The 143693-nt window shown below is 48.2% G+C and overlaps 2 protein-coding genes across 4 annotated transcripts in view; both read right to left on the bottom strand.

Moving 5' to 3' along the window:
• Window positions 1-3452: 3452 nt before the first annotated feature.
• On the bottom strand, window positions 3453-109555 carry TEKT3 (tektin 3). Of its 2 annotated transcripts, XM_013960872.2 has the most exons (8): window positions 109292-109555; window positions 12426-13033; window positions 11461-11544; window positions 8960-9030; window positions 8496-8639; window positions 6928-7150; window positions 5572-5726; window positions 3453-3806 (listed from the first exon to the last, which is right to left on the bottom strand). In XM_013960872.2, the coding sequence occupies exons 2-8, from the start codon at window positions 13002-13004 to the stop codon at window positions 3590-3592; spliced, it is 1473 nt and encodes a 490-aa protein (XP_013816326.2). In that variant the 5' UTR covers window positions 13005-13033; window positions 109292-109555; the 3' UTR covers window positions 3453-3589. The 2 variants fall into 2 exon arrangements, with proteins under 2 accessions (XP_013816326.2, XP_013816327.2); XM_013960873.2 differs by lacking the exon at window positions 11461-11544.
• Window positions 109556-140737: 31182 nt separating this feature from the next.
• Window positions 140738-143693, bottom strand: part of TVP23C (trans-golgi network vesicle protein 23 homolog C) — an 8293-nt gene continuing 5337 nt past the window's right edge. Inside the window, exons 5-7 of one of the 2 annotated variants that reach the window (XM_067308436.1) lie at window positions 143613-143693; window positions 143392-143520; window positions 140738-142416 (exon numbers count right to left, since the gene is read on the bottom strand). The exon at window positions 143613-143693 is cut by the window's right edge and continues 51 nt beyond it. In XM_067308436.1, the coding sequence (XP_067164537.1) occupies window positions 142384-142416; window positions 143392-143520; window positions 143613-143693 (243 nt within the window). In that variant the 3' untranslated portion in view covers window positions 140738-142383. The remainder of the gene's footprint in view (window positions 142417-143391; window positions 143521-143612) is intronic. The other variant, XM_067308437.1, reaches the window with a different exon arrangement.

Below are 143693 nucleotides of genomic sequence, written 5' to 3' on the forward strand. Positions count from 1 at the left end.
TACTCACCAGCGGTTCAGTCGTGGGGAAGCGAAATCCATCCCTGTGCATAGGGACTGCATGAGACCCTGCTACAATCCTGGTGTCTATTGGGATTCACCCCCAAAAACTGTCTCTAGGGACTCATCCCTCTTGTCATGGGATGTGCACAGGACATACTGTGAGGGGGGGGGGGGGAAAAAAGGACTCGAACTGAAGTGCACATAGGATTAGGTGATCAAAGTGCCTGGGGGATTTTAGAGTTTCAGCTATCAAAAAAACCCATAAATGTCATTGATTTATGGAAGGCTGGCGTGGAGGGAATGAAAACCCTGAGGGAGCTGGGGATCCTTTAATGTCTGGGAAATCTGCTGCAGGAAAGTGGAAAGTATTTGTGAAAGAAATTAGGGAGGCTGCAACTGAAATTCCTCTGGTTAAGGCTCCAGTGGAGAAAAGCACTGCATTGCCAACGCGTGTAAAGAAGCATCAACAGGGTAGGACAGACAGAGAAAATTTACAGCCAGATAGTTGTGGCACCATGTAAATGCTGTCAGTTATGAGAAAGCCTTAAAGGAGCTGGGCTAGTGGGAAGGATGAGTGTTTGGGGTGCTCTGAAAGCAGATGGGAGAAAATAGGAGACTTTGGGTGCTGACTGCTCCACGCGTGCACTCACAGTAGAGCAGGGTTCTGATTTTGTTTAATCCTACCCAGAGATGAAGGTGGAAGTGCAATGAATGTGAACTTATTGCTGACGCCAGGATTTTACTCCAGGGACTTAAAAGTATGAGCCTTTCAAAAGTGACTGTGGATGCCTCCACTTCTTAGCACTCAACTTGGGACAAGTTCACAAGGCCCATTTCTCAAAAAAAGAAAACACACAGTTCTTTCCGAACATCTGCCATCTGGAGCTGGGCTTTGAAATAGCACAGTAGCCAAAATCACTAGGGTTTGTGAAAGTCTTGAACAAAGAAACACAGGGTGAATAGCAGTACAAATAAGCATGTGGCACAAAAGTCAGTGAGGAAGCTGCTCAGAACTGGAAGGCACTATGAGTTCAACAGACCGAAGACTTATTTCAGGAGGGAGTCAGTTGTCTGGTGAAGCACCAAGAGGTGGGAGTGAGATAAATGGAGAAAGGGAAGGTACACGGAGCTAGACAGTCTTTTCCAGTTACTGGCCTATCTTCTCTTTTTAAAGGGAAGCTACTGCCTCCAATGTGCTTTGCCTGTAGCTCCAAAATGCGCGTATAGTGGAGGGAACCTATTTTTAGTCTACAAGAGCTAGCAAAAAAGGTTAAAAAGGCAACTGCTTCCTGTTTAGGGCTGCTGCCATGAAGAGAGATGCTGCCAAGATGCAGGGGTTGGGGGCAGGACCTTGCTGTAGATTAGAGCTCTCAAACGTGGCCCGTGGGAGAGTGGAGCAACCAGAGCTGGAGAACCCAGGACAAGTTAGCAGGTCTGTCTGGCCCTGTGCTGCAAGAGAGAGTCATCTGAGGATGCAAGACAAGAAAAGCTGCTTTCAGCTCCTGAGAGCCCACATGCTGAATCAGAAGGTTCATGGCTAGGAGTCTCATGAGAGGAGAATGGACTTGAACTTTTCCTTTGGGATTTTTGGTGCCTAAATGCTTTAGACTGAGCTCAAATCTCAGGCTCAGTGCCACCACTGAGCAAAAATACACAAGCTGCCTGCCAAAGGGCTACAGATAATCTGTGCTGGATGAGTAGAAGCCTCGCAGTTCCTTCTAACTCCAGCGATGTGCTTTGAAACTCAGCAAATATTGGGGTGTGATCACGGTTACATGCAAACCCAGGGTGAGCACGACCATCTGCCTCTGGTCCCTGTTCTTGTGACCACTGCTTAATTTCCACTGTGTATGATAAAGCTCCAAAGACTACTGCTCTGCAGGAGCACGGTGCCAGGGGACTTCCCCAGGGTGCTCTGCTCTCTGAAAAAGTTGCAAGAAAACTCTTCCCTGTCCAAGCTGCTGAAGTGCTGATGAAGAAACTCTTGGCTGGAGATCTCATTGCTCGTGGCCTTTTAATGATCATTCAGCATTTGTGAGAGATCTGCTTTATTTTCCATTTGGCTGATGCTAGCTGTGCACAAACCCAGCAAGAGCTCCACGGCACCTTGCTCGCTGTCTGCCTTCAACACTTGGCCCTTGGGGCACAGCCTCAGGACTGCAGATAAAAGATGAATCTTCATTTTCACCAAGTTAGGGGACACAGGTTTTTTTGGAAGGGGATGAGGAGTTGAAAACAGTCTTAGGAAAGAGGTTGAAGAGTTTCCTGCAATTTAAAATGCTTATTGCCTCTTTTATGCCTTATTTCAGCTGCTTCCTAGCCATAACCTTCTGCATTCCTCTAGCAAATAAGGGTGAGACAGACAATTACAGCACAACAACCCGCAAAGCTCTCCGCTACTGACAACAGCAGAAATGCTGCAATGGAGTTAAACAAAACAACATTGTGTCTAGTTATGTAAGAGGGTTTTCTTAATACATCAATATAAATGAGACTGGAATGAGTTAAAACACTGAAGCTGGAGTAAAGAGAATTACATCCAAATTTCTCTGAACATTTAAGAAAAAAATAAAAATTGAACGCAGATACAATACATGTTACCCAGCTCAGTCCTGCCTTCTGATCCTCTTTGGCGCTACCTTGCTGCAGCTGGCTATCCTCTTATGCTAATTATTGCAATAATTATTCCTGATAGGAACTTAGTTTAAAAGTTTCAGGAGTGTCTAAGTGATGTGTGAGTCTAAGGACCAATTTCCAAAGTGACTTTGACAATGAATCTCAGATTGATTAAAGATTTATCCATCTGAAAATTCAAATACTCAGTGAGATAGTTCTGACTGACAGCATCAAAGCAGTTATCTTTGCAGTCAGGGTGGCTGAAGGATTCATTCATATCCTTCTGTTCAGAGCACTTCAATGTTTCCACCAACAAACAAAATGCAAGAGTTTAAATTAGGAACCATTTCATACTTAGGAACGCAGCATTTTCTTCAGTTAGCTGGTTGAAAGTACTTCCTCGTTTTAAGACTCTAGCACTGACATTTTAGATGACGTTTAGATCTTTCAAAAGCAAGAAAATTATCATATATAGAAATCAGCTTTAAAGGCAGGTTTTTCTATTTACGAATAGAACAAACTGCAATGCTCTGTAGAATATTTTGTGCTTCTCCTGCAGCACCACTAAAAATACATAGTGGATGTCATCACCTAATTACTCTGATGACTAGTTTTAGTTCCCCTTGTGCTTTTTCCATATCAAACAGACTCAAAAGGAGGAAGACCCGATACTTTGTTTCTCCTAAAATCACAGACTGAAATGGTAGGAATGAATCCCCGAGGGTGGATTTGCTCTCAGTGTCATACAGGATATTTTCAGCTACTCTCTGACACACTGTGAAAGAGCAGTTAAAAAAGGAAAAAGCAGTGGAAAAAATAAATCCCAGTAGACCATATAACACACAAAGTGATCATTTAATTTCTACTCTGGCTTTCATTAGTAAGTGAAAGTATGATCACATATTTTCAAAGCATCTTAGCACAATTGAGAATACATCCCCCAAAAGATACTATGAGTTAGGTTAAGATGAGGCTAAACATAACCCACCAGGCGGAGAGCGTTGGGGAAGGTCTTGCGCATCCCCATACACTTCTCCTGGTCGATGAAGAGGGAGTTCGCCTTGACAGCCAGGTCATGCTCCAAGGTCGACTTGGTGTGAACCAACATTTGCAGCGTGTCCTCGGCGTCCCTCAACCTCTGCTGAAGGCTCTGGATCGTGTCATCGATTTCATGGACCTCGTTGACGAGGCTAGAAAACACCAAGAAACCCCCACTGTTAACGGGTGCTGGGGATGGAGGTAGCCTTTCACTGGCGTGTGTCTAGCACAGCATTACTGACAGGCCCCTTGGCACAGGATTTCCCTTTTCAGCATGTCCTGAATATAACTAAAAGGAAACATTTCTGGCAGATGGGTGTAAAAATGGACAGCAGGGCTCCTCCCAATTTCAGCTGGTCAGCATGATTAAGTCTGCGACCAGGAAACTGCTCTAACACTTTGGTGAAGCTCAGGAGCGTCTCCCAGAACAGCCTGTGCCCCCAAGAGGAGGGACGGGCAGCTGTGGTTTCCGGTTCCCATTTTAGTTTTTCTGCTTTGTTGCCTTGCCCTCCGGAATTCCTCTGTGCAGGGGTCCTCCTCACACCCACAGACACACGCTGCAAAACAAGGAGGACTGGGTGAGATTGAAAGTGAATTCAGAAACAAGGGGATGATGGAAAAACAAAAGTGCGTGAGATGCTGAGAAAAGAGACTTGGGAGAAATAACTGTGCTTGCAACTCATGAATAGAGCTCAAAAACTGCTTTTAAAAGACAGAACATTGAATCATGACTAGAAGTCTTCTCAGGAGGATGCCCTGCACCAGGGCAGGGAAGACACAGAGAAGGAACCAGGTGAGTTTTCCCCAATTTTTCTTCCTGTTGTTAAAAAAAGGGGGGCAAAAAACCCCCCCACCAGAGTTACAAACTTTACAGCTTCCAACTTCCCCACCCCATAACACTGGCCAACTCAGATTTACTTTTCTTTTTGTGCCTGGGCAAAAAGTAGCAGCAAGGTCATCTCTAAAGGCCAGAGAGACAGCTCCTCTATTTCTGAAAAGTTGTCACTTCTGCCTTTTCAGGGAAGGCGCTTTCTTTGGTTTGCCTTCCTTTCAAAGCACACAAAGCCCTGGAAAGGACAAAGAGTGGGTGCAGGTGGCCTGCAGGCCCTGCACAGTGCCCAGCACAAGACGTTCCTCCTGGAAAGCCTCTAAGTTTCTATCAGATGCTGCGTTGCTGTGCCAGCAAGCTCTTGCTCTGCAACTATCACACCCAGCTGGTTGCCAGCTGGACCAGAGGAGCCGGCAGGGGGAGGGGGTGGGAGAGGAGGAAGAGGAGTAAAAGGAGAAGGAGGAGGAGGAGGAGATGAGGAAGGAAGTCCTGGCCAAGCCTCCCTTGTAGAGAAGGCAGATAAGGTGTTGCAGGAATGCAAAGGAGAAGCGCTCGAGCCAGCTGCCCCAGCCCTGCGTCTATGGGCTTGTGTGCCCAAAAGCTTGGTTGTGTTTTCCCGCGTCCCCGGCAGAGGTTTAGACAGCTGGTACCGCTGCCTGCTTCTTCCATGCCTTACACCCTTTCTTGTAGTTATCCCTAAGGAGCCAACTAAGCACTCTCAGGGTGAGTTTGTAGGAGAGTAAAGGCCCTGTCCTTCAAGACTGGGCACATCCAGCCGCCGGGAAGCAGGCAGGAGGGAAGAAGATGTTCACCCAAGCAGAAGAAATTCAGCCCCTTGTGGGGTAGCATCAGACTGTACCTGCCCACAGTGTGACCATAATGACACAACAGCCTCCTTTGTGGATACAAAGCTGTCACAGCACCCAAAGCCTCGGGTACTCACTCCTTGCATTTGATTACGTTAGTGCATTTAAGGAAGGACTGTTTAGAAAAAGACCTGTTATTAACTTTGTTATCCAGTGATGCTCCTGTGTGCTCCTGGCTGGTGTCTCCTTGAGGACAGGGGCAGCCCTGCGCTCCAGCCTTACCGTATCTGGGCACTATCTCGGCACAACTCCACATTTGGTCTCCGTGTGCGCTCGTCCAGCCGGGTGTGGGCCACTTTTAATGGCGGTGCTTTGTCCCGAATGGCTTTTCGAATGGTTTCTATGCTCATCTCAGTCTGGAAGATTTCCTGCAGAGTCTAGCATTTAAAAAAGAACAAATGCATGAATTACAAAATATATTCTCAATACATTCTCAATATTTAATATAGTCACGATATGTTCTCAAATGTCAACATCATCTTCCCTTTTCTCCTGCCCATCTGTAGAAAAAACCAAGTTCATTAAGTAGACCCTGCTGTCTCTTCTAGCACATCTGCAGTACGCCTGCAGCTGAGTGGTGGGTTGCTTTTTGATCTGGATAAAGATCTATGGCTTGCCTCCTCCTCCTCCATTCGCTACCTGCTGTCAGAGCCTCTCCAGCCCCAGTGGAAGGAGGTGGATGCAGCGCTCCCATCTGGAGCAGGTACAAGGCTGGGCTCGAACCGCTGCCACTCCACCACTTATGGACACAGAGATCCGGCAGAGATTTCTCCTCAGGGGAAAAGCCTCTCATTGCTGGAGCTGTCACACCAGAGGTTTTGGAACAGAGTGATGAATCGATTGAATTACTGCTTCCCAAAATTACTGCTTTCAGGAACTATTCATCCACCAATAGCTACTAATGGAGAGCAGGTTTTTAATGGAGCTCCTTTTAAAGGCATGGCATCAACCTGCATTTCTGAAAACCCAGCCTAGCCCAGCTTCTGCTCATCAATAGTGGACTGAGCACCAAGCACTTTTTAGGAAACTTTCTGCCAGATCCACCTGTCTGAGCCATATACCCATAGCTCTGATTTCAATTCATCCTGCTCAGCAGAGAAATGCACAAAACACACAGATATCTGTGCAGCAAATGCAAAGCGCCAAGATTCAAAGTGAGTCTTTTGAAAAGAAGAAGTGATTCTATGAAATCCCAGACCGGCATCCTGGCAGAGAGACAACAAACACTTATACACGGTGACAATTTCTGAAATGACAACTAGGAGATGCAACGAGCATTTTCATCTTCTGCTAAAAATCCTCCTTGTGTTGCCGGGTTGTCAGCTAGGATATACTGTGAAATGTTTTGGCAAACAAAATACAGTATTGTTTGAGATGAAATAACAGTGTAAAGTCATTCTGCTGAAAAAAAATACCCCCAATACTTTGAGTTTCAAACAGAAAATGATACTATAATCCAGATTTCTGTGGAGACCATTCCTCTACTTGGGCCAGATCCTTGTGGAGGTTCAACCTCCTGCTTTGGAGGTGTCATTCATAAGTGACAATTTTGCGCCAAAAGTGAAGGGTTCAGGTTACCTTAGCCAGGTGGGTCTGAATCTTATTTTTGGCATCTGCTGTCTCCACAATGCGATTGGTGAAGGCGACATTCACTCTGTTAAACTGGTTCCACATCTCGTTGGCGGTCACCACCAGCAGGTTCTCGATGTCTCCCCGCAGCTTAGAGGAGGCAGCCCGTTCGCTCTGAGAGCGCAGAATATTATCATCCGTAAACTTGGCCCAGGATTCTGGCACAGAGATCCTAGGGAAAGGAAAGGAGAAGCCCACGATAACACCACGCCGCTGAGGATGACTATGGGCAGTCATGGATCCCGCCAGGGAGGAGCTTGTATTAAACACAGCTTTAAGGGGAATCTAGGCTCTTAATCTGGCTGCATGTTAGTTTCTGGATATGGTCTGCTCAATAATGCTTATCAAATGATGATATATTCATGAAAACAACTCTGATTTTTATGAAATCTCCAATAAAAAAAATCAAAAATGCCTAGATCATAAAGATTTTAATCAGACCTTATATCTACAAACATGTTAATGGCATTTGAGTGCCAAATGATTCACAGCTTCATGACAATGCACGCATTGCAATTGGTTTTTCTGCTAACTTACGAACGCTAGATAATATTCGATTCCCTGTCTGTGCATTCAGAACGAAGTTAACGCCTGTGCAGTAGTCCAGAACAAGGTCAACAAAAGACTTAAATACCACATAAGCTCCATTTAAAACATGCTGATCGTCTGCACATTTTACCCCCTCTGAATTTTAGCTTCAATCCTTTGCAATTCATTTGCCTGTCTAAATATGTCTGAGCTCCACTGTGAATAATTATTCAAACATTAGAAAAATTGAATCAATATATGTCACTCCATAAACTGCATGTGGCTGTGTGAGCAACAGATTTATTCCTTTAGCCCTTTGCCAGTTACAGCATATTTATGTGAGGGCTGGTTTAGGTCACCATTCATTTATTGCAGAGTCAAAGCTGAATTCCTGGCATCCAAAAGCAGCTGAACTGTATCCCAGCACCGCTTCTCTTTCTTTCCTGAACTCCTACGTCATTTAGGCTCCCTGCCAGGCCTTCTCTGCAGAGGGGTGAAACCCCCAGACTTTACGTTAATGAGGAGCACTCAAGCAAGCACTGACACGTCTTTGAAAATATACATAAACTTAATGAGCTGTGTAAAGGTGCTGAATTGAATTCCTTCATTTTTAGGCTGATCTCCGAACACTGATAATGTTTAATTAGGTGGGAGTCAGTTTGTCTCACTTTTGCCCTCTAAATGTTAGGCGTCCAACCAGAGGCAGAGGGACCTGCTGCCTTCAAAGTGAGCAGAGAGGAATGGCACCTCCGAGGCAATTCGGCCCCTCCATGGGTGGCTCGGGAGGTGCAATGGGTTTGCCAGGCAGAGTTGCATGTCTTTACAGAAGAGCTTGGATGACCAGCTCCCCACCAGGGAGAGGCACCGTGCCTTGGGCGTTCACGCTTTCCTGGCAATAGGACACTGGGCAGCGTCTCCCAGGGATCCCCACAGCTCCGTGCTCCCAGCCCCAGCCCGGCCAGCATGCGCAGTGCTCAGCATACACTCACGTAGCATCGACCCGCTCCACCCCTCGGTAGTAACTGATGCCGTCAGAAGTGTTCCTTAGGTGGTGGCACTTGTCATCGATGCGGTGGGCAGCCTGTTTGTCAGCCAGGTCCTTCTCCAGCTCATGCTGGGCTGCCCTGTTGGACCTTCAGCATGAGAACAACCACTGTTAGTGAGGACGTATGAGTGTAACATGTCACAGCATCCTCCCGCCTCATTTCCAGCAGCTCCCACCCCGGTGGCTACGTGCTCCCTGAGAGCATTGCTGCGTCTTTCCTGTAGAGCCTACACTGGTTTGGCACCTTTCATGGTGGGGGTAAAGGTAGAGGTCTGTTGGGGATAGAAGTGGGGGTATGTTGGAGTAAAGGTAGCGAGCGGTCTGTTAGGGTAAAGGCAGGGGTCTGTTGGGGGTTCACATGACAACGCAGGTCAGCCCTGCGAGGTGAGTTTTGGAGTGCCTCCTCACGCGAGCTGGGCGATCGCTTTATCCAGGTACCGCTGCATCCTCTCCTGACACGACCTGATGACGTCGACCTCCTGGGCAACGACAAACCAAGTTGGCATCAGTGTCCGCGCTCGTTCATCCTGCTTACGCTTGTCCCCTCAGGCCTCCCCCAGCCTTGCACAGCAAGAACTTGCCTATTTGTGGTTCTGCCCAAAGCAAACAGGCCGGGAGTGGAAAACGTCATCCCCCCCCCAACTCCACTCATGCGGCTGAGCCAATGTGCGGTGATTGCGAGCGGGGACAGGCGGGTGTCATTTGTCACTGGTCCAAGAAATGAGTTGAGGGGTCCTCAACCTGCCACTGGCTCACTGGGCAAGTCACTGGTAGTGACTGGTGTCAAATCTACCCCTGGGGAGCAAACTGGGAGCCGGGGGAGCATCCCATGCCTGGTTTGCTGTGGGGACAGCTCGGTCATCATGGCAGTGTCCAAAGGGTCCTGTCACCTCCTGGTCACCCCCAGCGGGAGGCAGCTTTGCCGGCTGTCCCAGGAAGGCCCAGTTATGCCCAGAATTAGCCCTGGGAAGGCACAGCCTCGATGGCCCCCTCAGGGCATGCTTTCTTTTGACTCAGTTCACCCATCACCTTCCACATCCTGTGGTTTAAAATTTCGGGTCAGCGCAGTGGAGAACTGCGTGTCTCCAGCTGCCCGTCCCTTTGTGGTTGCTCCCGCTTCCCCGCACCCCGGTGCTGGGATGCGGAGCCCCGGCCATGTGCCGTCTGTGTGGGTGACGGGGACAGCCAGCGCTGCTGTGACAGTCAACACGCTCTCCCTGCTTCCAGCTGCCAGGGCCACAATGCTGCGGATTTAATCATGGACTCAGATCAGTCACACGGCAGCGACTCCGGCTGCGGTGATGGCCTTTGCATTAGCTTTCAGGGCCCGAGGGTGGGTTGCCAAACATTTTTTCATCTTGACATCAATGCCAAGTCCCGATTAGTTCCACTGCATGTGGGCAGGGACTGCTCCTGACCTGGGATAAACTGGCAGAGTGGTTACCTGGATCAGCAGTCCTTCAACGCACCCGTCCCACATCAGAATCTGCCCTTTTGCCCTCAAAATGTTTCCTCTCCAGGAGAAATCACGGGGAATGAGAGCAGATGGATTTTGCTTTGATATAAATGCTCGGTCATTTCTAATGAACACTCAGCTCCACTGAAAAAAGGCATGTGTTGCTCTCTCAGGTCTCTCTCAACTTTAGCACAAATCTACTGCATTTCTGAAGCCCCAGCTACTGGAGGCAGGTAATTAGCACTTCAAAAAAAAAAAAAAAGTTTTAAGTTCTCTTGTTTGCAGAAACCAGCTGAAAACCATGACCTGAATGTGTCCTAGACACTTAAAATCAGAACACCATTAAGGAGATACCAACTCTGATCATTTTCCTAAAAATCTCATGACCTTTAAGCTAATCTTCTAATTTTTTAGGGCTTGACTCATAAGAAAAAATCTTCACTGAGCAGTGGCTTCACAGTCCCAAGGGCTGTGATTTCCTCCTCAGTTTCACGAGGCCTTTGCAGTGATTATATTTCGCTGTACCCTGCATTAGAAACCCAACTCTGGTGCCAACTCTTGTCTTGCTTGCTTCTTGCTGGTAATTTACAGCAGACTATATAAAGGCAGGCAGGAGGCACATGTTTTTATAATTTCTATAAAATACATGGCCTAACTGCACGTAGTGGCCATTCTGTTGCAGCCACACTGGGCTGAGTGCAGAAGCAAAGCAAAGCGGGGGGTAGATGTAATATCTTTTATTAGACCAACTAATATAGTTGGGAAAACTAGACAAGCTGTCGGGCACATGCTGCCTTCTTCACAGCTGTGTGTGTATGTGTGTGTGTGTTCAGATTCATATAGATCTGGTGCTGGCAGAGCTCTGAAGTACAGGGACCTTCTGTCAGAAGAGTATTTCACAAACTGCTTAAGGAAAGACTAATTCCTACCCACTACAAAAAGACCCAGCTGTTTTTCAGCTGGAGCTGCTCTGGAAGGAACACTTCATTTCCTTCCTTTCCAAGAGAAAGTCTTACCCATGAGATAGGGGCACACGGCTCTGTGGAGAGACACCATCCTCTAGGCCCAGCAGGTTTGGGGGGGTTAGACCAGTTTGTCTTGTCAAACATTTCTGCTTTGTGGTCATTATTTGTCTGAGCATACGAGGTAGCATAGATCAGGCCCTTAGTGTCTGCGCTTTGCTTAACCAATAGCTCTTCGGAAATGAGTGTTCATTAGTAACCGCCAACCCAGCACCATGTGCACCCCAGGAAATCATCGCGCCGGGCGGCCAATGTCCCTGCTCTCTCCCTCCACCGCCCAGCCAACAGCTCCTGGTGGCACTGCCAGCCCCCTCACTATCCAAGACACTGATGATGGCAACACGGATCATGGGTTAGAGCTACTTTCACCTCACCTGCCCTGAGCAGGTTTGGCAGCCCTGTTTCCTAGCTGGCTTGGTAGCAAAGCTTACTGTCAAGAGCTGTTTCTCCACGTCATCATGGACTAGATCGATGCCCATCCTCTTCTCCCGGTGAAGCAAGCACTCTTGGGCTACCTGTTGGGTAAATAACATCACTGCTGCCTGCAGGAACAGGATGCCCAATAGGGACAGTCCCTATCTGAATTAGTGTAAGAGAAAAGAAATAATAGGTGGGCACAGGAAAAGAGGGACAGAGCTGGTCACAGCAGGGATTGCTCACACTCCAGTGAGGACTTTGACGGGGCTGGGGAGTGAGGCTGGGTGTATCCAGGGAACTTCTACAGCTTCAGGGATGGTACAGAAGAAAAGGCAAAGATGTTTATTCCAGAACATAGCAGCAAAGAGAGGAGGCTGTCACCACGGACTGCCTGGAGGCTGCAGGACCTCTCCGGGGGAAAGTCTACAGCTGGGCTTTGTGCAGTGTGCCACATCTCAGGTTCTCCTTTTGGAAACACCTCTCCCCTTGCACTAGGAAGAAAGCGTCGCACACAGGGCAGGGGCCGGAGCTGCGCGCTAGGACTTTGCTAGAGCAAAATGGCCAGGGCAGGGTTTAGCTGACACTGAGCAGCCAAGCTGCAACATCAGCACTAAATAAGCATGAAGGAGCCCATGTGTCCATGGTGTAATAGCAGCTGTATTCAGGGATCTGCTCCAGACTTGAATCCAACCTGATCAGAGCCTCATAGTAAGGCTTTTGTATCTCAAAACAGGATTGTGGATATAACACTTAAAGAAATATTTGGTTAAGCAAATACTGTTCTGATGTACTCAACATGTGCTGATAGGGAATGTAGCAGATGGCAAGGGCTTTGTTTATTACTAACTTAACTAATGGTCTCTTAATAAAAACTTTCTAGACATTATGGAGCTCCAGTGAAACTCAATTAGCTGTTTGAATGGCTGCAGATGTTAAAGTGATTGGCTACAGCTTGTACCTCACTAGAAAGAATGCTTACCTGGAGAGGGCCCTCTGTCTCGGTCAAGGCTCTTTCCAGTCGCTTCTTCATGTCTGTAAGTGCATTGGTCTCTCCAATCATCACATCCAGCTCATGGCGGAGCTCTGATTTCCAAAATTCAATATCATTGACACGTTCACCTAGATTTTTGGTGCTTTCTGCTTGAGTTTTCTTCATCTGCTGATCTTTATCCTGAATCATCCGGGAAGTATCAACTCTCAGTCTCTCTGCGCTGTGCCGGGAAGTCTCCGACTCTTTATAGTTGGTCAGGTTGGACCTGTACCAGTCGTCAGGGGCGTAGCGAGTGAAGAGCGTCGTTCGATTGGAAACAAAAGGAAGCATCTTGCTGGGCGTTAACCCCTGGGAGCTTTTGGAATAGGGAGCCAAAGTTGGAGTCATGCTAGCTGTTTTGTAATAGGCATCAGATCTCCAGGGAAGGCTCAAACCCTGAGGCAAGGCATAGTGAGGAAACCGGTTCTTATAGCTTGAAGCCATGGCGCTGATGGCAGGTAGAAAGTTGGCAGATGTTGATCTTGGATGGGCACAAGTTGCCATCAAGGTAGAGCCAACAAGCTCCATTCTCAAAAATTGCTATTCAGTTATGTGTCCTGCATAGAAAAGGACATAGAAGACAACAATCTCATTTAGTAAGCTCCTGTACTTACATTACTTCTTATATGAACACATGCAACTTATAACACCAATAGTGGTGCACAAAACACCCACACATCACTCATACAGGCCTAAAACTCTGAAAAGCAAATCCTTTCTGACAGCATCCCAAGTATTTGTATATTTAAGGATTCAACTTCGTTTTTAGTATCTAGTGTCAGGTCTTGAAATGCAGAGAGAAACAAATCATGGCTGCTAATGAGAATGACAGATATTATGCTGTCCTTAGCCTTAGATCTGTCATTCCAGTGAAATTTTCCTTGGTGATTCTCTGCTGTTAATTTTCGCCTTTTGGCTAGTGTTTGTGCTGATCCTGGAGTATTCCAGATGTGACATTGTATTTAAATGTCCCATTACCAGGTCTGAGAGCTGCGTCCCTTTGGATATACAGCTGCTACCAGCCCAGCTCAATCTGCGGACAAGGGACTCCATCCTCATCATCTGTATCTTCACTTGCATTTCACCCTTAGAGAACAGCCATCTCCTGTGACTTCTAAAGGAAGAAAAATGTCTATGGCTCACCCAAGACAAAATAAACACACTTGGAAAGGAGATATCCCACAAAGTCTTTCCAGAATGGCTTGTAACCGCCAGCCTCACAGTAATCCTCGAAGGGATGACCACACAGGAAGATTTTGCTACTAGCAACCGCATCCTGTACTGCGGGTGCTATTGGCCTTTTCAGATTGGGGTCATTAGCCACTTGTTATCAGAAATATAAGGCAGACAGCCAGTAAATGTACATAACACATAATCCATGGACAATCCATCTCAGAAGGGTACATTGCACTGATGAAGCTCCTGGATGGGCATAAGTGTCAGCAGCTGGTGGACTAGGTCCTGGTGGCTGCTTGAGGGACCAGCCCTGGAGCCCACACCAGCAAGGGGAGAAGCCTTGTGGCCAGCTCCTGTTGTAGAAAGACACACAATCTCCAAACCTCCTGTGTTAAAGGAATTATCAATCAATCAGGACTATATTTTTCAAAAATCACTTATTTTAACTAAGGGAAATGGTCCCATATTTAACCATATTGATTAATTACCATGTCACTGAGTCCAGCATCCTTCACCTGCTCCAGCCCTCGGGACCCAGCTTGCTCCCAGCCAGCTCAACAGTTTACTCAGTATGCCAGGAAGGGGAGAGCCCGGGAGCATACTCCTCCAGCGCTCCACAGCTGGGCAGGGACATGTCCTTCCCCTATAACCGTGCTGTCCCCTTTGCATCCAACCTGGCTCAGGAGCCCCAGTGAAAGATTAGGACGCCAGTATGCTAGGACAAGAAACCCTGGACCGGAGTGGTGTTTGACATGAAGCATGTACTAAATCCCATTTGTTACAGCATAAAATAAACTTTATGCCTTTAAAAGGGGGGGGGGGGATGTGTCCCATATGACATAAACTCACTTTTATTGTAGGATAAAGCACTCACAAAAGCAATTACATGAACAGAGATTTAACTGCTCCTCTTGGACTATCCTGATCTATTCACATGTGTAGACAAGCTGAGAGGCTGGTTTATTTTTAAAATTTTGAACCTTTTGGGAAAGAGAATTTCTTTCATTTTAGTCACCTCAGCAACCAAGAATGCCCCTCTCAACAGAAAGGCAGGACCAACAATATTTCGTAATTTCTTACTGAAAAGCTTAAAAGGCAATAGACGGGAGACCGGCAGAGTACTCAGCAACCTCATCCCAAGCTACATGACACGTCATTAAATATTCAGCAAGTGATCATTCAGATGGGATGAAAATAGAGATGAGAAAGTGTATTTTCTCGGGGACAACCATGAGGCAGAAAGACAGGGCGCATCTGACTGTGATCTAGCTGATATTACCGTATAGCGAGGGCAATGCTCTTTAATTCGGTGAGACAGGCTCCTCGCAGCCCAGTGCCTTTTGCGGAGCCGTGCCAGCTCACACCAGGCGATGAGCAGATGACACAGCTCATCAGGTGCAGGGAGACCCACAAAATTTCTGGCTGCTGGTACAGATCTGAGCGGACCACAAATAACCCCGTGCAGGGGCCTCCAATGAGAGCTGTTTAGGCAAGGCAGATTTGGGTTTTTTGTTTTTTGTTTTGACCCTAAAGAGCAATATAAATGAGACAGAATAAAATAATGCAAGTGATCAGTCAAACCAGAGAAAACTAGAGATTCGAGAGGTGATGGCAGGGGCATAAGCCTGTCCGTGAGGACAATTCATGGCTGAATGCAAGAGGAGAAACCCCGGGATCTGCACACAGCCCTGCGGACGGCTGTACATGTGTTCAAACATCCAACTATGGGAGCAGGTGATCTAAGAGATTTTTAGGTTGCTGGTGCCTGCAATGGTTTGATGTATCCAGATGACCAACATCTCAAAGTGCCAGCTATTAAATAAACGAACAATGAATATCAGGTCCTTCAGCTAAGTAGAATCACAGTAACATAGGGGTGAGTCAGCAGGGAAAATGCCCAGCCTGTATCTGGGAAACCATTGAACTTCAAGGACTTTATTTTCAAGCCTTGACCAATTTTGACCATGCTGCAGCTGGGCTGCCCTTGTACCTGATTTCGGATCAACATAGCTGTGGGCACCAAGTCTCATCCCCGAATCAGGCCCGGCCTCAGAGGCTCTGGGGTAAGCAACAGGAAACTCACACCCTCAAATTTAGAAAAAAACTTTCGCAACCACGACCCTCTGAGCCAGTTTGGCAGAACACGGGACGAAATGTCTGCGCTGAGGTCCAACAAAAACCACTGTGTGTGCCGGTTCCCACACACCAGTTACTGCAGCCCTTTTGTCCCTGCTAGGGAGAAATTCCTGCACTCTCCCTATTTCTGCGACGCATAATTCCACCTGAGAAACAGCATTCAGAGAGTGGGAGACAACTTCCCTGGCTGCCACCCCTGCACATAAATCAGTCCCGTTCAGATAGGGACACACAGGCTTAGTCAAAGAAAGAGGAAAAAAAAAACCCTGGGAATGCACGGGGATTACGATTCCCTGCATTTGCAGCTGCAAGAGCGGTTGCTACATGCCGCAGGGGACGAGCCATCCCCAGGTGACACTTGCTGCGGCCGGACCCCCCCGACCCCTTGAGCACACACTTTGTGACACTGGGCGCATTTGGATGATACGCTAGGTATTTTGGGGGCTAGGAACTACCTGCTTTTTTAGCCTCCCCTCTTCCCCCCTCCCAGTTACAGCACATGCACATCCTTAGCACTAGGAAAACCACATCTGGAGTCAAGTTTCCCGCTCGCCCTGCTCGGTACCCAGGCAGGGCGCAGCCCCTCGCTGCAGCGGGTCTGTGCCTGGGTGCTGGGCGCACTCCCAGGCTGTGCAGGGTCCCCAGCGAGGCTGCGCCAGGGGCTGCTGGCGGGGCTGGGCAGAGCTGCCACTCACCACCGCGCTGGCGGCTCCGGCCTCCGCGGTGGCTGCGGTGTCCCAGGGCCCAGGCGTCCCCCGCTCTGCGACGCCCGCCCCGGCGGCTACGTGTGCCCGCGGCGGCGTTGCTACGGGTGCGCGGGATGCTTGGCAACTCAGCGCTGCCGCCAGGCAACTCCGTGCAGCCGCTGAGCAAGGAGGTGCCCCCGCTGGGAAGCCTGGTGCTCACGCTGGGCAACCCAGTCCCACCCTTGGACAACCCAGTGTCCTCACCGCGCAAACTAGTAATGTCACTGCGCAACCTTGTGACACCACTGGGCAGCCCAGTGTCCCTGCTCGTGCTCCAGGGCTGGGAATGTTTTCTAGGAGAGTGAGGTTTCCTAGTTATTTGAGGCTTTGAGTCGAGAAAAGGCACTGAAACAGATATCAGAGGGGCCTGTTTGTGCTGTGATGGTTAGCACAGGCCAATCCACTGCTCGGGGCAGTCCAGCTGCACTGGTGTTATAAATACAGGACCAGATATGCTGGTGATGGTCACCTCACCTTTTGAGGAGGGACAGTCTGCCTGCTCTATTTTATGCAACTTTGGTGTAAGCTTTCTGGCTTCTGGCAGATGCAACATTCGGACACTTCTATTCCAAGAGAAACTGTACACCACTGCATGAGACTCTGGCTATTATTTATTAGCATATGTAACATGCACTCAAATAGTCCTGGGAAAGGAAAAGGTCTTTCTCTAACTTTTGAAGCACACACCGGATCTGCCGTGAGGACCTCTATGTTCCACTTTCTCCAGGAGGAAACATCTTCGCTTAGTTTGTTTTATTGCTCAAGATTTACTGTCAGAAATGTGGATGTTTCATGAAATATGTGGATTGATATATTTGTCTTCTCAGATCCTTTTTCAGTTTCTTCTCATTTCACCCATCTACTGCAGCTGTGACAGTGTGCCAAATTGTTTTATATCTTGTCATTAGTGTAGTCACACCCTGCCCACCACTTCTCCTTTCTAGGCACAGGCACACGCACACACGCACGCACGCACGCACCCCTCGCTGGCATGAGAAAACCATGCTTTCATTGCCAAAGATGTGACATAAAAATAATTTAGCCGAACTGTTTTGTGTATACAAAGCTTAGCGCACACGGATTTCACTTTAAACACATATTTTGCTTTAACTGGGTGAAGAATCAGCTTAATCAAATTGAAATCCAAGGTCCAGCCCACAGCCTGCTTTTCTTTAATTAAACCAGGCAAAGCAATTTCAGTCAAGCCTGTTGAATCTCTGCATTTATGCGAGATCACAGATCCATGCTTACACACTCACCCTCCAGGATCTCTTGCTCTGGGATCCTTGCCTGTCTCCTGCCCTTCATTTACACCCTGCTCTTGCTCCGTGCCCAGAGCTAATTTTGCTCAGATGAATCACTACACTTCGAGGGACACCACTAAGGCTTGCAGGCAGCTCACAAGGCCTTGAAGCATTTGCTTAAATTAAGCAATAATAATTAGACAATCTTGTAAACCACCCACAGACCCACAGATGCTCTGGAGGGGGGACCCCCCTCCCCCCAAAAGCAGAGAAATTGTGCAACAGCATTTAAAAACAGGTGGCTTTTAAATGCACTGTTAAAGATGTATTCACCTGAAAACAGTGGTCCTGAAATCCCTCATGTTCCGGGTACCACATTGAATTAAGTGGACTATTCACATCATCTCCAGTTGTCCAAGTAACCACACCAGGTCCCGTAACTACAGTCACAAAGGTAAATTCACTAAAACTAAACACTATGACTCCCAGGGCTGGTGGTGCATATTCAGTTTTGATCGACATGTGAGAATATAGCTTGTTCCAAAACCCTGGCTGAGCTCAGACTTTTAAAAAAAAAGAGAAAAAAAATAGGGTGAGAATTTGAGGCTGATGTTAAACACGGATTGCCAATTTTTGGCACATCAGGCCAGGCTCGCCTCATTGACTAAACTGCAATTATAAGGCAGGCATGTAGATACTTAAGTATAAAACCTACTGCCAAAAAGTGTCAGTCTTTCTGTCACAACTCTGCGTTCTCACTGGCTATTAATATGTCATTACACAGGGATCATAAGCCACCCTTCTGAAAATACACAGATCTGGGTCTTTTATAGCATCAGAGTCTATGTGTTACCATAACATTGCCTAATCACGGAGTTTGACTTCACTGCTGAATATTGCTCTCTCTCCTACAAACACTACATCTGCCTGAGAGGGATCAACTGCCCATTCAATAGCAGAATAATTTTTAAAAGATATGTGAATTCATGGAAAATTAAAAAAAATCCCAAACCTTCTTTAAAGCATTGCTGATTGTTGCAATTACCAGACTAACTATGGGACAGACTACAAGATACCTTAGTAAATGGTCAGAAAAGTTCTCATTCTGGCTTTTCTTTGGAGAGATCCTTAGGAATGGAAGTAAGTAACATCTGAATGTGTGTTTTGGGCAGTTTTGCCCCCTCTCTTGCGTGAGCAGTTTCCGAGTGAGCTGCATCCTGTGCCAGTGCACCCAAGGAAACACTAGCAGATGCATGCTGCTGGCTAGGCTCCTTTAGGGTTAAAAAGATTTTCTTTATATATTTATAAAACCAAGACTGGCTTCTAGGAACAAGCTGTATGCACAACTGCAGCCCGGAGATGCTGCCCTGAAGTAGGCACTGTCTGGCTGGGAAATTCATGAGACTTTCCAGGGTTTTACAAGGATTCCTGCATTCAGAGAAAAATTATGAGTTGACCGTAAAACACAGAGGGCCAAGAATTCTCAAAGTGTGACCTGGGGCTGGGCTGCTTTAATCTCTGCACATGGCAGTGGAAAAAGATGGTTAGGGCCATCACCAAGCCCCCCCACACCTGGGGCCAGAGCCAGGATGGCAGGAGCAGGGCACATAGCTTGGACACCAAACACGGGCCACGCTGAGCAGGTAGGCCAGGAGAAAGAGCCAGCTTTGGCCACAGCCCCTGGAGCTGGCAATCATTGTCCATGGCCATGCTCAACTCAGGGCAGAGCCACCAGCCGGCCAGACCCCATTTCAACATGTCATGAGCAGCTCTGGAAGGGGAGCAAAAAAAAACAAGGCTCTTCTGGAAGGCTGTACCAAGGCAGAAGCAGGGCCAGCCCGTCGCCCGCCATGCCAGCGTTCGTTGGGGCTTTTTTTATTGTTGTTGCTAAAACACAGTCGACCATGCACAGCTACATGTCATGGCAACTGCCACCACCCTGGTGCTTGACCTAATACGAGCTCCCTTAGACGCAATTCAGATTTCTTCTTGTTGGGTCCATGGGCATTAGGTGCCTGCTTTCGGTGCAGAAACAAGAAAGGCTGGACTTTCTAAAAAGCAAAGCTCCCAATCTACTGGCAGTCACACCTCTGTGCTCTGTAGTTGGGCAGGTAAGCCCTGGCAGAAAAATATCTGCGGTAATAATAAGCAGTAATGCCAAATTCAAATTTGTGGTTAATTCCACTTAATTTGAGTCACTTCCTCGGTTTCCATAAATAGCTACAAAAATACAGTACATCGACAGATTGCCCCAACAGGACCTGACTCCTCTCCGTTGCTCTGGTTTAAGCTGGGATGAACTCTGCTATGTTGATGAAGTCAACCAAAGTTAACTGCTGCGATACAGCCAGGCTTGTCTGCACGTGGTTGTGTTGGCTAAGGCTTGAGAAACCATTACACGTTGTCAACACATCACTATGTGCAGTCCCAGTCTATCTTCATTTCTGACACAGAAAGCTGTTAAAAATGTGTGTTATGAAACCTTTTCTTTCTCTGAGGTGGAACTGGGTTTTATGTATCCCCTTGCCTTGAAAGAGGCATGAGCAACAGACCAAATATTTTGCACACGTCTTGGAGACAATTATCCAAATGAATCATTCCTTATCTATACATATCTACGTGTTTATATGTGCTTTTTTTTTTTTTTACATTTTATTGAGGTCAGTGATTGCTCTTCCAGAGCCTTGGTTTTCTGTCAAAGTTCACACCTACTTTTCCACCCTGACTTTACTATCAGTAAAGTCAAGGGACATCTTTATGGTGGAGTACTTCTGACTCCCACAGTACTCATATTCAATGCATGTCTCCTCTTCACCTTGGGACTGTGTCCTTGTTTCACTTTGGTAGAGCTGGAGAATGAGGAAGAACAAGCCCCTACTCGGTCTACCCAGATCTTGGGTCCATGGCCCTGATTTTCAGATGCTCCCTGCAAATTGCAAGTGGACAAGGGCAGGCTGCAGTGAGGGGAGGCAAAGCCAAATTTTTGCCCCATCCTGCCATTTACTCTCTTGTTGTCCTGCTGGAAAGGCAAGAGTAGATCCTTCCCCTCCCTTTCATATGCTCTGCATCGATCCTGAAGGAGCGAGCACCTTCCATCTCCAGCCCGGGCCTCGGAACTGAGGGACCAACCCTCCTCTACAGGAAGACATTTCTCCAAATTTGTTAAAGGCCCTGAAAAATTGATTCAGTTAAGCCAGCAAGACTTGTCATATGGACACACAAATGCCACTGTGTGCTGACCTACCCCTGTCTCCACACAAAGTAGCACTGGAGAGACAATCTCATTTCACCCAGTTTGGCCCACCAGGAACAGAAAGAGCAGTTCACCTCGCCTAAGTGTAGTCACTGAAAGCTAAAACATCTTCCTTTACACTCAGTGGGGAGAAATAGGCCTCTCCAGAAGCCTATCTTGGATTCTTTTTTTAGGATTAGACAAATGGTCCACTGGAAGGCCCATTCCTCTCCATGTCCCACAAAAGATGCACAGGTTGCTCCGACTTGGACATCCAACTGCCCTGGGACACATGAACACCAGACTGAGTACAGACTCTCTTGAAAACGTGATCTCTACCATTAGTCCTTTAGCAAGGCCAGACCTACTGAAATTCTAACTTTGTAAAGTTTTGGTTTCCGGAGATGTCAAGCATGGAAAACTGCCTCTAGACTTAGGTGAGCTTCACCTCTGAAAATGAGGCTCTTAATGAAGAGAGAAACCGATAAAGAGATCAGTAAGTAGACTGGTAGTTGAATTATTTAGTTTAACCATAGTAGCATATGATTGAACTTTCCAAACTATAAATGTGGCATGAATAAATCATTACAAATCCCTCCTTGAGCTCTCATGATGAGTCACAACCACCAAACCACAGATTCTCATTCTGCTTGCTCAGGGCAAGCTATGTTGCATATTCACAAAGTTAAGATGAAGATAACTTACGTAATCATAGTAATCGTAATCTCAGAAAATGTAATAATTTAATACGGGGACATTTTCAGTGGTGCCCAAGTGACTATAGAAAATTAAAGCCAGTGATTTCGGCAAGAGTCTGCTTGTAGCCACTTCAACGCACAGGCAGCTTGGGAAGGGGGGGGTCTGGATCTTGTGCTCTATATTGACCACATTGCAATATCCAAGGCTGTGAGAAAGATGTGCTTTAAACTGCATCCAACAAGCAAAGGGTTTGTTCACACCAGTATGAAATTGTCACAAGATTCAATCAACTACACAAACAAATAATAAACTTGCAAACAATTACCAGACAGAGTCATATACTCCTGCTGATTTACAGTTATATAAAAGGTCTAGACATCAGCATGAAAAGAGGTGAAAATATGAACACAGCAGACCGCGCAGAGCATAGCATCACGTATCTGGCTGTTTGTGGAATCTTCCAGGAGCCTGATGAGAGTTTTGTTCTTACATTTTTTAATAACTGGAATCACTTCAGTAGGGCTAGGAGGTGCTACTTGGCTCAGATGCCACCCCAACAATTTTATATATTCTGAACACGTGCCTTAGTGGCCTGTTCCAAACCCCAGACGTGCCTGTAGAAAGGCCCTGCTGATTTCCTTAGCAGCTGGATCAGCGCCGTGAGCAGAATGACAAAGGACAGGGGATCCACGGCTGTCTCTTTGCTGGGGTACAGCACGATCGCACACGGGCACGTTAGGAGTTACATCCTTGGGCATCCTTGTCACACAGAAAATGCCCTGTAAAACTGTCCCCAGCTAATTTTCCTTTGTACCTCCCATTTCTATGCCTAGCCTGTCACTTATCAGAGGTGCAACTTTCTGACAACCCCTGGGACTGACGTCTTTCACAGGAGGAAGCCAGGTGAAGACCGCGAAGAGCTGAGATCACTGAGGTCTGATGATCAGCGGTGGTGGGAAGAAGGGAAGTGAAATCAGTTTCTCGATGTTCGTCTTGAAGTATCCCACCTATGAAAGCATTTAACCATGTGCTGTTTATTAACATCGCAAGCAGCCCTGCTATTTCAATGCAATTTAAACACGAGCTTGAAATCAAGCCTGAGCATCTGAGATCTGCTGAGTAGAAAAGGATGGTTTATGTGATTAATGTTACGCACATGCTTTTGTGCTTAGCTGAAGTGAATTATTGATGGCCTCTCCATACTCACATACACTCCTCATTTCTGAGCCAGATGTGAAAGCAATTAGCACAACGGGAAGACTGTCTTTACGTCTGTGGGGCTTTTTATAGGTTAGTGTTTATTTTTGAATATACTTTCTTGAGGTGATTTTTGGCAGACTGTTCAAGGACTGGTTTATGTCATGACTGGCTATTGTTTAAAGTCTTTTTATTGCTTTGGCAAGGGTTTGGGTTGGAAAGGAGAGTGTTATTGTATTTCTTCTCTGTCACCACATTCAGGCTACTATTTAACAGACAGCACAAGGATCACAAAATCTCCAGAGCCGATAGGAATGACATCAACTTCTGCCTCCTCAGGAAATAGCAAGGGCTGAATGCAGTCCCGTTATGGAAGTGCCCAGAAAGCTCGTCTGGGAAAAAAAAAACGGCCTTCATGGAAATTGCTTTAAAAAACAAAACAAAACTCACTTTTCAACTCCCCTTGCAGCATGGCCAGGGTGATCTTTCCATCGTAACATAAACACTCTTCTCAATGGCATTAAATAGTAACAAAGGAGTGATGCACCTCTCCACATGCCCACTGAAAAAACCACTCACTTGCCTTTCCCTGCTGCTCTGAAAGACAAGGCCAGAGAGAGCAGCCTTTGCTCACTGCTCACCTTGTATGGAGCAGAAAAGCGCCCAGCAACAGAGTCTTAGGTCTTGTCTGCATGGAGAAATACACCAAATAATTGCAGCAGGACAGCTACCCCTGAGATTTCTGGAGGTCCAGAACAAAAAGGTCCAGGTATCACTGCTATCAGTGCAACGCCGTGCTAATGAGGTGCTGGGACACTTCCCCACCATCCATGCACTTTTCCAGGTCAGGGTAAAGAAAAACATCTCCCAGTGCACAGATACTTCAGTAAATACTCAGTAAATACAGTAAATTTTCTTTGCAGGAATGGTTGCAATAAGCTTGCTGGCCACCACATTGAGATTGGTTTGCTCTTGTGTTTAAGCTCGCCTCATGCATCTAGTCTATTTAGACAGCAGCAATGCCTAGAGGGTGAGCACTGAGCAAGGCTTCACTGTATTGGATGTGGTCCAGCAATGTATTGAGGCTCGGTGAAAAAATAGTCTCAATTAATAAAGTAAGAAAGGGATGTGAGGAATCCCATGCCACGCAGCAGAAGCAAGAGGAGAAGTTGGATGGCGTTGGCTCAGGGCTGCTGCCCCATCCTTTCTCCCATGCTCTCTCCCTATTAGGTTTAGGATGCAATTAGCTATTCACATGTGAGCACACAGAAGAGAAAAAGCACAGGGCACATCCTCTCTTCTCCATCCCAGTATAGTGGCTGGTCCACCCAGGACCAGGGTCGCAGAAGGCTGCAGCCAAAACTCGATAATTTAGATACGAGTTCTTTTTGTCTGAACTTTCCAAAATACAGAAGGACTTGGCTGAATAGTTCTGCTAGTAATACACTGATGAAACAAGTGTATGAAGCACTTATGAATATTATTTATTTTAAAACACCATCCAGTCTGTGCTAGGCAATGAAAGAGCTGATATTAGCACTTCTGCAAGGAGTTCACCTATAGCGTTACTTCTGCTAAAAATGAAGCAATAATTCCATGCAATCGTTATTATTTAGTATCACTCATTAGCTCAACTGACTGTCTAATTCCAAAATAAATTTCCTGTTATCAGATTTAGCTGCTGAGTGCACTGACAAATATAAAATATGTATATTTAAGAGCTATCCCAATATGTGAGATGAATAATTCTGACTGTGTTCAGTTTTTGGACAAAGAAAATAAAGCAGCCTACTCTGCTTGGCCAAGTATTAGGCTGGAATTGGAGCCTGAATTTGAACTGTCCTGTCCTTTAGGAAAATTTGGCTTTGTTACCACATTTGTGACTGGCCCTTATTGCTGTTACAGCTCAAGCCAGGATGCCAGAGATGAATACAGCAGCAAACTATGGAACGAAGCTGGATCCATTTCTAGCTGCAGCCTGTGACGCTCAGGCCTTCAGTGGCTGAAGTCAGCGTCGTTCGCTGGCTTCCAGACATGAGCGGCCACTGGGGTCGTGAGGGTTATAGAGGATGTTTACTACTTCAGAAGAAAGTAAAACTATTTCCATCGAAAGCTTACAAATAATTCAGACAGCCGTAATCAGATTAAATTCCACAAAATACTTGATAGAATTTGATTGAAGTTTTTCTTTGCCAGAAAGGGCAGATCAAATTTCCTAATAAAAGAAAAAAAACCTTTTCTTTTATCCCTGTGAGTGTCTTCTGTTGTGTATCTGTTCACCCTGTGACAGCCCAATGAGAGGAGCATTTCTTTTCAGCCTTGCCCTGCTGCAGACCTTTAGAACGATCATTAAGATTTCATTACGTAAATATTTTGCCTGATACTTTATCTCATATTACATGTCGTTTTTATCCTTGGAGCACTGAGGTCCACGTAGCCAGATGGAATACGTGGTGTCTGCTAAAGAAAAATGAAAAGCAGGGTTGAGCTGATGGGTTTCTTCCTTTGTAAAGACAAATATTTTCATGCAATTTAAGTTAAAGGTGTGTTCTGACTGCATCCTGAGCAGCCTGCTGAAAAAGGTTAATTTCAGCGCATTTGGGAGAAATGAAAGTTGCTCAGACTAAGTGGTAAGAGGATGATAGTCATTGTGGGTAGTATTTAGAGCATGCAGCCTGGTAAAGCAAAGGCCTTTAGCTCTGAATGCTGGATCCACGATAAAAGTTTGCTCCAAAAGGCACCTCTGGGCCATTTCTGTTTGGAGTTTGAGTCAATAGCTGTGATTTTCACCTGAATACAAGAAATGATGTGCCAGCCTCTCATTTATGCTCCGGATCCCACAGCTCCTTTCTGAATCTCACTTTGAAACGGACCTGAAAAAGCTCAATTGTAACGCAAGGCACAAATGCTTTGGGCCAGTCCTGGTACACGCATGGAGGAGAAGAGCAGTCAGAGAAAGAGCAACCTCCCCAGGGCTCCTGCCTGCATGCTTTACACGCAGTACCCCTACCCCAGGGAAAGGACTCCTTATTTCCATGAATTCCCTGAAGCTTCCTCTCTGCCAAGCTGTGGGTTTTCAGAGAGCTGGTGTGCAACAGGATTAGCTCTGCTCCAGCTGCAGCAAGCTTTGCGAAACCCATCCATCAAGCCGAGGCGGCTCAGATGCGCTGCCAAGAGGGCCAGTCTGAAAATTGCCACAGGGCAAATTCCTTTGGCCAACTGCTCGATGGGTGACAAGATCTACAGTGACCCCAAAGCAGGAGGGTCAGAACATGCATCAGGTTCCTCTAGAGACAGGAGAAGCTCTTACATGGGGTGTAATTATCAGGGTGAAACATCTACTCGAAAGCACTTGGTGCAATTTGGGTACTGGATCCTTAGCTGAGTACCTGTCCCATAGGTACTTCAATCACTTCTGTTCAACAAAACCAAGATCTGCAAGCTGGGATTTGTTCCCTGACCAAACGTGGACTGACTGTATGGTGGACATCACATTGGTGGAGTTGGGATCTGACTTAAAACTAGTTTTTTTCCCTAACCTACATTAACTTTCTGCATATAAATGCTTTCTGCCCAGGATACCACCAGCATCAGCAGCTCTATCACAGATACAGCAGCCCGGGTCTCCAAGGAGTGAGACACTATAATTGATTTTAACAGAGCATCATTCAGCCTCTTGCTTATCATTTTGTGCCTGCTCTAGGACAAACTGCACCACTCAAAGGAGCCACTACTCTCTAACCACCAGACCTCCGCTGTATCCTGCAGCCTGAGAGCTGAGTGGGTGTTTCACCATCACCGACTGTCTTTGGAAAGGAAGAGTCCGACAGACAAATCCTGAGCTCAGGAACTCATCACACAAGTGTGCCCGAGGGTAGACAAGAAGGACGCAGGTATTGGTAAGCATAGCTCAGCCAGAATATGATCAGCTTTTGTCTATATCAGCCATAAAAGGCAATCAGAATGCCCTGATTTAACTCAGACCAGATAAAAATAATGAAGCAAACAGCAACCGGAAGAGATATTAAATCTTTGCAATAAAGCTGAAAAATATACCAGGAAATTTGCATTTTTCCCACCATTTGTTGAGAAGTGGTTTCCTGATGTGCTCGCAGGGACTGTGGATAAGCACTAACAGCTATAGCTAAACGGAGTGCAGACGTGAAACGTTGCTCGAGAGACCAGTAAAACACACGTGGCTTTAATGGGGGCCGAGGCAGCGAAAGCCAGGGTGAAGGCTGCACAGGGCCCAAATATCTGCAATGCCTCCTACAGCAATCTCTCAGCAGTGCATCGGCCCCCTCCAGATATTGCTACTAAACTCAGGGGCTGAAGCACCGCTGAGCCACGGGGAGCAACTCCTTAAAAAGAGACTTCCAGGCTAGAGCGAAAAAAATGTTTATTCTGAGCCAAGTTGCTATATAAAAACCCACCACAGGATTTCGCGGTCACGTGCCCGGCTCTTTGATGTGGAGAAAGCCTTCGTGGCTGCTTTCAAGGACTGAATACAAGGAAGAGAGGCACAAATGGGAGCTGCAAAATAAATAATTGAGCTGCGGGCTTTGGCTCTGCCCGCAGCCGGTCTTGCTCCCGTCGGTGCGAGAGGCCAGGGCGGCTCTGGCTCGCCGGCACCGCAGATGCAAGATGCACCCCAGAGCATTTCCACCAGGAGCACAAGCACTGTGTTATCCCACCCATGGGGCAAGAAGGAGGAAGAGGAATATTTTTCAGGAGTTTAGGAGAGCAGAGAAATTCCTGCGTAAAATATAGGCATCAGTGAATAAAAACCTGGACTCGGACCATGAAGAAAATAAAGGGGGGCTTATGGGTTATTGAGTCAGGCTCGGCGCACGCTCCCGGGGAGCCGGCATACAAAGGCCCTCGCATGGCCTCCTCGTTGCGTTATGCCTTTTCTACTTCTGCTTCCTCTGAATGCAAGCTCTGTGCTGGCATTTTTTATTATACCTTCTGGGTGGTCCGCGAGGAAAACATATGGAAGCAAAAATGACCTATCTCCTGGAGTTTATTCAAAAAAAAAAAAAAGGCAAAGAAGGGGGAAAAAAGAAGATATGCTGATACTTGTCCTTGTTTTCCCAAATATGCTTTGGCACCGGGGTCTGAAAATAAGGACAGGAGCATCACATGCATCAAAACCCTTTGGCTGCTTCAAAAATAGCATTTATTCCTTAGGCATGGCATTTATTTCTGCTAGTGCTGGCCTTTCCATTGTCACCCTAAGTAAATAAACCCCAAAGGGCCATTTGTCCATGAAAATGGACCTTTATGTTCACACAAACCAGAGAGCTGAAACCACAGGATCTATCTACAAAGGTGGACCGTGTTTGCTGACAGGTGCGCAACATCAATTCATGTAGGTGCCTTTGTAGCTGTCTCAGCAGTGCTTTCCCCCTCTCTTATCACTGCAAATGGCTTATTTCTCGGCTGTGTGCAGACGGCTCAGGAAGGAGGCAGGTTGGGTCCAGCTGGACTAACCCTTCCCGGAGTGGAAGTTTTGGCAGGAGCTAGGCTCTTTGGCCTGATTTTTTTACAAACAAGCTCTGAAGGGTTTCAAGTTTGCAGCCTGACGGAGCTTGCATTTTTCCACTTTATTATTTTTGCCTCTTTCCGGAGTGCAGAACTCAGCTCCTGTGGGCTTTTCAGAGTTTCGTGCAAGCTATCTTTCAGATTTGGGGTTGTGTGGTTTTGTTACGCCCACCTTGAGTTTTGCTTGCGTACGGCCCAAAATACAAAGTGAGTAATGGCCAAACCCGGCAAGTTTTGCCTGGTTTTAGACCAACATTTTTCAAACCCACCTGAACACATAAATCATCTCAGTTGTAAAGTTGGGCTATAAAAGCAGAGGCGTTCATTCACTTTCTTATAACATGCATTTAAACCTGTTGCAGCAGGGACTGATTCTGCTGACCTATTTGAGACTTTTACCCTAGGATGAGCTGCGTTGTGCCCCAGAAGAGCCTATTTCTGGCCACCGACTGCAAAGCAAGTCTGGACAACAAGCTCAGATGGAGACACTTACACTGCAGACAGGAACTAGGACAAATGACTCCCACCACCAGCACAGAGGAGTCCCAAAATAATTCTTTTTAATTAAATCTGCAATTCTATAAAGCCAATATCATGACTGTTAAAATCTGAAATATTTGGGGTTACACAGTTCCAGCAGCATTTTAATCTCACAGGCATGTAAGCCTGCATGATACAGTCCCAACACATCCTGACCATAAGTCGGGCACAGCCTGAGGTGCGCTGATATTTGAACAAAAAATGTAACTTTGCTATGCTATTTAGTGTTGAACGTCATCTGGGTTCAGTTATTGACCTCTGGGGAAAAGCTCAATTCAAATACAACACCAACGTCGCACAAAGAAAAGCTTCAAATATTGCCCCTGGAGGGATATACGACAGGGTTCGAGAATGGGAGCCAGGAAGATGCAGCTTGCTCCTCCAAGGGAGGTTAAGCTCTCAGCTTTGGAGGGTGTTTATAACTTGTGAGAACTAAAGTCTCTGCCAGTACTGAAAGAAAAGAAATAAGGAAGGAAGGACCTGCCTGTTGTCAGGCTTTATTGTTTCATTAAGAGTTCCATGAAATTTATTATGTTTCTTAAAGCCACAATTCCTGGAGTCATAAGGCTATATGAGAAACTCATCTCTCACTCCGAAGTGCCTGTCTAAACCTCATAATCGCATAGAAAAAATGTGAAAATGTGACCTTAAAAGGGAACAGTAAAGCCAAAAGTGTTTAAAAATACACCTCACTATTTTCAAGCCGGTCTTGGGATGCACTCAGTCCGGAGTCATCATTTTTGCACACACGTAATTGGCAGGATCATAAGTCAGAGCCCAAATTCTTAGCATGCCGGCAGAGGCCAGCCATGAGGGAAGGTCTGTGTCACCATCACCTGTGCCTGGTCTCTGGGGACACACACAATACCAGGATTGTGCAGGGGCTGACGCCACGGGAAGCCGTGGTGCAGAGATGTGGTTTTACCCAGACATGAGTACTTCTTGCGCAACGACTCGAACAAGTGCCCCTGTGAATTTGGTCTTGTGACTCAGGCACCTGAGCAGGATTACACCAGTCTCATTAAATGTTAAAAATGGATGTGTAGCTTTGGCCACCTTCAGTTGTGTTGACAGGAGTTTCAAGCAAATGAGATCACTTGGCTTTGCTATGCGCTGGGGTCACAGAATGATTCTGGATATAAAATGATGCAAACCTTCAATATTTTCTAGGGAAAATGGAGTGGGACTGCAGAGTCCAACCACCCAATGTCTTGAACTTCACAGGACTTGGTGTGCTGCAGCAATGCTTTTAAACAGTCAGCAGTGGGAACAAGAAATGTGCACAGTATTTTGGAACAGATACACCACCAAAGCAAATGACTTCCTTAAAGATCACAACTTAGTTCATTTACCCTAACACATAATTCAAACATCACTGATATATTTTTGGCATATGGAAATAACATGTACTGGGGACACTGTATTGTATAGTATTTACATATCTCCACTGGTTTGGACAACTGTGTTTGTCTCCTTTGTCATGTCTCCAGTCAATAAGTATCAGGCAAAGTATTAAAGAAGTGCTGATTTGCTCTTGCAGAACATTAAGGGCTCATACGGGAAGGTCAGCACAAACCTATCATAAATGCGTGAGCTGTTCTCACAAGGCACCACTTGTGTGCTGAAGGTTAGGCACTTGTTTGCTTTAATTGCCTGACCTGGGATCTGGCCACACTCCCTCTCTGACAAATGACAGAGCTTCTCGGCTGCTTCCGTGAAAAGCAGGTATCCTAGTTATGGGTCTCATCCAAACCAAAGTTCACCACTGAGGATGATACTGGGGGAAGTAACACCGTCATGAGACCCTTGAGATTGACTGCAGCCCAATCTCAAAGGTGACAGCCATTCCTTGTGGTTTCACCCTTTCAAGGCAATGGTGGCCCAGATGGTGACCCATAGACCTGAGGCTGGGGAGACGGCAGGATCACCCCACCATCCACAGAGCATGTTCTCACTAACACCGGTGGAAGCAATGCCCACCACAGTCTTTATGTTCTCTGCTCCACCTCAATGTGACACAGAAAGGATATGGTGTAAATTAGGGGAACGTAAATCAGGGTGCTGGAAAATTATCCTTGGAGAAGTGCATTTCCATGGGGGAGACAAGATGAAGTGGGATCTATTGTCTTGCCTTTCTGTTTAGATGCATTGGCTGGCTCAATTCAAGCACAGCTTCTGCTGTGCTGAGTGGGGCCCAGAGCTCCTCTGATCCTTGCTCAGTGCTATGCTGGGGGCTGGCGCTGCCCAAGTGCCCTGCACTGCTTCGGCTTTCCAAAGCTCAAGAGGATCTCAGAGAGCCATGGGGCAGCAATCCCTCATCCCGGCTTCTTGTGCTGGGATGTTGTCGGTACCCCAGTTACGTAGAGCTGCTCACAAAAACCTTCCAGCTTGGTAGCATCTTGTCATAGGATCACAGAATACTTCAGGGTGGAAGCAGGTCGTCTCAGACAACCTCATTTTTTCAAGGGACATCTGTACTTCTTTCTGTCAGGACTCACAGAGCTCATCTCTAATATCTGTTCATCCCAGGCTGCAGCTCTGTGAGTGATGCACCCTCACGGCTCCACCAGCCCTGACCACCCAGAAGTAGTTGAATGGGAGAAGGCCAACATCACAGTTGCTCTGGTGAGTCTGGTAGACCTCTAAGGAGCGGCTCTTTAAATCTGATGATCTGGTGAGCAGCTCTGGCCCCATCCAAGGGGCACTTGGCAGCTCTGAGTTCAGCCGAGGGCCAGCCGCACCCCTTCTCACACGATAGCCAAAGTTCCTGCAAAGGACTTCGATGCTCTGGGTGAGCTCAGTCAAGGTTAAAGCTGAAACTTATTACTTAACAATTACCTTCTGGCTATTTAGGGAAAGTACTTCTAGTTTCCCCCAACCCCTTTTCCTTGTGACAACATCCTGCCCTGAGATGGTGAAGGGCTATATTTAGAGCCATCTATTTTGGGATTTTGGTTGGAATGCTGGAATTAATAACCTTCCTTTAAAGAAAACATGCCAAATGATATTTAGAAAGCTTCAACCCAGTCTGAAGGTCTTATATTCTGGCCGCTGAATGAAGCAAATTTATTTGTTGGCTTAACATTTACTAGGGGGTTCTGGTGTGCCTGGCCCAGCTGGACCCAAGCACCAGAAACTGAGCGCTCAGTTCAGCTACCCTCCTTAGGTTTTGTGAAGTTGGGTGATATTTATTTTAATTTGCTGAGTGGCTGCCACAGGGTTTATTCATTCCCTCTTTTTGGCAGCTATTTGTATCGGCTTCAAATAGATTTAGTACAAAATTTTCCATCAAAACCTTTTCTTGATGGAAAATGGCTTTTGGACACAATGGAAACTTTTGTGGGGAAAAAGTAAAAACAATTTAAATACAACCTGCTCAGCTAACTTGGGAGAGCTTTATTAGAAACCCAAAGTTGTTTTCCTTCTTGAAACATTTTGGGGGAAGGTACTGTTGCTCTGACATTTTTTCAAGGTGATTACAATTTTTTTGGTGCATTCACCAGAGAAGTCCTCATGCAATTATCACTCCTGGACCAGGAATCGCCTGCAACTGGGTTGAGAGGGCAGCAGCAGCTCCCATCAGCACTGCAGGGAGCTGCGAGAAGACCTTGGGGCCAGCTCTTGGCTTCACGGCAGCACTGGCTATCCCGACAGCGGTTCCCCGTCCCCCATGGAGAGCAGGTGGGAGGCTGGATGGAAAAGTCCCTCTGACTGGTTTTGCTTCCGAGTTGGGCCGTGCTGCCCCTGGCTTAGGCAATGCCAGGAGCCGCTCTCTGAACCCTTCCAGCCACCAAAGGGAGCTGTCGGAGGCAGAAAGCGGAGGAGGACATCGGTACGGTGACAGCATGCTCTCAGAGGTCTCCTACCTCATCCTGGGACAACAAGGCAACCCTATTCTTTCTATATAATAGTGCTCAAAGCTTAAACTGAGAATTAAATGCACATATCTGCCCTAATGTAGGTTGCTATAGGTGGCCATGGGGCTGCATGGTAGACATTACAGGGCACCCTCAATACCAAAATAAATCTGGCTCCTCACAGGTAAGGATGCAATAAGACTGTCAGAAAACTGTACAAAATAATACATATTTGCCTTGTCTTTGAACCTGTAGACTAAACACTGTTCATGTGGCCAAAATCTAGTATCCCAAAACCGGGAAAGGCGGCTATTTTTATAAGACAGCTGAGATGCTAACGTAAGCATAGGACTCCAGGATCTGAGGCTTTAAAAGAAACAAAACTAAACATCTCAATATCACTATAAAACCAAATTAGTTGGCAGTGAAGCCTTCATTACAAAAGGTTAGATGAAATTACATGGCAGAGACTTGCATGTATTAAGTCTTCAAAATCAGAAGGTGCTCACCAATGATTGAAGAAGCAGCTGTATTTGCAAAGAGGCTGAACTGAGCTGCCATATTCCCTCTGCAAAAGCCTTCTTGCTGCCCTGGCACGCATCTGGTGCTCTACTGTGCTCTGTAACGTGACAGCCAGGGCTTGCCTCAAAATCCTGGCACTGCACAGCATCTGGAGGGCATGGGAATCTCAGCCATACCTTCCTCTGCATTCTCCCTTTCCATCAGCAAAGCCAACACAGTAATTTTTCGGGAAACCTGGAAGATAAGTTCTTGCCACCACCTCTTTCTTACTGGATGTTGGAGAAGCCCAGCGCAGGATGTGCACATACAAGATAGCGGGTGCTTCCTATTTGCTCACTGCTTTTGGACAACAGTTCAGCCAAGGCAAGTAACCACTGCTCACAGCTTCCCTGAGTGTCCTCCTTGCAAACCATTACGGTTTGATGCTGTCTCGCTCATACAAACGCACACACACAATAAGGATTTCATTATTTTGCTAAACAAAGCAAACAAAAGCTGATTCTGGCTCCTGAAAGTGGCAGCTCAGTTATAGCTTTAACAGCAGCAGCTAAATCCTTGGAAGGCACAGCCAAAAGCCACGATGAGCATTTTGTTCTTTTTGGCCCACATCAGGATTTTTCAGTTTTCGGATTGGGTCTGCTATAAAAACCCTCTCAGCTATGGCTTGTTCCTACCTTGCAGGGGCTGAAACACCAACCATTCCCCTCCAGCAAAGCCACAACCGTCCGTCCAAGAGGAGCCTGTCCGTCTTCCAGGCTGGGCATCCTATTTGCTTCACTTTATGTCTCTGGCCAGGCTGGGGACGTGACAATGCTTTAATGCAGTGGTGTTATCCCAGGTTTCCTCTATGTAATTTATCTCCTATTATATCTCACTGTGGTGAATAATTAATGAAGAATACATCCTGAGCAGAGCTGGCCAGGAACAACAATTTCCATTACTTGGGAAATCCTGACATTAAGGGAGATATTGATTTCAATTCTGCATAAAAAGCGATTTCTTTTATACTTGCCAAGAAATGAAAATCACCCCCCACGCACCCAGCAATTAATTTAGAACCATAAGAATGTTTCACTTTGGGGGATTTACTCTGATTCTTTTTATTATTCCTTTTATTCCTACCCTTTACTTAAATTACATAATACATGCAATATTTGCACATAGAATTATACAGTCTATAAAGACAATATAATATGAAAATTTATGATCTAATCTACACGAAATTCATTTAAATGACACTATGGAAATGAAACATTCTGGCTCTACTGAAGCTTTCATATTGTCCAAACAAAATATTTCAGAACTTTTTTTTCTACTGGAAAATCTTGTAGGAATTTCTACTACTTGGCTCAATTTCAGATAACTTGTTTTTTCATATGGAAAATTATACTAAGAATGAATAGTTAGTGGCATTAATAACTGAGTTATTCTTATCCCATTCACCCCAAAACACTCTCACCTATCCTTTATTCACTGACGTTGAAATGCTTTGCCAGTAGATAACCAAAGAAGACAGAAATAGAGCCTGTATTTTTCTAACTTTCTACTCCAATCCTGGAAGTTTATGTGAAAAGGCTACAGAGAGGTTCAGAGGAATTTCATCTGTATTCACTTCTATGTGGATTAATCTAGATTAAATAGCTAACTTCTAGGTTTGAGGGGCACATTTTCTACTTCTTTATATCAACAAAACTTGTAATAAGCCTTTCACGTGACCCAGCTACTCTGAACACAACGCAATGTGATGAGATGCATATATATATATATATATATATATATATATAGTCATTTTAATGCTCTGCTTTCAAAAGCATCCCTAAAAAAAGAGTGTAAAAAAAGTACAATCAGTGAGGGGGGTTTTCTCCATGTTGAGATCCTGAGGATGGAAACAATGATGAAACCAACTTCTGCACGGACCAAGACTATAGGCTAATTAGCTGCAAAAACTGAAAACGACACTATAAATTGTGCTTGTTCCCACAGCAACCAACGTTCAGCCGCTCTGTCTTAAATGAGTTTTCAGTAGCAAACATTGGTTTGCTGCAAACTCCCCACAGACAAGAGGGAAGGGCAAATCTTTATACGATGGAAGAAGACTTTGCAGCAGAACTTCCAGCTTCCTTGGGGGGGGGGGGAGTACTGGAATTTGTGTGTTTGGCAAATATCTCCATGTGGCTCTGAGCTGTAAGTGTGCACTGGGTGGTTCAGGACCAGGGAGTTATCTGGAGAGTTAACTGCCCCAACACAACAGTGTCTCTGCAGCACAGCTTGTGGTGCTGCAGAGTTTGGGAGGAGATACCTTCACGTCTATTCTGGACCTGCACCGCCTTGGATCCTGAGGCCAGTTTTGATTCAGGTGTAAATGTGTGTAGCTCTAACTGTGTCAGTGGAGCTAGTGAGTTTACGTAATGTGAGATATGGTCAAAGGAAGGCAGGCATTTAGGGATTTTGCTAGCTACAGGTAAGGGCTTTTGGCTAGAGCCTCCTTTGAACAGAACCTTTACTGAGATGCCAAAAATCCTTCATTTTTTCATTTTCAGCAAGTGATGATAGCTATTTTACTTTTGTGCTATCTAAATGCTTCACAGCTTGTCACATTTGCTCTAGACACCTCTTCTAGTGGTTGTCCCCTAGGGAGTCAGTCTATTCCCATTGACCATACAAGAAATCTAGAGATCTGTCCTGGACCAGACCTCATGTCTAGGACTTGCAGAGAGCAGACTGTAGCCAGCATCTCCAGAGCACTAGTGACAACCCTCTCCCCAACAATCCTTTAGCCTCCCATGTCCTTGTTTAATGCTATTTTTTCCCATCCAGTCTCCACGTAGCAGCCCAGTCCGGCAAGGAAACACTGCCATTCGTATGATGCAGTCTCCAACACACAGGGAGGAACACGCAAGGATGCCTGCAAGCCATGGTGTGGCATTATGAGGAGGATGAAAACATCTCCCACCCCAGCTCTCTTCACTTTGTAATTATTGTTACATTCCCAGGGCGCAAATCTATGCAAGGTCCAGGCAGGGGAAGAAAGAGGCAGGGACAAAAGACAGAAAGCCTGACAGTAGGTGTTGCACATAGTAATGCAGTAAGGAAGTCCTGTCTCTGATATGCTTCAAGACGAAAAGCCCAGCTCTGAAGCCTTTCCTCAAGATGTCCCAGCACAGTGCGCTAGCCATGGGCTCAGTACTCCTTACCCAGCACTGGCATCTCCTCTTGCCACCTCAGCAGAGCCCAAGAGGAGACCCCAGGCATGCAAGGAGATTCCTTCAACCTCATCATGGTTACAAAGTGGAAGCAGACACATGGAAAAGAGATAGACCACAAAGGTGGGGAAGGACCCTGACTGGCTGATAGTTCAGGGCCTGCATTTTGGGTGTGTGGTGCACAGGGGTGCACAGCAGCCGAGCATGGTGTCTCAGGCCTTGAGAATGGGGACTTGTGAGCACTGCACTGACGGGATGATGGAAAACCAGCAGCCAAAACCATGCAAGTCATGTACTTGACCTATGGCTTTTTTCTTTGTAAGCTGTGAGTAAATCCAGAGAGTGTCTACAGGGTGTCATCTGAACCCTGACAGATCAGGTCCAAGTCTGTAGATTTACTTCTATTGCTGGGTCCCCACAAAGCTCCCCAAAGGTATAAGGATGCTCAGAGGTAGGTCTAAGACAGGATGTGCTTCTAGGAGATAACCTCTGGCCCCAGCCCCAGGCTTGCTGTAATGGTCCCTATGCAAACTTGTCTATCCATATCAGACAGGAGGATGCACCTGATGACCGTATTTGTCCTTTCTACTTTAAAGCTCTGTAAATAAAGCCGGTATCTCTGTGCCTTTCCTTCCTCATTCAGGTGGGCCCAGAAGCACTGCACAGCCATGAGGCTTCATTTCTGCAAGGCAGCACAGTGCTTTCTGCCCTGGACATCCCCTGCAAGGGCACTGAGATCCTCTACTGAGCTACAAATTACAAGCCGTTTTGCCACAACAGAAAAATGCATCTTTTCTTCTAGTACCATCAATATTTGGCACTCTGAGAAAGCTACCCTTTTTTCACTGCCTCTAAAACAAGATGCTTTCCAAGCATATTTTATCATTGATGGCCCATTGCCCGTGGCCACTACATGTTCTTCACCTGCAAAGAGAACACCAACTCCCCAGAAAAAACACGGACAGCATTTCCCAAGGCACGTGGGCAACACCCGGTGAGTGGGGACAGGCCATGGGGAAGCTCGAAGCAGTTCTGCATCCTCACCTCAGCTATGCCAGTGGCCAGCAGGATTTAGTCCAAGGAAGCCAGGCTGCAGAGTCAGCACCGAGCGAGGGCTGAACCAGCGAGGCAACAATGATGCAGAGCTCGGCTGCCCACAGAGGTGCTGCCTCGGGCCCCTCTCACCAGCTACTGCGTGATGTGCTCTCCCCCTCGGCTTGAGGGCTGAATCATGGTCTGTCTCATCCACTGAGAAAGCTCCTATAATTGTGAGATCCAGGCATTGCATTTAAAAAAATTACATCAGGCTGCATTTGCCAGGATCAGCTTGAGTGAAGCCAGGCCAGCTCGGTGCCGGCAGCCTTCCAGCAACAGCCCTGCCGAATAACCTGTTCTTCCCACAGACCTGTCCGCCCGCCCCTTCCCCAGGCCACTGAAGAAAAGGAAGATCTTCCTTTTTGGCCTGGGGCTAAATCTTTATCTTTTGCAGGAACTAAACATGGGTTTGGTTTTCTGCAGCTCATTCCAGCTGCTGACAGACATTCCTGTGTTAATCCTAGGGAGAGGGGAACGAAGAGTCACTCTCTAAATAAGTTTGGGGAGATTTGGGTGCAGCCCAAGTGCTGCAGCACTACGCCAGCTTGTAACCTTAAAAGGACACATCGCCCACGTAGATAGCTCTGTCATCGGCTAGCCAGAAGAGAAGGACAAGAACGGAGCACAAGGCAGGCCCAGTCCTGCACTGTCCCCAAGAAAATCAGCTTTTGGAGCAAAAGCAGGAGAAAAGCAGCCCTTGACTTTCCACACTTTGTCCCAGAGAGCAGCACAACCCTAGGAAGGTGGCAAAGCCAAGCACTCAAAAGCCTGGAGATGTCAGCAGACGGACCATGATGCCTTTTCCAGCAGTGGTGGGTCTGACCACGGACTCCGGTGCAGAGGCTCCGGAGCTGGCATTGCAAAGTCAATTACAGCTCTTCACGAGGTGAGGAGCATAACGTCCTGGGGCTTTTATAGACAACCTACGAAAACAGAAATATCAGCACCGAGCATCATGTGGACGCTAACCAGGGCTGGAAACGTTCAGGCTGCCACACAAGCCTCTGCCTCCCGCGCTAATGGAAGGAAGCGGTAGCAATGAATTATCAGCTGCCACGGGAGGATGAGATGGTTCTCTCTTCTGGAGAAGAGCAAGACATATCTGCTGGAGGACACACGGATTTGGGGGTTTGCCCCACAGCTGTGGGTCTTTGCCCCTCCTGCCTGTCCATCCCTCAGCCACCTGGACCCCCCTGCTCCCTGCCTGACCTGTTGCATCCCAGTTCTCCCCAAGCTTGCAGTTTGCTCTGCTCCTTCCCAGCTCTGTCTCTCCTCCTCTCACCCTCACCACCATTCCCTTCCCTCCTGTGTTTCCTGATCTGTCCATCCCCCAGGCCGATACATCTCCGTCCTGTCACACGGCAGCTGCAGAGAAGCATTGCTGGCCCAATTCCCATTCCTGTGCCTCATCCCAGCGTGGCACACAGCAGCCCAAGGTTAAGAGCGGGCTTTCAATTTTTATAAAGTTTCAACATGGCCAAACATGAAGGGATTTCTCCTGGGATGGCCAAAAGCAAAACCCTGACATTGGCTCCATCCTTCCCACAAATTTCCAACCCCCACCTTGTGACAGGGAGCTTGCTGAAAGGCGAGATGCTCAGGCTGAAGAGGGGCAGTGCCCCAGCCCTGTTCTTGGAAACAGCTAAACTCTTCCCTGGAAAGTTTCCAAAAAAGAAAAGGAAGCTGACACACATCATGAAAAATGTACAACCTAATGGCCACAGCTTGGCAAATAAAAACATGATCGACATTGTTAGGCAAACACAGCAAGAGCCATCGTTACGAGCCCCACCTGCAATAAAGGCTAATCTCAGCACTGGTGACAGCTTACTTTAAGGGCTCATAAAGTGCCAGCATATGTAAAAATGCACTGTAAGGGCTTCAGAGCGATGCCAGACTCGGTGCCACTTTTGTCCATTGTGCAGAGAGGAGTTTCGCCCCGGCTGAACATCCTGCTCTTCTCTGCCTGCTCAGTGTACTTTTTAGGAACAACGTGTAAACATTTCCACTTCATGCACTGCAGCTGCCCAGCTGCCTTGCCCCTGCCTTGGCTCTGTTTTCCCTTAAACGTACAAAGAAATGAATACATCCCCCAGTTCCTCACTCCTCCCTGCAGTGAGGACACACGTCCTGGTAAATAGGGTTATGGCAACAGATTTATGTGAGAGCCTTGCATTAAACCATCAGCAGCACATCTCTGCGCAGAGGCTATTTTTAAATGCTCTTTGAGCTGAAGCAGCATCTGAGGGTCTCTGGGAGGTTCAAGATAGCAGATGGTGGGGCTGTACCTGCACTGGGCGAAGAGCAGCAAGCCGTGAGGCTCATCTGCATGGAGGAGATGCTTCCTCCTGTTGTCTAAGCCCAGCCTCTGCACCCTGCTGCCTCCTGACCACCTCTTTTCCTTCGTCCCCTTGTCCCCAGGCGGGAGTCCCCACAGGTGTGTGGCGTGCACCCGGCAGAGCAAAGAGCCACCCTCTCTCGCCCGCGTCCCATGGGCCAGCTCACTGGTTTCTCCATGCACCCACTCTGTGTCCATATATGTGGCTTTCTGCAACAAACATCATCTACGTTTTGAACCACAATACCAAAATCTGAGTGTTTGGGAAGGGAGCCACATTCAGCATGCTTGGCCAGCCTTGCAGCACAAACTTCCCAGGGTGACTTAAACTGTCTGTCCTGCCACAACCCCTGGGTGATTTGCTCACTCTCTTTCCCTGGGAAAAGCCACTGTGCTGCCCTGACTTCTCTTTGGATCTCCTAACTTTTGGAAAACAGCAAGTGAATCGCTTTGGGGGATTAAATGTTAGATTGTTGAATGCCGACCAAATAAGCGTCCCCGGCTCATGATGCGCTCCAAAGTCCTTTGGAGGAAGTCACTGCCTGGGAGTCGCAGGGAAAGCGCAGCGTGCAGCGCAACGGAAGGTAATTCTGCCGTCTGTGAAAGGCGAGCAGGCGCCAGCCACAGTCCCGCGATGTGTGATCACCACTGGGCCACAGAGTGAGGAGGAGATGCAGGATGAATTTCCTAAGCTTGCAGGTGTAGAGATAAGATAAGAGAAACAACGTTGCCTCAGCAGAAATTGCACATAAGAAATCAAAGAGCAAGGAGTGCTGCTGAATCACTGGAGACAGGGTAGTTTGGTAAACATGACTTTGACAGATTAGCTGGGGAGCGTGGGCTACTTACACATGACTGGTACAACAGCCCAGTGTTTTTCACTTGCTTTGATTTCTGCACCCTAAAGCATTTTTCCAGCAGAGGTGTATGTTCCCATGCAGGAAATTGGAACAACTGACACCAGGATTGCGGCTCTTTGGCCCCAAAGGCACCCACAGACCTCCCATCGAAAACCACTGTAGTGGACAGAAGACATCAGTTGGTGAGCAGTTACTAAGGAGGCTGCCTGGCTTTCGGGTAAAAATCTGACTTTCAAAGCATTTCCTCAAGAAAAACTACTGACATTTCAGATGCCAAAAGAAAAACAGACCTGTCTGCCTTTGACAGCACTGCAAACTCCAAATGCAGCCTCAGATACAATTAGAGCAGTAAAGACAAACTGAGCTCTTCAGCTGAAAAGCTGCCCTGTAACATTTTTCAAGATAGATTTTAATGAACAGTTCTCCGTTTCTGAAAAGAAAAGAGGAGAAAAAACGCTTTTTCCAGACAAGTTCTTGAGCGCACCAGGGTGGCTTCTTGGCAGGCACCAAATATGCCTTTTAATGAGAAGAGTGTGAAAAAAGATAAATCTAACTCCTTTGCAAATACATTAGGAGTGTGCGCAAAGCCCAGGGTGGAAAACACTGGGAGTTTTCATACCGGGCCTGCGAAGGATCAGCACGACCATGTGGCCTGCAAGGCACAGAAGTAGCTTTTGTTCCCAGAGCAATTAGCGCATTCCAGCGGAGCCACGGGGCCGTGCACAAGAGAAGAGGCTTCCCTTGTAGCAGCCTCCATCAAAATGCTCCCGTGAAGAAATCCAGGCCAGTGGGAGTGACGACAGACAGCGTCTAGAAAGCAGGCTGCTCGGCGGAGACCTTCGGGACATTTCCTATGCTAGAGAAGCAATGTTGAGAATGCAACAAGGCCTCAGTGACAAAAAGCGGGGGAATATTCATAGCTGTGCTGGAAAGCGGGAGGGACAGCGATGGGGCACCGCAGGGAAGGGGCGCTGCCACTTGCACAGGGATCAAGCGGGACACAAGCCCTATGGCTCTGGGAAGGACAGATGGGGCACTGCCTAGCTCAACCTGCTTTGCTGGGGAGTGGAGCTCTTCTCCTTGGTCCACCTGGAAGTTAAGGCTCACATTTCAGCTCGTCACCCAGTCCCCAGCTTCTCCCACCCAGCAGTAGGTATCTAAGAGATGGATGGAGGTGCCCATCTCCTTCCAGTGACTGCAGAGTGAGTCCAGATAGCTAGCAGGGATGATATATTTAACTTTCAGGTGGCTAAATTAGAGATAGTTCATCCCTGTATGCGTTGCTCATATTAAAGGCAACCTCTTCCCATGAGCTTGGCCCTACTTTGCAGTGAGACAAGTACCCAGCCACTGATGCCCAGGATGGTGGCCTCCTCTAGTGTTATCAGAGGCTCTGATCCTGCCAAGCACTTAACACTTCTATTTGATGACAAACCTAGCAGGAGTCCTCATGTTCAGATGGAAGTGTCTGTGTTTCAGTTTGTGCCCGTTGCCTCGCGTCCTGTCGCTCAGCACCACTGAAAAGAGTCTGGTCCCATCCTCTTGACACCCTCCCTTAAAATATCTGTATACATTAATAAAACTCCCTCTCAGCCTTCTCTTCTCCAGGCTGAACAGGCCCAGCTCTCTCAGCCTTTCCTCATAAGAGAGATGCTCCAGTCCCCTAATCATCTTTGTGGCCCTTTGCTGCACTTGCTCCAGTAGTGCCACATCCCTCTTGTACTGGGGAGCCCAGAACTGGACGCAGTACTCCAGGTGTGGCCTCAGCAGGGCTGAGGAGAGGGGGAGGATCACCTCCCTCCACCTGCTGGCAACACTCTTCCTCATGCACACCAGGATACCATTGGCCTTCTTGGCCACAAGGGCACATTGCTGCCTCATGCTTAACTTGGTGTCCACCAGCACTCCCAGGTCCTTCTTGGCAGAGCTGCTTTCCAGCAGGTCAACCCCCAACCTGTCCTGGGGCATGGGGTTATTCCTCCCTAGGTGCAGGACCCTGCACTTGCCTTTGTTGAACTTCATGAGCTTCCTCTCCGCCCATCTCTCCAGCCTGTCCAAGTCTCTTTGAATGGCAGCACAGCCCTCTGGCGTATCAGCCACTCCTCCCAGTTTTGTATCGTCAGCAAACTTGCTGAGGGTGCACTCTGTCCCTTCATCCAGGTCATTGATGAAGAAGTTGAACAAGACTGGACCCAGTACTGACCCCTGGGGGACACCGCTGGCTACAGGCCTCCAACTAGACTCTGTGCCACTGATCACAACTCTCTGAGCTCTGCCATTCAGCCAGTTCTCAAGCCACCTCACTGTCCACTCATCTAACCCACACTTCCTGAGCTTGTCTATGAGGATGTTATGGGAGACAGTGTCAAAAGCCTTGCTGAAGTCTAGGTAGACAACATCCACTGCTCTCCCCTCATCTACCCAGCCAGTCATTCCATCATAGAAGGCTATCAGATTGGTTAAGCATGATTTCCCCTTGGTGAAGCCATGCTGACTACTCCTGATCACCTTCTTTTCCTCCACATGCTTGGAGATGGCTTCCAGGATGAGCTGCTCCATCACCTTTCCAGGGACGGAGATGAGGCTGACTGGCCTGTAGTTCCCTGGGTCCTCCTTCTTGCCCTTTTTGAAGACTGGGGTGACACTGGCTTTCTTCCAGTCCTCAGGCACCTCTCCTGTTCTCCATGACCTTTCAAAGATGATGGAGAATGGCTTAGCAATAATGTCCGCCAGCTCCCTCAGCACTCGTGGGTGCATCCCATTGGGACCCATGGATCTGTGGGTGTCAAGTTTGCTTAAATGATCTCTAACACGATCCTCCTCCACCAAGGGAAAGTCTTCCTCTCTCCAGACTTTCTCTCTTGCCTCCAGGATCTGGGGTTCCTGAGGGCTGGCCTGAGCAGTAAAGACTGAAGCAAAGAAGGCATTCAGTAACTCTGCCTTCTCTGTATCCTTCGTCACCAGGGCACCCACCCCATTCAGCAAAGGGCCCACATTTTCCCTAGTCTTCCTCTTGCTGCTGATGTATTTGAAGAAGCCCTTCTTGCTGTCCTTGACATCTCTAGCCAGATTTAATTCCAAACGGGCCTTAGCCTTCCTTGTCGCATCCCTGCATACTCTGACAACGTTCCTATATTCCTCCCAAGTGGCCTGTCCCCCTTTCCACTTTCTGTAGACTTCCTTCTTCTGGTTGAGTTTTGCCAGGAGCTCCTTGCTCATCCATGCAGGTCTCCTGCCTCCTTTGCTTGACTTCCTACTCATAGGGATGCACCGCTCTTGAGCCTGGAGGAAGTGATGTTTGAATATTAACCAGCTCTCTTGAACACCCCTTCCTTCTAGGGCCCTCACCCATGGGATTACTCCAAGTAGGTCCCTGAAGAGGCCAAAGTTTGCTCTCCTGAAGTCCAGGGTTGCGATCCTACTTGGTGCCCTGCTGCCTCCTCGCAGGATCCTGAACTCCACCATCTCATGGTCACTGCAGCCAAGGCAGCCCCCAGCCTTCACATCTTCCACCAGTCCCTCTTTGTTTGTTAGTACGAGGTCCAGCAGCACACCTCTCCTTGTTGGCTCCTCCACCACCTGTGTCAAGAAGTTGTCACCAATGCTCTGCAGGAACCTCCAGGACTGTTTGTGCCTAGCTGTGTTGTCTTTCCAGCAGATATCGGGGTGGTTGAAGTCCCCCATGAGAACCAGGGCCTGGGATCGTGAGGCTACTTCCAGCTGTCTGTAGAAGGCCTCATTGACTTCCTCATCCTGATCAGGTGGCCTGTAGTAAACACCCACAACAGTGTCACCCGTGCTAGCCTGCCTGTGATCCTTACCCATAAGCTCTCGACTCGCTCTTCATCCACCCCTAGGCACAGCTCAATACATTCCAGTTGCTCTCTCACATAAAGAGCAACTCCACCACCTCGCTTTCCTGGCCTGTCTTTCCTAAAAAGCACGTAGCCATCCATGACAGCACTCCAGTCATGCGAGCTATCCCACCATGTCTCTGTAATGGCAATGAGATCATGGCCCTGCGACCGCACACATATCTCTAGTTCTTCCTGTTTGTTCCCCAAGCTGCGTGCATTGGTGTACAGGCATTTCAGAGAGGTGATCGAGCATGCAGGTTTCCCAGGAGGGGTAAAAGAGGGTCCTCCATAGCCACATCCCATGCGCACTTCCCTGGCTGCATTCACCTGCTGGAGGCATCCTGACTTGAGCTGTCTTTTGCCAACTACCCTGGCACTATAACTCTCCCCTTCCCCTGTCTTTCCTAGTTTAAAGCCCTCCTTACCAGGTTGGCCAACCTGTTGGCAAAGACCCGCGTGCCCCGCCTCGTGAGGTGGATCCCATCTCTCGCCATCAGTTGTCGATCTTCAGACAGGGTCTCATGGTCGTAGAAACCAAAACCCTGTTGCCAACACCAGCGGCGCAGCCAGTCGTTAACCTGGAAAGTCCGTCTCCTCCTCCTCTCATCCATCCCCCTCACTGGCAGGATTGAGGAGAAGATGACCTGGGCTCCCAGACCCTTGACCACCATCCCCAGAGCTCTGAAATCCTGCTTGATGGTCTCCAGTTTGCCCTTGGTGTCATTGGCGCCCACATGGAAGAGCAGCAGTGGGTAATAGTCCGAAGAATGGACGAGCCTAGGCAGTCTTTGCATGACATCTCTCACACGAGCCCCTGGCAGGCCACAAACCTCTCTAGACAAGAGGTCAGGTCGACAGATAGATGCCTCCATCCCCTGTAGCAGGGAGTCCCCCACAACAATCACCCGCCGCTGAGTCCCCCAGCGTCCAGCAAAACCAACCTCCAGCGTAAGCAAAGCACACCCTGACGTGCTTTGTGGAATTGAGTTTACATGCACAGATGATATCAGGCTAATGTCTGAGGTTTTTCAAGCACCTGGCTAGCACAGGGCTAATACTGGGGCCCTATCTCAAGAGGGATGGGCTGGAGAGACATTGCCTGCAAAGCACTTAGGGGTCCCAAATGGAAAGCACACAGAAATTCACTTTGAATGGAAAATATAAAGCTTGAACTCTTAATATAACTGAAGAGAGTTTGGTTAAAAAAGACACTTATTTGGCTTCTACTTATCTGGCATATTACTGTAAAAAGTGTTTTTCTTCCCCAGTGAGGTGCAAACACTGTGCAGCTCTCCCCTTGGACACCCTCCCTCCCTTGCACACAGCCAAGTGCCAGGCATGTGTCCATCTCCTTCCCCCTCAGCCCTCCAAAAACGCAGAGCCTCACTAACTCTGTGCCAGTCTTTGCCTGTGCTTTCCATCAGCAGACCTCCAAGCACTCTGCAGAGAATGGTAGGACTATTCCCATGTTATACGGGGACGGATTTCTGCCTCTGCAGCCAAAGGAGGTGAGTTTTGCAAGGAAACAGCTACTTTAGGATACCTAGACGTGCAATCTGAGTGGAGCTGAGGTGCAAGTTGAATGTCTGGAAGGAGGGCTCACACCATTCAGCTCCACCCCATCAGTCCCGCACGGAGCCCAGCATCTTCTGGCTTCCAGCCATCTCATCCTGAGAGAGTACTATTCGTGCCACAGGCAAAAAAAGGAGAAGACCTGACCATGTCAGCAAGGGCAGGGCAGTCAATGATGCTGAAGGAGACGCACCCTGACTCTGCCCTAGATGATTCATTTGTCCCTCTACAACTCAGGGAGAGGTTAAAATCTCCAGCAGTCCCTGCCAACCCAACCTCAGTGGCTTTGAGTTCGCCCAGGGTGCAGGAGGGCATTATGATGGGGGTGTCAGGCTGCCAGGGGCTGCCTGTCACTGGTGTTTCACAGGAAGAGAGAAAACAGTGCCCAGACACTGCCTGGTGCACATCTGGCCTGTCCTGCGTGGGAAAAGCCTTCTCCTTCCTGACCGCTGTAGATGACCTGCTGCAGCCCTGAAACTTCACCAGCATTTCTAGGGGCTACATTGAAGCATCACTTTAAAATACGACTGTCATCTCTAACCTGTATTTAAAGTCTTCACTGCACCAAAGCACAAGCCTGACTAGCCCCTGTCCTGTGATCTAACCCACTGGGGATTCGTCCTTGGCACCTGCTCTGCCTCGCCTTATCTTATCTCCCCTGTGCCGTCACGGTGTAATCACTGCATTATCTACCTGCCTTGTAAGAACGCTATCACTGAGGAAATATAAACTGCACCAGCACCCTTGGGTGCCTGCCTGGGGCCAGACAGCAGGTCCTCCTCCAGCAAGGTAAATACACTTGCTTTGCAGCCTGTGACATATCAGTTATAGCTGTGCAGATAAGCACCTTTGATAATCCAGTCCCGGTGACCTAAAAGGGTTGGAAATAATGGGATGTCCCAAAACATGCACACTCTGGCCCTTCCCAGGCCTTGGGACCTCTGCAGGTCCTGTGCAGACCCACTGCTGGCTGGGATTGTGGAAGTCATTCACAAATGAACCCTATGTGTGGCAAAAGCAATGTATTGCCCTGAAAATGATTCTGTGTGAGGGAGGGAAGTTTGTCCATTAGTGATGTATGGAAAGCACTGTCCCCACATGCATTTTTCGAGTGTTGGCACACTGAGTGACATCTAAAAGCTAGGTTGGAAATCCAAACATGGAGCTATCAAGTCATGCAGCAATGGGATTTCCCTACCTAAAAGTAAGGGAAAAAAATTAAACTACTCTTATAGAAAACTTCCATATTGTGTAATATATTATCTTTTTATAAGCATTCCAGCTTTATAAGCTTTTCCTGCTCCAGCAGTCTGTTCAGTGCTTCCAAAACCACACGGTAATATCCCAAAGACCAACAATAAATCTCAGGGCACCCCACTTGCCGTGACAATATTAATCTCTCCAGAGCTACTCTCTACAGGCAGAGGCTGAGTGCTGAACAAAAGCATGGCTCCAAACATCTCCAGGCTGAGGGAAACTCAGATCCAACTTGGGACCCTTAAGCTACCTTTAGAGCAGGGAAAACGCACATTTCTCTGTGTGGCACACAGATTATGAAAATGGTACCCAGGCAGAGGCCAACGACATCCTTGGGAGCATTTTTACTGCCCCCTGGGGAATGAGGGCTCCCCCATGCGTGTGGGCCGTGATGGCCACAACAGACACACGCACATCCCTTGCCGCGCCACCTTTCCTCAGGTCGGTTCTCCTGTGCTCGCAAAAAGGGGCTCAGCACTCAAAGTACAGCCTTGGGATGCAGGCTTGCCTCGAGGATGCCATGCATGCAGATCGGATCTGACTGTGCCATCGATTTTATTTAATCGTGTTACCCTTTTTCCTAATTCACTTATATCCTGCTTCACCATCCACCTCGAGCCTGTGACTGCAGCAGGCATCGTGCTGGCAAGCCGCAAGCTGCATGCAATTAGTGTCTGAGCCGATGCTATTTGAGGCAGGCCATGGGTTTTGCACAGCTAGCTAGCAGATTTTTGTGCAAGCCCTTTCCAGCAGGCCGCAATGCAATCTAGGATGGAGATGAGTCCAGCTGGAGGAGGAGGAAGGCAGTCCCGAATGCTTGCATGTTCAGAAGTAGCTTGTCGAACCCCATGTCTTTTGTACCACTGCTTTCTGGAAAAACTTTTTTTTAGCTTGGAGCCTGTCTGTGAGCATCAGTCTGGGTCTCACAGGGTGGAAACGGCTCTAATAATCTAGGATCCGTGTAGTCAGCATGGGCCCAAAGTTGCAGCATCAGCATCGATAAAGGAGCTTTGCAGCTAAACACACAGGGTCTTTACGGAGTGGCCTTTTTGCAGCACAGTGAAAACACCTTTGAAAAACCTCTGCCAATAAACAGGTGGGGAAAAACACAGAGAAAGAAGGATTCAGGTAGGGCTGGCTGAGAACTTTCAATGATGAACAGTTGATTTGTCCACAAAATGTTTCTGTGATTTCCACGGAAAATATTGACTTTTTTGTTGATACACTCATTGCCAAAGCAAATAGATTGTGTACCTACTGTGGCCACAGGAGAGTGGTAGGTTTTTCTCCTTGTGTTCTCATTCTGGCTCCTGAAGTTCTGTTTTATGAAACAGTTTCTACCCCTTAACAATATCTACCGTGATGCACTGTGCACAGAAGACACAATGGCACAGCTTCTGCAACCGGATTCAGAGAATTTAGCACATGGCTGAAGCTCTCCATACATGTTTGTGGTTTTTTTCTGGCAGTTGGCTAAAAGTTTTCCAGTGAAGCTTATTTTCTAGAAAGATATTTGCTCTTTGATCGTTTTCTTGCAGGAAAAAAAGAAAAAAATGTGTCCACAAATGCATACCTCCAAAATGCAATCTGAGTTATAATTAAAAAGTATGAGTTTTCACTAGAAAAAGACCATGATCATTTTTCAGCTGACTTAAACCTTTTATATCTTTGCTCCCCCCACCAAAAAAAGTGGCTTTTTGATGAAAACAGCTTCTAACAGAAAAATATTCACATATAACTAGCTCTGATTTTTCTGTTGCTAATAAAATGACTTTGTTTAGCTGAGTTATTTACACCTCAGCAAAAGCAGCACAATAACAGCATGCACGTCATTTAGGGGGCCTGTAACCCTAAAATAACGGAAACCTCCAAGATGAAGAACAGCTGTCGGGGGGGGGAATAGTTATGGTCAAATCTATTTGTATAAACTTTGCATACTATCATGCAAAGTGATTTATTGGGCTAACCAGAGACTGAACCTGAGAGTATATTCCAGCCGCTTGGGATAAGGAAGCTGGCACGGTGACAGTGGCACTCCAGGCGTGCCGTGGAGGGCAGGGCATGCGTTGCACTGAAGGCATTCGGCTCTGCCTAACAGAGACCTCCCGGTTTATTACCGGTGACACAAATCACAGCCGCTCCCAGCTGTATCACTGAAGTGCTGATCAGTCTGTGCACAGACATCAGTCCATCAGAAAAATGTCTGAGAGCACATGGCCTTGACTGCTCCATACTAGCACTCTGGATGGGAGGGAGGCCTTCCTACGCATTTTACCCTTAGTTCAAGTGCCCCCGAAACACCGTCTTGAGATGTGTGCAGTGTCACAAAAGTCTTAGTCATATAGAGTCTTGGAGAGATTCCTGGCAATAGCTGAGCAATTGCTTCTTGGAACAAGTGTGAGTTATCTTAGCTGCCTCCATCTCCAGTATGGCATGGCAGGAACGAGGGGCTGCCTGCATCCCAAGAGGGGCTGCACCCAGGGGAGAGCTCTGCCGGTCTTCAGTAGAGTTTGGGTGTCTCACATTGCAATGTGCTGGGCTAGGACAGCTGGGATTTCTTTGGAGGAGATTTCTATTCTCTCAGGGGTTGGATAGCTGAACTCCTTTTCTCTTCCATCACATGATGCTAGGACCTCCCAAAGTCGCAGGACAGCCTTGCAACGTGAGACTGAGCAGAAGAAAGGGCCACATTATAGGATTCTGCTGTCTCAGATTGTGATAATGGGTGTTAAAGCAACAATGATGAAAACCATTTGCCAAATGATTTCATCCTATTCATATGGACAGGACCAAACTTTGTTATGACCTAAGTGTCATGAGAAATTATGACATTTTCTTTGTTCTCTACCTAGAAATTCTTAGCACAACTTTGTGACTATTGTAAAATGACAAAGGAAGCCTACAGGCAAAGAGTCCCTTTATAGTCCATGGGAGCTACCGGATTTCATCGGACCTATTTTAGGCACCTCCCTCGGGATGAGATTTGTGCCCTAGAAGTGCCTGTTCCTCTCCAAGGGCTGGGAAGGGAGTCTAGCCAGCTAACTCATACCTCAGTGGGGATATCTTCATTTGGACAGCACATTCCCCATGGAGACTGGAGAAAGCCAGGCTCCACGCACCCTCTACGGTCAACATCTCTCGCCTCCCTCTCTCAATTCACCAGGGAAGGTGAATCCAGGACTAGCCTAGGTTAAATCCCCAAACTGATATCCAGCTGAAATTCAGCGACTTGGATCACACCATCTGAGATGCCCTGTGAGCCAAACCTCTACTGAAACAGAGTGAAGGCTGCAAGGACTTGGCCCACTGCCCTGCTGTGTCTTGCAGTAATGCAAACAGACATCATGACGCTAGAGTCCTTATGCAGACAAGCTCCCTTGAAACCTCTAGCCTGCCAAAGACCAATCTCTGGTCTTATTATTAGATTCAGCTTATTATCAGAAGTCATTGAGAAGGAAGGGAAAAAGACACAACACAATTTGCCAGTTCCTTCCTTTTCCTACCGTTTAAATTTTGCACTGTACTGTGCAATCTAATTTTGTTTGAAACACCAGAATCACCTAAGCCCCTGAACAGAGAGGCCAAACACAGCGCCCTGCCTGTGCAGTTGGGCAGTTGCTGACCTCGAGGTGTGAGGAACCCCAGGTGTGGAGACAAGGTCTCCCTTGGCATGAAGTGCCTCGGTGCTGGCCGCCTTTTGTGTTTCAGACCTAGTAGATCATAGCAGTGAGCTGGTTCCTTTGCTTATTGTTATTTCAACAGGATCTTTATTAAGGTTAAAGATCAAGGCCCTGCTGACCCTTTGGACTGAGCCGTTCACATCTGAGTACATATTCAGGAAGGCCTGAGGGCCAGCACCCGCACGCAACTGCCAAAACAAATTGTTGTATTATCCAACAGTTTCCTCCCCTGAGACCTGATTCATGAAAGAGAAAATCAAAGCCAAGAAACCTTAGGTGTGAAGCTGCAGCCCTACAATAAAACAGGCCCATGAATTAGGTTGTAACACATAATCACAACTCCTCTGATTGTTTTTCTTCACGTGCACATGATTAAAAACACATGCATTTTTAAATGCACATTTCTGGAGGTTTTCCTGGAGCGAAAGGAGCTTGGCTAGGGGAAACAGGAAACAAACACAAAAATACCAGGGCTGGGGAGCCCCAGAGTGACTGCAGATTGAGTTATGGCCTCAAAGGTGGGCAGTGGGGTCCCTTACCCCATTGGTGCCCTCTCTGCTCAGACAATGCACACTGGTGCCATCTCCCTGTGGCACTGCCCTTCGTCTTCCATGCCAGCCCTCTGCTCCACCTGACCCACCAAGGCGAAGCTCCCGCTTGCCGCAGGGATGCTGGGGGCACTCAGCCTCCTGGGACCCCTACCAGCAAGGCAACAGTCCCTGCAGGAGCTCGCTGTTCCTGTCTCACACCCGTCAAAGCATCCCCACCTTTGGCTGTGCACAACATGTCCATTGGCCTCACAGAATTAGGTCAGCGCTTTGGTTGTCTCCAGACCCTACCACAACATTGTGAGAAGAGACAATTTTGAAACTAAATGTCTCTGCCCTTTGGCTCTTGGCCCCTTTCCCATTGCCATCAAGGACATTCTCCAAATGCCTCTGTCTCTCCAAATGTCTCTTCTGAAGAAATAACAGGCTTATGAGCCTGGTAGGAGACCTGCCCACATCTTTGCCTCCTGGTCCTTCACCTTCAACAACAAGTGCCTTGCACGCCAGGGGGATTTTCCATCGCCTGCTCTCTTGGATGACTTTGGTGTGTTTCCTGCATCTCCCTGCTTGCAGGGAAAACCCTGCAAGTCAAAACTAGCCATCTGCAAGAGCGAGGTGGTGAGACTGGCTGGCATTCAAATGTTACAACCGCAGCAGAGTCCCAGTTGGGAGATGCTTTCATTTCAAGAGAGGGACGATGGAGATGATGATTATATGTTGGTTCTTTTATAGTTCACTGTGATATCTTCTAAACAGTTTGTGCTAATGTTTTTAACCTCTTGCTTTTCTGCACAGATGAAAGTGAAACTGCACTGAGGCAAAAGGGAACATCTTGCATTTCTAGAGGGAATCCCCTACTCGCAGCATGTTTTGTGCCAAGAAAATCATCTCACCTCCATGTCTGCTTGTCCTTATCTGCTCAAGGGGCCATAATGGGATCAGGAGGCGTTGCCTGCAGGCAGTATTGGCCACCCTATGTGCCTTCACTGCCTGACAGTCTGGCCGGGTGCTACAGCTGCACACAGAAGCAGAGTCATACCTATGGCATCTCCATCCTGCGCAAACATGGGAATCCCCTCCAAGAGGGATTTTTTCAAACCTCTTTCCTATCAGACCAACACTTTCACTCGACATGAGGGGGCCAGAGCAGGAACTAGAGCAGCATACGTAGGCGATACAAAAAAAAACCTCCTCAGTGAATCATTTGGTTCTATCTCCATGAAAATACACCCCCCAGCTCATTTACATAATTAGTGCCTTTCATCCCAAAGGTTCCTAAATTGATTGAAAGATACTGAATCTAGTATCTGTTTTGCAGCAATCACACAATGCTCAAAGACAGTGCAGACACCTCTAGGGAGAAGTAGCAGATGTTTCAGTGCTACAGGACACTGATAGCTGGGGCCAGAAGCAGTAGCAAGGACTATAAGTATTTGGCCAGACAAATGGTCTTAACATCTCTATTCTTTCAAAAAGCATCTTGGAATTTTTTAGGGTCACAAGAACCTTGATTTTTATCTCATCTGAAAGACGGTACCTCCCCCTAGCTCCATGCTGAGGAACTGGTTCAGTAATGGCTCATAAAATTTACCACTTAGACCTTTCCTGAAGCATCTAAGGGCTTCCCCAGGGCCCCCATACCAAGCTGGGATATTTTCAGCTGGCCACACGAGACTTTTTGTAAGAAAGCAGGAAGAGAAACCAGATGAAAAGGTTTAGAAGAGCATAGCAGGACAACAAACCATTGGATGCCACAAGTGAAAAACACAAATAAAAAGGTAGAGCTCAATTTCTGCGGCTCTCTCATGGTCCTTTGACTCCTCTTCACCTTTCCACACACCCCTTCCTCGGATTATCCAGATCCAAAACAAAAACAGAGCCTGAAAGTGGTGGGATGAAGAAAGTTCAGAGGAGACTGGATTCCTGTGGCATCAGGATGGGCCTCAGAATCACACCCTGCACACTGGAAATCCCAGAAGACGGGAAGCAAATCTGTCCTTACCTTTAGAGTACTGGAAAAGAGATTTTTTTTTTTTTAATTTAGATGTCAATTGAAAAGCACTGATGTTTAAATAAAGAAAAAACATATTTCTTTTTACTTCCATTCGAGACTTTAACAGGGGGTGTGTCCTCACAGATTTGCCCTTAATCAAGATCAAGAACCATGAATTTGTATTCACACCTTACATCTTCCAGTGTCTCTAGCCTCTCCAAGTGGCAAGAATTTTCTTAGTGCTTATTATTCACGTCTCCTTCCCTTTTTTAGAAGTAGAAAAATCAAATATATGAACATGAGTGTGGGTGTATTGTATTTTATAACAGCTGTAGCACTATTATTGCAAACCAAGGGTTCAATTTACGAGAAACTGGGCTATCTGTACTTTCCCTCACTGCCTGCACTGACCTGGCCTTTGGCTTCCAGAGCAAACACAGCAATGAGGTGCTGTTTGCAAGCAGCCTGTACTGATTTGAGATCTCAGAGAGAAACGGAACAAGTGAAAGGGCTAGAGAGCATCCACACTGCTCACCTGCTACCTATGTGCACCTTGAGGAATCAGTGCAATTTATTGTATCCCACATATTGTCTAGCTTTTCCAGCTAGAAGCACAGTCAATCCTATGCAGATTCATGCAACATGTTACTGTTTCTTCCACAGCCTCTAAACCATTCAAGCAATTACCATATCCTAGGTATTACCAGCTATTCCAAGCAATAGCCATGTTTTTGGATCATTTAAGTTTCTTTTTCACTTGATTTAGTCACCTCAAGTGTCCATGCACTTTTTGATTTAGGGAATAATTTTGAAATTAATGCCTTTAGACCACGACTGTGCTTGCTACAAGAGGAGACAGACGTGCGAAGGCCAGTTTACAAGAGAGCAAGCAATGGTACTACATAGTTTTGCTACCACTGATGGCACTCAGAGGTAGTAACTGAAGCCACAGTTGGAGGCAAATTACTGTCACAAGATATCTGCTGTGGATTTCTAGCATTCTTTTTTTGGCCAAACACTGTGGGAAGAAGGCGTGTGGCTTAGCAAGGCTGGGAAAGGGAGCTATTTTTGAGTGAAAAGCCGGCACAGAACTACACAAGACACACAGAGTTCTGGATTTCCCAGAAGACACCATAATCTCTCCCCGCAGCTTGCACAGTTTCTGCACAGGATGCACAGATAAATCCTACACTGCCAATCATGCGGTTTCCCTCCACTATATTGCAGCAACAGAAATGGAGAGGCCACAAGCAGAAAGAGCTACTGAAGGTGTCAGGGAGTTAGAAGCCAGAAGCCGCAGTGTGCGTCGGAAGGGCCTGTTTCTCTGTATGCAGAACATGCCATTCTCTGCAGGACACCTCTGCCCACCCCAAAAGCCTCCTTAAAGGTCGTGTCTCCCTGTGATGGATGGTGACAGTTAAATTCATTCCGTGCACCAGGCAGGGTGGTGATTCATAAAGTTGTCTGTTGGGTTGTGCTGGCAGGACACAGCTGGAACAACAGCTGCAAGCAAAGTACAGCGTGCTCCAGGGAGCTGTGTGAATAGAGGGACATGTGCTGCTGCCGTGAGGTCATAGCTGAGCAAAGGAGGTAGCAAAGAGGGTCTGCAAAAAGTGAGAAAATTTGCTGTCACAACACTGCCACTTCCTGCCACCCCAGGAAGAAATGAGATCTGAGACAATGAGAAGATGAGAAGAGGATGCCAAGGTCTCCCTTACGCCAAGGCATTAACCATGAGCCAGCCAGGCTGCTCCAGGAGACTCTTGTACTTGGACAGCCCCCTCTTTCCCCAGCACTGTGGATCAGGGGGATCTTCACTCCTTCCCAGTTCCACTGGATTTTCCTGACAGGTAGCTATTATAGGCCCTGAGCCTGGTTGTCTCATGGGGTCACAGCTAGCACAGCTTGGGAAAGAGTCATTTGTGGGAACAAACTGAGATTTTCACCCTTTTCAGGCCTTCCCTCCCCAGGGACAGCTAAAGGCAACGTGGTTATTTCACAAAGGTAGGCATGGCAAAGATCAGGTCAAAGACCTGGCCACAGCTCTCGTCAGAAAGGCAGTCTGAGTGATGGGTGTCCATCTTTCACTCTCTGAAGGTCCATGCTGAAACTCAGAAACCTTCTGGATTAAAATGCTTTCACACCAGAGAGATTTTCAGAAACTGGCATTTTCCAAAGGAAAATAAATATTTCTAGGAAACCTTTTCAACAACTCAGCTTCAGGATTTTTGGCTCAGTTCCAAGAGACACCGCTAAGTCAAGTACATGGTAATTCAGGAGACTCAGCAAGGCACCCCACCATTCTTTGGAAGACATGATGTACATTCCCATGTTTTCCTTTGGCATTTGAATAGATGGACCTCATTCTGCATCCTCCCTCTTCCTGATGTGGTCTGTCCTACTAACAGCATGCCTGCTGTCCTCACTCAAATTCACCAAGGCCATCTAGAGATGGCAGGGTGCTCTCAGAGTCAACAGGAGCTGGCAAGCTTGGGAGTCCTAAGGGCTCTGCATCGCCTTCTCCGAGCTGTTCAGTGCTTTGCTCAGGTTTCCTTCCAGCCCATAGATATCTGCACATACCTCTAGGATGGACAAATATCCTCAGAGAGGAAGGGAAAGAGGAAGGCATTAGAAGCTGAAAGGAAGCTTGTGATCATCCACTCGTGAGGAACTCTGTGAGTCTCTGCTTATGTGATACTTGAAGTTTGTTCTTAAAGTGACTCATAGGCCCAGATTCACTTCGCCTAACTTTTGGCACTTCGCTAAGTAAGGAGACAAGGTTCCCTGGGGAATTGGTGGTGAGAGAGAGAGAGATTCAGGCACACAGCCAGCCATCCGCAGCCCAGTTGCCTTCATTCCCTCTGATCCGCACGCGCGCACATACACACACGCACACTCCTTGCACTGCCACACAAATCCCTACCCCTCATTCTCTACTCTCCATTTATAAAGGAAAAGAAACTGCCCTCCAGTGAAGTCAGCAGCTATGTTGTGGTTTTAGTTTCACTACGGGCTTTTTATAGTTTCCAATGAAAAAAGCAGTGTAATGTGAGAAGGTCGGGGTAATGTGACCATCACGTAGCATGCTCAGCTCTGCCTGGGTCAGAAGCAAGTGCTGCTGACAGCAGCCAAGCACCGAAAGGCAAACCTGCCATCATAAACCAGGCTATGATTCCCCCGGACGCAGCGCCGAGCAGCACCCAGCACGATGCAGAACCCGCTACCTCTGCTCTAACAGCCTTTAGAGAAAGGCACTTCATTTTTCATGCCATAGTCCAGTTAATGTGTAAGCTTTACTCAAGCTGATGAGTACAATTACTCACACAATTAGTCCTGCTTAACTATTCTGACACAGGGCTGATATTTAGTAGCCACTGGGATTATGCGCTTGAGAAGCTGCTCACAAATATTAGGGCAAGATGCAGAATATGGCCTCCCTTTTTTTTTAACACTGTAAAACACTTTAAAGCAGCTGTTGGCTCTTCATTTCTTTACGTTGGATTGCACAGAGCATATTTGTGCTCATAAATCTGAAACGAATTATTAGGAAAGTAAAGAATTCAGACCGCAGATTCTGTTCCCCTTAGCATGAGAAAACTTTGGACGTGGAAAAAAGCCCTTCCAACCTGGATTTATCCAAGCCAGATGGAACCTGCAAGCAAAATTATGGAGGCACAAGGTCAAAGCCCACGGAGCTGACAAACGAACTGGATGGGCCCATCTGTGTGAACATCGTAGCAGCTCCCACCAAACCAGCAATCTCGGCTTAGGAGCAGCCGGGAAGGAGAAGGGCAGGAGCAGCCACGGGTCAGGCCCCCGGGAACTGGCAGGGCTGAGCTGTGGAGGCATGCATGACACCTGCCTGCAATGTGGGCGCAGCACGCCAGGCCTCTCCGTCACTCCCTTTCATAACCAAAGTCTTCATTCACAAACTTTGCAACCCAAACGAGCTTGTTGCTACAGCAACAAGCATTTCAGGAAGTCTAAAACGGTAACAGGAAAAACAGCAAGCAGACTGAACGGAGCAGAGCTCAGCAGTTATATATTGGCAGCACCACCCACACGCTTGTTCACTCACTCTCTTGTATATTTATATAGTGTCATGAAATCCTATATAACCCAATGGGGTTTCTGGTTTCTGAAACATTTGTGTTGTAACAGAGCCTTATTCATCAAACACGTTGCTAATGAATGTTCCACTGAGCAAAACCAAGGATGCTCTGAGACAGCTCCTGAAACAGAGTCTGTATTTACATTCAACCGTTGGAGGAAATTGGGTTTTTTGTGTGTCAGGTCAGATTAAAAAGGATGGTGCATTCATTCTCAGCTTCAACACCTCCAGAGGGTGATTCACATCACCTGTCTCAGAATGGAATACCCACTACTCTCCCTTTCTGACTGCAGAGGGACCCAGACTTTCAGGAGGTCAAAGAAAGGTAATAGAAGTTGCCCCACCTAGATGGAGAAAACCCAGTCCCATGTTTCAGAAAGGATTTAGGCATTAAGAAGTCTGGTTCTGAGATTTAGACACACATTCTTCTTTTGTATTTACACAAAGTGAGAGTCCAAAGTCCTTGAGCAAGTGTAGAAATCTGCCATCACCAAAGCAGGACCTTAGCAAGAGCGCAGACAGAGGCGATACTTGGTAAGGATTTACAGCTTGCACTGTTTTCCCCCTTCCCTCTTCTGCTCCATAATCCCAGGCTCCCTATGTAGATCAAAACTTGCCATTTGGCAGGTCATGGCAAGGAAAACCAATCCCCTATCACACAAAACATGTTTCACGAGGAAATTGTGTTTCAGTGAGAAAACCTCCATCATTTGGCTCTGTGACCCTATGACGAAGGTGGGCTGGGCGCTCATAAAGCCACATCTGCATCAAGCACATCAAAGTGGGATGCAATCACTTGCACGGCCCAGCATCCCTCCTGCAGCTCCCCATGAGAAGCCAGCTCAGTGGGACTCGCAAATATTTTGTGTTGAAGTAGAGAAAGTGCTGGCCAGGAGTTCTCATGAAGGCTACAGCATGCTGGGATTTGTTCCCAGTTCTTGGCCCAAAATATCCATTAACATTAATGCTCAAGTCATGGTGCAAAAAACAATTATCTTCTAGGACTTGAGAGAGGGACAGACTCCTTGGGAGTGTTTTTCTATTGTTTTGGACCAATTTTCAGCCTCTGTATGATTATGGTTATATTGCTATATGGACATTTTCTTTTACCCCACCTCTTGATGCAGTGCCCATTACCCAGTTTTCAGCCAACTACATACTCAGGCATCCTGGAGGGTCAGGCGAGAGTCCTGGCAAAGGACATTGGTCTCAATGCTGTTTGGATACCCACATCCTCCCTGACATCAACAAGGTAACCCCTGGTTTGCCACTAATAAAATGAGCAGGTGACACAACCATATCTAAAACAACCTCAGTCAAATTAAAAAAAAAAAAAGTCACACTCAATTTGACCCGTTCTGCACTACAGTTTGTCTCCGATTCATGCCTCAGTCAGCCACAAGACCCACAAGGCCAGAAATGCAACTCCAGGAAGAGAAACACTAGAGAGCATTCAACGGTTTTCAGCTTGGAGTTTGTAAAGGGCCCTTTGCCCTGGGGTAATGAACACATTGCTTCCCGGGAGAAGTCTTTCCCCGAGAAAAGCTGTGCTGGCCTCGGGCAATAGCGCACCAAAGTTATGAAGAGGGAAGGCGAGATGACTTGCCTGGAATTCAGGCAATGTGGCCATTTATCTTTGAGGATTAAGCTATGTAACAGGAGGGAGAGGAGGAGTTTTCCAGGGTTAAAGTGCTTATTCATCATCATCAGAATTCTTTTGGAAATTGTCCAAAACCAGCTATTTGACAGAAATGAAATGAAATTTCTTCTAAGCATGTCCCAGTTCCGACACAGCTTAGAGGAAAGATTTCTCCCCTTTGCAGGCTGGGGTCTCTTTGTAGGCCATCTTTACCTCTATTTCTTCATCAAAGAACTTACAGGTCTTGATCTGTCTTGCCACAGAAAAAGAAACTGAACTCTCAAAAAGTGAGATAGATGAGCAAATCTCCTCCCATGCCGTCCTAGCCACCCTGCTGGGGAGCTGCACCCAGGGCAGCACAGCATGCAGATGATTTTAGCACCCACAGCTCTCCCTAGGTTGCTAAGCACCATTCCTAGAAGTGCTATCAGGGCTTTTAGAGCTGCAGGGGTGAGAGCAGGTGTGAGCGAGCCTCAGTGCGATGGGATGGTGGGATCTAAGAAAGCAAAAGAGTAAGAAGGAAAGGCTGGCTTGGGAAGAGCAGGAGGAAGGAGCAGGAAAGGAAAGGACTCAGGGGAAGTGTCCACGAGGGAGAGTGGGTTATCCTGGAGAGCCACGCTGTGGTGCATCTGGCTATGTCAACAGGGTACAGGCTCACTTCAGAGAGACCGAGGATTACAGGTGGAGGGGAGTAGCTGAGCTGTTGCAATAACTGTTTTAACCAACTTTATATGTCGCAAACCTTTTCCAGTATTACTCTGAGGTGAGACAAGGTCTCATCCCTTGAAGCTCCTTGGCTTCCAACCTATCATTGCTCTGTTGAGTAGCATTGGCCACAGGAAAGAGCAGGCAGAGAGAATAGCGACAGCCACCCCGTTTGCACCACATGTTTCAATGAACCTGGATCCAGCTGCCTGGGATCTCCCTCCCACCGCGAGGGCAATTGCACCCTGCAGGATGTGGGCTTTTTTCACAGGTCACAAAAAAATCCCCACAGCTACAAACCCAGTATAAATGCCAGCAGATAAACAGATAAGAGAGAGGCACAGGGAAACACTTTGACTATCAGCAATGAGTATTTCCCGTGTGCATTAACTTGATACTGCTTGTGGCACTAAAAGGAAACTTTGCATTGCTCCCGCCAGGGTCTGTTAGATAACATAGTCCTTGCATCTTTACATTTCAGCCAGGTCAAATAGAGTAAAAAGCTGCTTTTAGGGGGAAAAAAAAAGTTAATTAAAACTTAAACATAGACATCTTAAATTCTACCTATTGCCTGATTCTCTGTTGATCACAGGCATGCAGGCAGAGGCAGACAGGTGAAAGCTGTACACAGAGCTAGCCTGACGCTCAGTCCCACCATAACCAAACTGCACCATACAGGCCACTTCTGAGCTTGCTCCAGTTTATGAAGCCACACAAGCCCAGACAGGTTGCAATGAGTGCTGCAAGTGTCTCCCCCAGCTCCCGTGTTTGCATGTCCTGGCCTCTGAAAGGCGTGATGCAGGAGCTCGACCTCCTCCCCAGCCCTCCATGCTGTTCCCCTGATCAACCCAGAGACTCGGTTCCCGTGAGCAGCCCAAGGGATATCTCTTCCTGCACCACGGTTTGTCCCTGCTCTTTAATCTACCCAGGGTCACTTTTGGTTTATTATATACCTTCCAAACCCTGTTACCTCACTTCTTTCTTTAACAAGGTTAATCTCTTATTAACCTGCCTGAGATCAGGGAGCAACTGAGCTGCTTTCATGAGCCAAACACAGTGAAGAAAGGGTCAATAAAAGTTTTTCCTCTTCTATGGTGTCTCTAACCATATGCACCTACTGATTCTTCTGTCCACCCACCTCTGGCCTTTTCTCTGTTTTGCTAGACTAGAGCTGGGGTTTTACTGGCTTTACAGCCAGCATCTCTAACAGCATTAATCTGCAGTACCCTCAATGCCTCCAGCGATGGCCTGGGACATACCTGCTATACAGAGCTATAGTCCCTGCTCCTCCACACGTACCCACCAGGCAAACCCCAGCATCACCCATGGAGGAGGCATCTCAGCCTTAGCGTGAGCCAGGCTGCAGGGTGAGGTCTTTGGCAATCCAGCCTGAGTGCAGGGCAGAGCAAGGAGTGAGCGACCCCAAAACAAACCAGCCAGCCACAGCCCCCGGCTGAGGGCTGCTGTAGCAGAATGCCTTTTATCATAGGGGGAGACCAAGGAGCAGAGCACATCAGCTGCAGTACAAACCGAGGGCGGCTGGAGAAAAGCCAATGGGGTTGTCTTCATGTTGGTCAGGAGGGATCAAGCCCATAATTGTTACCTTCTGTTTCAGAATAATTCATCTGTTGTCTCATTTGGGGTGCTGGAAGCAAAGGATCTGGCTGAATTTCTGAGTGAATTTCACTTTCTAAGTGAAAAGGCATTTTCCACCTACTTCAAATCCCACCTCGCAATCCCTGGCCAGAGAAGCTGCCACCGTGTCTGCTCTGGTGGAGACAAACTAATCCCCGCAGTCTCTGAAATAGTCTGCTGCAGTCTGCCGGCTCTAGCCCTCTAACCCAGACTGCACATCCCTGGGCCAGTGTGCTTGAAACAGGACAAAACAGGAGGTTGGATGGAAAGTTGATAGGTAAGCAGTATCTGGATAGAAGTGGGTATTTTTAAAGTTTAGAGCAAGTGCAAAGGCAAGTAGAAAAACAACTGCTCTGTGTGGCCAAACTGAGCATGACCAGGCCAGGAATCTCACTAGATGAGTAATGGCCATCTGCAGTGCAGAATATCACACTAAGCTTCAATTTTTAATTAAAACTGTTGTTGTTTTTGTTTTGATCTTTGGGCAACAACTGCATTTTGTTGGAAACTATGTTCCTGTGGGAGAAAAAAAAAAATTCCTGTTCAAAACATGGAGCTGCTCCGAAAGCCTTGGAAACCAGCAGGGCTTGGAAATGACATCCAGGATGCCTCAGGCTTTGGGAGACCTCATGGTCCTGCTCCTTAAGCAGCCCCAGACTACTAGCCCTTCACTCATTTTAGGCCTGACCACTTCCTGAGAGGCACCAAACTGCTGCTTCTGCTCACATTCCTGGAAGAAACTCTTGCACTGAAGACAGGCCAAATGCCACGGACCTCCATGAGGCTTGGTTCCTGCTTCAGCTTGGTTACACTCACACCAGAGGTGAGTGACTCCATGGCAAGGTCAGGAACAACACCCAGGTTACTTAAACCACCACCTTCACCACAAAACCTCTTTAATGGGTGCAAACCAGCTCCATAAAATGGAAAAAAGCATGAATCTTCACTTGCCCTACTGCACCATTATGAGAAAGGCAGAGTTCATGGCTGCAAGCACCAAAATTTGCATGAAATCACCCTTTCACACTGAATGAGAGTTTCTTTAGGGGTCATTCAGATCAGCCTGTGAAGCTGCACAATTACAATGTATTTTTCCATGCTAAACTATGGCAAAAACCCTATGCAAAACTGAGCATTGTACACTAAATTCTGTAAGCCTTTTCTATAACAATCAAAGGAAATACTAATTATCCACTCCCTGTGATGTGAGCTCTGATTATGTCTATTTTCTAAGTGAATGGAGTTTTCCAAACATATAGTAGTGCAGAAAGGCAAAGTATTATTATTATTATTATTATTATTGTTATTACTACCTGGTTTCAAGTTCAGAACAGGCCATCACAACAGTTTCTCCTGAACTCCTGCATCATTCAGGTTTTATAGAGACTAACCCTATAATTTCTGCATCATTATATTATCAAATCCTCAAGGGAGGAGAGTTTCAAATGAAAGTGCTGACACATCCTTACATGGCCTCACTGCAAACTGCCCAGCTTTTCCCAGCAGCACCTTTCCTTGCACCCACCACTTTGTCTAGACGCCAGAGCGTGTGCAGAGCATCCCTACTTATCCACCAGGGAATGAATCAGCAGTCTAGAGCTCTGCTTGCTGTGGATTAGCTCTCCGTTGGAAACGATAGCTCTCGTTATCGTCATTGTATTTTGCCATTAATCCATCCGAAGGAGTTTGGCCAGCAGCCCAGAACTGCTGGGGCGGCCACAGAGAGACTCTGTTCTCTGAACATATTTCAGCTCCACCACGCCGAACTCCCCACGGCCCTGGTAACAGCACCACCTAAGAGGGGCAGGAGCTTCCAGCTCCATATCAGTGGCGATTTAGTGTGTGGAGACAGAGCATCTTCCAGGAAAACTGCTGCTGAATCTATTCATGGTTAGAAGGAAAACTGAGAGGAGTGACATGGTGAGCATCAGCCTTGGCTTTAGGTGTCACCCTGCTATAAAGCACTCCGAATTCAGATACACCCCCTTTGAAGGAAGAAATTCTCAGACAAGCTCATTCCAAACCATGGCCATGGCTGCAGGCAGCAGCACTCAGCAGCTCAAACCAATGCAATTCACCAGCTCGGTGCAGTGATGCAAAGAGGTTCCCATGCGCGCAGGCTCGGCAGCATGCGGTGGCTCTACTACTGCAGCTGTATGTCAGACACACGGGGCCGGCAGTTCCCCAGCAGAGTTTATACCTAATTCCTTGTATAAATGAATTTACTGAGCTTGTAGGGCAGGACAGTAGACTGAGAGCAGCAGGATCTGTTCCCTTTGCTCCTCGTATCTTCAGAGAAAGTGCTGCAGCCAGCAACTTCTAAGAAGGGCCTAGATGGCTTGCTACCTCTGCTGAACTTTGCAAGCCAAGCCAGGAACATTTTGATCATTTTAAAGCATTTAATAAACATTTCTCTTGGAGGTCCAACACAGTGAACAAGCAGAGAGAGTAGCCTCAGACACCAGTCTACCGGACTGAAAAGAGACAAAGCATCTTGCACAAGTGTAACATACGACAACCTCTTTTCTGCTCGGCAGCATGAAGTGTAGGATGCAGTGGCAGGCAGGCACATAATTTATTTACAAAATTCCCAGTCTTATGGCTGCTTTTAGATGACATGATTTCTGTGGGTGGCTGGCATGCCATCTATCCCCTGAGGCTGCTGAAAGGGAGCCCAGGATGCCAGGGCCAAGCGGGAACTTGTCTGACTGCAGAAGAGCTGCAGCAGGGTAGCCTTCCACACACCCCACCAAGCAGCCAGCATGTCCTCATGTGAGGTGTGGGCACAAACACCCCCTGAAATAGGAGTCCTGCAAGAATTGTCAAGCCCTGATTGCAAATCAGAGAATTTTCCTAGCTGCTTTCTCTTCTGCTATCCTGTTTTGGCATCTCACTGGCATTTAGGGAGCTGTGTTTTGAGAGCTACAGGTCTGGTTCTAGCTCCCTATGACTATGAGAGTGATCTGTGATACACAGACAAGATCTAACTGCTACCACCCTCTTCTTCCTGCATGCAGAGCTCCTGCTAGTCCCTGGCATGCCATCAGTGAATTCAAGCAGAGAGGGTGGAGGCAGATGGGAAGAGCTGCAGTTGCAACTCCCAGTGAGGGCAGGTGGTCCCACCTGTGCAAAAAAACAGCTGAGAGATCTGCTGGCCTCCTACTTCTCTCTGCTAGCATTTTATGCTCCAACTCCCTCAGTATTTTGAGCTCCAAACCCCTCAAGAGCATCTCCCCACCACTCCATGCTGCAGGGAGCAAGGCACTGGTACCACCTTAGCCCATAGCAAGTAAACTAGCACATCTGATTTCAGTGGACACTATGTTTTACCAAATCAGTCTCTTCATCCTTAGCTTTGCCACTACAGCAGAACCTGTCTTCGCTGCTGCCTAGCAGCTCATATGTTACAACTGTAATGAACAGAAAGGACTACGGGGTAGGCAGACTGTTTCTTAGCTCTTCCCTGGAGAACCGTATCATATGCACTCCTCCAAACAAGGCTTGTTGCAAATCTTCAGCTGAACCTGCTCACACCCCGCACTCCATCACCCTAAAAATGTGATTATTCAACCCTTTGTGACTTTGCCTGCAGGAGCCCATGTGTATGACCGTGTGCTGTGCGCTGTTACTGTGTACTTCCCAGACATATATGAGTTTCTATCTACAGAGCCATGATGACATTTCCCACTGGAATGATCATCCAGTAGAAAATCTATTTCTGCATAGCGGAAATTTCTGCAGAATATCTAGTTTTTCAAAAATATGGCTTTTGCATCTGAAGAACAGTTTGCACATTTCTAGCTGAAGTCCTGGGAACTGCCAAGAAAGATCCTGTGCAGACTCCCAGGCATAGGAGCCCCATTCACAGAATGTCTCCAGACATAGGCTCGTGGGGTATGCAGGCTCCCAAGAATGGGTGCAGGGACATGCAAGAGCAATCCTCTAGCTAAGTTGTGCCTCATGTAACTGCACCGGAATCAGGTCTTTGCTAGTAGTTTCTCCCTCTGTTTCTATCCAAAGAGTCTGAGGACTAAGGATTTTATCCTGTGCCCACGGCAGTTTATGGTACATGCACGTGGGGTGTGACCTGTCCACCACAGATAGATGTCTTCTCCTTCTAAGCTAGTCACATCAGGCTTAGTTTATAGTGATGGGGCAGAAAAAGGCATTTCCAGGGTGCCATATTTTTCCACGAGATCTTGCCCTTGCTTAAAACAATGCTAGAAATTGGTACCCACAGAAATAACTTGCTGCAGAAGGCAAGCTCTTGTTTTGAAGTTGGCTCCTGCCCTTGGGAATCTTACTGTCCTTAAGCCCCAGCTCTTCTCCCTCCTCCCTTCCCATGTCTAGGCAGAGAAGTGCCCAGCACACTGACCTCTTCCAGTGCAGAAAGAAAAAAGCTGGCTGGGAAACAGAATTTCTGTGTGAAACATGCTTTGCTTAGAGCTGGAATACAGCATTTCCAATGAGGAACCCAATTCTGCTCTCCTTCCCCAAGCTCATTGGAAAGAGACCTTTTTCCCCCTTCATATTTTTTTTTAATTTAAAAACTGAAAATCTGTGGTCAAAACCAAACCAAAATCAGTTTGTGGTTTTCAGATTTTCAACAAGAAACTGTAAGGCCTTTAAGAAAGCATCTACTGTACACACCATTTTCATTCAGCCAGTAAGAAATTTCCATCATAAGGAAAATGTAAAACACCCTTGTTGAACCCTGCTCTTTGCACACCCAAAATTCTCACTGCAGCACTAAGGTCAGCCTTGAATAACAGGGTGCCATCCACTGAAAACAGTGACTAAATGTAGCTATTCATGGAGTTTTGTGAGTGTAAGGCATAGGGATTCACCCTTATATTTGAGCCAGGGAAATCTCATCCAGCATTTAAGTGTTGCCCCTATCCTCACTGTAGTATCAAGCAGCTTGATGAAAGATGAGACAGGGAGAACAAGCAGAGAGGAGAAACGGAGAAATGATCACCCTGGAAAAAAGACAGGAATTATAATGGCCGGGCTCTCCTTGCCATGATCCCCCTCCATTCTACAATATGCAGGAGGGCAGACAAGGCCTGAAACCGCATTTCCAAGCTACCTCTTGGAAATGACAGATTGCAAGTAACAGCTATGACCCATCCACATGGTTTTCCTGTATCCAGAATTTAGAGCTCAGTCAGAGCTCAGCCCTGAGCAGTTCAGGAAATTCAAACAGGGCTGGTTTACGCTAAGGCTTTCTGGACTTAGCCTTTGCAGAAGAGAGGAATTAAAATGAAGTTCCTGCCCCAGCAGAGGCATTCGTTGTTTGAGCAGGGTCACATGAGCTCATGCAAGGAAGGCAATGCCAGTCTCAGAGTTTGCAACAAGCCTGCCTGTGTTGCATGGTGAACCTGATGAGCTTGCACATAAGTTGTGTGAGACAAGCCACAGGAATGGAGTTTATTGTTCTAATCAAGCAGCTTTGAAGGCAGGCCAGAGATCAGACCAAGTTTTGCCGTCAACATGATGAAAACAGTATGAGGAGAGATCAAGATCTCTGGCAATGTCTTGGAGGCACACCCTCAGAGACACGTGTCATGGAGAGCATGACAGAGCATGCCGGGCTATCAGCAGGGTTGCTCATCAGGGTGGTGGGGGTTGGGGTGGGTTTTTTTTGCTTTGTTTGGATTTTTTTTGCCTTGAAGGCTTTAAGGTGCAGAAGTTAAATCTCTCTTGATCTTAAGAACCTGATCCTGCAAGGCGCTGAATGCTATCCACCTGCAAAGACTGCCATAGGATTTAGACATTATCAGACCCCCACCTTTCTGCCCACCCATCCACCCACCTTCTTCACATTACAAAGACATGAGAGTTTTACTCCCACATAAGTCAGTATTAAACCTCCACCCAGCTGCTGCTCAGTGTTAGAGTATCAGGACAAACCTGCAAATACAAATATATAAACCCCAGCTGCTTTCATGAGCATCACGCAGTGAAACCCTTCAAGACGCCATTTCTCTGCAGTTTAGATTGCAAAGTGCAGTGAAAAGCACTGCCAAAAATAGCCAGTGCTTCTTGCAGAGTGGCGGCGGGACAATCTTGAAAAATATGATTCACCTAGTCTTTGGAGAGCCAACACTGGCCTCTGAAAACCTCTTCATCCGCCACCCCCATGTAACCTCCCATTCCTGTTGAAATGGTGGAGAAAACAGTAGCCAGAAAGTTCTACAAAGTATGATGTGAATCAAGACCCCAAACTTGGGCCAAGCAATGTCAGACCAAAAGAGACTTTGTTCTAGTAGCAATGCTGTAAAACAACACACAGAATAATTCTCAAAGCACTTTAAACTGTAATTAAAGACCACTATTATGGTCTTTAATCCATTCCATGCATGGGGAAATGTAGGAAAAGTGAAATGCAGTGATTTGGATTTTTGCCAGACAGTACAAGTAGGCTGTCTGAAGGCCACAGAATAATTTTTTCATGGTCACAGGCAAGTTATCATGATGCTGTGCACAACCACAACTTTTTATATGTTGAGCCACAAAATACCACCGCCCTACCGAAGAGAAAGACAGGGTGGGGTAGTCCGGCACCACAGCTATTCCAGTCCTTCTCTCTCTCCCTCATAAATCCAAGGGATTAGGGTAAACTCTGCTTGCCATCACTAGCCTTATGATACCATCAGTAGAGACAGTAGGACATTAGGGAGTAACAGAGATATCAGCCAGAAGAAATGTTGCAGAGATTTACTCTCCTCCTCTCCACTATGACACCTGCAACTCAAACATCACTTTTTTCCCCTCAAAGTTCCCACACTCCAAAACACTACAGCCCCCAGCAAGAGCTTCACTCCAAAAAAGGAGGTGTACAAAGATTTCTGTAACCCACAGTGAACTTCCCTGCTGCTGCTGAGTTGATGCAGGAGGCACCCCAAACCCAGCATGATGGGTGACCCGAAAAATTTTCCTGACTGCAGTCCTTGGCTACGTGTCAGAATTAAACCCAAAATTCTGGGTCTGGCTCCAGTATGCATCTAAATCCTGGGGATAAGTCAGGACAGCTTACTGCAGGGGATCTAGCCGCAAGTATCCTGAGGTCTTTGTGGGTGCTTCACACGTAGACTGGAAAACATATCCAGTGCTGCTGGTGTGAAATGGGGAGATGGAGGGTCCCACTTCAAGAGAGGTAAAAGCAGCTTAGACTAGTCTTCAGATGGAGAGCGAGGGTCCAGCGGGGTAGTGCGCAGGCTGAGCATGGTGTTGCAAAGACACACGGACTCACAAAGAGAGCTTGTGTTTATGCACTGAGCTATAAATATTCCTTTTCAAAAAGGCACAACTGGAAAAATGTCTAAATGTCTATTTTTGCCTCCTCTGCTTCACCCACTCGAAACATTGACATCATACCAAGCTCCTACTGAGACGGAGTAATTCCTGAGACACAGAGCGGCACAGCTGCACCCAGCATAAATGCTGAGGAAAGGAGAAAAGCATCTTTGTAGCCTGGGAGGACAGACGGAGCAGCACTTGGGGAGGGAGAATTCTTGCATGAAAATGACAGTTTTTCCACCACTCTTTGATTCTTTTGAAAATGCCTGGACAAGACTCAAGTGCAGGCTGTCACAGCTTTGCCCTAAACTCCTCCATGGCTCGCCTGAAGCCTGACACAGCTCCAAGAGGCTTCCCGGCACCCAGGTTCAGCCTTCCCAGCCAGCCAGCCAACAGCTCTCTGACACCAAAACAGGAGGAGAAGCTAGAACAAAACGGCAGGCCGTTCTCTCCAATCTTCTCCTAGATTTCATCACCCTGCACAACCAGCTCCAGGCCGCCTGGGAGACAAGTCTGCATCTCGGTGAGGATAAGAGAGTTTGCAGCAGGCTGCAACTCCTGCGGACCTCACCAACAGGTTCGCAAACAGCTGCAAACTATCCAAGAGCAGCAAGCGCCAGCAGCCCTGTCACCTCTGTGTCTGCAGCATCTGCCTTCCTCCTGCACAAGACAGCGAGAACAGGTCGCAATGCTGCCTGCAACATTTTAGATGAACCAAGAACTACTAACGATAATTGCTGGCAGCAGCTCAGTTCCTCCAGGGCACAAAAACAAGTGCAAGTACTTGCAGAGGATTATTACAGTGAGAGCTTCCCTGTCTGGAGCTGTTGCTAACACAGGCGGCTGTGTGATGACGGATGAGCCAAACGGAGAATGCAGACCCAAAACTTTTGGGAAACACCATTTTGGAAATACCTCGGTGTTAGCTGTACAAATCTCCATCCTGATTCCAAACAACTCTAATTTCACTCTGCAGAAAGAAAAGGAGAGACTACTACCAGCTGTGCTGGTCAGGGAAAAGCACTCTTAGATCAAAGGCTCCTGGTGACAAGCCCTGCAATGAAAAGCAGCTGCTCTGCTTGTGAGGTTAAAATATTGGATTAGAGACACAGAGACGCCACACAGACCCAATCTAGAGATTATGCCCCATCGTCCCCAAGAAGCAGCCCCCAACAGCACTGTGGGTTTGGCAGCTTCGTGCCACGCTACCCCCTCCCGCATGCCTGAGCTGCAGGTCTTTCAGCCAGGTAGGTGTCTTATCCTGAGATGCTTTTCTACATGTATAGCAACACATCAGTGACATGCTCAGGGAAGCAACTCTAGAGCCTATGAGTACCCCAACCCCCTTCAAAAGCTTTGCATCCAGTAAACACATTAGCCAAGTCCCAAAGCAACATTAAAAACCTGACTGGGGTCCTAAAGCCACAGAGGCAACCCTTCCTCACACCATCCCTCTCGCCCTGATCTTGGGTCCCTGCATATCTATGACCACAGTCACTCCTGCATGAAATAAATGGATATTTTGCTTAAATAAAGTGGTCAGCACCTGGCTTATATCTCTTTAATGACCTGAGCATCTGGTTTCAATACAGCAGGCTAGGAGTAACCACAGTACAATAGAAGTCAGTTAAAGCTGCAATTAGCTCTGGGCCCCTGAGCTTATGTTATAACAACTAAGTAGGTGCTGCTACATCTGTTGACAGACACAGGGGGTCCACTGCACCCCACACCTAAAATCTCCTGTTCTCAGTTCCCTTGTGCTGCATCCAACATCACGCTCCTGGTCTTCACTGCCATAGTGTTTTTCAGTTGGGTATCTTGAAAGGACTCCGCACGTGCTGCAGAACCATGGGGCAGCAATACCAGGCTGCGTGACCCGCTCAGAGACCCTTGCACTGCACCTCTGCTGCCAGCGCAGAGCGCACGGGCTCGGGCCTTGCCACACAGCACACTTTGGCCCAATGGCTCAGCAGTTTAAGAGCCAGCTCTCCAGCTCCGGGTTCCTGACTCCTGGTGAGGGCAGGTCCAAGGAAGCCATTGCTTGATGGGGTTCAGCCTTGGAGGACACGTCTGGAGTGCGGAGCTCACTGACACGAGTAGCCCTGCTGGTATCCCCGATGCCACCAGCATCCTCCCCTTGCAGTGCTGGCCAGGCTGACGCCACATGCTGCTGTGCCAGTGCCAGCTAACGCCATGGAAAAAAAATCATCTCCTATAGGTGTTTTTCCTTTAAATGTTTCGAGTCTCCAAACTAATATTCACCAATTTCAACTGGTGTCAGATAGGTCGCTCCAAATATTTTATTAATAATAGTGGGCACAATGAGCTGAAACCTAGAATTACTGCTCTGAGATATTACAGCTTTGGGGAGATTCCTTTTAGCTTGAATGAGAATGGAAAAGCCAAAGCTTTCCGTGGAAAGAAGTTACTAAAAAATCTCATTTTAAGAGTTTCCAAAGCCAGCAGGTTTCCTTCAAGAGCTGCTTTGTCACATCATGTGTATTTGACTGTTTCTGTCTATCCTTTTAATTCATTTACTTATTGAGGAGAAGCATTTCAACCTTCTTTAAAGAAACAACATGCTTTCAGCTATCTTTCTGACAAAATCATCAAGTTTCCTGAAACGTTTACATCTCTCTTCATTTTGCTGCAGAAAACTGGTTCTGTCAAAACATTTTCAGGCAGCTTTAACATGATTGAAATCCAGTGCACCGGTTACATTTTACAGTCCCCAGAGTACAGATGTGAAAACTGAGGCACAAATACAGTTATTACATACAATGAGGAAAACATAAAATCAACAGGAGAGCAAAGAGCAGTCTGCAAAGCATCCATCAGTCCTGTACCTGACCACAGGACCAGGCTTCCCATCTGGAAAGCCGCTGCTGCAGGGACACCTTCCCGGCAGCAAACTCCAACGTGCATGTATCCAAGCCCAAGCACAAACGCTTGCCCATGCAAAAGGAAATCAAAAATGTTTTTTTCAGTCACCTCAGCTATCATTTCTGGCTCTCTAGGGATGATTTCAACCTTGTTCAATACCATTTCTTACCACAGAGCTGCCTATAAATAGCTCTGGCTTTTCACCTGCAGAATTAGAAAGCCGTTCCCCAGGGGAGAGGGTGTAATAACAAAAATGGTTTAAAGCAGAGGTAAGAACAAAAATCTCAGCCCCGGTGAAGGTCCTGTGCAGTGATGAGCAGGAAGGTCGGTGTTTTCTTTCCCCAATGGAAGAGCACCGGCCAGGCGCCCCGACTTTGTACATCCACCACCCAACTGTTTCTCAAGTCATCACATCAGCAAACAAGTAGGTAAGCACATGACATCACACTGTCCCTTTTCCAGGATCACCGTGCAATAAACAGCAAAGTCAGAGGGAAGAGCTGGAAACTACAGTTTATTTAGTTCTTCCCAGTTTCGTGGCTTGTGACCAAAGCTGCGGGTTGGCAGGCGAGACAAATTGCTAAACATGGGACTTGTGACGTGCTGTGTCTGCGTGCACAGGCACAAGGGGGTGGGAGTAACTCAGGGCTAGAAATAGGGCAGGGGACAGAGATTTATTAACACATTCATAGAAAATGACTTATTCCCTCCCTTTTCTTTCATTTTCTAATTCTTTGCGTCTGTTCTCCGGAGGCCTGGCAGTGTTTTGCAAAGCGTTCAGCCAAGCAGCGGCATTAGCCTCGTCTTCATCAAAACCGCACAATCTGCCAGTAGCAGCCAGGAATAGCCCACAAGGTGCAGCAGCAAATACTGCCTGTTATTAGACCTCTAACAGCCTGTTTGCAATGCTTATAACTTTATCAGAATTCAGCAGGGCAAATGGCTTCCTCCAGCAAATCTCTAATTTCGGTAAGAAAAGAATTTGGCAAAAATAGTTCCATGGACAAGGTTAAGGAAAACACCTTGTTTTGGACATGTTAAAACATTCAGATGATCTGGCACTCCATAAGTCCTTACAGAAGAGGGATCTGAAACTAGTCAGAAGTGATCGCCCATGTTAAAAGATGTGCCTTTTGCTGCCTTCATGACAAAAATTACCGACCGTATTTGGTCGAGTTAGAAACTGCAGAAATGTGAGGCCGTACGCTCCCAGCAGAGACCTAGCAGGCACTAGGGGACGAGCCCTCCAGGCAAACCAGCATGCCCAGATACACTGCATGCTGTATCCCACTTCTCCAGAGCCTCATGCTTTCTCCCAAGCCTTCTCCTTACCAATGTTCGGGCTGGAGGAAAATCCACCTCTAAGGTGTGTAATCTTACAGTGTCTTTAAATGAGGAGTCTCTCAGTCCCAGTTTGGACCCTGCCTCACTCAGTGCACAGGGCAGACCTTTCATGGTCTCTGGGGCAAAAGTTGGAAGCACTTAATGAAGGAGGGTAGCAAGGACAGAAAGGCCAGATCACGGTCCTGGAAAACAGGATGCTATGACTAACCAAGCCAAAGAGTAACTAGATGGTGCCAGACTTTTCAAAAGCAGTTGCAAATGTAGTATTTCTCATTGTTTAGGGTCACCAGCAGCTGGAGACACTAAATATATGCTTTACAGTGTCACATAAGCCTAAGAAAAAAATCACATCTCCCCCAGTAATTTTGACCTTAGTTTCTCTGCTCTTCATCTTCCCACCTGTAGAAGAAAGGAATAACAACTCATCTACCTGCTGAGTGCTCAGCTGCATTGCTGAGCTGCATCTTTTAATTCACTTGTGTATATGAAGGTATTATGTACACAAGTATCCTACACACAGGCATACACCTATATACAAGTTGAGCAAGTGCTGGCAGCTTCAACAGATCTCACTATCTAAGGGCAGACAGGTCAGGGGAAAAGAAGGGATTAAAGTACAGGCAAGTTCTCGGTGTAAAGGGCCAGTTCCTCTCTCCTCCAGGCTGTGCTCTGCCAGTGACGCACAGCTACAAGAACAGACTTTCTCAGTGCACTTTTCTCTTCCTCCACTGCTGCCCAGCATCTCACGCGGACGCTGGCACCAATGCGCAGACAGTGCCCGGAGGCCACTACCCTCAGCCAAATCCCTGCAGTGGCTGCTGGCACTCAGCACTGATGCAAATGGGGTCACAAGACGCAGGAGAGTGGAGAACTGGGCCCTGTGTGCGCCGGGCAGCGTGGGCGTGCAGGCATTCACATCCCCGTCTCGTGCTTCCGCACTGCCCACTTCGTGGGGCGCTTCCAGGACGCACATAAAACCAGGTGTGTAGGGACAGGTTACAGCTTTCTTCAGACCTGCAGAAGGGCAGGTGGGCTTGAATGGGTCAGTCTGAGCAGGAGAGGTGGTAGTATTGCCTTTTGCATTTGTCTGCTTTCCTTCTACTTCTAACACTTTCAAGAAAAGGGTGAAAATCTAAGTGTTATTTGCAGAGTAGTGTAATACACTCCAGACTTTTTCTTTTCTTTGTTTCTAGCTGCGGACAGACGATGACTTCTTGCTGGAACTTAGGAAGGAGCTACATGGTAACACACGCAAGGGAGGTTTCCTAGCAAAAATTACCCTATTGCATATACTCTGTGATGGCAAACTGCTCTCAACCTTAGACTTGGCCTTTCCTACAGAGTCCTTAGCAATCTCATCGGAACAGCTACTTCCACTGAGCTGTGATGGCACTTGGGTTTCCTCTGTCAGATCTGCTTCTGGAGGCACTCCGCTTGGCTTTCCTCCCACCAGGTGGGCAGATAGAGTCTTTCTCAGCTCATCTTGCTCAACAAGCATTTTCACCACAGGGGCTGTGTGAGTGGTGTAGGCCGGCCATGGGTGGTGACGCTCAATCATGTGGCTGGGGAGGCCCATGTTGACTGATGGCAGGGCATTTTCTGGAATCCAAGAAACAGAGACACCATGAGAGTGCAGCACTCGCAGTCGGTTAAATTTTGGCTTCTTCTGACTCTCTGGGAAGGGCAAAAAGAAGAATAGCCTTCACTGACGCCAAGGATGCTCTTCGTAGCTGAAGAGCATGGCTGGGATCAGTGAGGGCTTTGCTGCAGTCAGGGAGAGCAATGCAACACCTGCTAGCAGCTCTGCATCGTGATTTATTCAAGCCCCCAAAATCTATACAAGAATTACGATGATGTCCATCATTTCTAGCTGTTGTGCTTTTATTATACTTGGGTGCAAGGTTTGACTGCACTGAGCAAGGAGGAGCTGCAGAAAATCACTATCACCCTGAGATGCCTGGCGGGAAAGAAAAAAAAAAGGAGAAAAAACAACAGCAGTTTTCATTTCTGCAGCTTTGACCAATGCCCAAGATGATGGACAGCAGGGCAAGATCACACTAAAGATCTTTCCAGTCTCAGCTTTCTGTCCTAAACCCTTAATCACTCAGTCTTGTAACTCCAACATGAAGCCACAAGGTTGGTAGAAAAGATTAGAATAAGTCTACCTGGGAAGATATCTGTCCAAAGGCAATTTCATGCACAGGAAAAACCTCCCCCCAAATAATGTAGAAAAGCAAGGGAGGCACATTCAAACAGATATTGGCAAATCAGATGATTGGTATTCTTAGTATTTTTAAATATAAGGCCTGTCATAAAACCAGCTTATTTCACTTAGATGTCATTACTCATTGCAGAATTGCACAGCACACAAGCAGAATTTTCTGCCTGAATTTAATATACTGGTTTTACTAACTTTGCCATTACAACAGTTAACATAATTATGACTAAACAGTCAAAGAAATAAAGTCTAATCTTGCTTAGCACAAGCAACTAAGATAAGACAGACATTAGGAAAAAGCCCTGCTGATCAAGACTCCCCTGAAGGCTGATCTCTGTCGAAGCGACAAACTCCTGTGCTACAGCATATTTAAAACTGGTCTGAACCACGCTCTGAATGGCAGTCTGCAGGCAAGAAAGGAAGGACGAACCAAAGACGGAGCAACTACCCAGCAAGCAGGCTTTTAAGATGATATCTATGTTCAGAAAGAGTCTGAGAATCCCCTACGCATGGAGGACATGGCAGTCCTAAGAGAGCATCATCCCACCTCCTCTCCTTAATTGCCCTCAAAATGGGTTAAAGCAGCAGCTGCTGAGGAGGATGGCAAAAGGCAGAACACGGTCTTATTCAAGAGCACAGCTATTTGGTTTACAGGTGCAGGAAGCCCGGCCCACGAAACAATGGTAAACCCTGCTCTTGAGCTGCTTTATGAACGATTTCACACAGGAAGAAGTAGGGCCAATAAATACTCAGCCCCTCTCTAACACCGTTCGTCAGAGGTGCCTGGAGCATCCGGCAGTGCCTCGCTGCACCTCCCCAAGCTCCGCAGAGCCCCATTTTTTATTATTATTTTTTTTAACTGGGGATAATTTTGTCTCGTTCTCTCCATCTCTCCTGCAGAGGGTCAGGTCTTTGAGACCAAGTATGCATATCAGGAAAATGCCCCAAACAAAAATACGCTCAGTTTCATTATGGCTCTGATGTTATGCTGCGATACCCAGGGTCTCCAGCAGAAACGGGGCAGTACTGGGTATTCAGAGAGGGGGACACGCAGGGGGCAGAGCTGTATGCACTTCCTGAGGCCCCACCGTGAGCTCCTGGCACAAATTTAAAAAAGAACTATTAAAACAACGCGCCGCTTAAGATTATCTTCTGCTAAAACCGTGGGGCCAGAAGGACCGTGCCACGTCCGGTGACGAAGCGCCTCTCGGGGCGCGCGGCGCAGGGAATTTGCTCTTGCGTCAGCTGGGCTCCGCTCGCGCTGCAGGATAGCTCTGCCCTTCCCAGCCGCCCTCCTCCCCTGCCTTCCCTGCGCTCCCGGCTGCCGGCCCCTCCGCGCTCCGGCTACAACCCGGCACTCGCTGCGCCATTGAAAATAAGAATTCTCATTGCAGCCCGGGGGCCTGCGTTCAGGTTTTGCTTGCTCCCTTGCATTACCCGTGCTCTCTAAAAGCCCCTGGCCTTCCTCCCAGCGAGGGTAGCGTCTGCAGATCTGGACCCCCGCGTGCTATTCGGTGGACAGGCTTGTGTGAAAAGTGCTGACGTCCGTCTGCTTTCCCGAGCTGCGCTTTTATTCACACTGTGACAACTCCGTAACAGGTTAGCTGACGGACAGACAGCCGGAGAGCAGGGCAGCGGCGTACGGGGCTGAACAGCCCAACAGGCAGGCCAGGCTCTTCCCTGCCTCTATAAATAGAAACAGTCCGATGTGCGCTCATGAAAAAAGTTTCCATACCAAAAAACAGTTTCGCTGAAATCAGACTACTCTAAAGTTATGCTGTTATATATCTATACTGCGCACACATTCAGCTTTACAATCGGAGAAATCCAAACCAAGGAAAAAAAAAATTTCTTTTAAATTACAAGCTTTGAGAGTAGTGACGTACTCTGTTGTGAAAGAAAATGGTTATTTTGACAGCCCGCGAGGGACCATGTCTCTTTAAATCGTTGAAATCTTCTGTTCTGACTCCCAGTAGAGTTTTTACCCCTTCTTTGTTACAGAGTTATTGTTATTAGTATTTTACAACTTAGTTTGTCAGGCCAATTTGCAGCAAAAAAACACTACAGGATGGTAAAAAAAAATCCCGCTTATTTTCCAAATGCTTCAGACAACTAGAAAATTTTGGCTTGGGTTTCTGAGTGCGTCTGCACCCGCACTATGAAAAACGCACGTACGTGAGAGTGAATTCAGCATTGCACCAAAAGCGTTGCAATCCCAGTGGATAAAACAGCAGGATCTGGCACCAAACGCAACAATAACGAGGCACAAGACAAAGAACTGATCTGGAGTCATTTCCCCCACTTTTACAAGCTGTAGATCAGGTCTTTAAAAATGAAGGATAAACACACCAAGTAAAACCTGGGCACCCAGCCACCCCACAGGGCTGAGCTGTAAATTTAATTCGGCAATAACAAAGGCCATGGAAAGAACTGCGTGCACCCCAGAGGCACAGCAAGACCTCACAGCCTGTTCCCAGGGCCAGACTCAAAGAGCTCCGCTGCAAAACAGCTGCGAGACGGGTGCCAGGGGGTCGGCAGGCGTGATGCATGGGCGAGCAACGTCGTCTCCTAACACAGCAAACCCGAGCGCAGTGCTGGTAAGGACCGCGCCGCGTGGAGACGGCGAACCGCTGCTGCACGCAGCCCCAAAACAAAGTGTGCTAGATGCTTTGCAGAGTAAACACAAAGACCGGGCTCAGTCCCCTGTACAAACAATCGATGGTGCAACAGAAGGCAAAGAATGAACACAAGGAGGCAGTGGAAGAAGGAAGGACAAGGGTTACAATAACAAGATGCGGCTTTGACCCGCACCCCTTGCTTCCATGCCTGTTGTTTTTGCTGGAATATTTACCTCTGCTGCACAAAGCTAGACGTTCCCAGCTCAAAGCTTTTTTTGATGTAAAGAGCTAATCTCATCAGTTAGAAGTAGGAGGACATGTGCATATGCTAGGTGTGGCTCTCCTAATATCTCCTTATGTTTGCAAAGTATTATTTTGATCCTAGATAAATATTGCTGCTTATGATATTCACATAGACTGGGCTTTCAAAAGGGCCTTGGGCTCAGCTGTGTTGCTTAATTGCTATAGCATCGTCTCATGGACAGCATGTGCATACCAAAAAAAGAAAAGGTTTTCATGCTTTTGTTCATGCTGCAGAAAAATGTGGTGTGACTGACAACAATCCAATTTGGACATTTGATGAGACAGGAGTGTTTGGTGACAGAGTCACAGGGAAGCTGTTTGGATACTGGCCAGGGGAGCTTTCCCAGGTAGTTATTTGCCTGACCTGGGTGCTCTGGTGGAAAAAATGTCAGATGAGGCCCCAAGATCTGATTGCAAATTGCCCACGTTGGAGCGCTGAGACAGAAGCTGGTGACAACGCAAACCCCAGACGTTTCTCCTCTGACCTCATCTCCAGCCTTTCCCAAATCAGCAGTGACCAGAGGAGTTCCAGGGAGACAGAAGAGATGAGCATAACACTGCCAACACAGAGTCCACCCGGATCTATCAATGCTTCCATGCCTTTGCTTGACTAGGTCCCTCATGGAGGCCACCACAGAAAAGACTTAACGTTCACACCAAGGGTCATGAGAGGAGGCAGCCAGATGCCATGACTGTACTGCGAGCTGCGTATAGGAACACAGAGCACTGCAGAGAAGATACCAAGGGCAAGCCTGGACGTGACAGCATCTCAGAGCAAAATGAGATAGGATCATCAGCCACCATTCGTTATTTACTGCTTGCACTTGGCTACTGGCCTGGAAGTGATTTCAGAGCCCAGAGAAGAAAGACTGCAGCATCCCTAGAAATCCTCTAAAAGCATATCAGCTCCTTTGCTTCATAAGCAGTTACTAGTAAGAACTGCCTCTTGGATTGTCCTGGTATACCGGCGAAGACTTTCCAGAGCATAATTAGATTTCCTCCCTGCTGTAGTTACAGGACTATTGTCTGCTGTTGCAGGTGCTCTATAAATTTGGCCTGGGATTTATTTGAAGCTGCCCAAGATGAGATATCTGCCCATGGGCTACTCCAGTGGGAAGTGGTCCAACAAAATCATTTCCCTTCGTGATGCCAGCTCTGGATTCTCACCTGAAGAGGTCCAGGGCACACCAGGATGGGATTGTCACATTCCCGCCAGACCATGGTTTCCAGTGACAAACACAATCCTAGCACATCCTGCCTCATAACACAGAGACCAACTCAGCATTAGGGACACTCCAGGAGATGCCATTACGGAATTGTCCAAGTCACACTCATGTTGTGTTCCTCTGCACACTCAGTTGAAGCAGAGTCCAGAGACTAATTTTGACCTGCCATGCACCACACATCTTGGCCTGCTGTCAGAAGCCCAGTTGCACAGCTCTCCACAAACAAACTGCTGAGAAAACATCGTTATCACGTACACCACAGCCACCAGCCTGGCGAGTCCCTGCAGCTGCAACAAGTGCCAAGACTTTTTTCCCCAAGAGCAAACAGCAAACAGCCCTCAGGAATCCCAGACCCTGGAGACAAGGGAGAAAGTCTGGAGAAAGGAATACTTTCCCTTGGTTGAGGAGGATCAGGTTAGAGATCATTTAGGCAAACTTGACACCCACAAATCCATGGGCCCCAATGGGATGCACCCATGAGTGCTGAGGGAGCTTGCAGATGTTATTGCTAGGCCACTCTCCATCATCTTTGAAAGGTCATGGAGAACAGGAGAGGTGCCTGAGGACTGGAAGAAAGCCAATGTCACTCCTGTCTTCAGAAAGGGCAAGGAGGAGGACCCAGGGAACTACAGGCCAGTCAGCCTCACCTCCATTCCTGGAAAGGTGATGGAGCAGCTCATCTTGGAGGCCATCTCCAAGCATGTGGAGGAAAAGAAGGTGATCAGGAGTAGTCAGCATGGCTTCACCAAGGGGAAATCATGCTTAACCAATCTGATAGCCTTCTATGATGGAATGACTGGCTGGGTAGATGAGGGGAGAGCAGTGGATGTTGTCTCCCTTGACTTCAGCAAGGCTTTTGACACTGTCTCCCATAACATCCTCATAGGTAAGCTCAGGAAGTGTGGGTTAGATGAGTGGACAGTGAGGTGGCTTGAGAACTGGCTGAATGGCAGAGCTCAGAAAGTTGTGATCAGCGGCACAGTCTAGTTGGAGGCCTGTAGCTAGCAGTGTCCCCCAGGGGTCAGTACTGGGTCCAGTCTTGTTCAACTTCTTCATCAATGACCTGGATGAAGGGACAGAGTGCACCCTCAGTGAGACTGCTGACGATACAAAACTGGGAGGAGTGGCCGATACACCAGAGGGCTGTGCTGCCATTCAAAGAGACTTGGACAGGCTGGAGAGGTGGGCGGAGAGGAACCTCATGAAGTTCAACAAAGGCAAGTGCAGGGTCCTGCACCTAGGGAGGAATAACCCCATGCCCCAGGACAGGTTGGGGGTCGACCTGCTGGAAAGCAGCTCTGCCAAGAAGGACCTGGGAGTGCTGGTGGACACCAAGTTAAGCATGAGGCAGCAATGTGCCCTTGTGGCCAAGAAGGCCAATGGTACACTGGTGTGCATGAGGAAGAGTGTTGCCAGCAGGTCGAGGGAGGTGATCCTCCCCCTCTACTCAGCCCAGGTGAGGCCACATCTGGAGTCCTGCGTCCAGTTCTGGGCTCCCCAGTACAAGAGGGATGTGGCACTACTGGAGCAAGTCCAGCAAAGGGCCACAAAGATGATTAGGGGACTGGAGCATCTCTCTTATGAGGAAAGGCTGAGAGAGCTGGGCCTGTTCAGCCTGGAGAAGAGAAGGCTGAGAGGGAGTTTTATTAATGTATACAGATATTTTAAGGGAGGGTGTCAAGAGGATGGGACCAGACTCTTTTCAGTGGTGCTGAGCGACAGGACGCGAGGCAACGGGCACAAACTGAAACACAGGCAGTTCCATCTGAACAGGAGGAAAAACTTCTTCCCTGTGAGGGTGACAGAGCACTGGAACAGGTTGCCCAGAGAGGTTGTGGAGTCTCCTTCTCTGAGAATATTCAAAACCTGCCTCGACGCGATCCTGTGCAATGTGCTCTAGGTGACCCTGCTTGAGCAGGGGGGTTGGCTAGATGATCTCCAGAGGTCCCTTCCAACTTCAACCATTCTGTGATTATGTGATTCTGTAATTTCGTCTAGTCTCTGCTTCCAACACGTTTTCTTCCCCAACAGTCTTTGCTTTGAGCCTTTCACTGAGCAGGTCTTTCTGGATTCCTGCTCCCTCCGGGTGCAAGTCTTGCTATCCATCCTTGTCCACAGGTGCACAGTGAGAAGAGGCAATCAGGTTGTGCAAGGCTCTCCACTTGCACCCCATCCCTTGCTCTTGTAGGGTTTCACAAACTAAGTACACTCCTGAACTCATTGATTCCCTTTCCTGGGGTAACAATAAACAAATGTCAAGCAGAGACAGATCCTGCCTGAAGTAGCAAGATCAGGAAGTGTCTAATAGCAATGATTACAAGACTTAACTGCCAAGGGCATCAGGGCACCTAGTCTCATCAGGTGCATCTATGAAACAATCTCAGCATCCACCTTCATTTGGGGCAGTCAGGAGCATCTGAGCTGAGAGCCAGCTCCTATAGCACAGAGTTCTCAAAAAACTCAGCCTGCAGTGCTGAATTTGACACCTTCATTTTAAAGTGCTAGCCCTGGAATAAAATCACCCACCTGGATATTTTCCAAAGAGGGCCTACTATAGTATATAGACTGGGACGGTAAAAAACACTCTACGTTAACTTAACCTTTTTCCTACAGAAATGAAACTCATCCCATCCACAAAACCCTGTCCACAAAAGAAGCACTGATCAAAGATTTTTACTGTCATCAAGGAAACGGCATCTAAACAGAATAATTTAGGAGTCTTATCCAACTCTCATGAGCAATGGACGATGCTCCAGCAGCATCCACCCAACCTGGCAGGCAGCAACAGTCTACAACTTGTCATGTAGGAATGCAACATTAAGGGTCTCCGCCTTGCTCGCTGGAAGAGCCTGTGCTGTGCAGCTCCCTTTAGGAAGGGGGCCAAGAAGCACTCCTATTCAAGGTGAATAAAAGCCTGCCAGCCTTTATAACCAGCAAGGTGAGGTCAAACCTGTTTGGGCTTGCAAAGCAAAGGCAGCTTCAGAACAGACTGCAACTTCCTAATTTCAGACCTGACCAGATTTTGTCCTATTAAAGTCAAGTGGAGTTCGTTTGAGGCCAACCTCATTTTTGAGACACATGAATATACGTGCAGGCATTATGTTTTACAAGGATACCAATTTTACACCTGTAGCTGTTCTTCCTGGAAACGCATTGCCTGACAGATCTTCACAAACCTCTTCGATGCTGAAACCTCTCCTGTCTGCTCAAGACAGTCAGCCTAGCCACTTCATAAAGATACTCCAGTCCTACTCTTTGGCATTTCTGGACATCCTCTGAATCTTTCCCAGAGTCCTGGGGCTTCAGATCCCAGCACAAAGACCCAGTCTCCAGGTTTCCGTACACTGTGTGCATAGGACCATGCCTGCAGCTTTCCAGAAGCTGGAGGACATATTCTTCACACTCTTCAAGCTAATGTCAAGGGAAATCACTACACAATGTCCTCCAGATCCTCTGGGGCAACTTGTGATTGAATGTGAAAACCAAGAGCAGTGTCTGAGCTTAGGTCCGTGCAGGAACTGCAAGAGTTTCCAACACTAGAACACAAGATACCAGAGAAGGAAAGTTTCTCATACCCTTCTCACAACCATACAAAGGCTCACCACCGCTTTGCCCACAAGCCCCCCAGAGCAGAATCATTTCTTAGATGCATCCTAGTATTTGCAAATTCGTTCAGTCCAGAATCAAATCCTAAATCCCTCTTTGGACACAGGGGGGACACCATTCCTGTCCAGCCTGAACTGTGTTCAAGTGCCTTGCTGGAACAGCAACAGCCAGACCAGAGCCATGGACTGACTCAAGTCCCTTCATGCTGATTTAGAGATGCAAAGCTCCAGCCAGCTCAGTCTAACCAGACTACTAAATCAGATTCACAACATTTTTTTGGACACCACAGAAACATGCTGTAGAGAATTAAGCTGAAAAGACTCCGCAAACAATGATTCTTTGTGAGCCAGTGAATAAAAATGGGTAGTATCAGAGCTTTACAATAAAAGTCATCAAGAAGAAATAAGATTGCTACATTTCAAATGAAAAATTGGGGTACGCACAGCCAGTTTTGAATCCAAATCAAATACTTAAACTTCAAGACACTGACAGTCAAAGGTCTGAATTTTTCCATTTCCAAAAAAGCAGCAATTAACAATACCATGAGCTTTGCAGGCAAAAAGGGAGACTGTGTTCATGAGCAGAGAGATATACAGAAGTAAAATTATGCAGTGAACACAACTTTACATTATTAACTTATCAGAACATTAAAAACATGCTAAATTTTGTTCAGGCCAAAACTGAATTGAATACAACTTTCCCCAATTTTCGGGTTTTGTTATCAAGTTACTACAAATTAGCACTCTAGGCTGCTCTGCTGCATACTCTCCACCACGTTATGTTTCATTTTCAGATTTTCTTTGTACATCTTCTTACAGATTTGAAAGAAAACCATAAACAAAGATCTGCTGCTAAAAACCTTGGTCAATAAACATTTCTCTTGTCATCTGCAAGTCTCTACTGACGGCACACTAGGGAGCTGGTAGCAGGGAAATAGTAAGGTAACAGCCACTGTTTATTTTATTTTATTTTCTCCTAGTACAGGTAAAGATATTCAGTGTAATAAAATGGAAAGAAAGAGACAGCTTCCCAAGAGAAAGGAGGGAGGGCTGCTTTTTATGAGAGACATTTAAGTCATAAAGCACCCAATGCTTTGCTTCATGCTACAGCTCTTGTGAGTTTTACTTCTAAGAGAGTTGCTGGCAGTGGGACAATTTTCACACTCTTATATTTAGAGAGACTTGCCTGAAAAATAGCCAAAGCTGTCACTTATAAATCAGGTTGCTCTGACTGTGCCCAGAACAAGTAGTAAAAGCAAATGAGGGGGAAATGAAATTACACGCTGCAAAGAGAACTCTGTGAAATAATAAGCCTTTTATTTTGTATTTTTAAAAGCTCACAATAATTACAGCTATTTTTTTCTTCTGTTCTTTCATTTGTTTTTAAGCCAGGACCTGGTGACAGACTCTAGGCCCCCAAACTCTAGTTCCTATTCATTTGACTTTGGCCATGTGGTTTCCATATGCTCAGTTGGGGCATGCTAACTCTTGGGAGTCGCTGGTCTCCCAAAACCAGGGTGGAGAAGGAAGAAGCAGCAGCTCTTCAGTTTACTCTGGGGTCAGGAACCAGCCCAGTGCAAGCACGTCCCTTCCAACTGACTTGCAAGGCATAGGTATTCCCACAGCACGAGGCCAGTCCATAGCGTGCACTGAAATCAGTGGAAAGTATCTTCTTGGGCTTTGGATGGAGATCATGATGCCTTTCACTGACATGAGATTTTTCCACTGAATGGGAGCATCTGTTTTTCTATGGCCAAACCCTCATGTGGTGCTGAAAAATGTTGATATGAAGCTGGAAAGACATCATGACCATCCTTGTAGACCTGGATTTCCCTAACTAGATAAGCATCTTGTTTTCATCAATGTGTGCTCTGGCTCCTTTGCCAGCAGGGGCTAACCTAAAGCCCACTATAACAACAGCAAGACTCATCCTAGGTTAATAGGTTTCTAAGGATAAGGAAGACATTTCCATCATATCAGATTTTCCACACTGGAAGGAGTCACTGATCTGAGCAGACTTTGAACTCTGCAATTTTATTCCCCAGCCTTCACTCTGCCTTTTTAGTCCTGTGCTGTTTCTCAGCCACTGCATCCTCAAAGCTTGCCTCTTCTCTGCTCCACGTCCCAGGGATGGGACCTGCGTGAGTCCCTGCACAAGAGCTCACAAACACTGTCCACTGTGATGTGTGCAGCACAAGAGCAGAAGGGGTAGACTGAATGGAAAGATGAAATCCCCGAACAGCGCACTGATGTTTAAGGTAAAACATGGCCCCAGCCTCTTGGTGGAAGAGATCTGCAAGATGCGCAAGATGCATTACGAGTGCATTATGCATTACAACTGCGCTAGGCCAGATGGTATTTTACTGACAGGTAATAGACCAATCTGCAAAGGGGCATATCTTAATGCTGCATCTTATTATCTCTTAGCTTAGCCTATGTTACTGGGGAATTTTCAGAACATGAATTTCTTCCCTTCAAGGTTCCTATGCAAAGATTTTTCAGCAACATAGAGAAATGAATTGTATTTTGCCAGAAAAGAAGCCAACTTCAGACCTTACCAGTCCTACACAACTCAGCAGCAGCTCGCTCTTGTCTTCAGTGGGGTTTTAATTTGACCCTCAGTGACAAGCCAGATGGAACAGCAACTGTGAAAAGAACTGCTGGAAACTGAACAAAGCTGATGAAAGGATAAGAGCAACAAAACTAGCCTTTATTCATTCATCTGATTTTACTGCTTGAAATTCTCCATAAACTGCTTCCAACCCAAACTCCTCCCCATACATGTCAATCGGGAAGCTGTGCAATAAGGATGGAAAGAGCTCATCACCGGCTCGGAAAGGGAAAGCAGAGGAAGAAATCAACAGAGTAGGTCGCAAAGAGGATTTGGGAACCTGGGATCCCCATGCTGGATCCTGGCGAAGGGAAAAAACCCTGCCTGCTACAGAAAACTCTGGGTGCCAAGAACACAATGAAAAAAACTAACAGAAGAAACATAGCTTAGTAAATATTTTCTTTCTTTATCTGTTTATTCCTAGATTGACCTACCCTAATAGTCAGTGAGGTCAAAGGATGCCTGTCCTTTGCCTCCAAAGGGCTTCAGGTCATGCAAAAGTTGAACCACTGCATAAACTATGACAACACAAGAGCAATTAGCCAAGATCCTGCCCCAGGCCAGCAGATACAATCACATCACCCCAAATGCTTCTGAAAGGTGCCAAGGTGAGGAGGCAATGCATGAACTTGCATGGATCACATCCCTTCCCCAGCTTCACCTTTCAGGAGAGCTGCCTTGCCAAGCTCTGCCTTAACCTCAGTATCTGCATTCAGTTAGCAGGACCAGATCCCTACCCTAATGGGCCATGAATTCTGAAAATTGACAGTGGGACATAAAAGAAACCAGAAGTTAGCATTCCTCCGACAGCAGTAATTCATAGGCACTGTATCCTCCGAGTTTTACAGAACATGTTTTACAATACACCCAGTGATATATTAGGTTACATGGTTAAGAAGGGGAACAGGAACATTGAATAGTACACGTGTGCAGTGCAGCTGAATGAACAATAACCACAGGAACGCTGCTGGCAATGCATTTTAGGATCTGATTTATTTTTACTTCTCAGACACAACACTTTCTTTTTGCTTTTAATTTTTCTTCTTAAAAAGGGGAGAAATGGGGAGGCAGCATGTTGGAAAAAAATAAGAAACCGGTCTCCAGGAGAGAGTCTTTCGCATTACATCTGAGAAGCTCTAGTCTGTATATACAAACAAGAATTAAAATAGAAGGGGTGGTTTCTCAACATGGCACAGATTGCAGCAGCTATTAATTTGACAGTCACTTCCACCAGGGGAACATCTGACCCCAGACTGTTGGGAACCCAAAGCAGGATGGATGATACCCGGGCAAGGGCAGAAAGAGACACTGGGCCAGACTGGTGTCAATCAGGACAGTTCAGCGGCTTACCTGGAGTTATGCTCATTTCTGTAAGTGAGAATTTGGCCCCATACTATCAAACAAGCAACAGGCCTGTGAATCAAGAGCTGAGAAACTGTTCATTTTCTCCCCAAAAGACTTTAGTTGCCTTTCTTGCTCCCCAAGACGTTCTGGCCTACCTTCCTCCAGCTAGACCTGCATCTTTCCACCTGCATCCCTATTCCCAGCAGCAAAGCTTTCACCAGCCGCACTGAGCACAGGCCGCACAACTCAGCTGCCTTTGGGATATCGATTTCAGCAAGCTTTGACCTGGCCCTCAGTGCATCCCACAGCCCTTCAGCCCAGCCTCCAGCACAAACCCTGCCGGTGGGGAAAGAGCCAGCCAGGCTGTCCATCCTGCAGGCACACAGCCCTGTGTCCCAGCAAGGGGAAATACCAAGCTGGGGGAGCAGCCTCAGAGCACAGATATTCAGGGGAAAGTGCTTGTTTATGTGAAAAGACAAGGAGGCAAATAGTTGACATTAAGATTTCAGGGAGGCAGTGGGACTGGCTATTTCTTTCAGTCCTCGCACAAAGGGATCTTTTTTGTCTCACTGTAAAACAGAAACTATATTGATGGCCAGGGAAGGGTCTGTGGAATTTCTGTGGATTTTTTTCCCCTCAGAGGCACAATGGCCTGTGCTCCAAAACGACAGACAAAGTAGGACGCAAAGGACAAGATATTCGTATGTGGCTCCACATCCGCCTCTGAACTGCTTTCGGTCCCCCCACTGCCACCCTCCTCAAACCTTTTGCCTCTGAAAAGCCACTGCTGCTTCTCAGTCCTGATGAAGAAGTCAGGGGACCGCAGACTAGAGAGGCACCATGCACAGAGGTGTGAGCTGAGCTGCACCTCCAGTGATCATCCCAGCAGGGAGCAGCATGCTTTCACCCAAGAGCCAAGCATGGTCCTGGTTTGGAAGGGATGGGTACAGTCCCCATCCCTCCCCTCCCCTGCACACTACATGGGGTAAAGCAAGGACCAGAATATGGTCCCTGGAGTCTCCAGGTGCCCCAGGTGTCTGCCAGCCTGTGGTCCTGGCTGCTTCTCTGACCCCCATCCTCTCCTTATCCCCTGCTGCTGCCCAGCAGCCAGCCTCTCCAGATGCATTTAGCCCTTGCTCCAGCACCCAGCATCCAGGTGCTCCAGAGATCACATAGCCTTTGCAGCCAAGCCTAGAGACAGTGCAAATACAGCCAGTTTTGTTTTCTGAGCCGTTTTGACGTTTGGACTCCTACTCCCACACCGACAGGCACCCTACTGCTAATCTCCAGTCTGTCACCTTGCACCTCATTGATAACTCATGTTCTGAGCCCAGGGCTTCAGGGCCCTTCACTTCACTTCTTCAGGGCCCAGACAGGCTGTCTTGGCCTCATCATCCCATGCGAGTCTCCTCCAACTTCAGCCATTCCAAAGAGGGGCATCCAGCCCACACCAGCCTCCTGGACTCCTGCTGGGGCCACAGCCAGAGGCCAGCATCTCCAGGCAGTGACACATCTTGCCTCACCAAACCTCTTCACAGGCCAGGATGAGTTCACCTCCCTCACTGGCCCAAGAAAGGGAGCCAGAACTTGTTCAGACCGATGCTACCCAAACACAGTTCAAGTAAATAAAGATGATCCCACCTGTGCATTTAACATCATCTCCTCTACATTGCCCGCATTCTTACTTCAACTAAATATCAGCAAGTGCTATCCTTAGCCATCTCCCTTAGCGCATACTTATCCCGTCTGTCCTTGCCTCTGCTTCAGCATTCCCCGCAGAGCGCCTCCAGATCAGCCCATCTCCTCTCCCGCTGCTTGATCTCTCCTGTCTCAGAGAGTTCCCAGAATATACATGCTGCCACCTTCACTGGTGCTTTGTCTGACAGGGTTGAAGAAGCCTGACAGTGCTGTCTGGTGGAAGTGTTACACAATTTGAAATACAGTTTTGCCCTCAAATATTTCCTGCACCAGTGTCCACAAGCCTTAATCCTTCCCAACCCCAAAACAGTCAGCCAAGAGAAGCTATGGATAGGGTGGCTATACAACATAGTGGAGTTCTTCTCCCATTCACTCATCTTTGCAAAGGTACAGAGATTTTTCCATGCCCACAAAGGTACATGGATATATCTGTTAACTGACCCTCAGTGAACTCCTGACATCTCAAAGAGTAAGAGTTTGATATAACTTGGCTGAGAAGAAAGACCCCACCACACCACTCTCCTGAAGCTTCTTAGACTCCAAAGACCCCTTCCATTCATGGATGATAGGAATAACTTGTACTTCGCAGGCAGCCAAACTGCTGCCAGCCCTACTGGAAGGCAATCAGGACTGGGAAGATGACTGATATCTGCCATCAGCAACAGATTGATGCCTTTGCACAAGCAAAGCACCCGAGAAGACACAGCAGGCACTGTTGGCTGCCTCAGTGTGTTGCTTCCGGCACAAGACTGGAGATGAGCATCCTTTTACCAGCAGTGCTCAGTGCAACCCTGCTATTATGGGAATTCCCCCAGCTCACCCACTCTCCAGTGAGGGCAAAACAGAGACCTTTGAAGTCCATTTTGAGATCTGCTGCATTTTTCCCCTGCTGAACATGTACAGCACACAGCCAGCATGTTAAGGTCATTTTAGGACAGCCTTTGTACAAAAGGCTGAAGACACATGGAAAATAAAAACACCATTCTTATGCAGTGAGCGTTCATCATGATCCCAGTGCCAACAGAAAGTGAGTAATCCAGTCTCAGTGTGACACAAATGGGGATTACAGATAGCAGAAACACTGAAATGCATTGTGCTTGAAGCAGAAGGAATCGTAATACTGGAGCGATTGGCAAAAGGCTGCTTGATGACCTGGAGTTTTGCTCACTCGGTTAAAGCTGGTAAAGTTAGCAGAGGAGTTCGCAGAATAATATTTTCCCAGTTAACTGTGAGACTCTGGGGGAGGAAAGCAAAAATATTGAGCATATCTGCAGACATGTCTGCCCAAGAGGCATTTAACAGATGAACCCAGTCCCAGCCACATGGAGACTGAGCACTGTAATTCCCTTCTCATGGGTGAGTTGGATGGACAGACAGCACAGCCTACCCCAGCTCACACGCTGGGGCTCCAACCAGCCCGCTCCAGAGTCACACATGCTTTATTTCTGCTTTCCCTCATGGATATTAGCTTCAGTCAATTCACTTTTCACTCCCTTGATTGCCCCTCTGAAAACAAGCTCAGAGAGAAAAGCCTCCTCCTCTGAGGGGGAAGAGGGGCCTCTGAGCTCAGATGAACTGCCCTTTCAGGTCCCCAACATCTGGCATTAAGCCATCACTTTGCTGGGTTTTACGTGTTTCGTCCCTTAGAGGCACCATGTATCTTCAGGGAGGACTTAACCTCTTTGTCCATCAGGAACAAGATCATGAAAAATAAGTGGCTGCACAATTTCCACTTGGTGCAAAAGAGGAAGTGGTGCCGCGGGCTGAACAATGGGCGCTTTGTGAGCCTGGGGAATGAGCAAGGAAAACACAACAAAGCATCAAAAATTACACGCTAAACTGGCAGGATGGTTCAAACAGATCAGATTGTTCATCCTCCACTTCCCGGAGGCCCCTGCAAGAAATGCTGGCATTGCCACTTCAAATGAGTGCTTAGCTTGAAGAAAACGGGCTTTAAACTTCCAAGAATGCTCTACTGGGTTGGAGCTCTCCTTCCTAATTCCCAGTTTGAGTTTCCTTAATAAATCCCAGATTGCTTAACTTCCATAACACTGCTGTATGAATTCAGGCAGTCTTTAACCCTTTGGGTCCCAAAACAATCAGCGAACCACCTCCCTTTTCCTTTTTGTTTGCCTTGAGTGCCTTTTTCAGGATGAGCTGCACACTAGGGAAGGGGGCCAAATACCACAGACGTTCAGGCTTTGGGTATCTATCCCATCCAGGCAAAGCAGGTACCAAATTCAATACTCCTGCAATACAGTACACCTTACGCTAACCCGCTGCTGATGCTAATGACTGTACAAAGCACAGGGCTATGGGGAACGAGCGCAAGAACTCTGGGTCTGTCTTCTGCATCCTGTAACACCAGGCGACCATGCCATAGCTTCAAAGAGCATTGGTTCATGCACAGCCTATCTAAAAAATATTGTAATGCAAATGGAGGGAACAGCAAGCTCAGGTAGCTAACTTCACGGACACACAGAGTGCCTGTTTGGAAGTGTGGTTACTGCACATTGAACCTAGTAACCAAACAGTAAAGCCAAGAAATATTTTTCATAGAGAAAAATCTGTGTCAGAAATGGACATTTTAGAACAATTGGCAATCTCACCAACACAAAGATGTTTGTGCAATCAAGTTGGTAATTTTTTTTGCTTCCCCAGAAGTGCCTTCTTAAAAGAAAAAACAGAAAACTAGAGAAGTTTCCAAAGACAAAAGTTTGATTTCAGCTAAGAGAACAGAAATCAAAAGCAGACCAACAATCCACCCCATGTCCAATGTTTTTATGACACACCTGTTTCTGTGGCAGGGCTTTGATGTGGCCAGCACCATATCCCATCATCTTTGACTTCCCTACTGCACATTCCAGATGAGCTACCTGGAATCACTTCTTGGCATGAGAAACTTAGCTTTGATCCCTGAAAAGTAGAAATATCTTTGAAGTCTCAGTTGTGGGTGTTTTAAAAAAAAAAACAAAGAAAAAAACCCAGCTCTCCACTCTGCATACAGTTGTATTTCTCTTTTGGAGACATCGCAAAGGGTCTTCAGCAGTGGAGATCTCAGGGCTTTGCCTTGCCCTCTTTCATGTGCTTGGTTTATGCACAGCTGTTTTCTAGGGGAGAGGCAACAACAGTCTTGGGAGACGCTCATCTTTGTAGCTCCTTCTGAGACCCTGTTTCCTTGTCCTCATGTGTTTGGAAGCTACAGACCCGGAAGAGATCCAGCAGGCAGTTTCCCTCAGACAAGGCGACATGCAGTTCACAGCTCAGGGAAGGAGTGAAAGGCACTGCAGCACTGAGGCTGACTCCTCTGCCTATGAACATCTGACTGCCCTTCACCAACAGCCATAAACATCTCCAAAACCTGTACAGAGATACAGACTCCTCCATGCTTTCTCCTCCGGTTCAGACTTCCCTCTGATCATCCCTGGTGCTTCCACTACTGGTTGGACCAACACAATGGGCTTTACCTGGAGGAGTCTTTGGATGTCAGCTTGTAACCTCAACCCACTGAGGCCGGCTGCCAGGGAGCAGGCTCCTCACCTCCCCACGTCCACCAGGAACCACCAGGAAAGAGCTGCTCTTCGGAGAAGTCACCACTGCTGCCCCACAGAGTGCTTGAACATCCTGAGCTAGGTCATGTCCCAAGGACACAATAACAAATCTGTCCCAGCACCAGCATCCTCCACAAGCAGCATTTCCCCACCTTGCCCCTCCTCACATCTTGTCTGATTGACCATGACACCAACAGGCTGGGGGCTTCTGTCAGTGTGTCCACTTCACCTGTACTGTGCAAAATGCACCCCACTATTATCCTGTGCATTGCAGTTTCTCAGACTGTGTACTTATTTCTGATGAGGTTTGTAGACACTCAGGTATAAATAAGTATAATAAAACCACTGCAATAGGGCCATATACCTCCATTCACAGCTAAAATAATCCTTTGGAAGCCTTACGGTCACTTTTACTCTAGAGATCAAAATAAAAACAAAGATACCTCATGTGTTTGTAAATAAATGCATTTGTAAAGACTGTATAGTTTGAGCTACACTTTTGATTCACATTGCCTGGAAATGAGCCAGCCTGGGTGGTCATTTCAGTGCAGCTTCTATTTTAACAACCCTTGCAAGACTCCCACAGCTCACACTGCCAGAGTGCTGGAGCAAGGCTGGTTGCGAGCCCTGCAAAAAGCTTAGTCACACATGTAGTTTTACCCGTATGAACATTCCCACTGAAGTCAGAGATATTATTCCCATGTGCAAAGCAACACGTGCTGAAGTCTTCATAGGTTTGGAGCCTTCAGAGTTTTCCTATTTGCTCTCCATAGCATAGAGGTGTTGCCTTTTTCTGCCAACGTGTTGTGATGCAGACAAGGAACATTCCTGTGGTAGGTTTGCTGGAAGCCCCACTGTAGATATTGTTGTTTGTTGCTTTCAAGTCCTGTGGGGCTGTGCTTTCTCATGGTGTCTTTGATTTAATACCACAAGAACGCCATGGCATGTGCCCCAGTGCTCTGCTATCTTGGAGGTGCGAGAACAGAGAACACCTCTGCCGTGGTTGGCAACTGGCCAACACGGTGGCAAGGGATGCACAGGAGAGAGAGAGATGGGGGGGGGGGGGGGCCACCAGGCACAGTCACTGCAACCATTGTCATGGGGTGCCTTATTTTGACGTCCTGAAGGCCAAGGGATTTTCCATGCTTTGGAAGACTTTCCAGAGAAGCTTTCATCTCCCAGGTCCCCAACCCCAAATTTCACACTTTTGTTTAAGCAGTAACAAGCTGATAAAAATCATTATGAGCTTTCTTGATCCAGCATCACCCTCTTGTTGTTTGGTTTCTATTTCAGGTGTCTGACACAGTGAGGATGTCAGAGCTAAATACAAGTCTTAGTACTACCAAAGTACAAGTAGTGACCGCATTTTTCCCAGTAATCATTTTCCTAAGACATTAGCCAACACGTCCTTGAAAGGATAGCCATTCCTCACTGAAAGCTGCCCAATTTAATACACTATTTTCCATCCAGATTTCTTAGGCAAACATTCCCAATATCTCCTGCAGGGCTTACACCCACCTCAGTGGCAATGCTCCAGGTCTCATACCCAGTGTCAAAACAAAGCAACGGGCCCTGGCCAGGCTGTGATGCCTGCCCTGAGCACAACTTCTGTGCAAGAGGGAGGAATAAACCCATGCACTGTTACAGGGTGGGGGCTGACCTGCTGGAAAGCAGCTCTGCAGAGAAGGACCTGGGAGTACTAGTGGACAACAAGTTGACCATGAGCCGGCAATGTGCCCTTGTGGCCAAGAAGGCCAATGGTATCCTGGGGTGCATTAGGAAGAACATCACCAGTAGGTTGAGGGAAGTGATCTTTCCCCTCTACTCAGCCCTGGTGAGGCCAGTGAAGGGCTACTAATATGATTAAGGGACTAGAGCATCTCTCATATGAGGAAAGGCTGAGAGAGCTGGGACTGCTCAGCCTGGAGAAGAGAAGACTGAGGGGGGATTTTATCAATGCATATAAGTATCTGAAGGGAGGATGTAAAGAGGATGGGGCCAGACTCTTTTCAGTGGTGCCCAGAGATAGGATGAGAGGCAATGGGCACAAACCGAAATACAAGTAGTTCCATCTGAACATGAGGAAAAACTTCTTCCCTGTGAGGGTAACAGAGCACTGGAACAAGTTGCCCAGAGAGATTGTGGAGTCTCCATCCTTGGATATGTTCAAAAGCCATCTGGATAAAGTCCTGGGCAAAGTGCTCTAGGTGACCCTACCTGAGCAGGGGGGTTGGACTAGATGACCTCTGAAGGTCCCTTCCAACCTCAATCATTCTGTGAAGAGCTCCAGCAAGCTCCAGCTAACAGCTAGCTAACAGCTAAGAGCCTCCCCACAGCAGGCTGCAAACCTCACCCAGGAAATATTCTGAGAGCCGACCCACACTGAGCTTCCTGCTGTCACAGCCATGCTGCTGGCTGTAATGAGTTTGCTAAAGTAAAACTAGCTCGGCTCTATCTGCTGATAGATATTCAACAGAATATCTGATAGATGCTCAATGTAGATATAGCATTCAACTCAGAGGAAATAAACCAAGTCCAGCAAAAACAGGTTTCTGTGTTTGCTGTAAATGATGCATTTTTCCTTGCTGAATGACTACCCTTCAGTAAAACAGCAACAAGCTAGAAGAAAACCTGTACTGCATTGCAGGCCAGTGGTAACATGAGGAAGATCAGACTGTCCTGTCCCTATTTCCCCAAAGCTCACAGACAGCAACACCAAGTCCTTTATTCAGCTGGATAATCAGGCAAGTCTTCAGCAAGGTGAAGAACTGTCTCTTGGAAAACTGGCCCATGGGGCCATGTCTCCACAGCTCCTCCACATGGATTTAAGGAGACATCCTCTAGTCATGAAGTCTGAAGAAACACAGAATACTAGACACTGGGATGAGGTAATCAGGAAGCATCTCCATGCTATCATGCTGATTTAGTAGTCTTTCCTTAAGCATCCACTATTGGCCACTGTTCAACACAGGAGACTGGGGCAGGCAAATGGTTGGTCTGGCCCAGAACAGCTGTCACAACGTGCGCAAGGGGGACAACAGACTGTGGACCAGCCTTGCAGAGAAGCACCTTTGCTGCGAAAGGCTTTAGTTAGTAAAATGCACAGCAGTCAGAGAAGTCCCGGGATTTACTCTGTGACTAATACACATGGAGAGCACTGGTGTATCAGTCTGAGGAGTGCTGAGGCACATCAGAAGACATAGCTACATTCCCCTGTGGCTTTCAAGTCTCCTTCTGCACAAGGAGTATGTACAGTTCAGGGCTCCTTTTCCACAGGAAGCACAATCATATGGAGTTTGGTTTGCAGAGCTTGGTGCATTAAGAGGGAAAGGCTTGTGGGGCAGCTACCTCTCAAGATGACCCATCCACAAGCAGTAGAGGAGCTAAATGCTGCCCACTGTCTATACTACCAGTCCTGTTCTAGCAGCTGAGCTCCTCAGCAACATAGTCATCTGCATCACCCTCCCCTGCCCTCCCAGACATCCCGTCACTATTCAATGCCTCCAGTACTCTCATGAGCACAAAAACAAAACACACATACCACACCCCAGTGCTAGTAGTTAAAATACACCATGGTTGCTCTGCACACAGGGAGGGCTGGATTTGGGAATCAGATGAAATCATGAAAACTAAGGAAGAGACAAACCAGGCTGGCAGGGAGGGAGGGATAGCAGCTTTAAGTATTAGTCAGAAAGAGTCAAAAGTTCATGATATTCCCACAGCAGAAAAGCTCTGTAAAGGCACTGTGCTCAGGTTAAGCCCTTAAACATGAGGAGAGTTTTTCTCAGCAAGGGCTTCCCCCTCATAACGTACCACTTGCCCTCTGTCTGCCCTCACGCGCGGGAACAGAAACAGAGACAAAACTCAACCTAGTCACAAAGCAAGCCAAAACTAAACCGCAGGCAAGGTCAGCACCTTCCAGGTGGTTCTCCAGGCTGGGATCTCAGTCAATCACTACGGCCAAAACACTCAGCAGCAGCCCATTTGGTTTCAACACCCAACGGTGCATACACAGGGTTGTGTTCCAAACCCACATTGCACCAAGCGATCCACCAGCTTCAGAAAAACTACACCACGTTTACTCTTTGCAGCTGAGTTGAAGTCCAGGACGTGCTGCGGGGAACAAGACAGCCGCTGGCTAATACTTCTACAAACTTGAGGGTTAGCTCGAAACTGATACTGGGCTGAAGACAACTCAAACCTAATTCCAGAAGAATACTAGCAAGCACCAGAGTTAATAATGATCTTGTGAAGTATGGCTTTGCAGAGGCTGTCTTGAAAGCGGTCACACTGTATAAGGAAGGACTCAGGCATAACTAGAGATGACACCAGTCTGCATTTCTCAAGTAGCAAATAGGATCAATGAAATAGCTGCTGTGGAAAATAGCATCTAGCCACGTGTATGTGCCAGCAGGATGTACTGTCCCCTTCTGGAGGTCCTTGTAGCCCCAGTGCTTCCTTTGCTGGGACCTGTTCGTGTGGACTATCTCTTCGCATGTGTCATATGCCACAAAATGCTGTTTCAGCTACAGGGAAAGCAGGATATATCCACCTCAGGCATTTTGTCCCATGTTTAACATGAAGGCTCAGGTACAAGGAGATGCTGAAACAGAACAAAAATTCAGATCCAGGCACAGATCTGACCTTTTGGTAGGGGAGCCTCTCCATAACCCCCAGAGGAATAAAAACAGTGACCTACAGAAAGAAAAGGAGCATCTTCCTCCTCACGGTGTCCCCAAGGCAACCTTACTATTTGGTTGTCAAACTGCATCCTCAGCGAATGCTGAAACAACAGAGTTTATAGCAGCATGGCAGGGAAACTTGGACCAGATCCTCAACCAGCATAAATCAGTGATGCATTAGTCAAGCCAGAGCTTTACAACAGACAAAGATCTGGCTCACACTGAGCCCTCAAGACCAGCTGCCATCAGACTAACCCAGCACAAATTAAACGCAAGGTTTTTAAATCAAACCTCAGATCAAAAGTAGAGGTATGTGATTCAAGTTACAGGCACAGCTTCAAATTAATATTTGTTTTACCTTAATTACTGTGCTATTAGCCTCAGCAGTAAACTTAGCTTGATAGGCAAGATCCTGCTGTCAGCCAACACAAACTGCCTAGGAGTAATTTCTACTGAGCCTCATTCAAGTTGCCTAATACCACCAAAGCTAGCTCTATCTGGCCAATTAAGTTCAGAGCACATTTCCAAAAAAACCCACACCTCCTGGATGGGAACATGCTTCTTTCACAGAAGAAGCATAGAACAAAAGTATGCAATGATTCCAAGGTGTTCACCCAAGGTATTGAAATCCGGCTTTGTCACGTAGAACAGCCATAACATTAACTTGAGTGTTGGTGGGCTTCTGACCAGCTGAGGGTTTGGCAAGCATACTATTCCTATGAGGAAGTAACAGATAGATAAATGTGACTGTTCCTGCATCCCACAGGAACCAGAAGGATGCTCTGGGCTCCCTCTCCTCCTCCCTGCACCTCCCCTATTTTGTTATCCATAATTCCAGCAGTGTTTCGCAGAGAGGAAGCATATTATTTAGAGAAGCTAAATATTTTCTCTTTATAGAGGCACACTATAAAGTGATTCAGCTGAACATAAGGGTAAGAGACAGCACATGTGTGTAGCAATCTGTAAACAAGAATAGAAAGGATGGCATGAGCTTCCCAGGATGGCTTGCATCCAGGCTTCAAATTTGGCTCGATAACCTTAGCCAAGCTCCCTGCCCTGTCTGGATCATTCAAACAGAAGTTGATGAGGAGAGCTCGAATAAGGACACCGAATGGTTCAGTGGAAACTCAAACATTGCCCCAGCACATTCATACTAACAGCTTCCAAGTGTCTGGAGAAACCCTCTCCAATGTCCACTTCAGTGGACATCCTAAACCCTAACTCTGAATGGTTTCTCAGCTTGCATGCAAAACTGTAAGGTTTAGATCTAAAGTTAAAGCAGAAAGCATCTACTTTCTCACCCAGCATCCTGGTCTGATTCACAGCTGGAACAAGTGCCAGGGTGACCAGGATGATCAGACAGCCCCATCCCATGGGTGAGAAAGCAGAAAAGAGGGAATCTGGATTTAATTTGAGGTACAACACTGAGTAACGTCCACTCCCGAGACCAGAGCTGCCAACCACAGGCAGAAAAACTTGGTTCTTGGTTTGAGCACAATCCCCACCCTGAAGCAAACACACCTCAGATCCTATAGCTCCCCCCACAACACACCCTGGAGCACCCAGTGAGACACTGTTGCAGGCTCTGGGAAAGGCCACCTTCTTCCATCCGGGTTATAGACAGAAACACCCTGTTTTGGCGCTGGCCAAGGGCTGCAGAGATGCAGGAGCACATTGGGGAGTGCAGCTGGGCTGAGCCAGGATGAGCCCAGGGCCAGGCAGGCCTGCACACCCAGCCAGCTCAACCAGGAGAGCTTATAGTGTCCCACTGGCGAGCCCAAGCTGTCCCATTGCTGGTAGTGGTCATCTCCAGCAGGCATTCCACCCTCCAGAGTCCAGCATCCAGAAGGTGGGCTGAAGTGCAGCACACAAACCAGCTGCAAAGAGCTGGTCTGCTGGCCAAGGGCATTTCAATACAAACCCATCTCAGAGAGGAAGGACCCTCTTGTAGCTAAGGAGTTTCCATCAGGTGAGGAGCAAGGGATGGATCCTCTCTCTCATGGATTCCTGCAAGACTGAGAAAGTCACAAAATTCAACTTCTCTGTGCCTCTATTTCTCTGTGGTGAGAAGAAGACGACAAAGTTTTCCTCTGCCCTTTCTCCTCGCCTAGCCAGCCGACAAGTTTTTTGGAGTGAGGACTGTGTTCAGCTTACAGACTCTAATCTCCGCAAGACATCTCAATCTTGCTGCAAGACAGTTTGTTTTTTTCCCCAGACTGTTCTGGAAGTAGCCAGAAGCATCTGTGCTTGCAAGTCACTATCTCTAGCAGTGGCCAAAAGAAATTTCACTGAGCAAAAGGTCAACCCTCTGAGGTTTCTAGTATTTCCCTTTCACAGGCCAGTCTTGAACCTCAAAGCACATGGCCTCATTTGCACTAGTGCAGAAGCACTGAGGTTGCAAACATCTCTGGAGATCAGCGGGTCCAACCACCTGTTCAAGCAGGGTCAACTAGGGCAGGTTGCTCACGACCATGTCCAGTTTTTGAACAACTCCAAGGATGGAGATGACTTTTCGCTTCATGAAAGGGAAGGAAACCTGTTTAGCCTAGTCATCAAAAAACAATTTAATTCATTGCACATCCAGTCATCAGCATTCAGTCATATAATCTAGGCAGAAAAGCTGCTCAGTTTCTAGATTATTTAGTCATCTGGGTCCATAAGAAAGGCTTGTCCATATCTTGCCCTTTTATTGTTTGCACATGCTGAAGATTTCAGGGCACACGTGTAACAAAAGACTTTCATATCTCTGTTGTTGAGACCACACAAACACGCACAGGGTCATGGCAGGGTACCTCAAACTCCTTAAAAGAGCACTAACCCTGAAGGTGAAGTTGTTGGATTTTCACTCCACCCTTTAATCATTAGGCAGGACTTCATGCAAAACAGACTTTTGTTCAAAAGCATTCAGAGCAGCAACCAGTCTTGACAGCAATAACAAGCTGGGCCAGATAAAAAAAAAAATCATCTGGGAGGAAAAAAAAGTTTCAGCTAGAAGCTATTTTGCTGGAAAAAAATTTGCTTTTCAAAGCTATTGACTTTTTGTCAAAATGAAAGACTCCAACTGGAAAGCATCCATTATGTATCAAAAACCTCATCAGCCAGAAAAACAGAAAATTTGGCCCTTTAGTTAAAATGATCTCCCAAAATGGAAAAGTTTGCACTGTTTGCTTTCATTTCATCTTGAAATTCTCCTTAGCAAAGGGAACCATCTCCCAGCCAGCTTTACTGATCAGCAATTGGGCTGCTCTGCCAGCTTCACAAGAAGTGACACCACGCATCACGCAGGATGCAGTGTCAGCCCAGTCAAGTCCTGATGTGCCTTTGATCTTGGCTGCAATTTCAGGTGGCCCCAGACTGCCTCTCACAGAGCAGCACTTGGCTCCAGCTGGAGACCTGCAGAAGAGTTGGGTTCCCAAATATCTCTAAGACTCCAGGCCAGCAATGTGCTTTATAGGTGAAATCTTTGCTCCAGTGATGTCAAAGTTCTGATTTTGGCTTTAGGGGATCCAAGGTTGTAAAGTACTTGCCAGTATATCAGAAGCTAGGCCTTAATGAGCAACCTGGCTCTTTGAAATGGAGCACAAGTCAATGGACTAGCTCATCTCACCATCCAATTACCTTAAACGTGCATGTCATGAGAATCCAGCATGCACCAGCAACACGCCTCGCATTCCCCAGAGATGCCTTTCATTCAAAGCAGGGTGCATGCATGCACATGTCCCTGGCTGAGAGCTGTTCTGGATGCAGCACGCGGTGTGAGCCAGGGGGCTGAAATAGCATCCATTTTTAGCAGGAAGATGCTGCAAGGCCATGACGCCCGCCTGCCACGCTAAAAATGCAAAGTGGGAATGTTCAGTATCCAGCCAAATTAGCCTTGAGAACAGAAATACCAAGTTCGGACAAATAATCTTTGCAGGGGAAAAGAACATTCTCCTGGCCTGCCCTTAGGAAACCCAGGATGACCCAGGACAGAGCTCACAGGTCTGTCACTTTTAATCAACAAACAAGAATAGAGAACAATGAGACAGGCAGAAAAGGAAATCACACATGTACGTGCCACCAAATATAACTCAGGAAGGGGCCTGTGTTTGAGTGGCGAAGCCTCTTTCGCAGGCTGAAGACTTTTGCTTGCTTTATCCACATGGATTGTCACATTTATTTACTCAAAAGACTTTCTGAAGTGGTTTAGCTGCAGCAAGTTCTCGCATCTGTTTTCATTTTCCTGTACACACCACCGTAGCCTCCCCCCTTCTCCCTCCTGGAATCCGCAGTGCTTCTGTCAAAGCAGCAGTCTGCACAAGAGGATAAATGTTTTACAAGCACAGGAAAGAAAACTCCTCAAGTAGTTGTGGTTGCCGAGTTATGTTGGTTTCATATCTCCTTGGGAGCCTCCTGGAAGGACCTGAGTGAAAGAGGTCAGTTAAAAGAGCCTCTTGATGACTTTTCTTTCTTGTCAGCAGACCTTGGCCTGAGCAGAGCAGATGGATGCTGCAGACTAGGGAAATGTGTTTGGTTTTTGTTTATTTTATTTCTTTTTCTAAAAATACAGGCATGTATATCCATCAAGAACAGCACAGGAGCATGGGAGAAAAGGACCCCAAAGAAGCTTTTGTGTCTGAACAGTCACTCTAAGTGAACCTTCCCTTTGCAATCCAGGCCTGGAAATTCAGTTTTAACAAGGTAGAAACTGCTTTGGCCAACAAGAAGAGAGTCAGACCAATTAATGAAAAGGGTCATGCAAGTGTTGACATATCTACCATCTCTGATATTTTTCTGTCAATCAAGAGTTTTGCTCTACACAGGAAATTCTCTCCGTTTCTAGACCACATCTCAAGGGAGAAAAGCAACCATCACTGTGGATCCGATAGAGCCATGAAAAACCAAACCAGACCCTTCCCAGGGTTACAAGGTTGACTTGCATTCGGTTGGTAACTATGCCCACAGAACCATAAACTGGTGGATTTGCCATGAATTGAGACTCCTCTGCCATCCTGTGGGTTCCCTGCTCTCCCGCAGGGACCAGTCCTAGCTTTAACAAAGCCTTGCTTAGAACCCAGCTCTAAGGATCAAGCCATCTCTGCTTCACAGCTCTGATCCCTACGAACAAACTCAAAGCACGTAAGACCTTGACACTGCTCCTGCAAAGTTAATGACTAAACCCCCAACAACGTTAATGACACACAATAAAGCTTTTAGGGAGGTGCTTGCTCATACAACGCTACTCAGCATTCAACCACCAGCCAGAGGTTAGGCACATTCCTTGAGCAGAAGAGCATGAAGAACTTCACTAATTCCAAAGACACATTCAAAGGCCTCTGTGAATCACAACCAAGATACTCAGACTCAGGGCATCCCAGGGAGCATTAATGCTTGTCTCCTCTACAAGGTCTTCTAGTTGTAAAGCAACCTTTTTACAACCTTTAGATGGCAGCAACTTTCTGAAAGCTGTGGAAACATGTCGGTGGGAGGATAAGAGAGAAACATCAAGTATATGAAGTTTGTAGGAGATAGCTCTAGGCAAGATGGGAGATCAGGAATAGAGCTCACACACACACCCAGACACACCCAGGCTTGGAGGATGCACAGGTAGAGCTGGCCAAGAGCAGCACACCTGACAGAGGAGCCATCTACAACCAGGTTTGTGGTGATTTCTAGGGCAACTGCAAGGGAAACTGTTAAACCATTTCTGAATACGTTTCTTTGTGGGCAGACCAATCCGTCAGCGGGACTCAGCCCTGAACCAGGCAGGTTTCACAGGGGCCACCGACCAGCTGCTCAGACAGGACACAGAGGTCCCAGCAGGATGCACATGCTGTCAGTGATGCTTCCACATCAAACATTCAGTTAAACAAGTATCCCCAAGATATTTCCTTGAAAGTTTCCTGAACTCCTCACACATTCCTGCAAGGAAACATTTATGTTATGGTTTCCATGCAAAACCAATACCGGAGACCCCTGGACATCAGTAAAACAAATTTCCTTAAAAATATGAGCATTCATTACTGAAGGAATCACTTGCAGCATTGTTTTCCTTAAGCTGTGATCAACAAAATACTACTCTGAATTTGTGTAGCTTTCCCTCAGAATTGCAGTCTTCTGCAACGGTCAGTTCAGCCTTACAACTTCCTCTGCTTGCTAGGAAGCATTAATCAACCCCATTTTATAGGGAAGGAATGTGAGAATCGGGAGAAGATATAATCTTCCTAAGGGTGCACAGTAAAAGGGGAAGCTAAAAACAAAACCTAGCAGTTGCTGTAGCAAGCGCCTCGCAAGGCTGCACTGTCCCTGAGCTGGCAGGAAGAGTGTTTGGGATAAGATATACTCAACAGAGCAGGTTGATTCCAAAAAACAAGCACCCTCAAATTAAAATACAGGCCACTACATCCAAAATGGTTTTGTGTTCCCAACCCCAAGACATCCAGGGGCTGAATTTCAGAGGATAAGAGCTTGATGCTTAGTGAAAGTCAAGCCCTCTCAGAGATGCTGAGCAGGGTTTCCAGATTCAAGTCCCTCCTGACCCTTGGCCGCATCCAGTTTGTCACCTGCGGGACTCAACCCTAAACAAGGGACACTTTCAGCTCCCCAAATCGCCCCTGGACTTCAGACACTCCAAATTCAGGGGGGCCAAATCAGAACATTTGGATTCAGTTAGTTTTCCTAATCTGCCCTGGAAAAGGCAGCCAGGACTAAAGCTGTTCCAGCTGCACATATGGCTTATAGCATGAAAGGCCCAAGTCGCTGCAGTGTCCTCTCCAGTGCGTTTCACAACAACGCTGCTCTCACTCCAAAAGGAAAGTCCTTCCAGTGCTGAGCTCCCCCTCCCCCAGTAAGGACTGATATGCCTCTTCCATAGCATTTCTTTTTCCTGTCTTCTCTTCAGCCATACCCTTTGAAACCCCTTAACTTTAATGGTAGATGGTGCTTATACACACAACAGAATAAAACAAATCCCAAATTTGTTCCGCTCAGAGAAACATCAGGCCACAGAAAACCAACTGGCTCGCACAGACACCCCTGTGTGCAGCAGAGCCGTTTCGTTGCCCCAGCTGAGCCGCGCTGCGGAGCCAGAAGTCTGGAAGAGTTTAGCTCGCCAAGGACGCAGACGCAGGGAGCAGCACTCGGAGCCGGCGCGGGAAGCCCTCCACGCTGCCGGGAGCCCCGCGCCAGCGCTGCCCCCGGTTCGGCAGGTTTGCAGCAGGGATTGGAGCCGTGCTGTAAACATGCCTGAGGTCCCCGCGTGCTCGGAGCCACTTAGTCTCACAGCTTTGGGGGAGGCAAAGCTTCCTTTGGCCGGTTCTCACAGCTCCTCCTCCTGTGATATCTCTGTGCCCGGCTCAACGAGCAAGGCAGACCCGAAAGCCCAGCGCTATTCCCCTACACCCATCAGCCGGCACGGGCTGCTCTCCCATTTCAGAGCACCCCGGCACCAGCACCGCTTATTTTCCCTGGCACGGGTAGACATTCAAACGTGCCTTGGATGTTCAGGTCACCAGCAAAATCAGGGTACTGCCGATTTGTGCGCAGTGTGGCCGCTACGCACCGTGCATATGTAACACCGTGGGAACATCCCAAGGCCACCCAGGGCTAAGCTGCAGCTCAGACTGCTGCAAAGTCCTTAACAGATCTTAATTAGGGCCCAGTTTCACACCTCTGAGCAAGGTGCTGTCCTCTCTGCTCAGGTATCATGGCCAGTGAGCGAGTGTGATTCAGCGTGAATAAAGTGACAGTGGAGGAGGAGGAAAAGCAGACGTCCCCTGCTCCATCACTGGTGGGAGATGGGAAACCTGTGGAGCCCAAGCAAAGACACTGCCCATCTGTGCTTTGCTTTGAGTTTGGAGTTCAAACGGATCTCAAGATTTTGCCCAAACCCTCAGTTTTTATCCAGCTCTGTAAAGTAAATGGAGATGGACCAAAGGTTAGCTCCTAAATCCACGTAACTGTCCCGAGTCCCATGAAAGCACTGTGATTCTCAGGCCCAGCACAGTGAAATATCCCTAGACAAGCTGAACCAACCCAATCTGTTTGCTAAGGGCCAGACTTGGTGCAAGAGACAACAGTAGATACATAGGCTCTCAACACACAGTAAAATATTGGCCACTTGCAATATCAACTGCAGAGCACTCACCACCTCTTTAGTAGGTGCTCTGCTGAGATTTTCCGAGGGCAGCACCCACGTTCTGCAGAAACTCACCCTGCCTGATGCAGACCAGAAAACTCCTCACCTAGCCCCATCTGGAAGCCTTGGTGCAGTGGCCAGGTTGCAGCTTGCTTTTGCACGTGCCAGGAAGTTCAGAAACAGCAAACGTGGGAGCCCCAGGCACAACGTCATCGTCACTCCTAATTGACCAAACAGCTCCATCACTGAGGATGGATGCTCTGGGAGCCAGCAGCTCACGAGGCGTCAGCCAGCTGGTTATTACCACTTCCCTGGTATTTTCAAAACATGAGAGGAGAGAGGAGGAAAAATATATATATATGTACATATCAAATGGCAGTTTTAATACTCCAAGTGAATCTCTTCTCAAATGGGAGCACTTGTTAATGCTGCGACAGATGCTGCTGCACCCTTTGAAAGGTCTGAGCAGACAAGTCAACCCACTCAGGCTCTGCGGAAACAGCTTTGAGGAAGCAAATTCATGCTGAGGAGAAATCACATTATCGATAGCACTTCCTCATTCATCCCGAATGCACAAAGTGTCTAAGGGGTAAGTAGAGAAGGGTCCAGAGTGGCCGGACAGATCCTCAGAAGAGTGCCCTACACTCCAGCTGGCAAACAGTCCCCCGCCTAACTGAGAGCAGCCCCCAGGCTACCTTAGTTAAGCATTTGGGGAGGAAAAAAAAAAAAAAAAAATCAGAGCATATCAATCAATTTCTTGGTCATGCTTCAGTTCTGCTATAGCAGAAAAACAAACCCAGAAATCCTGTTAAATGAACTTTAAAAGAATGGGTACTCCTTTCAGCTGAACCCCTCACGGCTGTGCTGAACTCCGCCAGGCCCCTGCAGAGTTTAATTCCAGCTCTGGCAAGAGCCAGACCGCAAAGGCGCAGGAGCCCGGGAGGGGAGCGAGGATCAGGATGCTGGCAGCCGGGGCCCAGTGCTTAGCCACAGGGTCACCGCTCTAACAACATCTGCTTTCTATGATCCCCTGGGCAGGACTCCAAGTTCAGAACATATACATCTGTGTCTCCATACGGGACGAGCCGTTTGTCCCCCTGGACGCCGCCGATCAGTGACCCCAGCAAAACGCGGCGAAGGCGCAGCAAAAAGCAGCCCCCTGAGAAACACCCCTCATCCGCTGAGGAATGGCAAGTTGCAATACAAGCAGAGCAGCCACGATTCCTGCCCGTAAAGCCAAGCTGCAAAGTTCAGCCTCGCCGAGTAAAATCCAGCAGCGTCACTGGCTTTTAAGGGCATCCTTTCTCTGCGGCAGCATTCCCACAGTCCCCACGCTGTGGACAGTGTTATTCTAACCCCTTCCACCTGTGTGGCAGCAGAAACATCTGCAGGCTGATGTACGTGCATGGGGCTAAACGAACCAAGAAAAGTAAGTGGTCAACAGGGAAATGTTCCCACCCACCTCACGATGTCTGGAGTGTGACTGCACCTCGGCGAGCTGTTTGGATACCGGAGACAGCCCGGCTTTCACGGCAGGAGGGCTGGCCCCAGCCTGCGGGGCTGAAGAGTCACATGTTATCTCATACAAAGCACTGTGACCCAAAACCCGCTCCCTTCCCCGCGGCAGAGTCCAGCGCAGCAGAGGTGCTCCAGCCTGCTGCGCCCGCATGCAATAGGTCACACCTGGAAGTAACCGCGGGAGGAGGATGACTTGCACTGACCCAGAGCGATATTTGAGCCCCTTTAGGATGGCTCACACCACAGGGGCTGGTGCATGGTAGGGACACCCCAATGACCCAACTCAGGTCTGCGGCGTTTGCCAGCTCAACCGCGCTCCATTGGAAAAAAGCTGTCACGCTCCTGAGCCAGCTCACGAAGACACTTGGGCACCTCCCAGCAGGGCTGGGCTTGAGCTGTGACCCTGCCAGAGGCTGGCCAGGCACGTACTGAGCCAGGACACATGTCCCACCACCCAGGCACCGGGCACCTGCAACCCTGGGAAGCCACCAGCAGGCACCGAGAGGCGACTCCTGCTCTCATGGAGCAACTTGCCCTCCTCGTTTATCTATTGCAGAGGTGGCACAGAGGAGTTTGTGTCTTGACCAAGACGCAAAGGAGTCGAGCCAGGCTCCTAATCCTACATAAAGATGGTAACCAGGGGATGAGCTGAACACCGTTATCCGCCCTTTTCATACGTCTTTTTCCTTTGTATAGCATTGAAGTGTTTCAGACACACATGCAAAAGAAACTCCCTGGCCATTTACAAAGCAATGAAAGAGCAAAGCTGTATAAAGCAACTACGTATGCCTTTTGCAGTGAAATATATTTCCTAACCTTCCTAACTTAATACTTAACCTTCTATCCAAGATATCAGTTTTTCCAGTTGGCAATGCCCTTCCCCTGCAACCCACCTTCCTCTGCCCAGGACCGCAGTCCTGCTTTTATGCCCTGGTCAGCACACACTCACCAAGAGATCACCCTCGTGCAAGGAATTTGCAACCCCTAGAGACAGAAAACATTAGAGGAGGGTCCTAAGAGCGAGACAGAGTTGCTGATCTATCGGATGTCCCACAAAAGCACAGCAAGGGACTGCAGTCGGGTCACCTGCTGCACCAGGCACCCTGGGAACCGCAAGAGCATCTGCCCTGCACATTAAGCCTGCAGCAAGGTGTGTGGCCATAGGGGCTGCTCTAAGGCACCTTCTCACCACCTAGGTTAAAAACGCGCACAGGAGCAGTTAGTCATTAGTGATTTACCAGATATATGTAAAATATATGTAACAGCAAAAAGGTAGAAGAAATCCAGGGAAATGGAACAGCAAAAAATTATCACCTAACTTGCATGTTTGCTTCCTGCATGTAAATAAGTTACACATCCATAGCACTGTTGCAGCAAGCAATTCAGAGGGAACATGCTCCGATATCTCACTCTTTTGACCGAAATCAGCCACTGGCTAATTATCCAAGAAGCTACTGAGCTGCCACGGTGCAGCAGGAAGCCAGGCTGGTTAACACAGAGCAGAAGCGAGTTTTCATAGTCCCCACGCTCACCTCGTGTGTTGATAGTGACCCAGGCCTAAGGAGCAGGGGGCTGGCTTCTCCTCTGAACCACGCCGATTTACACAAAAAAGCCATTTTAATGTCACCTGCTGCAAATATTTACTCCTCGGCCCCCACTGTCAGGGTGACATTGCACAGGTAGTGAACTTGAATTCCCAGACTGAAATTAGCCACTAATGACTAATTAGCCACTAATCACACTCACTTGGGGAGACCTCTGAGGAGGGAATTTACACCTGGAGAACCACCCTGTGACAAGCAACTTACATGAGGAATCTCACTTTTTTCTGCCGATCTGTCCATAACAAGATTTCAACATATTTAAAAATTCCAGAGCATGAATCACATTTCCTCAGCAAATAGTTCCCGACTTAGGTATCAGCTGCAGAGAGCCAGGGGTGAACAGATAATTTCCTCCCAAGTCCTGGCGCGCACGAGGAGCAGGTCTGCTCCCAGAGCGAGCAAGAGAACAAGCCGACATGCGGTCAAATCTAAAGCACTTGTATCCGAATAACGGACTTGTTCACGTTTCATGTATTCATGAGTTCCCAGTGCACGACTCTCTCAGCTTGACCCACTGCAGAGTTCAAAACTTAGCTTCGCTAATATTTTAGCAGTCAAGTTCAACTGTCAGTCCGGGGAGTATTTAAGCCCATAAATAAGGATTACTAAAGCCTTCATGGAAAGTGAGCATGAGGGAAATGCACGTGCTCACGGTGCATTTCTGTGGAAGGCGACATGCACACAGCCTTCAGGTTTTCTCCAAATAACTAATTCGGACAGAAATCAGGGGGAGGCTTCACCTCACCCCGGCACAGCAGGACCAAGCACCGGCGGCACGGAGCTGCGTTGTCCTCGGTGGCACTTACCTGCCAGCGAGCTCTTAAAGGTGTTAACAGGAGCAATCTCCGTCTGCGTCAAGTGGTCAAATACATCCCTCCCAGAAGGCTCCAAGATTCCCTTTAAAAAAACATCCATTTTTTCCTCTTTAAACGTATGGTAGAGGCACAAAAAAAAAAATTACAAAAAACTAAGTGGCCAAAACATTTTCTCCTATTTTTTTCCCCTTCCTCCTCAGAGGCACCCAGCCTGAGAGCAGATTGCAGGAAGCTGCTCAGCTGCCAACAAACACTGCGTTACTATAGAGATGTTACACTACAGCCTCTCTCGGGAAAACACGGCTGATACCTCACACACCAGCAGCCTTCACATTGCTCCAAAAGCCATCGGAGTCAATGCAAGTCGGGCTGCAAAAGGGTTTGGATCTGGCCTCGGGTGTTACACAGGCACACACACCGAGCTCGCTGCCTCCAAACAGCATCGTGCAGATTGCAAAGCCATGCATTCAACAGTCAGAAAGCACCAGAACTATGACTGGTGAAATAACTTTAATTCCTCCACCCTGCTGCATGCTCTGCTTTCCACCAGGCTCTCAATCACCCAGGAAGCATGATTTTGCTTTATCTCCAAAAGCAAGGGTATAAAGCATGGGACTCCTTTGCAGGAGCCCTGCCTCACCCGCTCCAGGACTGGGAGGTGCTCAGGGGATGCAGCCAGGGTCTGCAGAGAGCCCTTGCTGCCCCCTCTTAGTAGCTGTCCCCTTCTTCTCCTTACAGGGCTAGCTTCCCCAGCCCCACCTCCTGATCCCCCTCTCTGGCTTTCCTTCCCCATTTCCTCCAGCACCTTTCCCCCTTCCAGCCCCAGCCCTTTCCCTCCCCATTCCTGCATCTCCCAGTCCCCCCCATTCTTGCCCCCAGCCAGGTCCCTCCTGCCCTGCCACAGCTTTCACAGCCCCCAGAGGCCAATACCCTCCCCAGGCACCTGAGCATCACTGGGTGCTTTTTCCATGGCAAAGCACCCCAAGGACCAGTTAAAGAGAAGGGCAGTAATTCAGACCCAATTACAGGTTTCACTGTCCCAGGCCTCTCACCCCTAAAGCCAGCAGCACCCAGCACCTGAACCCTGCCCACTCTCTCACAACCCCCAGATCACACCACCTGCAAGGGGCTTTTAGACAGCTGTAGGTTTTCACCTTCTTTAACAAGTTTCAGCTGAATCAGCCAGCTGGTTTATAAGGTACAAGGGGAGAGGCAAGCACTTGGTGCAATGCTATAGACCTCATTTCCTTAGGAAATAAGACTAAAAAAAACAGTCTAGATGGCTCCAGACATTCCTGTTATCTATATGAGTGGCCCTTGAACAGCCTCATCTGTCTATCCAGCTGTTTCTTTGTTCCCTAGTTACCTGCGTGCATTTTTCTGGGGCTGTGGACACAAGTCCTACATGTGCTCCTGCACCGGTGTTGGCACCGTTTCGCCATCCTCCTCGCGCACCAACCTCCCCAGGAACTACACATCCTCTCTCGGGAAAGTCGCCCTGCTCGCTTCAGTGCTGCGCCCCCCGTGACTCTGTCCCTGCAGCCTGCGCTGTGCGCACAGTGCAATGAATATACCCCTCCCCGGAGCACAAACAGAATACCTAAACCCAGTTAAACACCTAAAGCAGCAATTGTCCCCGTGCACACGCTGGAGTAGATCACCAAAACTGCGCGGTACCCGTTTCCCCACAGATAATGCAGGTAACGGGGTATCCAGGGGCTGCACATTCAGTGGTTACAGCACCAGCCGGGGTGTCCAAAGAACTAGGGTTAAACCTTAGCATCATCCTGCAAACATGCCTGTTTTTCTGCCTGGTTGTGAAGCTTAATTAATGGCTGGAACGTATGTTAATCTGTTCAGACCAAACAGGCCTGGTTTATCAGATATATCTTATTCGCAAAAGCCTTTGAGGTTCACAACAAAAAATGAAACCCCCAAACCCATAGAGCTCTGATTTTCTGAGTCCAGCTTGCAGGGATGCAGACTGACCCGGCTGCTCCATGCTGGCACAGGAGGGTTGTTGCACAGACACAGCTGGTTCATTTGGCTCACGGAAATGTCACACGCGTTCCTGCAGGATTCCCATTCAGCCCAGCGTTAAGCAGAATCTGCTCGTTAGACGCTGAGTACAAACCTAAAGATGGCTCAGATATTTCATGAGCCCTAGGCCTAGGCACTTTGGCTGGCAGCTGATTTTGTGGCCTTTAATAAGAATAGAAAGAGGGAGAATTTTCTTTTACAGGGAGAAAGTCACTTGAAAGAATACCATCCAGTCTTCTCGATGGCTCTTGGTTACTGGCAGTGATCAAAGCCCTCCTTTAGCTGGGGAAGGATCGCTGCTATTAAACGCTCCTACAGCGATTAAGGTCTTCCAATATATTCTGGGCCCTGTATCAGTGACTGCGGGAGAATCATTCCAGCACAAGGCTGTGCATGGATGGTGCAGAGACCTCCTGCCACCCACACCACGCTCGGGGGAAAAGCGGATAAAAGAGTAAATCCAGCCAGGGTTTTCTTACACTTTGCAGTGCCAAAGTGTAAGGGGAAGGCAAAGGCGAGCTGCGCCCCTCGGGTGCTGAGTGTCCCTTGGGTGCACGTGAAAGCTGGGGGTTGTGGCCGGCTGGCTGCTCTCCAGCAGAAACCAGGGAAGGGATGGGCTCTTGCTCTCTTTTGGAGGATTTAACCTCATTTGGTGAAGCCACGTTGTGCACAGACACCTTAGGAAGCAGCCCTAGTGCCCAGTACCCAGATGGGGCAGCACTGCCGCTCTCGCAAGCCAAGTGTGGTTCGAGGCCACCGGGGCAGGACTTGGGCATCCTGCCAGGCGTCTCCACGTGCAAACTGGCCTTTTTGACAGCAAGAGGGAAGAATGTCCTCAAAGATGCCCTCCGAGAAACTGCGCCAAAGCTGCTCTAGTTCAAATGCTCCTGGAAACTGCCCCAAAGCCGCCGTCGTTAGCAGCCGCGGATCCAGAAGGAGACTCCCCGCAGCCCGGCCCTGCTCAGAGGCGGAGCGGCGGCTGGAGCCCGGCCACGGGAAACGACAGCCTCCGCCAAAGGGGCTCGTCAGTGCCTCCTCTGAGCCCCTTCCAGCCAACGGGTGCCGTGGAGGCGGCTGCCCGGGTGCAGCACCCGCAGCCCGGCACCCTCCAGAGCTGTGAGCGCAGCGCCCTGCTTTGCGGCGGCTGAGCCTCCCCCTCCTCTTCCCGCCTCCTGCGCTGCCAGAGGGGCCGGCGAGGAGCTCCGGTCCCCCCTTGCGAGATCTCACCTGCAAGGTGAACCGCGGAGGGCACGGCGACGCCGTGGCAGATGTTGGCAGGAGGCCGGGCTGAACCCGCCCCGCGCGGCCCCTGCTCCTCGCGCCGGCCGGGTGCTGCCCCGGCGGCGGCTCCCGTGCAGCAGTGGCGGTGGTGGCTCCCACGTCTCCCGCACCCGGCGCTTTGCACGGTGCCGGCGTTGTGACGCCGCGGCTCGGCCATTATGACGCTTCGGGTGCCGGGTTTTGCCTAGGGGCCACTTGGGTGGCTGCCGCCCGCGGCGCCGTCGTTATTCCTTGATTTTTAGCACGTCTGACCGGTGGGAGAGCAACCTCAAGAATGTGAAGTTTCGGCAAGTACTGTGGAACAACTATCAGTAAGCCTGCGAGCTAACCACTTCTAGCCTCTAAACCTCTCTTTTATTTACCCTTTTTAACTGCCCTTATGCATAGTATTATCCATACTTGAAGCCTCAAGCGTCGTCATAGCCACACTGAGCTAAACACCTCCTGTCCCAGGGAATTTATAAGCTAAATACACGTATCTAGCGGCAAGCGAGAGAAGGGAACATAATTCTCATTTTACTGACAGGCAAACTTAACAGAAGATTAAAGAATTGGGTACACAGGGGAGTTTGCCAACAGCAGTGTAGGGAAATCATTATAACCAGGCTAGGACAAGAGCATCCGCACAGAAGCAAAACTAATATACTTCCCTGCTGCATCTCAACATGAGGACAAGAACCCTGTTGGCGCAGGGGACTGATCCTGGGTCCTAGAAACCTCACTGCCGGCCTTAAGCATTACATAAAAGCTCAGCTGATGCTTTTAATATGTCTTTGCAACCCCAGGGCTAGCGCTGGGCATGAGGGTGAAAAGCAGTCCTGCGCACTGGCCTGCCCTCTGGGTATGCCCTCCGTACACTGACTGGTATTTTGGGCATATCACCTGCCGGACCCATAGGACTCCTAAATTTTCTGCTTTTGCCTCTGTGTATTTTAAAAATATACAGAAAAATATTCTGCAGATTTTGGAAGCAGGAGGCGGATTTCATGACAAATTCCTCAACCACACATTACACTGAAGAGCCACAGAGGAAAAAATGTTGCAATAGCAGAAGGAGGGACTAGCTGACCTCATAGATATTTTCTACACGGAGCATTTGGGAGCTTGCGATTCCTCCTGGAGCCTCCAGCATGCTGCTTTTGATGAACTGCAGGCAAAGAAGAGACAGTATCTGTCCGGAGCAGGCTGGGCAAGGGCCAAGTTACCGAGTGGGTCTCAACAAGTTCCCAGTCCTCTTTCACCGCTGCAAGGACCCGGATTTGTGTGCTCTGGCTTTTCTGTGCTTCCCTCCCCTGGCCGCCGCACACTGGGGTGGGACACGGAGGGACCATGGGGTGGGCAGACCCCACCTCCCCGTCCTCCTCCCTGCGCACCGGACCCGCTCCCTCGCCCGATACAACCCCGGCTGCACCCGCTGGTCGTGCGACGGCCGGGAAGGCTCGGCCCCTGCAGCAAGTGGCTGGGCAGGCAGAACAGAAGTGTTTTATAACTGAAACGCAGAGGTATTCGTGTGAAAAGCAGCTGATTTTCACCTGCAGCAGGTGGCTGATGGCTCTCCATGGGAAGCCCGGTGTAATTCGTCACCCGACCGCACGTGGGAAGGGGAGGCAGAGGCACACAGTGTGCCTGGATTGAGCAACGCGTTTGGCAAGAAGCGGACAAGCTTGGGACGTGTGTAATGTTGCATCTCATGCCGCAAGAGCCTCAGAGGAGCGACTGCGCACGAAGGGGAGCGGTGGATCAAAACCCCACCGGCCGCGGCAGGGCTGTGCACCGCGTTCCCGACGCGCCTCCCAGCCGTGCCGGGGGCTGCTCCCTGGGAGCGCAGCGCTCCGACGGCTCTGCTCTCCCTCGGGGTAGGATCTGTGAGTGCCGGCAGGCATCCTGTGCCAGAAAGCGCGGATATTGCCTCGTTTCCTGCAAGCCTCCCTCCCTCCGAGGGTGACTCAAGGGCCCGTGCTCCCAAAGGAAATGGTGTGCGCGGAGCGAGGCTTCCCGCGCTCCTCTTCTTCCTCAAGCGAAGGATGAAGGCTTAGCCGGCAGGGAAGGAGGGACAGCATATATTCTCCCTCCAACCCCTCATCTTATTTAGCAGCAGAGTTTTAAACAGCATATATAGATCATATAAACACAAACTCTGGCTCCTTTTACGTCTTAGCAATTGGGACTGTGACCCAGCGCAGGGAAGGATGAGGGAAACGCCCGAGCAGGAGGCAGAGGGTGGGAGCTGCTCGAACATCTGGGAAGCTGGAACACACCGAGGTAGGAGGTGGTGCAAGACAGGGAGGATACACCAAAAAAGAGAGACAGAAAATGGCAAATTCAACCAAGCCCAGAAATTCCATCCAATACAGCCCCAGGAGCAGCGATCCGGGCCCAGCCTCTTTCGTGGGATGGCCAGTATTTTCCAGATAAGAGAAAGCCATCCCTAGGGACTGTGCCTGGGTGGTGTTCTGGCATTTCCACTTCTGTTCCCGGCCAAAAACAGGAAGCACAGAAGCTAGTACAATGGAACTTTTTTATTATTGACAGTAACATTTTCCTGGAGCATCATAAATTAAGAGAACTTCAGAGAACACAGAGAAGGCAGAGCCCTCCCTGCAAATTCAGAAGTTTCAGTGCTGAGGTCAGTTCTTCTGCTGTCCAAACCCAAACATGTCCCAGCCCTGTGCAGCAGAAGTTCTGCCAACTTGGAAAAGTGGCAACAGGGAGAAAGGAGGCTCGGGAGGGGCAATGGGCTCCTTCGAAGCTGGGGAGAAAGGAGAGGAGAGGAAAAGTGAACAGAGCTGAGAACATTGTTACACCCCCTGGAAGGATATAGCAGAAAGTTGATTGAAGGAAACAGCTCTCCTTAGGAGCCACCAAGGCAGCTGGGACTCTTCGCCCAGGCAGAGCCCACGGAGATGAGGCATGACGGCAGTCTACAAAACCAGGCCTCCATCCTACAAGAACTAGGTTGTAGTAATGAAGCCAGTAGGATGCAGGTTCAGAATAATCAAAAAGAGGTTCTTCCTCACTCAGTGCATTGTTAAACTCCTTGACACAGGATGCTGAAAGTTTATATAGGTGTAAGGGGAGACTGGAGAAGTTCAAGGAAGAGAAATTTGTCAAGGTTAGCTCTACTCCTAGAAACCATTCCTAGCTCAGGGAGTCACTGGCCTGCAGATACACAGAGGAGATATCATCCGTGTGTGTAGTGTTCTCGTGCAGTTCCTTAAATACCTGCTTTTGGCCACTTTTGGAGAGCAGTTGTTGGGTGGTGTTTCACTCTGTTGACTGTAGAAGGAACCTAGTTCCTAATTAACTTGTCTTGGTCCAGTGCCCTTAGTTAGCTGGGAGGGCTCCAGCTCCCAGCCCCCTGTGCCTCAGTTTCCCTGGTGGTGGCACTGCCCGACCAGGTGCACCATGAGGATGAGTGTGGTGCCCTTTCAGAAACGCACACCCCCGGGGAAACCAGACCAGGCCATACTTTCTTTGGGGGAGATTTGGTGGTAGTCAGTCACATTCACCAAATCTGCTGATAAGGCGTCCTGACCTCATACCAGTTCTGTGCCCTTGGTCCTGAGTGGTGACCCACCTTCCCATCCTGTCTGAGTCGCTGCCACGGAAAGGCTCTGTCTAAGTGTATGTGCTTCTGCAGACCAGGCCCTGGCAAGCGCAGGGCTCGGCTGTGCACCCAGAAGGGCAGCGGGCGAGCAGGAGGCCCTGGGGAAGCTCACCGGCATGATATACAGCTCAGCTACCTTACCAGGACCAGGTTTCCAGGTCCCTGGCACGTTCAGGGGTTGGTGGCAGGCTCCAAAGGCACCCAGGAGAAGCCCAGCTTTGTGGTGTTCACCAAGCAGGACCTGCCATGGGCCAAGCAGGGACCAGTTCATCCTCTGTGAGCGTTGCTGGAGTTACTCCAGGGACTCATCTGGCCTGGAGGTGTCCGGCAGCTTCTGTGAACCAGGCAGTGATGCAAACAGACTCACCTGCCCTTTGGATGCAGAAGTCACCATTCTGAGGAAACACATTGACATCAAGCACTAAAAAGACTTCCAGGAGCTTGCTCTAGTTCAAATGTTCCTGGAAATGAATAATCGCTTCCTCTCTCAACTTCACTGCATTGGGAAGAGCTATTCCAAGCTTTGTCTGGAGCTGAAAAAAGAAATAAGAAGACAATACACTCTGTTACAGCTCAGAGCTGGCCTTCAGCCTGGCAGGAAGCCAAACCCATTTGTGGGCCAGTAGAAGAGAGTGCTGAGAAATGCTGGTCTGACACAGATCTGGTGTGTGCTGATAAACCTCCCCTGAATCATTTGCTCTAAAGCCCTTTCCCCCAAAAGTCAGATTCATTATACAATCTGCTGTTAGGTGCTGACCAGTCACTGCATTGCTCACCTGGGCAGTGTTCCTTTGATGTGATGCGCAAGTGAGATGTAAAAGCTTCCTGAATTTATTGTTGTTAGTAAAAGACGCTATTTCTGTGCACCGCGAGAGCAATCTGGCAAGGAAATGTCCATAAAAGTGCATTTGGCTCTGTTATTAAGCAGGCTGGTCACATGCTCTGGAATTGCTTGCTCACCTCTCAGTATAAGCATCGTATTGTACCTATCTCAGTAGGCGAGGAAAATGAGTGCTGGGGGATGATGCGGTCCAGACTCCCACAATGAAGGAAAAGCACAGCAGCAAGTGGTTTTCAGTGTGTAGAGCCCAATACTGTCCTTGTACAAATACTCACGTGATGTAGATGCACTATTAGCCCTGTTTGCAATTTGGGGAAACTGAGGCAGGGAGCTGAGGCAGCCTAATTGCATAGAAAGGGTTGATACTGAAGCCATAATTAGAACCTGGAGATCATGCCTTGTGATCAGATCATGCTTTTTCCAGACCTAAGACAAATAACTCTTGGTTCTTCAATTGTAGCCATTTTAAGCGAAAGAGTAAAAACAAGCAATTTTTCCGGTATCAAAAAGCTGCAAGTCAAAGGAGTCCAGCTGAGATGCATGATCCTAAAAGTACCTTTCCATCCATCCATCCATCCATCACCCATCTTCCTCCTCTCCCATTTAGTCAAAAGGCCATTCTGGGCTGGATTTACAGAAGAAGAAGACCCTGGGTCGGAGGGAAGGTCAGAGGGAACCATGCTCACAATACTGCAGCAATGTCAGCAACGTCTCCCTCCGTCACCCAGAAGCCAGGGCACAGGCTCAGGAGCAAAGATAGGTCTGAAGGGGATGGGATGCACCAGCATGTCCCCAACATCCTGTTGACTGTGGCCTCCCAGGCTGCACCTGGCCAGAGATGAAGGACAGAGTGAGACACACTTTGCTGCTGATGTCTCCTTGGCCACCGTGGGCTGGTCCACGATTGATTTGGTCATTCCTCCACTGTGTCTCAGCTGCAATCAGTCTCAACCAAGGTTTATAGAGGTTACTTTTCAATTAAGTCATAAGAAAATTAGAAAGCCCTGTGCCTTGAACACACTAAAATCCCGCATCTCTGCTGTCCACAATTCACCACCCTGCTGACTGGGATCCCACTGGGAGGGTGCGTTAACACCATGGTCACACAGTGACATGGTGGTGGAGCAAAAACAAGCAGCTGATGCAAAAAAGATCCTTGTATGAGTCCACACCAACCCTGGGGAGTGGTGACCCTGTGGTGAGCTCTGCAGTTAGCTGCGGGGTAGCCTGCAGTCACTAACATGGCCACGTCCCTCTAGAGGTTACCCACAGCTTGTGAATGATCGCACACCCAGCTGGAGGGATTACCTCTAATGCACTGAAAGTATTTGGAGCAACAGTGAGGATGTTTTCCTTTGGACTCGCAATGCTGAGACTGGTAAGCAACCATCATCCCTTCTAGAGTGAGGAACGCACAGTGTCTGGAGAATGGGGAGACCATGGCAGGGCTCCAGATGGCAGGAGAAGCTGACAAGTGACGGCACGAATCGCCCAAATGTCACACTGGTCACATTACAAAGCGAGGAGAGAAAAGAACAGGCCACAAATTAAAAAGCCCTACAAACCAGAATGCAAAATTCTGTCATTTGCCACAGATTTTGAAATCTAGTGAGGCTACCCTCCTGCCTGAGTTATGCTGTCAACTCAAGACCCCATCATCCCACCTGTATTCATTTCTTAACATGGAGAGCAAATCTAATGTTCAAGAAAATAAGAGAAAAAAAGGCCTGGCTGGAGAGAGTGCATATTTGGCAGGTGACTGCCCATCTCATGTGCTGGTGCAGAGCCAGCCCTGGCTGGTGGCCACGCTCTCTGTACTGGGTCTGGCATGGGCACAGCAGTACCAGGGAACCTCTCCAGCAGCAGCATGTGTCCCTCCTGCTCACACCGGAGGACATGTGAAGCCCTGCCATCGGCCTGTTCCGGACTGGCATGGCAGCAGCTTCCAGCACTGGCCCATGCACCCCACTCTTGACCTCCATGTCCAGTTGTGCCTCATGAGGATATCTTGAGTATCTACTTTGGTTAACTGAGAGCTGGGAAGTTGCTGGAAGAGGTATAGTTTTCACTTTGTGTTTGCACCTCCTTCTTGGACACTGGAACATCGTCCCCTATGCCCAAGAGACACGCGAGGAGACACTGCAAATGTGCATATATGAAAAAGCAGCACCATTTCAATGAAGACAGAAGTGCAGGCAACTGGAGGAGTTCCTGCTGACACCATGGAGACAGAGTGAGCCAGCACGGACATGCAGATCTCACCAGTGATTTCCTGTTCAGGAGCATTGGTCCCACAAGAGCAGGTAGGGGATAGGATGCCATGGGCCTGCTGGGTTTTGGTGGCCCTGTCCCAACCCTGACCCTGCAAAGTTAAAAAGGATGTTGGACGTGGGGGAACACAAGGTTGCAAGATGATCCAAGGACATCAAAGGAGCTTGAAGAAAAAGGAGCCGTGAGGATAAGTAACAAAGGTTCAGGGGATAACAGAAGAGCAGAGGGACCTTTTAAGGTGGAAGACTCAAGCAGTGAGTGGAGAGGGAATTTGTTATTTGGTTCCCTTGGAGGATGATGGAGGAACAGTGAGTAGAACAAGTGCTGTGTAACCTCACGTTTCTGTAATGAGCAATCTCGCACGAGTCCAGCTCCAAGGGAATGACAAAGTCATTTCATCTATTAAGTTATGGCAAATTCTCCCCGTAAATACTGATTGCAGTCCTCACCAAAATGGGAACTGTGATGTGACATGGTTCGTCCCCTGGGTACAGGGTTAAGTGAACCGCACTCATTTCCCATGTCTTTCAACAGCCATTAGGCAGCAGTTACTCAGTGCTGGAGCGTGTTATGTGTGTCTTGTGCCAAGTGAATCACGGGCTGAGGAGCAGCAAGGTTTGGCCTGCCTTAAGACAGGTGGTTGTGTCACCCAGGAAGGGAAGGAAAGATGGGAATAGCTGGCTTTGATTCCTGGCTTTCCTGGAGCTTCCAGCAAACCCCTTCCCTTCCCTGGGCTTTGGTTTCCCCAGTGCAATGGAGACTGTGTGCTTTCTAGGCAGAAGGAGACATCAGAAGTCGTTTTTGCACTCTGAAAGTGGCAAATGGAAGACTTGAGAGAAAGATCCAGTTTTTACATTAAACAGTCTACCCTTGGGGGCCTGGAAACCCTCCAAGCTCAAAGGTGCAAACCATTAACTCACTGGTAGCCTGGGTCATTCAAGGGAGACACAGGGCAGAAATATCTTTTTGAACAGAAGGAAGGAAGAGCTGGTAAAACTACAGCCCTTTTCTTCTATAGAAGTATTGCGGAAAGAGAGGAAAGGTCTTTGCTTCACAGTTAATATTGATTCCCTTGCTTTTAAAAGAGAGACAGCAGGCGGTTCAATAGTTGTACTACCTATGCCCTTGGGCTCTTTGCAATTACCTCAAGTAGACCCTAAAATATAGCCCCTGAGACATCCTCACACCTCTTCTGTAGGTGGTGAGGTGGGACAGAGCCGCCCTTCCAAGGTAGTTGTGGACACACTCTGCCGTTACAGAAGGCTGCGTTCAGCTGCACGTTTTATACCGATCCCCTCCTACCCATCACTAATTGCTGGCTTAAAAATAGTGCCCTGTTCTCAGATTTTGAGGAGGAGCTGGGCAACATGGGATACGAGCTACTCTAGCCAAGTCCTCCTGCGACCTGCATGCTTTGCATTAAACGTGACAAGGAACTAGCATCCCGCAGTGACTTTGGGCACGCTCCCCCAGCAGCCGCGAATCCCAGCTGCCAGCGAAGTAACTTAAATCCCAGCGCAAATGTATAGAGCCTTTCAAAAGCCGTAGCATTTATGGCCGCCCTGCCTGCCAAGTCCTGCAAGCGCTAAAGCAAATAAGAGCTGCCATGTGAGCTGGCGTTATTAGTCCCGGGCACGTGAAGCCCAGGGGACTCTCTCCAAATCAGCCCGGGGTACAAGGCAGCCCTGTGGGCCCCGCAGGAAAGCGCCGTTGCTTTGCTTGGATCCGGGTCGCGGAGGCACTAAGCCATGTCTGTTTACCCAACATATTTTACCGTCCTGCCCCAAAAGAGTCTGTTAGAAATTGCCAGCCCGGTTAACACGGTTCGCAGAGGCGGAGGGCTTGGGCAGTAACATAACACTTCATAAACAGGGCCCGGAAACGGGCTGGCCGCGGGGCGGTGAGCGCGCGGGGCTGCCGCGGGGCTGGCAGTGCCACACCGGAGCCACGCGGGCTCTGTGATGTGCCCGTGCAAATGCAGTGTCTTCCCGCCCGGCTGAACAGCCCCCCTGTTCCCAGCGAGGCGGCCGCACGCGGCTCCCTGCATCGCGCCCCATCCGCTGCCCCGTGGAGAGACCCACCGAGGGGCCCGGGTGCAGCGGCCGTGGGGATGCTCTCTTGCAGCCACGGCTCCACCAGCTATTTCCAGGGTTTTGCCCGTTCCCGCAGACAGAAGGACGAGACTCCATGACTGACGCGTGGCGATGGCAGAGCCCCGTGGCTCCTGCTAGGGCTGGCTGCCGATTCCCGTTTCTCCCCAGCAGGAGGAAGGCATGGCGGAGGGTGTCTCAGCCCTGACCACCATCCCGATGGGTGTTCAAGAAGGGCTCTGAGCAGCGTTTCTCCGTCTCCCTTGCTCCCTCCACCCCAAATCCTCCCGCCACCTTATCCACTGAAAGGAGGAGGTACAGCACGGGTCACTCGTGGGACTGCTAAGCAAGACGGGAAAGGAAACAACCAAATGAGCGTGTAATACCAAGCCTCAGTTGTCTTAGCTTGAAGGAAAAGTATGTGACATCTCGCTAGAAATAGGTGGGATAGTTTCCTTGACTCAACGCTAAGCCAACTTCATAATTTTCTCTGCGTTGTGCTAAGAACCGGCAGGGTGGTTTTGATCAAACAGAAAAGCCGGACACAGTCCTCAAGAGCCGCTCCCCAAGCGAAGGCGATTTGGGGAGCACGTGAGAGAAGCTCTTTCCCTGAAACCAGACCCCAGTGTCCAGATAAACCCGAGAGCATCTGAATGCTTACCTGACCCAACAGGGTGAAGCTGGCCCACATCTGTCTTTTAGGGTTGTGAACTGTATTTTGTCCTATTGCTGAATCTGAAATTTCTGTCAACGATTGGAATTGTCATGATTGTATCAAGCATTATATCTGGATGTACACTGTGTGTGTGTGTGTGTGTGTGTGTGTATCTTATTTCATGCTTTTTTTGCTCTATGCAGACCAACCCAAACTTTCAGTAACCTGGGCAATATCGGAAGGCTTTTATTTTACATATGTGGAAAAAAAAACCCCTAACATTACGGAAACAAAGCTCTTCTAGGAGTGAAATAGCATATTTGTTCTTCTACCCTCTGTCTTTTTTCTGTGTCACAAAACCACAGGTCTCTTTGCAGACAGAGGAGTTTGACAGGACAAAATCCCCACAGTTATGTATCTATATCACGTGCAGCAGCTGGACACATCTGTCTTAAGATGAACTAAGCTATAACTTTCTGGTAAAAGTGTGTGAATGCCATTTGATTGAGCCAAAGGACTGATCTGCACATTTTACTGCATATGAGCTTTTCAGAGCAGTACGCAAACATGTTCTGGCCCTGACTGATTTGCCTGGGAGTACATGGCTGAAATTATCTTGTCGAGCAGGGCCTTGTTGCTTGTTTCAAAGAAATTAAGAAAATAACTGAAACAAACTTCAAACCTTTCCCTGTATTTTGAAGCTGAGAGAAATAAAGGTCTGAATTTTGAAAAAAAAAAATCCCCTATCTCAATACTCAGTACAAAAAGGAATCACTGAGCTCAAAGTCACTGAAGACGAGACGAGCATTTGCACACGAATAACCCCCAGCAGTGCTGGACATCTTGCAACCTCCAGCTACATCTCTGGCTGCCAGAGTGTGGGAGAAGAAACCTCCCTCTATACCTCCCTGTTTCGTATATCCCTTCCCTATGCATCCATGACTAGCTGCTATTAGAGACGGGATACTGGGCTTAATGTGACTTTGCTTTGATCTGGTATGGCTGTTTGGTGATTTTAGGTATGGGTATAGAAGTATAGGTGCAGTAGCATAGGCCTAGGTATGTTTCGCTTGCCTTCTGATTTGGTGCTGTTTGAATTCATCTGAAACTTTTGGTATTTTTAGCTACAAAGTGGTATCTGGTTCTTCTGGGAATCAGATTTTTGTAGAAATTGCCCAAAATGAAAAATTATCCTTTAGCTTGACAAGAGTGTCATTTATGTAAAGCAAGAGCAATTTCTCAGGCATACACATGTCTATACGAGGCAGAACTGGCTGGCAGTAACATCTGTGATCTGTGAAAAACATAGATGCGTGCTGTGTGGGCTCAGCAGAATGAGGCATTTCGTATCCGTGAGTGCCTTGGCGAGATTTGATTTGCTGGGATTTGCATTGGTGAGTTATAAAAAACACTTGTAACTCCTGAAAGGTTCAGAGAGTTAGGCACAAATGATTCATTTTTCAAAAAAAAAAAGAAATCAGACTTGGAAAAGCATCTCCTCTTCTTTGCCTGGTATCCATTTTCAAATAGTTCCCGCAGCCAACAAGAAGATGCTGCTGTCACAGCAGCTGCCGCACAATGGGGGTATTTGCAGGACAGAGTTTAGCATAGTCCATAAAATATTGCCCTGTGCTGTGCATCTGATGTGCTGATGAACCTGGAGACAAGCACAGGAGTGATCTAATCTAAAATGGGCTAAAGGTACCGTAAACTTTCTCTGAAGAGAAAGACTCAATAAACTGTGATAGAAATAGATGCTGAAGTATGTAGCTGCGGAGTAGCATCTGGCCCTTCAGTTTTAGGAGCTGTACACGGCTTGAAGGACATTCCTGTATCGTATCGCTCCTGGCTGAGTTTGCAAATTGCTGCACGGGGCATCCCTGTTGGCCGAGAGTTCAATGGATCGACGTGTTCATTCAACACAGGGATATATTTGGGGTTATGGGCAAAGCCAAGGCTGATGTTTTGCACAGATGGAGCTTTCTCTCAACCAACAGGCATGATGCCTCCGTCCGGAGTATCTACGGCCGTGGCATGCGAGGACCCAGTGATGGCATTGGCGCACATTGAACTTCATGCCAGCTCAGAGCATTCCTCTGGCACGCGCTCCGCAATGCAGATCCCAGCCTGTGCTTTTCCTTTCCATGAGCTCATGCTTCAAACCTCCTCTCCTGCTCTCCTCCCCCCAGAAGAGAGAGCAATGAGTACCAGACCCGGGGGTGCCAGACACAGAGGTGGGAATGGCGATGGCAATGAGGGGGATTTCTCCAGGCCAGCAGACAGGCCAGCCCTTCTGGCATGGTTTGGGACAGCGAGAAGGTCAGCTGGACGTGAGTGGCCAGTGCAGGGTGTTGCTTTTTCCAAACAGCTACTATTACTGCTGTATTTTGAGCTCTGAGCCTTCCAAGAAGGCTGCCCATTCCTAGCTATCTCTGGAAAAAACTCACAATTGGATCCAAATGACAAATGTTGTGCATCATGTCTTGGGTCCCCACTCCCTACTGCACTGTTGTCCAAAGAGAGGGTTTGTATTTCATGTCTGGGCACAGATTGAAGTCCCGTGCAACATCCCAAATGGGTGTCTGATCACAAGTCACGCTTGGCTGTTTAATTCAACAACTGCAAGAAAAAGACTTAAGATTTCTCCATATCTAATCTGCCCTGAATTTACCTTGCAGAATCGTCCAGCTAACCTTGGGTTTTCCTGCTGAAATAGGTTATTGTGGGGTTAGAGCATTATAGTTACATAAGGGACATAGAGCACAATCCAGGAAAACTCTGTAATCCTAACTGCCTTCGGAAAATCATCCTGGCAATCCCTTCTGGAGAAGAGATCGGCATCCAAAATATTTGTGGGCCAGGGCAAACACGGAGCAGCGAGGCCTCATCCGGGGGTGAGACACTCTGCTTCAGAATGATAAAAAATGCCACAGCAAAACGCACACAAATGGTTTGCTAAGGAGAAAAATCCCAGTGAGCGTGAGAAGAGGTGGGACAACTCTCGGCAGCTAGCGAGAAAGGTTCAAACTGGAGGGGGAACGGAGCAGCAGCCCCAAAGCGGGGACAGCGAGGATTGCTTACTCAGCAACGGCTCCGTTCCTGCAGAGACCCGCAGAGACCCGGGGCAGCTCGGCGCAGGCGTTGCGGAGGAGGACGCAGGCAGACTTGCTCACTCACAGTTTCCTCCTTCCTTGCTTTGACAGTGGATCTGAAGTCAGGTCGTTGAGATTGCCTCATCCTGGGAAGCAAAACGGACGCTGCGCAGGCGGTGAGGTGGGAGGGCGATAGGAAAGTAAGAATACGGCGAGAGGAGACAAGGCACTCTCGAGAGCCTGAAAGAGGAAGATGAGGGACTTAAACATTTCACCGAGAAGCCCATTAGCTGTGCGATGCAGGGAGCTGGGACTGCATTGAGATCCCCAGTTCATTTCAGATAAGAAACACTTTCAGTTGCTGCCAGATAGTAGTGGAGATTTAGATTTGTTTTTGCACATCCAGTTGCCTTTCATCAGCTACCCAAACTATCGAATTCTCCTCCACTGTCCAAACCCCAGTAATATTCAGAAGGACAAACAAAACCGCCAGGAAGAATGAATCCACCACATTTTTGGAAGTTCTGGACAAAAGGTCAAACCTTTTTTTCTCTTCCTTCAGCCTTTTTTTCCCTTCAGAGGCAGCAAGCGCTCAGCGTCTGGGCGCGAGCCATGCTGGGAGGACCGCGGGCAGCATGTACCGTCCTGGAAAGTGACACCGCGGGAGGCCGGTGGCTGCGGGCTCGGAGGAGGATATTTACCCTCGAAGGGGTCGGCCGATGATTATTTAGCAGCGCCCGGCCCAGCGTGCTCCTTCGTTCCTCCGCTACGTGGGGCAGGCGACACCGCTCTGCTCCGAACCCCGCTCGCCCCCTTGATGCTCCCACCAAGAAGGAGCCGCGCGGGCGCCCTTTCCCCCGACCACCCGCCCTCGGCCCCCCTGCGCCGGCGGGACCGGCGCCAAGGCAGGCACCTGTCCCCCGCTCCCGGCCGCGGCGGGCGAGCGTCGCGGAGCCGGGGAGCAGCTGGCGGCTGCCGCCGGGGTTTTCCGGTTCACCGGCGGAGACGATGGCCGGGTGTGGGAGCGCGGAGCCCGGAAGCGGGCTGCGGGGCGAGGAGGACAGCGTGGCCGCTCCTCCACCCTCCGGCCCCCTGTGAAAGGGCAGAGGGCAGGCTTTCCAGGGTCTGTGTTTTCGGCCTCGCTCCTGAGCCGGCGCTGGGCAGGACGAGATAAGCTCATCTCCAGGAAGTCTGAGTCACCCCTGGCGATTAGGTGGGATGGGAGCCATTTAAAAGCATTTGTCTCAATGAGCGCTTCAAACCACCCCAGCGGCTCTCCTCGCGCAGAGCAAAACAACCTCCTGGTCTGCCAAGGGACAGGGGAAGTCAAGGGCCGTTTTTCCTGCCTGGGATCGATGTGGGATATGGTAAACAAGCAGCCTCTCTGGATGATTTCCTCCCCTTCTTCTTAGACTGCCTCATCCCCTCCCAGCTTGAGGCTGGGGTCAGACCCACCTCCCTGCTCCTGGCCAGGTGTTTATCTGGTGGGAGGAAGGTGCTGGTCCAGGACTAGTCACCCCATCCCAGCAGTGTTGGCTCCAAAGGGTGGGCACAGGAGAAGATTCTTTAGCAAGGCTCCTCATTCCATGATGGAAGGAACCATCGTGGACAGCGGTGGAGAAGCTGCTGTGGGGTGGAGCTGTTGCCCGTCTCCCTGAGGCCTGGGCTACACCCAAAGTTATTGCCTCAGAAATTCAGCACTTAAACTTGTCAGTGATTAAACATCACGGGTAACAAAATCCTCACCTGTGATGATGGTCAGCACAGCATGACCATGTTTGACCACGGCATTGCTGTGTGCCCATGGTCACATCAGTGTGTTGTCTCCTGCTTTGCTATTCAGGGCAAAGCCCTTGAGGCAGAGCTGTCCTTTGGCCCATGGCTGTACAGCACCTCGCATAAGGGGCTCTGGCTCAACGTCTTCAGCGCTGATCCAACCCAGCCAGACAGCAATGACTTCCTTGCTGTGCAGCTACACAAACGACCAGGTTTTCCCCAAAAGATCCCACTGCAGGGAGCAGAGTCAGGACCTTTCTTGGAAAGTCATGATGCGCCCTGACTTACCAGCATCCTAGGGATGTGCTCGCGTTCATGGAAAGCAAAGGCACACCCGCGAGGAAACGCACAGCTCATCTCCTCCGCAAGAAGCTTCACTCTGATGTCAGGCTGGCTTTTGACATGGCTGCCCAAATTGCCTGTCCTGAGACACAAGACTGTAAAACTCTTTGGAAATCTTTTTTAACATAGCAAAATTGGGACTTTCAATGTGAGTTGAAATGTGAGTGTCTGACTGGCAGGCATGAGAGCTCAGGCCCACGGTGGAGATATCTGCTCCTGAGCCAGTCGGCCAGCCCCCATTTAGAGACAGTGGAGAGAAACAGGCTCTTCTGGATGCAGTTTGTCTTCTCCTGAGGTGGACATCTAAAATGGATCCGCATATGGGACTGGAGTGCTGTGACTCTTCTGGACTCATGTGCGTGTGAGCGCATGTGTCCAGAGAGCTGGCTCAAGTGCAGTTCAGACAGCAAAATTAGGTGGGCTAGACTTCACTATAAGGGGTACTTTTAAATTAAGTGATTAAAATTTAAATCAGTTAATTGAAACTGGTCATTCTGGTTGGTAATGATTGAATACTGTTCAACTACCAAAAAGTATATGTAATAAATTGCACATCTTAGTGATCAACCCACACTCTGATAGCTTTGTATTTGTGTCTAATATTTTAAATTTTCTTCAGGTATCAAGACAGTTATTATCTCCCTCCTGCAGCTGCCGTGTCCTACAGACATGCACCCATTTGCATGAGAGACATCAGCCCTTCGGTTGTGGTCTTTTGCTTTTGCCCTTTCCTTGAAGAAATGGGACATAATCCCAAGACATGTCTTTGCAGGACTCAGCGGCTGTTCATTGGACACACTTTAGGACTGCTAAATCATGTTTAAGGAAAATAGATCACAGTTGTCCTGACACACATACTTAGTGTCTCACAGGGCTGCAACCACCAGCCAGTATTTTGCTTTTTACTCAGAATGACACAGGAAAAACAGAATGTCTCACCTCTGACCTTGGAAAGGGTCATACAGATGGCTTCCAGGACCGGCAAAGTTTTAGGACATGGGATAATTCCCATGCATATTAACTCTGCTGCTTCCTCTTGTACAACTACAAGACATTCGCAGCTGCAAGTTAGAGGTCCTGCATGCTCAAGCCACAAGAGCAGAGCCAGAGAGCTTTGCCAGGAAAGGTCCAAGCTGGAATTTCCTTTGAATACATATTTAGACTACGAGAGACCTGAAGCACAGAGTTCATAGCTGGATCTGAGCGTCCTCGAGGATGTGCAAAAGGTAGAGGTCAGCCTTGCTAGCCCGGGAGCGCCTGCGAGCCAGGGCAGCGGGGACGAACGCCAGTGCCGTGCCCCGGCCCCTCCAGCTCCCACCTGGCGCAGGCTCCCGACCGTTTGCAGAGCATGAGCCTCCTCCCAGAAATCATGAGCTGGGCTTAAATTCTTAACCAGGATATATTCAAGCAGAGTTGATTAAGCTTGTCTTCAGAGAGCGCAGATGTGCTGTGTTTGCCCTGTCAGGCTCCCCTTTCTGCTGGCGGTGCTGGCAGGGTTGGTGATGATTACCCCCAAACTGAAGTCAGGGACAGGCACGCTCCAGAGAAATAGGGTCTTGGGCTCTCACAGGGAGCATCACACTGAAAAGGCCTTATGGGTGGGTAAGTCCCTTGCAACCAAATTGCTTTGCACCTTGCAGGAACCTGTGGGTGAAGGCTTTGTTATACCGCATCCAGGAATCACCTGAAAGCTCCACGGAGCATGGCCACAAAATCCCTCCCACCTGACAACAGGCAGTGGCTAAGCAGGCAAGGGACAGAGCAAAGGTCATTTTAAGATGAAAAACTGCCTGATGAGAACTGCCAAAACCTCCATCCCAGCTTGCAGGGCTTACGAAAAGTGGCAGCTCCCTTGGGCTGGCTTGCTCATCCTCCCCAGCTGGAGGCTCTCGTACCTCCCCAAGGATCTGTCGGCAGACTGAGTCAAGACCTTGCCTTTGGTTCAAAAATTCAGAGCAGCCACGCTCGACCCAGCAGAGGTGAGCTGAAAATAACTGTGCTGCTGTGGAGGATGCGTGTGTATGTGTGTGTGTGTGCATGTGTGCGTGTACCCTGATGCAAGGGGTACTTGTTGGATGTGGTGTACATACCCTGTACCCCCGTGGGTATCTGTACGGTGATGCTTTTCGGTGTTTGTGAGTCTGTGCATGGCTAATGCCAGGTGGCAGCCCGTGCAGCCAGTGCTGCGCATGCTCCTCCCAGTTACGCTGTGTCCCTGCGTGTTTGCAAGCCTCCCTGTCCCAGTGCATCTTTCTCTAGATCCAACAGCGGTCAGGGCTCTGCCAGGAAGAGCTGAAACGCAGGCACAAGCACGGGGTGCACCCACAGGTGCACCCTTACTTTTCTTCTCTGAAGTCTTCACATGGCAAAGGACCATTAGAAAGCAAGGAAATTTTTGTTTCCAAAGAAATCTGCCTTAACTCAGCCAGGTCTGCGGAGCTCAAGGTGGAGACAGACAACTACGGCCAAGCTCTGAACACTCTCTGTGGCCCCGAGCACTTGCTTGGATCAGTCGCATTCCTGCTCTTTTCTGATTAGTCATTCACCGCCTGGATTTTTGCACAAATATTTGGAGAATGACTGTTCCTCCTACAAATGGCCACATTTGCCTGCAGACTTGGATGCAGATGTAGAATCCTCTTTCAGTCATTTTTGACTCTCATTTTCAGTTGACTTTTCTATTTGAGTCTGTTCTTTTTTATGATATGATTAATGCAAAATGACTAAGCAAATGTAGGGAGCTCCATAAGTGTACAAGCTTGATTTACATAATAGCAGAGACTCATAGTTCAGGTAGATGAGTTTTATGCTTTAGATATTTTTTTTAACTTCAAAGGATCAATAACACGGTATCTTTGGCTCTTCCATGGGGTTCTGATTTCCCTGTATGAAAGGATCTCACTCAGTTTAGGTCAGAAAGTAGTATAACTGTCCACTGCACTATTCCCACCCCAAGGGGAACCAGGCCGTGAACTGAATATGCCTAATGTTGATTTGCAGGTCTGTAGGGTAGGCAGTCAGGTAGGATACATCTGAGCTCTCTAGTGATCATCCATTTTAAAGAAAAAGGCTCTCTGTCCCCTGATCCTTGTCATGTCATTTATTTCCCAACAAGTGGAACATCCCTGGGGAAATACAGTCTGACAATATTGCAACAAAAATTCTGCAAACTGTAATCCTTGCAGGCCTCTTTGAGGCTGCGCGAGATAAAAATGTCTCACACCTAAGAGAAATGAAATCTGATGCCTGGATAACAGGATAGTTGTTTTGTAGATATCCTAGAATCTTGTAAGAGTACTCCATGGTCTTATGGGAGCAAGGAGATGGGAAAACAGCTAAAATTAATGACAAGTCCTGTTGATATATCTGAAGCCAGAAACTTTGACATTGCCAAAAATTACACTGGGGATGTTTGTACTTGAGGACTCTCAGTGAAAAGACCACCCGAGAAGAGGGGGTTGAATCGTTCACATAGAGCAAGAAGGATAAGGCAACATTGCAACACTGAGCCAGGATGAATCTGGAAGTTCATTTACAGGAAGTGGTTGCAGAAGGGGGATACACAGGACGGAAGAGGCGAGGGGTGAGGGTTTTGAAAGCATGGCCCTGCCTCTGGTAGATGGATGGGTGTCAGAGCACTGAAATGTCACCAAGCAGGTGACAACTATTCCCCGCTCACCACCCAAACCAGATCAGGTGCAGTAAGTGGGAGACACAGGAACAACCCAAGGGAGCCAGGCAAGAGCTTCATGCCCCCGAATTCAGGGATGTGCTGAGAAAGGGCACCTTGATCTGATGGCTGTCAGCTGAGGAAGGCCACTGAGCTGGGCCAGTGCTGCTGGCTGTCTCCAACGCCTGCTGGGAAGCTGGGATGTGGGGTGGGCTGTACACCTGCAGTACAAGGTGGGCATCCTGTGGCTCAGCCCAAGAGCTTCCTTTTTTTGAGGGACCAGGAGATGTTAGCTTGGAGCATGGCAATTTGCCCAAACATGGTCAACTTTGCTGGAAATTATCTATGACAATGTTGGAAAAGCATACTGCAGCCTGGCCTGCTCAGGGCATTTACTCATCATTGCTAAACCAGTATCAAAATGCTGGTGTTTGTTAACCCCTTACACTCACAGCAATGATAGGAGTGGAAACATCAACAAATATTTTGCTTCCCAGGCCCAAACACCTCTTCCTTCAGGCCAGAGAATGAGCAGATCTTTGCAGCAGCCTGAGCAAAACCACGACTGAGTTTCATCTCACTGTTTCTACCTTCCTGGGCTCAGAGGGTGAGATGTGCAGCCCTGGATCCTCATTACTGCTCACCACCACCCATTCCTGCCCCCACAGCCTTGCGCTCATGGATCATGGGATAACATTCCCCATCTCCTGCTATGCAAAGTAAAGCTGAACCCACTGCAGAAAGTGGTGCAGTTTGATCTCTTTTGCATTGTACTGAAGCAGGGCAAGTCCGTCTTAAAATGCTGCTGCACCTTCCCTAGCTGGGGGCTAGGACCTGGCAGCCACCAGAGCCAGGTTGTTTGTGCTGTCCCCCCATGTCCCATCATCCTAAAATGTCATCATTTTAAAAGCAAAGAAAGCATGGAGCTGCTGCTTCAAAGCACTGAAGACAGGTAGTCTAGCGCAGAAGCTGCTGGCATGATTTTTCTCATGGCATTCAGTAATTTAACCCAGCAGCTCCCACCAAAATTGGTGACAAAATCCCCTTCTGGTTTATGTGAGGGCCAAGCTAAGCCAAAAGGGAGCCCCTTTTGGAAATCCTGCCCCTTGTGCTGGGCGCAACGCTGCTCCAGGGCTGCCTGCAGGAAGGACGCGTGTGCCGAGAGCGCCCAGGCTGGAAGCCACCCGGCTTGGGGCCACGGTAGCCCTGTGCTACAGCATGAGGGATGGATCTGCAGCAGCTTTCTGGAGCAGGAAAGTCTCCCAAGGTGACACAGAGCACTAAACACCAGCTGGTGGCAGAGGCTCCGCTTTAGCTGGGTAGCTCTGCTCAGCTTCAGGGCACCCAGATTCAAACCCCAGCTGAGATGGAGCCTTGGCGAGATGCCTGCAAATAAGATGGGCCCAGGGATCCCGAGCTAACGAACAGGAGGCTCCGCTCCAAGCTAAAGAACCAACACGTGGAGCCAGGGCCACTGCACATCGGCGGAGACCCTGCAGCTGGCATTGCCCAGCGGTGGTGCCTCAGCCACGGCCTCGCACGGGGAGGTGTGAATGCCAAGCAGGGGTGCGTGGAGCCCGTCGGGCAGAGCCGTGGGCACGTTTCACACACCAGCGGGTTTCCATCTGCTGCTGCCGACACAGCCGCTTTTTGGGGTGCTGCTCCCGGGAAAACACCCTGCCAGGCCCACGGGAGCAGCCGGGATGCAACAGGTGGGCGCCGAGCTCTCCCAGACGGTGCTGATCTGTGGCAGTGCAGGGTGCAGGTAGAAACTGCTTCCTAAGAAGCATTTATTTCAACCGGAGTTTGTCCGCGAAATCGGAAGCCTCAGACCAAAGGGGATGGACGAGACGCACGGGCGAGCCCGTCCCACGCACCCCGCCGGGAAGCAGCTTGCTTCTTACTTGCTTTTTCCAGCCCGGGTGGTGGCTCATACCACCCCGTGTCATCGGGGCGGTGAAATCACGTTCCCGTCAAACCCCCGCGTGGCCGCAGAGCAGGTCGGGGAAGAGGAGGTGGTTATGGCTATCGTTTCCCTCGCTGTCACCCCCTCCGCGGGGCAGGCGGCCACCCCGTCCCGGCCAAGCGTGACGCCCGGCCACGGTGCCGCCCTTCCCGCCGCATTCCTGCGCGCTGAGACCCCGCGCTCGCGCCGGACGCGCCGGACACAGATCGGCAGGTCGCGCTCGGCGCTTTCCGCGTTGCATAGCTGATCCTCGGAGGCGTTTCGAGTAGCCAGAAAGCTCTCTTTGCTCCAATTTCTTGTGCCCTCTCACTCGCAGGGGTATTTAAGAGGGGAAAAAAAAACAGCAAAAAAGCATAAGAGCTCCCTCTGCCGCTGTAAGGGTTTGGATGAAGAGGGAGGGACTGAAGCCTGCTCCGGGCAGAGCCCGAAGGCAGGATCTGCTGCCCGGTGTTGCTCCGGCCACTTGCCTAAGCTGCCCCTAAACGCAGCAGTTGTAGGGAATAAAAGGTTTTTTTCCCCAGGGAATATTCAGCAGATGCCTAAATAAAAGTCCAGGGAAGCAGCCGCTCGCGGGCTGCCCGCTTCTCCGGCACGACGGGGCTGCAGCAAACCTGCAAACCGCGGGGAACGTGGGCTGCGGGGCCTGCCGGTTGCCCCGTGCTGCCGAGCTGGCTTTTACGGCAGCCAGGAGCAGCGGGGTTTCGGGTATCCCGCCTGCAGTGGCGGAGCGCGCTTTAGGGGGTCATCCCCAGCACGTTTTGCATCTACAAAGTCACCACGTCGCCAGTCTGACTACAGGGAGAGGGTCCTGCCGGAGCTGCGCAGCCCACCCGCGTGCCCCCGCCAGCCCCAGCTACTCACCGGAGCCCACCTGAAATAATCCAGTTTCTTATCTGGGGCCCGGAGTGGGATTTAAGTCCCAGCTCCCTGCTCTTTTAGGTCCAGCTCCGGGCTTCAAACCCAAATTAACCCAAACTTCTGGGCACGACCCTGCAACCTAACACAAGAGATCTCGGGCAGACGTACCAAAGAGCTGTGAAAAAGGGCATTCACTTATTTCCCCTTCTTCTGAAGGGCATTTGGGTGAAGCGTGTGAAGTTCTGGGTCGGGACCTCTGCCGTCAGGTGGGTTTGTGCAGCATCCAGCCCCATGAGCTCTCCAGCCCCAACCAAAGCCCCAACAAAAACAACAAGAAAAGTCAGGCTGCTGACACTTAAAGAAAAGATTATATGGAGTTCTAAAACTTATGATTTGAGGGAAAAATGACAAGTGTGGAAGATCATGCAGATCAAGACACATCGGCCAGGGCAGAAGCAACACAAACTCAAAAGAGGGCAGGACTAAACACCAGTAAACTTTCAGAGGAAACCGTGAATAACAGTCTCAGCAACTAAAGTCTCCTTTAATCTGGAAGCACAACAGCAGGCAAGAACAAACGCGTATGTCCTTTAGCAGAAAAGCTAAAAGTGACTCATTTACTCCAGTGGTTACTATGGAGTTGTTTACACATTTCTTTGTGATTGAAAAAAAATCTGAAGAACGCTCCCAAAATGAACTAAATAGGAGGAGATTGGAGCAAGCTGGCAACACAAATAGTAATAACTCGCCAGGTCAAGGAGGTTTCATCCAGGAGTCCAGGGGACTCAGGTATGAGCCCACTGAGCTACTAATCCTAAAATAAACCTACCTCTTATCTTAGTGCCAGATAGGCAGAAGGTGGGAAATGCAATCACTTTTTTTTAAAAAAAGGATTTGGGAGGAATATGAGGAACAACAGATCACAAAATCCAACTCCTGTAATGATCAAACAGCTTGAATATCTAAAGACTGGGATTCACAGAGGTAAGAAATGGAGAGCATCAGTGCAGAGGGAAGTCCGGCCTGAGAAATACTGAAGCTCTTCAAAGAGGGGAGCAAGTAGCTGTTGGGAGGATTTAAAACAAATGATGGGGGAAAAAAATGCCAGTTTTCATACCAGGGGAAGGTCGCCAAAGGGGTTTCCCGGGCACAGATTGTTGCTATATGGAATTCATCGCCATGGGCTGTTTTGGAGGCCAAAAAATTATGAGACAATTTTATAGCCATTAAACAGGATAACACAACACAATTTTCAGTTCAAGAGATCCCTTTGCCACAGATTGTCAGAATTTAAGTAGGTGCAAGATAGGGAATAGTATTTTGTATCACCATTTTCTTAGCATCATCTGCTAGCCAGGGTCAGAAACAAGATTTTTAAGTTAGGAAGACCTTTAGCATGACCCAAAGTTGCCATTTTTATAAGAACAAATCCAGCTATAGGAAGCACATAGAGTAGTTCAGTAATACACGGCATGAGGCCCTCCGAGAGGGCTACTGATCTACAGCTTCTAGCCCTAAGCTTCCCAGCCCAAAATCAGCTCTGCTGCCCATTTGTACCTTACACAACACTCCCTAGCATTTGCTTTCTGCACTTAAAATACTTTCCCCTCCTTCTCCTTTTTATGTATCCCTTAGGAAAGCAAGGTGCTTTGCTTCCCAGGCCCCCCATCAGAGGAGAACCCAAGACACCTCAGGGGCCCCGGTGTCCAGAGTGGGATTTAGGCTGTGCCCACTGGGTCCTTTAAAGAAATAACTACCAGCTTCTGTTTCATACAAGGGCTCCTCACATGCAGATACCAAGGAGCTTTTCAGGGGTGAGGCTGCTATAATCCATCGTACAGCTGGGCACTAAAGCACAGAGAGGTTACAGTCTGGCTTTGCAGCTGCTCAGCACCTCTGCAGATCAGCCCAGCCAAAGAACCCAGGCAGCACTAATATTTTACCCATTTCTTCTTGCTGATACCCCAGAAAGATTCTTCTAACCCCTGCAGTACCAGCATTACTGCTTTGCCTTTCTCTCTTCTCCTTTATATGCTGTGCCTGGCAGCCGTCCTTCCATGTACAGACCCCTGCAGATCTACAGCAGTAGATACCCATTGAAGGCAGCACAGAACAGGCTTAGCAGAGACCCCACTCTTTCATCTCACCAGTGGATCATTAAAAATTGAAATCCCAAGCCTTCAGGTCTCCATTTCCTACAAAGACACAGCAAAGCTTCAGCTCATAGGAATCTGCCCCCCCCCCCCCCCCCGAAAACCTGCACACCATGGGGAGATTAGTGGCAGCCAAGCCAAGAAAGCACTGCTGATCCCTCATTTAATACAGGGGAGTCTAATTCTGCCTGAAAACAGGGCACCTGGCTGAGCTGAGTGCTGCCAAGAGCAGGTGCTGGCAGTGATGGCAGGGGCTCGTTTCGTGCTGCAAACTCTGGGCGCCAGGGGATGTTGGAGGAGGCGGGTGGAGGTGGCGGGGGGGGTTGGGGTGCTTCAGCCCTAGGTTTATTGCTGTCCTTTACAACAGGCTTCAGGATACAGTTAATCCAGCTGGGGGTCTTTGTACCAGCTCAGAAACAACGGAGCTGAGGGGCACAGAGCGCTGCTCCAGTGGAAACTCGCTCCACCAGGTCAGGCTTGCTCAGCAAGGGCTGACGGGCAGCACTGGCCGCGGCACACTGCGCAGCAGATTGGGTGTCATCTCTTTACGCCAAAACTGCTGTTTTCCTCCCTCCACCATGGTCAGGATAAAGCAACAGCAATCTCACGGTGTACACCGTTGCTCACTGAGCAGAAAGGACGCCACACACCCAAGCATCCTCCAGCTTAAGTTGGGGGATCCAAGGCTGTCTCGATCTGTCATCACTGGGGAGACGCAGCCTTTCCACTCTGGAAAATGTCCTGTCTTCCCTAGTGCTCACCGCCCCTCCCTGGGGCCAGCTCCTGCCCCATGCTGCGACGTGGCTCCCCTGCTTTCTCCAGCCGCTCCCTTTCCCATCCGGGATGCTGCACAAGACACATTTGCTGTTCTCAGCCTTGGATCGTTTGCATTAGTTCTGCACTTCGTTGGCCAACTCAACAAATGGGGAAGACCTCTGCCAGCCTTTCTGAGTATCGTCAGACAACATACACACCCTTGCACTGCTTGTTCCAGTAAAATACCAGACCCAGAGCTGCGATGAGCCCAAAACTAAGTAAACGCATTAAAAATAGTGTCCCCGCCCCTGGCTTCCTTGGTCTTTCTCACACTGGCTTGCTTTCCTTGGACAGCATCAAAGTATCTTCTGGTCCCTGTGGAGTATTTGAATCATCCTCAGCCTTCTTGAGATGAGTAAAGCTCCTTCGGAAGAAACAAGGATACTGAGAAAATCTAGGAATCCCCAGTCTCCCCAGGTCCCAAATCTCCTGTGATCTAACTATTTGACAGGCTTTTTGTAAAGGTCCTCCTGGACCTTAAGTCACAGTGGACCTTTATGCCAATAAAAGCTGTAACTTTGCTGGGACACGCAGCAGCAGAGACCTGGACTTGCCCCACGGCTGCCACGGAGGCACAGGCCACGCACCCCACTGTCAGGCCTGTTTGTGCTGCAGGGCTGTGTCCGAGATGGCTGCTGCTTCCGGGCTGAAAGCTGTACAAACCCTGGTATGGACAAGCAGTGGGACAGGGCAGGGAGCAGTGGCCCTTTCTGGAAGGTGCAAACTGAAATTCCAAATTGTTTCTGTAGAGGATGAGCAAATTAGCTGAGGAAGCGATCCCTATCCCAATCCCTATCCTCGAGGATGCTACTTCTTCTTGGCACTATAATGTCAGCTGGTGATTTTTGAGAGGAGACACCCTGGATCTTCAGTGAGCTGCTCCAGCAGGATCCCAACAGCAGTTTGAGTCCATCTAGGGATATTTTTAATCCAGTGTCAAATGCAAAACCCAGAGCCTCTCTGCTAAATAAAGAGGTGGACTAAGAATATGCCTGGTCTTCCCTTCCCATACCAGATGGGCACCAGATTAAATTAGCAAGAGATAGGTTCAACACAAACAAGATGCGAAATGTCTTCATGTGGCCGGTATTAATCTGTGGAGCTCTTTGCCATTTAGCTCTCTGCTAAATGGTTGCATGGGCTAAGAAAGGTCAAATTAATGGAAGCAAAATCCATCAAGTGACATAAATACAGCAAGCCACAAACTGGTGGAGATGCAAAGAGGACTTCTGGGAAACATGACTGCGTGTTTACCATTTTCGTATAGTCTTTGCAAGTCACACAGAATTAGCTACTGCTTGAGACAAAATCATGGGAGTCATGAGTTGAGCCTGACACAGAGAGCCATTCCTACAGCTTCAAGAAATAGCTGGGGACACATGGGCCCGCTGTGGGCAGAGGAAGAGGCTGTCCTCACAACAGCACTTAAAGGCCCTCCCTTCCCCAGTCCGTGAGAAGCAGGAATGAAATTCACGCCGTTGATTGCTGCAGTCTGTGGTCCAGCAGCAGAAACCAGCTCAGCATGACCCTGTTGCTAACTGCCCTAAGCCACACGCTGGCACTGAAGAGGAGATGAAGGAACTGGAACTGTGTTCAACATGACTGGCTTGCTTTCAGTGCAGAAAGGCAGATAATGATGGACCTATTAGCCCCTCTGTGGTATAAAAATGCTCTATCAAGCAGGAATAGTGTTTCCTTTCTCTCTGCCCTTCACCTGTCTTATCAGGGTGCTGTGGAGGCTCTTGGGGGAGGATCTGCCCCTCTGGGCTCTTGGCACCAAGCAGCCCCAAATTGGAGCAGAGACATAGCTTGTCCCACACCAGCCCTTTTAAATGTTGAGGCACAGTGCTGCATTGCTCCTCCACATGAAATCACTCTGGGTTCGCAGGGTGGGAGGGGACATCAGTCTGCAGGAAGATGGGACGCCTGTTCCCAAATTTGGGCTGTTTGCATGGAAAGGGAGGAGGGAAGCTAGAAATTCCTTCCTGCCAGGAGCCCTGCAAGCAGTGCTGGGCCCCAGCCAGCATCCAGTCTGATCACCCATGGCCCCGCTCCCTTTGGTCTCCCCAAAGGTCACTCTGGCTTAGTCACTGCGGCTTTTTGTTTAGGAAATACCAACCGGGATGTCCTGTCCTGTGGAAGGGGGGCACCACAGCCTCTGCCAAGCGACTATAATAGACCTTTCCCTGCGGCTCTCTGGGACCGGGAAATCTCCGAGAGACTTGTGGAGCAAAACACAGGCTCCAAGTGCGCAGTGCCTCAGGCGATGCTGGCCAGGCCAGGAGAGCATGGTCAGCAGCACTGTCGCCAAGTTGGTCTGCGGGAAGGAAGGCACAAAGCTCTCACTTCAGGTGACAGGTCAGCATAAACCAAGGCTGGCCTGTCTCAGCAGCAGGAAGCACCAGGAGGGACCCTGCGAAGTCCTCCCGGTCAAGGCACTGAGCTCAGTGCACTGGCTCTGCTCCAGGCAACCACATGGAGGTGATCAGGAGCAAGGGAGAAGCTCACAGGTGCGCAGCTCTGGGACACACCGGATGCAGCAGGCCTCAAACACACCAAAGCAGACAGCAAAAATCCCCCAGGGCCCCGTTCTGTCCCCAGCTCTGCTAGGAAGCTTCCCAGCTGGCCCAAGACACTATGCTCTAAGGACTCAAAACAGCTGTGCCTGTAAAATGATGATCATTTCAACCCCATCTTTCAGCTGTGCTTGCAGAGCCTGAGGTGCACTTTGTTGTTTTAGAGCAAATAGTATTTTTATTATCGTTGCTCTTGGGTTATTTCTTTTTCTGTAAACCATGAAAGTTCAGCCACCACCCAGCCCTGGAGGTCTTAGGTGGGGCCACCATTACATAGCTAATGCTCGAGAAACTGGCTTAGCGTGGATTCCCGAGTCTTGTCTGAAGACGCACATTCAGAGAATTTCCCCATTCTGCTGCAACTCCCATTTCCTGTTTCGCAGGAAACCCCAGCAGACAGCAAATACAAATCAAAGACTATCACACCCAAATGGAGAAACGATAAGGGACTTGGTCCTGACCCATGCTGCAGCCAAATGTGATAGATGCCAACTTCTCAGGAGACAGAAAACTGGATGATTGCCGAGAAGCTAAAAATAAGCCAAAGAGGGCTATATTTAAAGGTAGGTACTAATAAATGTCTCTGTCCTTGATGAAATAAACTGCAATTTCCAGAAAAGCACTCTCTATTTTCCAGGAGCGGTTTGGAGGAAGCTCTGGCAACAGCAGAATAAAGGTGAAGTCCAAAGCTTTCAACACATCTTAAAACAACTACCTCAGAGCTGCAGCTGTGCCAGTGCTGTCCCTCTAATACCAACAGGAAACTGGGGACTTGTTCAACAGGAGCAGAAAGGATTTCTGTTTCATCAGGCTGGATGGGCCAGGGCCTGTGCTCGTGCGTCCCCATGTGGCTGTCAGCACTTTCACTTCTGTGACTTACTGAATTTTGCCTGTTTGCGTTCATTCATTAGAAATAAATTAGCCCTTTCACATAACTGGGGATTAGAAGTTCCAGCCACTTGGTGGCATGAGCGTTTACGGTAGCACGCTGCCACCCGCCAGCGCAGAGGGAGGGCATTGGGCAGAGGGGTCCTCCGAGCATCCGGCCACTCAAGTCTTTGCATTCAGAAGCAGCATGTTAGGCACTCAAGAAAAGTATTTTAAAACAGGAGCAGGAGGCAGTAGACTAAAAATCAAACTAGAAATAAAGATTGAACTATCCTCTGTCAAATAGTTGGCTGAAACAGGGACAATTACTTCATCTGGGTATGATAATGACTCCAGCACACTTACAAGGCAAGTGTTTATACAGGCAGAACTGTCCAAGACCCTTGGGCGAAAGTAGCAGTGCCAGAGCTCATTACTAGCACTGTTTAACTTAACGAGTAATCCCTGTTAAACTATGTTACAGCAGCACTGCCTATAAACAGAGCACAGCCATGAATTATAGAAAGGACACCTGATCTGGTTAAACAAAGCCTTATTTTAATTTCATTTATAAATATATATTTACAAAAAGAAGGTATCAATCCAAAGAGTTAAACAAATGTACAGTTCCCAAGTATTGCTACATTGCAGGGAGAAAAATATTGTTAATATAATCCCACAATTTACAATACCCATTATTCAAAAAGAAACCACATTCTTAATTTAAAATACCTCATCAGAAGTTTATAATATCCCCCGATGTAAAAGCATAATCTGCCTTGAACAGAACTACATGACAAGAAGGAACCGACCCCTTTCATACAGCTCTTCACACAAAACACATCACTTTCTTCCATCTATATGAACATTGTAACCTCAGATTTCATGATCATACAAAAGACTTCTTCCCAGGCCAAAGATTGCTTGGAGAGCGCAGCTTGAGGACAGCATATTGCATGGATTGAAGAAACGTAAACATCTTGCAAAGTCACCATGCTAATGCCAGGTTTTTAAATAACTCCGTAAGTGGGTTATCTAAAACACCCTTCTGCTCATTTAACAGTGAGAGGTAAAGGGCCTTGAGTTCAGATTCGGCTCTGGTTTAAATGGTTAATCCCTAATCAACTGTACTTTTTAAGAGCTAGTGAGCCCAAGTATATTCTCTGCATGTGTAATGCAGTGTATCAATACCCTGTCAACCACATGTCCCGCTATCCTGTGCTGATGGCCTGGCAGAGGACACAACAGATCACATTACACTACACCCTCGTGGCAGACTTGGAGATAAATACTTGAGGCATCAACTGCATTATTATTGTACAGCCTCAATACGACGCCAGATGGCATCATTTTAACAGCATTAGTCAGACAGCAACTGCTCACAGAATTGCTCTGCCTGTGAACTTGCGTGTGCTCCTTTCCTCATAACCTGGTTTCACTCACTGCAGTCTCCTTTCAGACACAGGCCTAAAGGTAAAAGAGGGGTTTTACATAACATCCAGAGGTATAATCACGGTCTTGGCAAGATGTTACTGAGACCTCCAAGAATTCTTCAGATAAAAGACCAGAGCTACTTCAAAGTCACTTTTGCAGAGTTTCCACTTGACCTCAGCAATCCTCCTAATAAAGCCAACAGCAACATTTCCTTTAAATTCAGAGGCCCCACCTCAACAAGCTCAGTGTCATCCAAATCACAGAGTGAGAAAAAGATAAAGATCTAAAGAAGAGGGGTCAGAACATTGTAATATAAGTAGCAATTACCTCCAAGAACAAAATACAGGTAACTCCACAGCTGAAGCTATTTGAGGCATCAACTGCTGGAGGTTCTCAGGTAACAGAAGGCTTGGCTCATGCATGGTTTTTTCTGAAGAAGGACGCTCAGCTTTTCTGTCTTAATTCATCCAGTACTTATAGACCCTGTGTAGGAGCCGACTAGGATGTTTTTTTAATTTAAAGTTTAGACAAAATAATTCAAATCCAACTAAAGAAAGAACTTAGAAACACAAACTGCTAGAGAAAAATTGAATGCAAGTTGCTATGAGTGTTAACCTGAAGTCTTGCACAATTTATTTACTTCTTTTAATACACACACTGTTCATGCAGCTCCCAAATCTCATGGTCAAAGTAGCATTCTCTGAGTTCACTACTGCAAATCCAGCCTGGCTTAAGGCTTCCGCCATCCTCAAGATGCTGTTTGGTCATCTTTAGCCACAGTCTGCAGAAGAGAAAAAGAGCACACCACAGAAGAACTATTTGAATCACTGCAAGGATTCTGGGGCAACATGTTCACTTCTGCCAGGGACTGACACTGGTCTAGGCCGTAGGGTAACCACTGCAGTGGTAAGAGCATTCAGAAGCAAATCCAGCTTCAGAAGAGCACAATCACAGCACATATTGCTGACAACAAAGGCTCATCAACATTTTAACTTCTGCTCACCCTAATGATAATTCCAGTAAACAGTTGTGAACCTGGAGCAACCAAACCACCCGCCCCCAGTCACCTGCATAAGACAGATAGAGCCACAGTCAGGAAACCTGGAGAAAGCTAAAGTTAAGCGACAGCCTCGAAGTGGATAGTTGTAACTACTGCTGCAGGGAACCACGGAATTAAGAAAAGCCAGTGCTCTGGCAGGAAAGGACCCGATGAGAAGAGCTGACTGGAAGTGAGAAAGAGAATCTAAAGGGAAGTGGCAATCTCTTTGGCTAAGAGGCAGGCATGCTGCAGCACAAAGACCCGTGCAGGGTCCCTTCAGATGCACGTTTTTGTGGTTAGCACATTCTGAAGAGGAAACTGCAACAAAAGGAGTAATTCAGCAGTCCTTTATCCAAGAGCTGAAGAGTTTGTCAAAAGCTATTTTACTCTGTCACCTTTTTCACACTGCCCCTTATTTCCAGCAGAGCAGCCATATTTCAGCAACTTCTATGGAACTTGTCCATGACACCAGTAAACGACATGAGTTCCTGATGTGCTGCAAATGGAACTTGATGCCAATAATTAGCATATTATTCTGTGACTGTAACTAAAGACTCAAAATCACAAGAAAGCAAGGTATGAAGGGTCCCACTGCAGAACTCCAAACAACAAATTTTTCCATCTTTCTTTTCATGGCCCAGGCAGGAAAGAAGCTTATGGACAGAAACAGATTGACTGGACAGATCTGACAGGCTTCCAAACTCCTGGAAATCTTACCTGCCGCAAGAACTGCTTTCCAAGATAGTTGGTTGCCATGCTTGTCAAGTTCTTTCTGCTGCCAACTTTACACCTGATGTAACCATAAAGGTTGGCTCCCTGAAGTACCACCCCCATGACAACCACTGCCTAAGAACACAGCAGAAAACAAGAGTCAGGGATTTACACTGACTTACCCGTAACATGCAAAATCTATTACCGAATTGGAGAAATCAACTCACCAGCCATTTCACTTTGAAAGAAAAGAGAGCGCTGAACGCAAATATCACCCAGATCATAGGACAGGTGATTAGACCTAACCA

This window comes from Apteryx mantelli, chromosome 19 (genome assembly GCF_036417845.1).
Source record: "Apteryx mantelli isolate bAptMan1 chromosome 19, bAptMan1.hap1, whole genome shotgun sequence".
In the NCBI taxonomy this organism is placed as follows: domain Eukaryota; kingdom Metazoa; phylum Chordata; class Aves; order Apterygiformes; family Apterygidae; genus Apteryx; species Apteryx mantelli.

Excerpts from the sequence above, each read along its gene's own strand:
- TEKT3 (XM_013960872.2), bottom strand. The coding sequence starts at position 13,004 with ATGGAGCTTGTTGGCTCTACCTTGATGGCAACTTGTGCCCATCCAAGA. Across the intron at positions 9,031-11,460 it reads TGGAGAAACAGCTCTTGACA|GAGGTCGACGTCATCAGGTC; the intron begins GTAAGCTTTGCT and ends GTCGTTGCCCAG. Across the intron at positions 8,640-8,959 it reads AAAGCGATCGCCCAGCTCGC|GTCCAACAGGGCAGCCCAGC; the intron begins GTGAGGAGGCAC and ends CTCATGCTGAAG.